This window comes from Colletes gigas, unplaced genomic scaffold (assembly GCF_013123115.1).
Source record: "Colletes gigas isolate AHSC1104 unplaced genomic scaffold, ASM1312311v1 Colletes_gigas_Sc00037, whole genome shotgun sequence".
NCBI classification, from domain to species: Eukaryota; Metazoa; Arthropoda; class Insecta; order Hymenoptera; family Colletidae; genus Colletes; species Colletes gigas.
The window spans coordinates 1-128100 of NW_025106666.1; the positions used below are offsets into that span (position 1 = coordinate 1).

The 128100-nt window shown below is 32.5% G+C and overlaps 16 protein-coding genes and 1 non-coding gene across 35 annotated transcripts; 9 read left to right on the forward strand and 8 right to left on the reverse strand.

The window, feature by feature from the left end:
• Window positions 1–8880: 8880 nt before the first annotated feature.
• On the forward strand, window positions 8881–11852 carry LOC122402572 (translation initiation factor eIF-2B subunit epsilon). 2 transcript variants are annotated; one of them, XM_043405490.1, is made up of 3 exons: window positions 8881–9788; window positions 10087–11304; window positions 11804–11852. In XM_043405490.1, exons 1-3 carry the CDS (start codon window positions 9099–9101, stop codon window positions 11810–11812), a joined length of 1917 nt encoding a protein of 638 aa, XP_043261425.1. In that variant the 5' UTR covers window positions 8881–9098; the 3' UTR covers window positions 11813–11852. The 2 variants fall into 2 exon arrangements, with proteins under 2 accessions (XP_043261425.1, XP_043261424.1); XM_043405489.1 differs by lacking the exon at window positions 11804–11852 and having other exon boundaries at window positions 10087–11399.
• Window positions 11476–19018, reverse strand: LOC122402571 (synaptotagmin-like protein 5). Its single transcript, XM_043405488.1, has 10 exons — window positions 18811–19018; window positions 16505–16654; window positions 16232–16370; window positions 15641–16138; window positions 14415–14977; window positions 14156–14352; window positions 13783–14042; window positions 13551–13697; window positions 12511–12934; window positions 11476–11920 (listed from the first exon to the last, which is right to left on the reverse strand). The coding sequence occupies exons 2-10, from the start codon at window positions 16582–16584 to the stop codon at window positions 11793–11795; spliced, it is 2436 nt and encodes an 811-aa protein (XP_043261423.1). The 5' UTR covers window positions 16585–16654; window positions 18811–19018; the 3' UTR covers window positions 11476–11792.
• Window positions 19019–20389: 1371 nt separating this feature from the next.
• Window positions 20390–25585, reverse strand: LOC122402485 (glutathione synthetase-like). Its single transcript, XM_043405307.1, has 6 exons — window positions 23461–25585; window positions 22901–23307; window positions 22424–22822; window positions 21147–21366; window positions 20663–21020; window positions 20390–20577 (listed from the first exon to the last, which is right to left on the reverse strand). Exons 1-6 carry the CDS (start codon window positions 24090–24092, stop codon window positions 20404–20406), a joined length of 2190 nt encoding a protein of 729 aa, XP_043261242.1. The 5' UTR covers window positions 24093–25585; the 3' UTR covers window positions 20390–20403.
• Window positions 25586–27908: 2323 nt separating this feature from the next.
• Window positions 27909–31253, forward strand: LOC122402503 (microspherule protein 1). Of its 4 annotated transcripts, none has more exons than XM_043405341.1 (7): window positions 27909–27940; window positions 28135–28265; window positions 29247–29619; window positions 29806–30006; window positions 30129–30548; window positions 30761–30976; window positions 31083–31253. In XM_043405341.1, the coding sequence occupies exons 2-7, from the start codon at window positions 28150–28152 to the stop codon at window positions 31170–31172; spliced, it is 1416 nt and encodes a 471-aa protein (XP_043261276.1). In that variant the 5' UTR covers window positions 27909–27940; window positions 28135–28149; the 3' UTR covers window positions 31173–31253. The 4 variants fall into 4 exon arrangements, with proteins under 4 accessions (XP_043261276.1, XP_043261274.1, XP_043261277.1 ...); XM_043405339.1 differs by having other exon boundaries at window positions 27915–27960; XM_043405342.1 differs by having other exon boundaries at window positions 27915–27960; window positions 31090–31205.
• Window positions 31254–31451: 198 nt separating this feature from the next.
• On the reverse strand, window positions 31452–32393 carry LOC122402549. Its single transcript, XM_043405423.1, has 3 exons — window positions 32372–32393; window positions 31973–32097; window positions 31452–31692 (listed from the first exon to the last, which is right to left on the reverse strand). Exons 1-3 carry the CDS (start codon window positions 32390–32392, stop codon window positions 31587–31589), a joined length of 252 nt encoding a protein of 83 aa, XP_043261358.1. The 5' UTR covers window position 32393; the 3' UTR covers window positions 31452–31586.
• Window positions 32394–34035: 1642 nt separating this feature from the next.
• Window positions 34036–44351, forward strand: LOC122402563 (girdin). 3 transcript variants are annotated; one of them, XM_043405456.1, is made up of 23 exons: window positions 34036–34844; window positions 35086–35174; window positions 35255–35564; window positions 35658–35771; window positions 35851–36038; window positions 36354–36435; window positions 36546–36724; window positions 36824–36950; window positions 37019–37145; window positions 37229–37563; window positions 37657–37938; window positions 38567–38673; window positions 38750–38938; window positions 39025–39175; window positions 39252–39434; window positions 39694–39981; window positions 40110–40310; window positions 40380–40525; window positions 40634–40726; window positions 40883–40946; window positions 42170–42275; window positions 42358–42467; window positions 42599–44351. In XM_043405456.1, the coding sequence occupies exons 1-23, from the start codon at window positions 34794–34796 to the stop codon at window positions 42833–42835; spliced, it is 3759 nt and encodes a 1252-aa protein (XP_043261391.1). In that variant the 5' UTR covers window positions 34036–34793; the 3' UTR covers window positions 42836–44351. The 3 variants fall into 3 exon arrangements, 2 of the variants coding, with proteins under 2 accessions (XP_043261391.1, XP_043261392.1); XM_043405457.1 differs by having other exon boundaries at window positions 34036–34360; XR_006259522.1 differs by lacking the exons at window positions 42170–42275; window positions 42358–42467; window positions 42599–44351 and having other exon boundaries at window positions 40621–40726; window positions 40883–40897.
• A 2019-nt stretch (window positions 44352–46370) lies between these two features.
• Window positions 46371–61950, forward strand: LOC122402524 (NGFI-A-binding protein homolog). 4 transcript variants are annotated; one of them, XM_043405385.1, is made up of 11 exons: window positions 46371–46985; window positions 56778–56879; window positions 57230–57367; window positions 57798–58108; window positions 58331–58543; window positions 58691–58941; window positions 59176–59278; window positions 60703–60773; window positions 60926–61037; window positions 61193–61249; window positions 61379–61950. In XM_043405385.1, exons 1-11 carry the CDS (start codon window positions 46661–46663, stop codon window positions 61484–61486), a joined length of 1791 nt encoding a protein of 596 aa, XP_043261320.1. In that variant the 5' UTR covers window positions 46371–46660; the 3' UTR covers window positions 61487–61950. The 4 variants fall into 4 exon arrangements, 3 of the variants coding, with proteins under 3 accessions (XP_043261320.1, XP_043261321.1, XP_043261322.1); XM_043405386.1 differs by having other exon boundaries at window positions 58691–58845; XR_006259518.1 differs by lacking the exon at window positions 61379–61950 and having other exon boundaries at window positions 60931–61037; window positions 61193–61248.
• Window positions 61951–63396: 1446 nt separating this feature from the next.
• Window positions 63397–67829, forward strand: LOC122402523 (protein AATF). 3 transcript variants are annotated; one of them, XM_043405384.1, is made up of 3 exons: window positions 63397–65733; window positions 65885–66169; window positions 66267–67829. In XM_043405384.1, the coding sequence occupies exons 2-3, from the start codon at window positions 65961–65963 to the stop codon at window positions 67657–67659; spliced, it is 1602 nt and encodes a 533-aa protein (XP_043261319.1). In that variant the 5' UTR covers window positions 63397–65733; window positions 65885–65960; the 3' UTR covers window positions 67660–67829. The 3 variants fall into 3 exon arrangements, with proteins under 3 accessions (XP_043261319.1, XP_043261317.1, XP_043261318.1); XM_043405382.1 differs by having other exon boundaries at window positions 65911–66169; XM_043405383.1 differs by lacking the exon at window positions 63397–65733 and having other exon boundaries at window positions 65803–66169.
• Window positions 67830–68875: 1046 nt separating this feature from the next.
• LOC122402595 (serine/threonine-protein phosphatase 4 catalytic subunit) lies at window positions 68876–72383 on the reverse strand. Of its 3 annotated transcripts, none has more exons than XM_043405521.1 (6): window positions 72193–72383; window positions 71263–71430; window positions 71038–71190; window positions 70640–70891; window positions 70280–70518; window positions 68876–70160 (listed from the first exon to the last, which is right to left on the reverse strand). In XM_043405521.1, the coding sequence occupies exons 2-6, from the start codon at window positions 71410–71412 to the stop codon at window positions 70031–70033; spliced, it is 924 nt and encodes a 307-aa protein (XP_043261456.1). In that variant the 5' UTR covers window positions 71413–71430; window positions 72193–72383; the 3' UTR covers window positions 68876–70030. The 3 variants fall into 3 exon arrangements, with proteins under 3 accessions (XP_043261456.1, XP_043261457.1, XP_043261454.1); XM_043405522.1 differs by having other exon boundaries at window positions 71263–71433; XM_043405519.1 differs by having other exon boundaries at window positions 71263–71439.
• Window positions 72384–73052: 669 nt separating this feature from the next.
• On the reverse strand, window positions 73053–74701 carry LOC122402482 (peptidoglycan-recognition protein SA). 2 transcript variants are annotated; one of them, XM_043405302.1, is made up of 4 exons: window positions 74541–74701; window positions 74023–74236; window positions 73554–73672; window positions 73053–73388 (listed from the first exon to the last, which is right to left on the reverse strand). In XM_043405302.1, exons 1-4 carry the CDS (start codon window positions 74545–74547, stop codon window positions 73204–73206), a joined length of 525 nt encoding a protein of 174 aa, XP_043261237.1. In that variant the 5' UTR covers window positions 74548–74701; the 3' UTR covers window positions 73053–73203. The 2 variants fall into 2 exon arrangements, with proteins under 2 accessions (XP_043261237.1, XP_043261235.1); XM_043405300.1 differs by having other exon boundaries at window positions 74493–74699.
• A 783-nt stretch (window positions 74702–75484) lies between these two features.
• Window positions 75485–80506, forward strand: LOC122402486 (ubiquitin-conjugating enzyme E2-24 kDa). Of its 2 annotated transcripts, none has more exons than XM_043405308.1 (7): window positions 75485–75724; window positions 76534–76618; window positions 76770–76904; window positions 76985–77035; window positions 78199–78331; window positions 79336–79483; window positions 79685–80506. In XM_043405308.1, the coding sequence occupies exons 3-7, from the start codon at window positions 76774–76776 to the stop codon at window positions 79780–79782; spliced, it is 561 nt and encodes a 186-aa protein (XP_043261243.1). In that variant the 5' UTR covers window positions 75485–75724; window positions 76534–76618; window positions 76770–76773; the 3' UTR covers window positions 79783–80506. The 2 variants fall into 2 exon arrangements, with proteins under 2 accessions (XP_043261243.1, XP_043261244.1); XM_043405309.1 differs by lacking the exon at window positions 75485–75724 and adding an exon at window positions 75809–75924.
• A 3666-nt stretch (window positions 80507–84172) lies between these two features.
• Window positions 84173–93358, reverse strand: LOC122402577 (CD63 antigen-like). Its single transcript, XM_043405499.1, has 6 exons — window positions 93153–93358; window positions 89779–89967; window positions 89345–89515; window positions 88998–89219; window positions 88798–88859; window positions 84173–85821 (listed from the first exon to the last, which is right to left on the reverse strand). Exons 1-6 carry the CDS (start codon window positions 93213–93215, stop codon window positions 85803–85805), a joined length of 726 nt encoding a protein of 241 aa, XP_043261434.1. The 5' UTR covers window positions 93216–93358; the 3' UTR covers window positions 84173–85802.
• Window positions 93359–93465: 107 nt separating this feature from the next.
• Window positions 93466–100600, forward strand: LOC122402575 (CD63 antigen-like). 3 transcript variants are annotated; one of them, XM_043405495.1, is made up of 7 exons: window positions 96036–96399; window positions 96476–96597; window positions 96689–96863; window positions 98494–98682; window positions 99624–99794; window positions 99917–100129; window positions 100259–100600. In XM_043405495.1, the coding sequence occupies exons 3-7, from the start codon at window positions 96789–96791 to the stop codon at window positions 100442–100444; spliced, it is 834 nt and encodes a 277-aa protein (XP_043261430.1). In that variant the 5' UTR covers window positions 96036–96399; window positions 96476–96597; window positions 96689–96788; the 3' UTR covers window positions 100445–100600. The 3 variants fall into 3 exon arrangements, with proteins under 3 accessions (XP_043261432.1, XP_043261430.1, XP_043261431.1); XM_043405497.1 differs by lacking the exons at window positions 96036–96399; window positions 96476–96597 and adding an exon at window positions 93466–93595; XM_043405496.1 differs by lacking the exon at window positions 96036–96399 and having other exon boundaries at window positions 96492–96626.
• Trnas-uga lies at window positions 95202–95284 on the forward strand. The gene has a single exon. It is a non-coding gene; the product is annotated as a tRNA-Ser (tRNA).
• A 34-nt stretch (window positions 100601–100634) lies between the features above and the next one.
• Window positions 100635–103767, reverse strand: LOC122402574 (alpha-ketoglutarate-dependent dioxygenase alkB homolog 4). The gene is made up of 5 exons (XM_043405494.1): window positions 103555–103767; window positions 102722–102847; window positions 102092–102184; window positions 101261–101688; window positions 100635–100802 (listed from the first exon to the last, which is right to left on the reverse strand). The coding sequence occupies exons 1-5, from the start codon at window positions 103654–103656 to the stop codon at window positions 100652–100654; spliced, it is 900 nt and encodes a 299-aa protein (XP_043261429.1). The 5' UTR covers window positions 103657–103767; the 3' UTR covers window positions 100635–100651.
• Window positions 103768–105646: 1879 nt separating this feature from the next.
• On the forward strand, window positions 105647–107209 carry LOC122402576 (proteasome subunit beta type-4). The gene is made up of 5 exons (XM_043405498.1): window positions 105647–105818; window positions 106240–106446; window positions 106531–106677; window positions 106747–106945; window positions 107015–107209. Exons 1-5 carry the CDS (start codon window positions 105688–105690, stop codon window positions 107102–107104), a joined length of 774 nt encoding a protein of 257 aa, XP_043261433.1. The 5' UTR covers window positions 105647–105687; the 3' UTR covers window positions 107105–107209.
• Window positions 107127–109097, reverse strand: LOC122402573 (methionine aminopeptidase 1D, mitochondrial). 2 transcript variants are annotated; one of them, XM_043405493.1, is made up of 6 exons: window positions 108782–109097; window positions 108218–108457; window positions 107959–108150; window positions 107701–107851; window positions 107525–107635; window positions 107127–107451 (listed from the first exon to the last, which is right to left on the reverse strand). In XM_043405493.1, the coding sequence occupies exons 2-6, from the start codon at window positions 108383–108385 to the stop codon at window positions 107261–107263; spliced, it is 813 nt and encodes a 270-aa protein (XP_043261428.1). In that variant the 5' UTR covers window positions 108386–108457; window positions 108782–109097; the 3' UTR covers window positions 107127–107260. The 2 variants fall into 2 exon arrangements, with proteins under 2 accessions (XP_043261428.1, XP_043261426.1); XM_043405491.1 differs by lacking the exon at window positions 108782–109097 and adding an exon at window positions 108526–108700.
• Between the last annotated feature and the right edge of the window lie 19003 nt (window positions 109098–128100).

Genomic DNA, 128100 nt, shown 5'->3' on the forward strand with positions numbered 1-128100 from the left:
AAAGAGTTTCCCTCCATGTGGAAGACACAACATTTCCACAGTCCTTTATTTTCAGTAGGACGGTGGCAACTTCCACATTCATTTTCATATGATTGATTTAATCTGAGTCAGCGTTTTTTTAAATGCTAAACAAAGAGGACAAATAGGACAGATCTCAACATCATATTTCGATTGTAAAATTAAATAAAAATACAGTGAAATTTATGCGGGTGTTTGGACCAAGTAGTATAATAGTGATAATATGTGAACGCACGTCATAGCCATAGTATGTCTTTTTTTAAGAGTTGAAAATATGATCAGGGGGTCTAAAACGGGATTTCGTTAAGAAAAAGTTTTTTTGAGAAATCATATGTTAAACTGTATAGTACCATCTATTCTGTTGGTTAGCGTCAATCCCTTTTTAAGGGGTGGCACGTGTCAGGGTCAATGCATTTGGGGCTTTGACTAGATTCTCAAGAGTATTGTAGGTATCGATACCGGAACCATAAGTCTGTCATCAGACTTGGGCCGAGTGTAGGGGTGAGTGAGAGAGAGTGTGTGTGAGAGAGTGAGAATGAGCGAGCGATGTGCGCGAGCGAGTATAGGCGTTTTGGAATAATGGCGAAGCGGTCAAAACAGATGTCTCGGGGGGCGTGACGAAGAAGGAGACCGGAAAATGGCGTTCGCAGTTGGCTGTTCGTTGTTTCACTCATTCCCTACATATATTCCAATATGTTTTAGATTCATTTCAAAACACTTGAAAAATCATCTTTAGTTTTCTACATTCATCATCAAGCCTTTCTCTTTGAATGTAGATTAACTTGTTTTATTTCCAATTAATTTATATTTACAGGTATGTCTCTATAAAATTTAAATCCATTAATCAATTTGAATTTTGATATTATGTCAGCCATTTTCGAAAATATGGTTTCGAGAAAAACTCATTAAAATTTCTGGTATGATATTAACCGCTGGGTACTCTTCCCCTTAAATGGCTATAACCTTGTTATTTTACGAATATTAATGAGTCTACGTTTATTATAATTGCTAAATAAAGAGGACGAGTGCGAGTCAAAGATCAGTTGCGGTGTGTTTTAAAAAAGGACATTTTCCTTCAATAATTCTCCATTGCAAAAATTCTACAGTATTTCTTTACATTTTTTTATATTTTAAAAATTTTCCCATGTTATTAGAAGTAGATATACGACAAAAGTTATACAACTTATAGTTCCTAGCATGTATAACATGTATAGGTATATAGCGCATGATCGCTTGGTGTGAAAGTCAACGAATCTTCAAAAAGTGCCCAGATCTGGTTTTGAAAAATGTAAGGGCTGTCAGTCACGATGGCTTTGTCGTTTACTGACGATTCGAAACGGGTGGTGATGCCAGGCCTGCTTCGAGAAATGTAAGCGACGTCAGCGATGCAAGAGCGAGAAGGAAAGCGAGTATCAGCCTGTTCTTCTCGGCTCTTCCGAAACTCAACGAGCTCACGTACACGCAATGTGGGCATAGTGTGCGAAAATGAGGAATGTGGAATTCCTGGGGGCCCCCGATGTGCGGTCTAATAACACTGATTTCGAGTCGCAAATACGTTTCTACGAGTATTTTTTAAATAAATGATGTATTACAATTTAAAATAAAAAATAGAGAATTTGCGGTTGTACGTATCAATGAAATACATCCTTAGGAATTTTAATAATCTTGAATTTTTGAAAATACTCTTAATCGATTGATTACTCCATGAAATTAATCGATTGATGCCAATTCTGTACCGTACAGCTGTTCATTTCGTTAAAAACCATCAAATTTATGTAATTCATTTTCTGTCTCACTTCTTCTTGTGTTCATTTGTGTAACCTGTTGGTATGTTGCGAGTGACACAAAAATGGTATGGGGCTCTAGAGCCCCAGAAAAATGGGCCGAAAAAATACATTGGGATGAAAGGTCTACTCGTATACCTCTGTGATGGAACTTTACTCTTATGTACCTACATAAGTCGGAAAGTAAAAATATCTGGGCAGCCGAGATTAAAATCTTATGCCGTTGACGCGAGGTCGGTTTCAGTTGTTTCGAGAGTGAGAAGGAAAGTTTACATTTATCTTCTGAAGTGCATTAGCACTCACTTCGGACATTTTCAGGGAATCGAAAAAGAGGACGAGTGTCAGTTTGTTTTCTTGACTCTCCGAAGCTCTAAGAGCTCACGTAAGTACACGTGATCTGGCATACTGTACGAAAGTGGAATGAGGAGTACCCGATGCATCGAGTACCTAGTCTGCAACATTGCTGACCACCATTCCTATATGTATATGCCCGACGTGTGTAAATTAAGTAATGAGACTGATTTAAAAATTTTTGTATTCGAATAGAATTATAATCAAATTGTCTCCCTCAAAATAACTTCCTTGGGAAGCCACACAGCGCTGGAGACGATTCTTCCAATTCTCATAGCAGTGCTGAAACTCGGATACTGGTATAGCCTTCAGCTAGTCGGTACAGCCGCTCCAATGTTTTCGAGTGTTCCAAAATGACGTTCTTTGAGGTGATTTTTCAATCTCGGGAAGAGGAAATCTCCTGAGGAGTCACAAGAATATTTTTACTGGCCAAAAAACTCATTTACTGAATTGATGTGTGACAAGATGCATTGTCGTAATGCAACACCCAGTTCTTCTTGATGTTTGGCCTCACACGCATGACCCTTTTTCGAAGTTTTTCTAGAACCTCTCGGTGAAAGTATTGATGACCGTTTGGCCTTGAGGCACAAACTGTTTGTGGACGATTCCCTGGCTATCGAAAAAGCAAATCAGCATGACTTGTGACTCATTTTTAGAACGCACTATAAAGAACTGTTTTACGAAAACAGTTGCTTACGGACAACCAAACGGCTCTAGGGGGTACAAACTTGTATCAAAGGTGTATCTCACGTCACCTACCATCTCTCCAAGTCTCGCGTCCCAAATGTTGACAGAACGATGCTATGTTGCCAGTCTCATACTTAAATTACACACCTCGTATACCTACACTCCTCGACCAACCATTAACTGTTCCGACCAGTGTGGCCAGATCGGGCATAATTGAGTGCATCGAAATCGACAACAGTGACGACGAACTTCCTTAGCGTCTAACGGAATGGTGGGGATAGCAGGCATACCCTACCGCACGAGCCACGTGTACGTGAGCTCGGCGCTTGCGCACAACTTCGGGAAATCGATAAAGAACGCTAGTGTCAGCCTTTCCTTCTTGCTCTTGTAAAAGACAAAACAACTGAAATACGATCTCGCGATAAGTGGCATACGATTCCAAGTCTCGACTGCCCCAGCATGTTTACTTTCCGACCTATATGTAAGGTATAAGGAAATTTATAAAGTATCATAATGAAAAAAATTTTGAAGTTTTTTTTTAGCGGAAATACACGTTTTAGGACCCCCTGATCATATTGTGACTATTGAAAAAAAGACATTTTTTTTGTTCCTCAACGACTAACAATAAGTGAATTTCAATAACGAAAAAAATATTTCGAAATTTTTTTTTAGCGGAAATACACGTTTTAGGACCCCCTCATCATATTGTGACTACTACAAAAAAACATATTTTTTTTTGTTCCTATGCTATTGACATGATTGCGTCTAAACGGCTGAATGAATTTCAATGAAACTTAACATTTAAGTTTTATGTTCTCGTTTTAAGGTCTCATGATATTTTAAGCGTGATCAGCTCCCATATAATGATGATTATACGTTTTTAGTTTTATAATTATTTCGATACATACACATCATTTGTAACAAATTTTTAAAGCGATTTATATAAATCTTAAGAAGGATTAAGATCAAATATATTTTTCTCCTATCTTTCCTAGACAGGAAAAATTAAACGAAATCTTATGCCTTGCATACCTACCTAAACCACATAAAAAACGTATTCCACAAATATTTTAGAATAATGTTGTTCAAAGCAGTCTTACTCGTAAAGGGTTAATTAAGGGTTAATTAAAATGAAAAACCACTCTTAGCCAGTACCGTGCACGCTACAAAAATAGATTACTACTGACTTTTCCCACTATGTTTTTTAATAACCGTATCAAATTGTTACACACAATCAAATGTTATATATTTGACTTAACTTTACATAACAAAATAATTGTAACGATAGGTAAAAGAATAACGTGCACGCTACCGTTCAATGGGAAACCACGGGAAGGTGGTGGTCACTTCCATCAGGAGGGAAATGTAAAAAATTGTTATTTCTTTGTAACATTATCACATGCCGTATATTAAAATGTTTTTATTAATGTAATGAAATTACACTATAATGAAAAACTAACTCGTGAATGCATTAATTTTTATTAATATACACACGAGCCATAAAAATGGAAAAATGATATAATTGTTTACATTTCCAAAGGATGGGATGTCGGGATAGGACGTTTGCGATTAAGCTGGCACGTTATGTCGTGCATTGTTGCTCTTACGGTACCGTGACGTAAGTGTAACAAGGCGCGACATTCTACGTCATAGCCACACTATCTACAGCAAGCAATTTCACTAACTAAAAATATACGGCAAAATATAAGCAAATAAATGAAGAAAAAAAATGATAGTTAGAGCAAGCAGAATAGTATTTACAGCAAGCGAAATACGTAAAAAGAGTAACAACACGAGACAAATTGAACGACTATTTACATATTAGCGATGTCCAAAAAAAAATATTTTGGACATCACTAACAAGACTGCGGTTGCAGTGTAAGCGCTTTCGCGTGACGTTATGGCACATACATGCATCACACCTTGTTGCGCCTACGTCACGGTACCGTTGACGTAACAAGACCAGTCTACCGCGACGTCGCATGAAAATGTTTATACTGTCATTGCAGCCTAATAGTACGAATTTACTAAAGAGCTTTTCTCTGGAGAGAAAAATCTCTCTAGAGAAAAGCTCTGTAGTAAATCGGTACCTTAATTTTCGTCATATGACGTAGCGGGAAAATTCTCAAAGTTATTGTCATATGTTGCGTTTAATCTTAAATTACACTTTTGCTTCTTAGCAAATCTATGATATAAATTTTTGGAATACAATAGAGCTAGATGATCGTCATCTACCTCCATGGGTTGAGAGTTTTCCCTCTGCGCCTTTAACGAAGATTTCACAACGCAAATAGAGTTGACGCTGGCCGAAGAAAGTTTATTCCGTTTCTTTGTTTTTATGTCAGGTAACATGGAAAACAATCTTTCTGCATCGGCATTGGAATTTGGAAGTGATCTAATTGTATTTACTAATTCAGGAAATTTAATTTTATAGTCCAAATTTCGCGTTAATAAAATTGTTTTCCAGAAACCATCGAATTTCATCTCGATAAGCGTCTGTCTACCTTTCGTTGTAAATTCCAAAGGCAATACTGACCATTCTGTTTGCAGTCCTTCTTCGTCGAAACCGCCGAATTTCTTAGCGATTAAGAGAACATTTCTGAAGGAAATGTCTCTATTTGTATCATTTAATATAAAAGTTGGTTCAAAAACATACAACATGCTAAGAATTGCTCGACGAAGACATGCTCGTTTGCAGCTGTAATATAAAACATTAAACAATTTTTCCTTACGGTTTCTACGATGTCGGACTTGCCTTCTGCATTCAGTTGATGCAGAAAATTAAGACACTCTGTTCCTAAATTTATACTATTAAATGGAAGTTGATTTTCGACTACAGAAAAATTCATCATTCTTACTAAATCTATGTGTTTCAAAAGCTGCGGTTTCAGAAAATTGCGTAATATATCGCATAAAAGTTCTGCCGCAGTCTTTTGAAGCAAATGAATTCTTGTCTCTTGAGTTTGAAAGAAAATGCTAAATTTATAAAAAAACTCAAGAGCGTAATTTAGAAAATAAAGATATGCTTTGGCCTCTGGATTTTGCATCGAGATTAACAGACGTTCCCCGGACTCTGATTTCTCGCTTATTGTCAATTCTTGCAAAAAAAGCAATACAGAGTCCCAATTCTCTAAAAGTGTAACTACGGATGTATAATGCGATAACCATCGCGTAGAACACAATTTTAAAATTTTTCTGTCGGTTGTTTGAAAACATTGCTGAAATTCGCGGAATATAGCCGAACGTTTGGGACTACTGTATATGAAAGTTGCTACTTTTCGTAACAACTCCTCGCATATGTCTGGAATGGTATTGCACGCTTCGCGCACTACCATTGCAGACAGATGACATGGACAGCGGACAGTCAAAAATTTGTCCCTGCATTTTGTTGCAAGCTTTGTCATAAAGGACGAGTGTCGCCCTGTCATGACAGCAGCGTTGTCACATGACAACGCGACAATATTTTCGAACGGAATTTCTCTTTCTATCATGGCAATTTCAAATGTTTTATATAAATTATCTGCGTCACAATTTCTGGCATCAAGATGTAATAATTCTACCAATTCCGTTCGAACATCCAAAGTCTCGGGTGCAACATAACGAACAAGAAACGTCATCCATTTCTCGTTGGTCGAGTCGGATGTTTCGTCAATATAAATAGAAAATTTAGTGTTTTGTAAAACACTAGAAATACGTTTTGTTTCTAAAGGATACAAAACGTTTGATATAATATTTGAACACTTTGTTCGACCGAACGACATATGTTTCAAGACATCAGGATCTTGCCCAATGTCTTTGAAAACTTCAAGAATCGTCTCTGCGGTTCGATACGGAATATTTTTTTCGGCTATTAATTTGGCAAATTTGATTTCCGCGGATTTTATCCTTTCATCCAACGACAGAGGCGATTCTTCGGATTGCGTCGTAAAATTATTATTCAAATTGTCTGCGTTATCGTTACTCTTTTTATAATTCTCAATGTGACACTGAGAATCTGCATGATTATAAATCGTCGATAATCGACATGAAAATTGATTGTTGCAAACCGAACAGAACCACGAATAAGGGTCGCCATCGACTTTATGCAACCATGGCTTGAAATAATCATTCTCAAGCCATTGAGGCATAAAAGCCCTTTTAGAAGTACTATTTTTTTTATGACACCCAGATTCTCCGTGTCTATACACGTTTGAGGAACCGCAAGAATAAGACTTATTGCATAAAGTACAATAAAAACGACTTCTATCATGGGGTACTGCACGTATCCATGATTTAAATCTATGATCATTTATCCATGAAGATAAAAAACCGCGCTTACACTTATTCTTCGATTTCCCAACCGTTTCCATGATATAAAAGCAGAAAAGCGAAAGAACAGAAAATTACAGAATACCTACGCGAAAGCTTTTTTTCAATTTAAATGTCTCAGAATGACCTACGGCACGTACGAAATAAAGTTCTATTGAATGAATAGCAGTATATAGACGACAATTTAATATATTTCATTTTGCAGAAATGAATTTAGAGGGAGAATCAAAAAAAAAGGAAAGAAGAATATAGACGTTCTAATATATGGCATGTGATAATGTTACAAAGAAATAACAATTTTTTACATTTCCCTCCTGATGGAAGTGACCACCACCTTCCCGTGGTTTCCATTGAACGGTAGCGTGCACGTTATTCTTTTACCTATCGTTACAATTATTTTGTTATGTAAAGTTAAGTCAAATATATAACATTTGATTGTGTGTAACAATTTGATACGGTTATTAAAAAACATAGTGGGAAAAGTCAGTAGTAATCTATTTTTGTAGCGTGCACGGTACTGGCTAAGAGTGGTTTTTCATTTTAATTAACCCTTAATTAACCCTTTACGAGTAAGACTGCTTTGAACAACATTATTCTAAAATATTTGTGGAATACGTTTTTTATGTGGTTTAGGTAGGTATGCAAGGCATAAGATTTCGTTTAATTTTTCCTGTCTAGGAAAGATAGGAGAAAAATATATTTGATCTTAATCCTTCTTAAGATTTATATAAATCGCTTTAAAAATTTGTTACAAATGATGTGTATGTATCGAAATAATTATAAAACTAAAAACGTATAATCATCATTATATGGGAGCTGATCACGCTTAAAATATCATGAGACCTTAAAACGAGAACATAAAACTTAAATGTTAAGTTTCATTGAAATTCATTCAGCCGTTTAGACGCAATCATGTCAATAGCATAGGAACAAAAAAAAAATATGTTTTTTTGTAGTAGTCACAATATGATGAGGGGGTCCTAAAACGTGTATTTCCGCTAAAAAAAAATTTCGAAATATTTTTTTCGTTATTGAAATTCACTTATTGTTAGTCGTTGAGGAACAAAAAAAATGTCTTTTTTTCAATAGTCACAATATGATCAGGGGGTCCTAAAACGTGTATTTCCGCTAAAAAAAAACTTCAAAATTTTTTTCATTATGATACTTTATAAATTTCCTTATACCTTACATATAGGTCGGAAAGTAAAAATGCTGGGGCAGTCGAGACTTGGAATCGTATGCCGATTATCGCGAGGTCGTATTTCAGCTGTTTCTCTTTTGCAAGAGCAAGAAGGAAAGGCTCACACTAGCGTTCTTTATCGATTTGCCGAAGTTGTGCGAAGTGCCGAGCTCACGTACACGTGGCTCGTGCGGTAGTGTATGCCTGCTATCCCCACCATTCCGTTAGACGCTAAGGAAGTTCGTCGTTACTGTTGTCGATTTCGATGCACTCAATTATGCCAGATCTGGCCACACTGGTGTGAGCCTTTCTTTCTTGATATGAAATACACGTTTTAACTATTGAAAAAAAATAAATTTTTGTTATTATTTCTACGAACGAATATATATGTATATTATTAATACGATTGAGTATAAATACCTGATTTATACTCAATACGTGAAAAATAGATTTTGCTCATGTTCATATTCAAAGGAACCAGAGGGCCACACTGCCTGAACTCCTGAAGACACTGTTATTATCTGTTAACTGTTATAGATTATAGGTTAGAATTCGTAGCGAGCTACTAGAGCTGCTTGCGAGATACGCGGCTTTAGTACATCATTTTTTGGTAAAATGTATTCATTTATAAATGTGTGAAATGCAAAGGCGAAGAATTACAGTGAAATCAATATTTAAATGTAAAGGAATAAATACTGTCTGGAATTTTATAATCTATAATAAATAATATATTTTGAACAGTTTAACGATCAAAGAATTAAAGCTACATAATGAATATGAAGATGGGAAAAAAGGACATTGTACAAGCTGTTGTTCTTGTGGATGATTTCGTGACAAAGTTAACACCAATGCAAAATATAACTCCGAGTATTTTAATGCCAGTTATGAACGTACCACTCTTAGATTATTTAATAGAAACCCTGATTAAGTCTAAAATACAAGAATTAGTTCTATATTGTAGCAGCCATAAAGACTTAATAAAAAAATTTGTAAATGACAGAAAGTGGTCAAGGATATCTGTATCTTTAATTATATCCGAGGGTTGTACATCCCTTGGTGATGCTCTTAGAGATATCGATACAAAAGGTTCTATTCGTGGTAATTTTATACTAATACGAGGAGATGCATTTATTAATGCAAATCTTACAAATGCTTTGAACTATCACAGTGCTAAGCTTGCAAATGATAAAGGAGCAGCAATGACCATGTTGCTAAGAAACATTGGTTCTACTAATGATTCTCTGTTAAAAAGAGAAGCATCTTTATTAGTTTCTGATAAAACTAGTAAGAAGGTTCTACATTATAAGAAATTAAGGAACAATGAAAAGAAAGTGAAATTGGAACTGGATTGGTTTTTAGATCACAATGAAATTGAGATTAATACCTGTTGCATGGATACTCACGTTTACTTATGTTCCCCTTCTGTGCTTCCATTATTCTCTGACAATTTTGATTTTCAAGTAAGTTATTAAATCTCCATCTGTTATCAATTGTATTATCATAGTCTTTTTAAAGATAGATTATTGTTTCGCAATTTTTAAACTTGAAACATTGAAAATATATACTTTTAATAATTTTTCTTCTGGTATTTATTAAAATTTTTTAGTTGCTTAAATAGTCAAAGTTAATACTTTTTTGCAATAAATAATTTAAAAAAAATTTGTTTCATACAAAATTGAGAGAAAAATAATGTAAAGCATGATTTATTGTATAAAATAAGTATATACGTTAATTTATATTTTTTTATGTTACTAATAGACAATGGAAGATTTTATTCGAGGAGTACTGATGAATGAAGAAATTTTAAATTCCCGAATTTATTGGCAGCAATTAAATCCTGAAGATTATAGTCTACCAATCGTATCATGGAATGCGTATCATACGCTTAGTCGTGATATTTTGAAGAGACATAGTTTTCCACATACATTGAATGCCAATCCATTTTTGAAAGATTTTGTTTATATGCCAAGAAACACTTATAAACATAGAAGTGCCACGCTTGCTAAGGGCTGTATACTAGGGAAAGATAGCGTGTTTTGTCAACACAGTATACTCGGAAACGATACCTCTGTTACAAGATCCGTGATCGGTATTAGTTGTTTAATTGGTTGTAATGTAACGATCGAAAACTCGTATATTTTATCGTTTACCGAAATCAAAGATAACTGTACTATCAAGAATAGTATCGTATTTCCAAATTGTATTATTAAACAAGGTGCACATATAAATGGGTGCATATTATGTCTTGGAGCAAATATCGATGCTCTAGCGGACTATACTGATTCTATTTTAGAATCGAAAGATGATAAAATTTGTGTAAAAAAAATGTTAGAAATCGATACGGACGATGAATTTGAGTTCTTTAAAGATTACGATGAAACCGAATACGATAATTATTCTACGGACGTAACGAGTAGCGACGAAGATTCTGAATGCAACTCACCGGTTCCTGATGATACTAACATGTTCTTATCCGAAGTGATTGATAGTTTACTAAGAGGATTTCAAGATAAAATTAATTGCGAGAATTTAATTTTGGAGATAAACGCGTCAAGATACGCATACAATATTACCATGAGGGAAGTGACGTATAATGTTATTAAAGCTATATTAAGTTTACCTTTTCATTATCTTTCGGAAAAGAAAGAAACTGTAAATAATCAAAATTATCAAAAAAACTTGAAAATCATGATAACTTATTTTTATCCAATTATTCTGAATTATGTTAAAACAGAAGATGCTCAAGATGATTGTTTACACGCGATAGAAGATGTTACTAGTACGACGCAAGAATTACTACCGTGTATATTACACTTGTTACATCTTTTTTACGATAAAGACTTATTATCGGAAGACAAAATTTTAGAGTGGTACAGATCTAGCGGTAAAAATATATTTGAATTCCAAGACAACAAAATAAAAATTGCGATGGAACAATTTATTAAGTGGTTGGAAGAAGCCGAAGAAGACTCTAGCGTGAGTGATAATTAAATACAACTTGAAATCTTAAATAGCTTTTAATAAGAATATTTGTAAAAAGTATATCTCTTAAAATATTTCAAGTATCTTGTGTATTATAGAAAATAAACTTTTGTACTATGGTTTTTGTGATCCGTGATAATTTTTTGTAAAAATGAATACGAAATAATCAAATTTGAAAACATTAATTAGAAACCAGACTGTCTTTAAAAGAGCACATTCTATAAGCACATGAACTAAACTTATCAGTGGAAAAATGAGGAAAAACTTAAAATTTATCAGCGAAAGATAAAAATAGTTTACCGATAATGTAATATCTTTATTATCGTGTTAACTTTTGTTTTTTAATGATAAATACACTTTGAGCAATAGTACAGATCACGTGTAAACAAATTATATTTTGTAGATTATTATGCATATCGATTACAGACCTTGTTAAAATGTTTTTAATAATACGTTTACAAACAAAATGGTACCATAAATTATTATTCAGTAGGCAAAATAGCATCAGTTAAATTGTGCCAAGCTTGATGGCGATGATCCGGAAATTTAATTGCATCTATCCAATGCCGTAATCGTGCACCTTTGCTATTGCAACTTAATTCAAGTCCACCTAAATAAAATCAGGAATTATATTAATGTGATATAATAAGAAATAACGATGAGACATAAAGATGTTTATTACAATTTCGATCCTTAATATTTAGATTCTTTTCAAATATCACAAAAGTTATCTAGAATAAATAATCAGTTTTTCGATAAAATAAAACTAAGAAAAATGTTAATAACATACAGTGTTCGGCCACCTCTGGGAAAAATTTTAATGGGAGATTCTAGAGGCCAAAATAAGACGAAAATCAAGAATACCAATTTGTTGATGAAGGCTTTGTTAAAAAGTTATTAACGTTTAAAGTTCCGACCTTACTGAAATTTTTTCTTGAAAGTGCGTAGGATTTCGGAGGTATGTATATTCACCAAAAATGATTGTAATTGACACCCGCAAGCGAAAATAATTTTTCCAGAACGATTTGAAATTTTTGAATGTAATTGTTAATAATTTTTTAATAGAGCCTCCATCAACAAATTGGCATTCTTGATTTTCGTGTTATTTTGGCCTCTAGAATCCCTCATCAAAATTTTTCCCAGGGGTGGCCGAACACCCTGTATATTCTAACGCTATAATTTAAAAAATGAACTCATTACCAAGGTAATCGTTACTCTTGCCAAAATCCTTGTCCCATACTGTCAGATATAATGTAAGTTTCATAAGGTCTGTTAATCGAGTAGTAAAAATGAACTCCTCGTTCCATTCTGGGTTTAGGGTTTTCCACTTGACAGTTGTATTTTGTGAATTACGACCTACGATCTTTTTCGAAACTAGCTTTCTGGCGGTGATACGTGCGATCGAATAATCAAAGACACGTTGTTTATGATTGTTCGTCACATTCTCTATAAGGCACAACTTGACAAATGGGTCAGAAAATCCATTATTATCCATAGGAAGTAGATTTGTAGCTCGGTGAACCGTGACCATCAATGCTCTGCGTCTTGTACAGTAACTTAGACTCACTTGAATCTCTCCTCGACCACTGGAAAATACGCCCCAAGATGCCTCTTCATTGTCCACCTATGCCAACGTCGAGCTCTTATATCTTAGTGTCTGCAATAATGCAAGTAAAGTCGGCCGTCGCGAAAAATTTAAGGCGCGATTAAATAATTAGAAAAATCATTATGTTTATGTCGTTATGATGCATAAACATAATTTACGAAATGATAATACAATTAAGGATATTAGAACATTACGTGTACAAGAATAAATGATTTTCAAGATACAAACGATACCATTCCGCGCCAAATCGATCATTTTTGTACTCGATGCGAGGGATTTTGTTTGAACTGAAATATATTTGCGTGAAAGTAGCCATTGGGGATTCAAGTGTCTCTGTATTTACATGGATCGCAACATATTTCAATTAGTTTTCAATCTGTTTAATATACCGAAACGGAAGCATCCCTTAAAAATAAATAGTTCAATTTGAACAAATTCCTTGACATTGAGTACAAGAAATGATCGATTTAGCGTGGGATAATCCAAATTGGACCGTGTAATAACAATTAGTGAGTATAAATGCTAAAGTAATAAAATAGCAGTGAATAGTATTTTAAATAATTCACATTTAAATTATTCATATTCAATTATTATGGATTAGAAAATTGAGAAGTAATGTTTAATTGGTACGTACTGGATAATGATCTTGCAATGGAACATTATAATATTTCGTTTGACGTGGTTGTAACTCGTGCAGGGGAAACTTCGCTTCTCCTAGAAAATCGTGACCTGCAGGATCGTCCTGGAGGATCAGGATGTGCAGTGCTTTGCCACTCCATATCTATTTTTTAACAACCAATAATGTCTTATATATTTGAATCGTTAAGGTATTTTTGTATTATATTCAAAATTAGTATCGTTCGTACATCCGTTTCTGCCGTTCCGTAAAAATTTAGGATCTCGTTGAACTCCGGATCCCGTGTTTTGTGAACCGTCTTTGTCCGTAGACGCTTCGTAGTCGCAATTGTGTTTATTGGTAATATGTTGAGTTTGCAAAATGGATCGGCGAGACCGTGAATATCCATTGGCCGTAAATCTCGTGCCCGTTCCACTTTGCATTGGAGGCACTGAACTGCTGGGTCGTATCGCAAGGAGACTTCGAGAGTTCCATAATTTCGCCCCGTTTCTAGTTTTCATATCATTTTCATTGTTTTTAGGTAACAATTTTTAAATATTTACGCTCGGAATATACGAAACTAGATGAAAGCAAAGCACAAAAGCAAACAATACTGTACACACCGTACTCCGACGTTTGTAGTCGCGGTAAATCGATTTGATTGCTGCTGTGAGCACTGTTGAAAAGACTCTCCCTTCCTGAGCACGATCGTTTTTCTTCCAGATCCGTGTGTTTCTCGTGTATTTGAAATTGTTCCGGAATTTGATCGGTTAGAATGATTGACGACGTTGGTGTCGTTGGTATCATCGAAGAATTCGGTCTACAATGTATTACACCGACATCAGCTAAACTTCTACTCTTTTGTTTATCGTTCTTACGTACCTGAGTGATTGTACCTGAGAACATTTTAATCGGTCGCACGAATGAAACTCTATTTTACGATAATCGTCCTTCGATTCGCAAGGATCGTCAAATTTCGCATTCTTTTCGTCGATAATTTCATCTTCGAACGACACGCGCTGTTCAATTTGTGAATCGTTGCTGGTCCTTCCATTTGTCCGTAAACGGGAACTCGTAACCGAAGCAGTCGGCGAAACTCGGCTGCACTGAGACGTAATCGAAAGAGTGGACCTATCTAATTGATCGACATATTCATCGCGATTATTTAACGGCGATATATCGTTTAATTTTTGTTCTGGTGATTTGGATGCACTATTACTAGTCGATTGAGCAGAATTAAGAAACGGCGAAAGCGTTGTGTTAGCAGTACTGTCCTGATTCTTCTGTAAATTTGAAAACGAGCTAGAGTGACCTCGAGTTAACGCCAGACGTCGTGTTACTTCTTCGTCGGAGGAGGAATCTTGAAGTTCGGTAGATTCAAGAGATTTATTTCCCCCGATTGTCCAGGTAGATTGTTTGTGACCTATCCTCGACCATCCTCGTTCCTACATTTTTAAACAAATATATCAATATATTTGTTAATTAAATTTTTAATAAATTTGCAAATACAGGTAACCCTCCTACAACACGGCATCCTATAACACGGTTTCGCTATAACACGATTCATAAATTGCAAGAACCCTCCTACAACACGGTTTCGCTTTAACACGATAAGAAAATTGTGAAAACCTTTGTAAAACACTGTACTTCCACAGCACTGGATAACATGATTTTTGCTTAACATATTTAAAAACTAAATTACCTTAAAATAATGACGCGAAGGAATAATGAACTATAGTGGCTTTACATGAAAATATATATATCAAATTATAATTTACTAAATTAAGGTTGCGTTAAATTAAAACAATATTTTTTGTTTTGTGTTATACATACATTCATATTTTTCATAAAAATTAAATTGCTTATGTAGAATTAAAAAAAAAATATTTGTTTTTAATAAGTTATCGGAACGTAACTCCCCTTTTTATACTGGCTCTGGGTCTCATATAACACGGTTTCACACAACACGGCATTTTCTAGGAACCTATCTACCGTGTTATAGGAGGGTTACCTGTATTTGTTAATTAAATTTTTAATAAATTTGCAAATATATTCGTTCTAATTTTAGATGCTCCAGCGACATGCGTAGATTAATCTTTTATTTTTACCTTTTTCTCGGGTAAAATATATTTTGGCATCCCCCTGATAAACCAGGCACCGCTCTTTTTCCACATTTCTCTAGTCTCGGCGCATATTCTGCAAAGGAATTGTTTTTGACTACTACTCGAACGTCTAATAATTCGTTGCATGGTTGTTCTTTCTTGCACATGTTTCGCCATAGCTAATACGCCTTTTGTCGACGAACCGTTCGAAAACGTTGAATTAAGCTCGTTGGTTTCGATGCCGCATTTCTGGCATATGTATTTACGACAATCTTTGCAAAGATTTGGCGTCGCGCCCAAAACTGCACCGAATTTCTCACCGCAAAGAGCGCAAGAACATACACAGTGCGTAGTACTGGAACACCGGGTACTACAATTTTTTTTCTCGTTCAATCTTGTACCAGTGACGATACAGACATTACGTTTCATGTTCTCTAATCTTTCCACTAATCTACCAATTCGTTCCTGTTCTGATAAATCCAAAGCTTCCGCTCTTTGAATGACCTAGCATATTAACGAAAACAAAAGATTTCATCGTTACTTCAAAGTTTCTGTACTCGTAGAGAAGGAGGAATTGTTATTAATTTAAACATTTACCTGTATGATCGTTTGTTGTTCTTCTTCGCTTAATACAAACGATTGTGCATAACGATTTGTACCACCGGAGTAAGAATTCGAATAATTATCCCATTTTGAATCTAGAGAACCAGTTTTTACAGACCATCCTGTACGCAACCTAATTATCAATTGTTCGTTAATTATGTAGAAAAGATCGTATATGTATATCGCAATGAACCATACACGTTGCTTTTACAACAAAATTTTTATATATGTATATATATAGGTATCAGATATAAATTTTAAACTCACTTTGCCCTCAGCGCTAAATGTCGATCATTCGGGCAAACCCATCTGGTACCTCTACCTGAATCTTTTACCGTGATATCCATTGTTTTTTGTTTCAATGAAACTTTTAAATCATCTCAAACTTATTACGAATATTATGTAACGTGGATCATCCTATATAAAAATAAAACGAAGTGAAAACGAAGTCTTGCGCTCGAAAGCAAATCAATTATAAAAATTGGTAAAAATTCACTGTTACTGAATCTTCCTAAAATATGATCAATAAATTTTGAATGACTAATTATCAACATAAACAACAGAAAAGATAATAATAATAAGGATAATAAAATAAAGATAATTGATCATAATTTAAATTATAATTTTTTATATTTAAAATTGTAACAATAAAATTTATTGATCTTATAATTGATGAAATATCTGTAATATGTAAAGAAAAAATTGTTAAAGAAAATTGTCAACAGTTATAGAAGGATGAACTCTTCCTAAAATATGTTTGATAAATTTTGAATTACTAGTTATTATCAACATGAATCACAGACTTTTTAAGAGAAATAAAGAGACAACATGTTGGAATTTGCCAAAAAAAATCTTTAGACAAATTTTTCTTTTAAATTCTTGTAACGCATAGTAAAAAGTATGCGAGTGGCATAGATATCAGGCGTTGACATCACTATGAATCGTACAAGAAGAACAACCCACATTGTCTTTCCAAGATGAATACAATTTTCTAAACGATACTTTGTTACACGTATATTTGAATTAATCGCGAATTAATTATATATTTTCGTTAATGCAAATATTAAAGAACGTTAATATAATACGAAGAAGTAACAAAGTTCAGAAGAACAGCTTTCGCTCAAAATAGATGTGCAACAAGTATTCGCTGTGCCTCTGTTCCTATATCATTGAAATTGCTAAAGGGAGACTATCTATATTTGCACCTAAATCGATATTTCAATGGTTCTTGTCACAACTCTTATTTTCTTATTGTAAAGTTGTAATACACCCGAGATACGAAAGAAAGAAAATCATCTTGGATATAAAATACTGTATTTTGATTCGTTAAAACCGGGTGGAAACTTTTTTACATTTTCACATTTAGAAACATAAAACTTCGAACTTTCCCTTTAAAGTAATCGAGAGCGAAACATACAGGTTTTGCGAATTAAATTCGTCTTTTTGTTTCGAAGTACTACACTTTTTCTATCATCAATAACGAATCTCATCGAGGAAATTTTTTCAAAAATCAAATTATGCACGAAACATATGCTAGTTGACCTTTCGAAAGATAAACATTTGATAGGCGTGATTAATCATACTGATACAACTGTTATCTTACAAATTATCACAATTATTATATAAAATTGTCACCAACTGCACAGTTTTCATATTATACTCGTACATAATTACGAATTCCGTATGTAATGAATTAAATGCTATTAGATAAATAATTCATCTTTGTGTCAGACATTGTGTTACAGTAAAATTTAAAATGTTTTAATGATAAATTTATATTCAATTTTATTTTTATTACAAAAACTTAAGGAAACAATTTTTTGGAAATACGTGATTTGCAAAACGGTAAATTTGGAGTGTAAAACTGGTGTGTACGAAAACAAGAAACGAACGTATTAAATTAGGTTGAAAATGAATGCTACGTAGTGAAATCATTACGTGGGATGATATAGTTATTGGAAAAAAGGGAAAGTAGTTGGAAGAGAGGGGAGCGAACACCTCGCAACAGACGCGTAGCAATTGTATCGTGACTGAAAAAAAAATGAGCGCGAAAGTCCTATACGAAGAGCGATCAATCGAAGCTTGTGACGCGTGCCAACATACTTTGCAATCGTGTTACTCATTCTTTGCATCAACATCGGCGTTTGAACTAAGAATATTTACTCTTTTATACCAAAAACGACATGCTAATACGTGTGTAATAAATTTGCCTGCACTTACATTAATGTTTTATCTAATTTATTACTATTTTAATGGTTCTTTTTTAAGAACATTATGCAAAAAATCTGGTTTAGTTAAATTATAAAGAACAGACGAACGAATACTTGAATTAATAAAATAAAAGACTCAAGGACCATAAATTTTATCGTAAAATCACATAGGAGTTATTCCAATTTTCTAAACTTTTCCAGAAACAAAAGCAGTGTACCGTTCTGTGATTTATGCGGATGATATTTCATATTCTTGTTTAACATAATTTATTTATTAACCTAGGTGTTAAACGATCGTGATAAATAATAAGAGTTTTATTTCGATTAAGAAACGTTTGAAATTATCTGGAAAAGTCTACTTACGAGTTACGTGGATTTCTTCGACCATGTAGTTTTTAATTAGAAAAGAAAAACAGCAGCTTTGGACCGTAAATTATTTAGTCTTGGACCGCGTGATACTTTTGTCGATAATTATGATACTAGAACTTATGACCGCGTTTAACTGAAAAGGACCTTCGAGGACATTAATCGCATGAACGAACGGACAAGCACAGAACTGTACTTGCCACGCTATCAGTTGGTCGACAAGTGGGTGCTATTATCGCAGAAACTGGACTACGACTCCGCTTCTCTTTCGATACAGGCGCAGAGGGATGCGTACTTACCATGCGTGCGATTTACAGGGATGTATCTAGGAAATTCATTGGCAGGAACATTTACAAGGGTGTTTACATTTTCATACTTACTTCATTTTTCCTGCAAATAAATGGAAAACGAGAAAGTTTTTCTGTTCCTTACAAGAAACACGATAACTACGATTAATGTTTGATTAATGAAAATTAAACTTATTTTTCATTCCACGATCAACTAAATTTAATATTCAAGTCACAGTGTCGCACAATTACAGTAGAATAATACGTGTATTACAGTCGAATCAAATATAAAAAATTACAGTCAATAAACTATGTATATTGTTCATTTTAAACGATATAAGATAGATATTTATGCTAATGCTTTTGGCAGATATATGAAAATAAAATAAATTAATAACTACATATAACATATATTCATTATTTTAAGTTGTGTATGCGCACGTGTTATAGACATATATGTGTATATATATATATATATATGTACAATACATGCAGTATACATATATTACAGCTTTAGTTGTATACACAATTATACATATAAGTATCGCTATACGAAACACGTTACAATTTTAACCACTTTATTAATAAAAAAATCCACATTTAATGAAATATCTAATAAAAATATCAAATTATAAATAAAAGGAACGGAAGATTCTACTTTAAAATTAACAGTAAAAAATTATAATTCATTGGGACAAAAAACACACGGATAATTTCTCAAGACTTGTTTTAATTAGATATCAACAATCAGGAATAACATGTGTAAGTTAAACGAGCGTCCTTGTGCCATATTGCAATTATTGACGTGCTACGCTTCGTAGTTGTCGACGTTATCTGTATCTTGCGTAAATGTCGAATATTAGAATTGATCTAATGTGGTTCTCAAGGTTCTAGGTCACAATGAAAATTTCAACAAAAGAAAAAAAAAACGAATGAACGTTCGGCCACATTCGTTGTTGTTCCCTTTCACAAACTTGAATTTGTTTTTAAACAAATAATATTGAAAGTTATAGTTTAAAAAGTCATAAATTATATAAAAAAAAAATAATAAAGTAGATGTCAAAAAAATTTGTAATTTATTAAATAGGTATAGAACAAAAGAGCCTATCTATAACTTCCAACAAGCAGGTAATAATTGATTAAGAAAGAAATTGTGTCATTTGATACAAAAAATATGTTATATTATATATTGAAAATTTGAATAATTTTTACTTATAATAGTATTAATTTTACTGTAATACATATTTGATACATAAGTACACTGTACATAGTAATAACTGTTGGTGTCTTACAATAAATTAATTTATGTAGAATGGTCTGAGAAATATCTATCGATATAATGTAATATTTCAAAAGCAACTTCAGCCATGATAAGGATAATAACCATCCATTCTAGGCGAATATGATGACGGTCGCTTAAATGCGTGGATAAAATTCCCACAAGCTCCACACAATGGTTCAATTTTTCATTTATAACCTATCGAATAAAATACAAATATATGTTTTCATTTTATGTACGGTAAACGGTATTTAATAAATTTAATTATTTTTCTATAACTTACTCTTGTACGCTTTGTAACATTAAAATATGCGCAAGTTTGTTGATATAGAATTTCTAAATCGTCTCGGTCCCAATAGAAATCGGGAGTATCTAATAAATCTGAGCTTAAATTAATTGCATGTCGCAATGCAAATAATTCTCCCTGCTTTTTTAATACTTCCTGTTGAGTTATTCTAAGCTTTACGCCAGACTTTAAATCGTCGGTAACAAATTCTATAGAATCTATGTAATTATCTAAAGATACTTCCCATATACCTAACTTCACTGATTGGGCCATTGCATTTGAAAATGTATATTTATCTAAATTCGATGCATTTACTCCTAACATAATATGACTATTCTTTATATGACTTTGTTTTCTGTAAATTAATAAGAAAATAAAAAATGAAAAATCTATATACAGTATATACAGACAATGGTCATACGCAAATAATAATATAACTATGAGAATATTAAAGCACAATATAAATTTTGTATACTATTACCCATTATCTGCATAGCTGTAACTCATTATTTCACTTTCAGATTGTATAATAGATTCAGAGTAACGATTATCTTCGTATTTCTTTAAAAATTCCAATATATTTCCACTTTCAAGATCTGAAATATTCCACATCACTATGGTACCCTCTCGAAAAAAGAAGATTTCTCTTGGTTCATAATCTACTTCATACTTTGCTACAGCATGTATAACATCCGGTAAAGCTGTAAACATAATCTAAATACAGCACAACATAATAAATCAATACTTAGTAAATACTTAGCATTATCATTTCCTAATATATACAATGCTGATTCATATCATGAATAATTAATGATATTAAATTGTGGAGATAAATAAAACTGCAGTTCTTTAATATATAAAATGTATATAATTATATTTAAAAGGAATTTCTAAATATTTTACCACTCAAGTGATATTACAATTCAGTTATACTATACATATATTTTATAACTTATAAATGCTTGTAATATATTAAACTAAAATAAAGATTAATATATCACATTATTAGTTATAAATTATATATCTTAAAGCACGTCAAAGAATATCTATTGTATTAGAAACTTATTCCATACTTAACTAAAAATAAAGAAAATGGAAGCAGTGGTGGATACATGAAAAGGAGGGAGAGAAATTATAAAACCAGTGAATGTAGCTTCGTATTCTTTAGAAATGTTACATTTTTCGTTTTACATGCTATTACCATAAAATCTATCACTCGTTCAATAATTCGTTAGCCCAATCCGCATAATTTCCCCTTGGAATCAGAATTGGATAAATTTTATTCACGATTAATGAATAAAAATGTTAGATTCAATCTAAAATTAGCTTTAGCCTGTGGCTTTTCTTGCCTGAATGTCAGTTTAAAACATTGATTTATGGATTCTAATTTATGGATGTCTTTACAAACGAAACATAAACGGAAGTTAGTTTGCAAATGAATTTAACATTTTTAAATTTAAATCATTTCAAACGATTTCTTTATTTGTTGACAAACGTTAAACAGTCATCATAACTTTAATATTTCGTTTTCTATTTATAATTTTCAGGAGCGGAATTCCCGAATTCTCAAAATTTTTGTTAGTTCCTTTCCCCTTTGAGTTCTTCTAGACGCACTACTGAATAGAAGTATTTAAATTTATTTACATTTCGTACATACTCATTGAATTTTGATAATGAACAATAAAAGATTTTTATATATTATAGATTTTTTGTAAAAACATGTACATGTCTTTTAATCTATTAGAAACGGGCTATCACATGCCCCTAATCCTGTCGAAACACCACCTTCGTTAGCAGTAGCTAATTTTGTCCTTAACATATGACCACCTTGTTTGTTAACATACACATTATTTTCATCAGCAATAATAACACCAAATATTCCTAGCTCAGAAACTAATTCCTGTACTTTCACATTCGTATTGTCTTCAGGTCTAATCATATAACTTTTATGAATTGGAGGATGAATTTTATCCATAAGAATCCAGGCCACTCGATCTTGTTTATGTTTTACAGATTCTAAGAAGTGTTTTATATCTAATCCATATTTGTTATTACAACCTCCTTCACGTTGAGGCTTTAATACGAAACGATGTGGATCTGCAATCCCCATTTCTATAGCAGCATTTCCATGATCATTAAAATCTAATGCATAGAGTTCTACATAAAACAGCATAACATAATATTTTGTATCAACATGGTTCAATATTATAAATACTGAAAAAATAATTCACTTACCAGTGAATATTTCTTTAATTTCAATACATGTTTTTTCATTTTTTAGAAATTTACTTATGATACCATGCTTTGCAAGGGCCTGCTGTACTTTTTTTGTTCCTGCTAAATGATACTGAATAGTTGGACATTTAATAGCTAATGATTTTTCTATCAATAATCGTACATTCCATTCATTTCTTGTATGATACTGTCCAGGTTCATAACCAGATCTGTAATATACTACAGCTACAACATAATCATCAACTATCAATTCCTTTTCTGAACCCATTGTTGCAGTAGCAGCTAAATACGTTAAATTTCGTCGAATGACTTTGATATTTGGATTTTGTTTTTTAATTTCAAATTCCTGGAAACGTTGGTCACATATATTATATGTAATATCTTCGATAACAAACAAAATAACTGCTCTGTAAACAATTATAAATTATATTAAACTATATATAAATTCCTTGATTACTTGTATTACAAATGTGTATTTGATTCTGCTTTGACATTAAATTTGATACAGTACTGTACTTTAACATTTTTAAGTTTGAAAATGTAATTAATTATAGACATACTGTTGATCTCCATACATGTTCCATGCTTCTATTAAATTTGAACATATTATTTGTAATGCATTATTTTCTGGAAGATTTTTTATTTCTTCATGATAACCAAGTTCTCCTAATACAAATTTATGTAATTCTGTTGAAGCAGGTCCTAACCAGCCAAAACCAGATGCAATTGTATTTATTTCAACTTGTTTCCAACAACAATATGGTATACATTTTTTATCCATCTTTTCTTTTGGACAGTTTGTCTCTAACATTAAATCTGAACGCAGTATACCAAGAGATATTTTTTGTGCTGATCCTCCTTCATCGTTTACAGTTTTACATATATTGAATAATTCTTTGGTAAAACTGTCTACTCTTATTGTCTCTTCTAAAGTCTCCTTCAAAAAATTGTAATCCTGTGCTACTCTATGTATAAGTATGTTTAATATTGTTTGAATGCGACAAGCATTGTCAAACTCTTTTTTAGGAAATGGAGATGGCATCAGAATGAATGGTGCAAATTGTAGAACATTTTTGTTCAAATTCATTCTTGATCTCATGCACAATCCATGCATAAGTGCCCAATCTTTTGCCTTCTCTATTAATTCTTTTAATTTTTTTTCAGAAGAAGGCAGACATAGTTTACAGTCCATAATTACTCCTTTGTTCTAGTAAATTGTTATAAGTAACCTTTTGAATCACAGATTTTAGATATGTTTTAGTAATTTAACGTATTATTGAATACTTTTTACGAGCATTCTCGTTTCGAGTGTAGCACAATGAATGTAAATGGAATTGATTTGAAAGCATTCATTAATTCAAGGTTATGTGACAACGCAGATTATCACTAACTCAGCAAAGATTATTTGACAGATGCAAATCTACCATGAATCTTCAGTATTTCTGAATCCGTATTCCGTGCCACGTTTGATGTTATTATTGCGTCGTTATTAATAATTATCTGTACTTTATGGCGGAAATTGCAGATATGCATTTGCTAATGGGGTTACTAGTCAATTGTACACAGAAAAATATCCAAATCAACATATTATGTCTTGTTTAAAATTAAGAAAATTTACCAACGTTTATGCGAATTTGGTTTTTCCAACTTTGATTCACTACATCTTAAGTTTATGTCTACCAATCTTGGTTGGTATTTATGACTTGAATTTATCAAAGAAGATTTAAAGAAAAGAGAAAGGTTTAATAAGATAAAGGTACAATAAATAAGGTAATTACAATATTATTTATTAAATAACACAAAAGAAAATGCTCAAAAATAATAATGCTAGCAATATACATATGTTTTATTTACATTACCTAATATTAATACCAAACGGTTAATTTGAGTATCTTTAAAGCAAGGAACATGCAACAAAGTAATAAATATTTCAATTTCTCTTTTCACTTACAATAGGTATTTTAACAAATAAAGACAATTGAAAGAAGAATATCTTAAATAGAAAAGCACATATTATCACCATTTTGCAATACAAGGCTTCATTTCTGACCTGCACTTTTTGAACCTCAATCAACTGAAAGCACACACACACAAAAAACACTCATCTATACACTGTCACATGTATTATATCACTGATGGCACTGTTCAAAATACATCTTCATAGACTTCAATACATTTTTGCACCAGTTTTAATAATTCTTTATTCACTGATATTATGTACATCTTGTATCTTATAATTGTAAACATATTCATTATTGAGTCACATTCTAATTCTTGGATCATAGTAAAGAAAATTGTTGATATCAAAATTTCACATAAAAACAACACTTTATACAGTATGTTGGTGAATTAGTAATACTTTAACACAATACATATGGTAGAAATATTTAGTAATATGGTTCTTCTTGAAGAATTAAATGTACAGTCGGACATGGCACAGTAATAATTTGCTGAATTTATTTAGTAAGTACTTTCAGATCAAAGCAACTTTTAGTATTTTGTCATATACAAATAAATAGATGTGTCTCTCTCTATATTCTTATGTAAATATGTTATCTTAAACATATGAAAAGATTATCTAAAACTTACAGCTAGTTGTTGTGGATATAGTATCAGGTATATACAATTTTTGTACCAAGAGACCTTGCACTAAATTTTCAAGATCATATTCCTTTGCAGTTGCCAATGCTTTTATGTTCCATTCCTATAAACAAATAAAACATTTAATTTTACTTATAAAATTCATTTATAAGTTTTGTATGAATATACATCAAAAAATTATATTTTATATTTTTACGTAATCTTTAAAAATATAATAGATATTTTGAAGCACATATTACAGACCCTGGCACTTATACTTTTGATACAAAAGAAAAATACTATTCCATTGAACTATTGAATATTTCGATTTGTTATACTATACTTTGGAAGTATAATATATTGTATAGTGTATTTTTATATTTAATACTTACACCAATATTATCTTCATTACTGGAAAATGGTTTTTGTCTTTTTTTAGGCCTCTTTTTTAGTTGAAGAGCAGAATAAGTATTATTATCATTTACTGCGTGTACTTTCAAGTTAGACTTAATATTTTCACATTGAAATTTTGTAGCAGATAACAAATTCTTTTGATTATATTGCAAATTTAATTTTTTAACAAGATTAGGTTTTATTAATACTTTATGGCACAGTATCAGTGCAGTATGGAATTGCCTACACATATTAAAATTAATTTTACACTTTGGTAAAATGCATTTCTGGATTGTTGTGAAATTCATTTCATTCAATTTTGTATCACTGCTTGTTATTTATGTATGTAGTATGTAAAGAACAGTTGTTCGTATATATACACGTATATACACACTCTACTATAAAATTTCTTTAATATTTTCTATGAAAATTTTTGATCGCATAAAAATGTGCATGAAAATTTGATATACTCGAAAATGTATTTTGCGTGACCATTTCAGTATGCGTTTGAATTGTATATATATATATATCTGGATAAAAAATGAAATTAATTTAAAGTACAGTGTCTTTATTTACAACTATTAAATTAGTGTCAAGAACATTGCACTAATATTTGTTCTGCAATAAAGAAGCTTAAATTGCCTTAACCCTTGTTCAGTCGACGTCAACCACGTGATCACAAGCAAGCCGGTCGGGTAGTTCCTTTGCGCATGTGCTAGCAGCTGGCCCGGATTGGCTGGAACCCGGCTGAGGGCGAAACGTACGCGTCAAAGTAATAAATAAGAGCGAATTGAACGATGAGCCAGAGATGCCTGATTGAGCACCGGGTGCAATACAGTGAAAACTCGATAAATGTCGCTACTCCGGGTCCGGTCAGCAACACTTACGTAATAGCAGAATCGTCTTTCGAATTTGATTGTAGTTTGCCGACGCTTCGAACGTAGAAAGAGTCAGTAGCTAAAGAAGAAAGAGGGACTGAAACTCGGATTTATCGCCCCAGTTTAAATATTCGCGTCAGTGTGACCACACTACTGCACAGAAGAAAGTTTTTTATTTTTTACTTTTTGTTAATAAAAATTTCACTATCATATGGGCGAAATTTTTCTGATTAAAATGAGACTAAACACGATATAAATCGGTCAATATTTGGTAGCATAATATTGAATTAAATATTGTACTTGCGAGTCTTTCTCTCTTTATTTATCCTTCGTGTGCTGTCCTTTTCTATATTCGGAAACATCAAAGAACGACGGATCAAGGTGCTGGCTACATTTATCGAATGGGAGGTAGCTATTTTCAAACGGAACGCTTCCACCGTTCCGTAAGTGATCAAAAACTGCAACACTTATGAGATAGGAGGTTTCGTTAGCTACCTCTGTTCGATAAATGTACTATCCACTGACCTTGCGAAGATACGAGTACACAATATTTAATTCAATATTATGGTAACAAATATTGGCCGATTTATATCGTGTTTAGTCTCATTTTAATTAGAAAAATCTTCCCCACATGATAGTAAAATTTTTATTAAAAAAAAGTAAAAAATAAAAAACTTTCTTCTTGTACAGTAGTGTGGTCACACTGACAGGGACATTTAAACTAAGTGACGAAGGCAATAAAGATTTTTAAAGAAAGCCGCTACGTCTCCGGTTACACTTCGCCTCACTGGTTCAAGGGGGATCCCCCTAGTGGTGGGGATAAAAATGTATCATTTATGGAACAGCTCTTGAGGACATTTATCGAGTTTTCACTGTACTCAACTATGCCAGATCACGCGTATGTGAGCTCGTAAAGTTTCGGAAAGTCGACAAAAACAAACTGACACTTGCCCTCTTTCTCGATTCTCCGAAGCTACCCGAAGTAATTTCGGACCGCCTCGTGGGAGTCGAGAGAAATAGGTTCATATTTGCCTTCTTTCTCGATTTCCCGAAGTTGAGAGAAGTGTCGAGGATATGTCGGCTTTCTCTACCACTAGTATGTACCACTCCGTTAGACGCTAAGGAAGTTCGTCGTTACTAGTGTCGCCGTCGATGCACTCAATTATGCCAAATCTGGTCACACTGATTCGTATAATAATTATTTTGAATGTATGACTTAGAATGCATTAAGTGTTGAAACATTTGTTTATTTAAGCGGAAATCAAGTATTAATAAAATTTGGTTCATAATTTATATTCGTTGAATTATCGTAATTATTATATTTTTGACTGTACAATGACGTAATTCATTTATATACAGTCGTAATTTTTTATTTACATTCAGCTAACCTATAAAGTTATGGATATTCCAACTCCTTCGAGTCTAAATCATGGATTTTCTCACGGTAATGACGGATTTTTAAATATACCCATTGAATCCACAAATTTGGATCCATTGTCTACAAAACGTAGGAGGTGCTTATCAATCTTTATTAATTTTTAATAAATTAATTCTATTCTTGCCTTGTACACTGCTGTGTACAAAAAAAATTGCAACTTACAAATTGTATAAAATGGTGCAAATTAATTTGTTAGAAGACAATTTAATCTTAATTTATTGTTTGTGCACACCTATTTGACAAATATTGGCTAAGCTACTTGAGAAGGGTCATGCATAAAAGTAGTCTATTATTGTGTTTTTTCATTGGCAGCAAATGTGTGTCTATAGTAGTAGAGCCAGGTTTGTCTTCTAATGAGTATATTATAAGTTCTTAACTTAGTAGATTGTTCCTGAACTTTTTTAAAAAAAATATGTAATAAATTTCTATTAAATAATATTTATTCTTATATTTTGTATTAAACCACAAGCAACAGGTGTGAATTAAGTACATAAAAGCAATGAAAAAGTTTGTGTAAATGCTTGTCCTATTTGACTTTGTTTTGGGTTACAATTTTTTTTGTATTTGAAAGTGGTTGTACTTAACTGTTTAGTATTAAAGCTTTATATTTTATACATAGTATTGCTTGAGTCTATTTTATGCATAAGAATACACATTTAACATTTATAATAAAACTTTGTGATAGTTTTAATTCGAAGTAATAATAATAGTCTCAGAAATGGCTGATATACATATAATGTACATATATTCGGTAATATAGTATATTTATTAATTGCACTGTTATTATTTATTGAAAAATAATATCTATATGTTAAAAGAGGTTAACAATCGAATTTTAAGATAGTTCTTATTTGTTTGCAATTATTAAAATTATTGTATAAATAAATATTATAGTTATTTAGTAATTAGAAACAAAGAATGATAATTAGTGAAGAACATTTCATTTAAACTTTTATCTTTATTGACAAAAAAGTATCTTAGTTTTGTTTTGTAATAAATAATAGAATGTACAGTAAAAGAAATTGACAATTATATTTTATAATTATTATAATTGTAGCTCTTCACGCACAATAAAACGCAGGAAATTTGATGATGAACTTGTCGAAACAACATTTAACTTACAACCACCAGCTACAAGTGCAAAGTCAGCCTCCAGATCTAGAACCGTTTCAATTTCTACTGCTCCAATGGAATGTATTCCACAGCAAAATGTACCAAGTCCTATTCCAATTTCTGCAAATGTTTCTCAATCAGATAGATGCAATCGACGAGCAAACAGACCAGGAGGATCTAGTGCACCTGGGAGAAAAAACAAGAAAAATAAAAATCATTCACATTCTGTGAATGCTACAAAAGATCTAGGAAGGTGGAAACCTATTGACGATTTAGCATTAATCACTGGTGTACAACAAACAAATGATTTAAGAATGGTATTTATTTCAATTTTTGTCCAAATGTTCAGAATAATGATTTAGTTGTTAAAAATGATTCAATAGAATTTAAATTAAAGAAATACGATAAATGCTGTTTTATTAAAATAAGAGTTTAAATAATTTTTTATAATATTTCAGTATACAATATTAGAATAGCATATAAAATGTATTAATATGGCATAGGTTCACAGAGGTACAAAATTCTCTTGCCGTTTTACATTACAAGAAATACAACAAAGATGGTATGCCCTACTATATGATAGCGCAGTTTCAAGAGTGGCGGTGCAAGCTATGCGTAATTTACATCCAGAATTAATTGCTAGTATACAAGCCAGAACTTTATATAGCAAAGCAGAAGAAGATATCCTCGGCACTATAAAATCGGTAATTAAATTTGGTTTTTGATTAAGAAAACTATCTTTATTAACAATTATATTGTATACTCTACTGTACGATTATTATTGTCATCATAACTTTACCTGGTATTTTTAATTTTTTTTTTATAGACTTCACAACCAACATTGGAAGTATTTCAGGAACTTTTTGAAGCAAACGCACATACATTTTATTCTGCAAGAACTGCAAAAGCCTTGTTAGGTCATTGGCAATTAATGAAACAGTATCATCTCCTTCCCGATCAAACTGCACAAAGTTTGCCACGAGGTGAACATGTGCTTAATTTTTCTGATGCAGAAGAAATGATCAACGATACAGAGTTACTTGAACAGAAAGATGAGTTTGTAGATGCAGAATTTGTCACAGCAGATAGGAGAAATAAAAGAGAGATAAAAGTGTTAGAAAATGAATTGTGTAGATGGCAGGTTCTAGTAGACAGCGTGACAGGAGTTAATCCACCAGATTTTGATAATCAAACCTTGGCAATACTTAGAGGAAGACTCGTTAGATATTTAATGAGATCACGAGAGGTAATTTTGTTAAAAATTAATGAACATTAGTTTTGGTAATATTTGTTAAAAATTTGTTACCATTATTTAGTAATTCTCTTTTTATTGATATTTTAAATAGTTTTATTACCAATGATTTATAAAGCCTTAGAATACGTTCGATAAAATAATTTCTACAGAATGTATATCCTTTTCGATATTTCTGTGTTCAAGTACCTTATTTTTTTACTTAGATTACCGTAGGTCGTTCAACGAAAGACCATAATGTGGATGTGGATTTGATGTTGGAAGGACCAGCCTGGAAAGTTTCACGAAGACAAGGGACTATTCGTTTAAGAAACAACGGAGACTTTTTTCTTTCTTCCGAAGGAAAACGACCAATTTTCGTAGACAGTAGACCAATTCTTGCTGGAAATAAAATGAAGCTTAATAATAATAGTGTAATCGAGGTATTAAAATTCCATTTTTTATTAGACAAGATGGAACAAAAAATTAATATGTTAATTCGTATAATGCTTTTTCGATAAAACATATTTTTATAATATCTTTTTTTAGATTGCAGGTCTCAGGTTTATATTTTTAATAAATCAGGAACTTATTTCCGTCATACGTCAAGAAGCTGTTAAACTGAATTTGAAGCCATGAGCATTCTATTTCATTCCTTAATTAGTACTCAAGCATTATTATAAGCAGAATATTGTTTAGTATATATTTATTACATTATAAAGACGCTTTGTATAAAATACACTACAATTGTTCGGTTAAGAAAATAATACATTTTGCTCAATTTTGTATCTTGTAGTTTTTATTTTGTTTCTTATTGAAACCGCAGAATTTATGTAGGTTGCAACAGTCTTTTTTTCTTTCAGTCAAAGAAAAACGTTCGAACCTGATCAGTTTAATTGTGAACGGATGGACTTTGAAATAAGATTTATTCATGACGAAGAATCGCTCAATAGAATACATAATTTTTAAAAAAAGCACGATGTTATAAAAGTTACAAAAATAACTTAATAATTTTCATATTTTCGTTATCGAATTTGTAGATTTAGTACATTTTCACCACCAAGGACCTCTTCCAGCCCACGCTCTTCCTCCCCAGCCCACACCACCCCATCCACTCCAGGCTCCATTTCTCCATCCGTAACGCCATGGTCTAGAATATCTTAAAACGTAATTCCTATAAGTAGGTAATTTCGCATAAGTATGTTCAACCGTTCGAGTAGGAATTTTCTGTTTCGTATCGAAAAATACCAAACTAGTGGGACTGAAACGATTCATTAAATTTTAATTTAAAAATTTTCCGATATATAGCAAAAACAAAATTTAATCAATTTAATTTATTATTTATATTTCCCATTACATTAAATTCAATCGTCATTTTCTCGTTTATGTTACAAGAATGTTTGTAACTCAGTGTTGTTAAATATTTTAATCGGATTTACCCCCAAGCACTAGCATCAGCATCTAGATCATTAACATTGTTTAGGGAGAGTCCAGTTTCTGCTCGGGCGGGCTCAGCTGTGTCTTCTAAACTTGCTACCAAAACCACCATCAAGAGAAGAAGAATCTAAATACAAAATAATATAGCGTCTTTTATATAAAGGAACGAGTAGAAAAACGGTTATTATTTAAGAAACAACAAACTCTTCCTTTTATATTGTTACTTTATATTAATACTTTTATTTTCGATACACATTAATCCGATTCAAGTAGGTATTAATGGTACGAAAACTTTACCATGACGAACACAAATTTTCGTTCAATTAACAAAAAATTTACGAAAAAGGCTTAAAAAACATTCGAAAAATTTAAAGTTCGTAGTTCAACAAATGTAAACTTACCAAATGCACGGAACGCAGCATGCTGACTGTAAAGACTGAGAGCCGATCGGTCCGGATGAGGTTTATATACGAGTTTTCAAGCACAAAAAGTTACAAAGAAACGTCGTGATCGTGTAATTTAAAAATAAATTAGAATAAGAGAATCGATAAGAGGAAAAGAGGTGAAATTTAATTTGACTCGCATGATAGTTATTACGTTTGGGAAACGTTTAAATAGTATTCAGAATTATTATGTTTAGAAAATTTGTTTCACTTAATCGCAAGTTATTACTTGGATTTAAAAAATGTCGACGCCTTAAATAATTCATTAAGATACCGTTTATTATATAATTTTATGCGTAAAGTATTCCTAATCTAATAAACTGTTCTATTATTATTACACTATTATTTTTGTTAAAAACGTAACAAAGGAAAATATTAAAAAGGTCCGATTTTAGCGTTTATTACATTTTAGTTATTTAATTATTTTACTTAAGCGTACTTTAAATGCCTCGTCATGTTGTTGCCAATTTATATGAAATTGCGTACATAATGCAAAAACCGGAAAATACAAATTATTTCATTTAATATATTATTCCTTCACTTGATTTCAAACAAAGGTAGGGTTAATATATTATGCGAATGCGCGGCAATTTTCAAGGTAAGCCGGTTACATTCCAGTTCTTTTAAAGCACAGCTCGTTTGTGTTTTTTTAAGGGTAGACATAAATATCACCATCCTCTTTGGTAGTATAGATATAATCTACAATATAATATCTATCCCAAATTCCCAGTAATTTGTTTTCGAGTTTGAACTACGTGTAGTGTAATTGAGGAAGAGTAAATATAATACCTTAGACATAGGATTAAAAATAATAATTATCTATTCCAATCAAATATGAATTTTTGTATTAACGTTTTTTAATCGGTTCAAATATGTATTGTATTTTTGTAACGATCCTTAATGAAATTAATTTGTAATAAACAAACTTTTGTAAAGATAGTTCCTATATTAATTTATGCACTGTTTCAATTCTATTATTAAATCCCTGTTAATATTCCTCAACCAGTTTTTTGTACAAATTGGGATTCGAATTGCTAAAATGTTAACAGGAACACAAAATGGAAAAGGAGGTCGACCAATGGGACTAGAAAGAGAGGGGAATATTGTGCAACAAAGACACAGAGTACATTTTCCTGCCATTTCGATAAATCGAATCGTAGCTTGATTATTCACTAATTACTCTTTCCTTGTGATAAAATTATGAACTTTTAGAATTTAATACTAAAGTATAAATTTTTGGCAATATTCAAGGATTGAAAAGTGTACTTTGTACACATTTTACCAAATGTTTTAACTTAAAGATTTAAAGAACTACCGTTTATAACTAATTAATTTCAATGAAAATCTTTGCAAACGCAGGAGCAATGCATAAAGATACACATTTGTCCAAAGACACCATAGTCCCCTATTTGGTATCTACATTTGCATTTAAAATGCAATACCTCTTTATCACACTTGGAATAATTTTAGCTACTTCAATTTGCTAATGTACTGTCTCTCGAAATTTGTTTCAATAGAAAAAAAAAGCGTACCTTGTGTTAGATACATTAAAGATACTGCCTCAAAATGAAATCTCTATATGTATTATGTATTATGTCCACTATTCCATGGTTTTGTTTATATGCATCTACTCGATAGTACTCGATGGTCGACATTTGGTCATTTCAATTTCTTTGTTTCTCGTTGTAAAGTGTTTATAGAAATTGTAAGATGTTTCTTGCATTTTGGCACACATCAATAACATATAGAATATTTATTATAAAATTTAAATAGTAGATTGCACATTGAATGTGGATTCAAAATTTTGTGGTTAGGTTCTCTTTTGTTATTACGTATACGGTACGATGTATTTGAAATATATCCATTAAATGAACATTAAAAGATAACTAAACGAAGCGTGGCAATATAATTCAAGCATTAAATTAATAGGAATTAATTACAGAACTGGTAATTAGATTTATGTAAAACGACAAAATAATCTTTTGATTTTATTCGTGTAGGTACTTAGTGGACAATTAATTGTGTACCTGTGATTAATTTTTGATTGGAAATCTAGTTAAAGTTATGTGTAGTTTTATCAAAAAGTTAGTTTTTAAAAATAGACTTTAAGTATTTTAACACATCATAGAAATGCAAACTCAAAATTCAATTTGCTGTTCTATTCGAATAACTTTTATCACCCAGCTTTGTATCAGATAGAACAGATAGAAGCTAACAAATAAATAACACAATGGATTTTCTACCATTGTATCAAATATAAAGTTTAGAAGAAGATGAATGAAAAAAGTATTTATTCAATTGTATATAATTTCTTTGAAAAAAGAAATGGTAAAGTTATTTTTTGAATAGTATTTGAGTAATTAATGTAAAAACATCAAAAATGGCATCTGCTGAGATTGATGATTTATTGTCTGGTCCATTGGTAACTTGGGTAAGTTTTCTATTTCTTAAAACTATTTAAATAATATTAATTCCATAACATGCTTGAATTTTCATTTCTGTGTGTATGATGATAAAAGGAACATTATTAGTATTTATTAAATGGAGCAGTTATATTTACTTATAATGTATATATAAATAATTGATATGATTAGTTAATTAATATAAAAATGTAATTTTGTTCTATTCTCTGTATAAATTAAATATATATTTGAAATTTGTTTGTATAACAGTTTGCCAGTTGCCTAGAGGATTCTAATTTATTAACTAGTTATGACGATTTGGTGGATGGTATATTGTTACATAATGTATTTTTGCAAATGTGAGTATCCTTATGCATTTAAATTGTTTAAAAAATTTTCTTCCTCGACATAATTATTGTATAAATTTTTATATTTACAGAGATCCAGAACCATTACACAATGAAGTAATATCTCCAGATGGAAGTTCATTAATTCGTGCAAAGAATTTAAAAATCATAGTAGATAATATGAAACAGCTTTACGAAGAAGAATTAGGTCATTTAGTTTTAAAGTTACCAGATACAATGCATTTAGGCAAAGAACCAGAACTCTATGTCGCGGAAATGAAGTTATTATTGCTATTACTTCTTGGTTGTGCTGTACAGTGTCCTAATAAAGAAAAATTTATTACAAAAATAAAAACGTTAAACGTCGATACGCAACTCGCAATAGTGGAATGTATTAAACAAGTACGTGCTTTGAATATACAACATATGCAAATAACACTATATTATGTTTCCTTCTAGTATTTTTGTTTAATGAGCTTAATATTATATTATTAGGTCACAGATCATCAAGATATAGTTATTACCCAAGATGCAATGGAAAATGTAAATATGGGAAGTTTATTTATGCAAATAAAGAATTTGACCCAAGAATTGGATCTATATCGTCAGGTACGTTTCATATAAATCGATATTATCGTGAAATGAAAACATTACAGTAATAAAGCATAAAATATTTATGGGATAATAGAGGTGGCGAGACACGGCTATAAATGAAAGCGTTGAGAGGAATGATTCGTCTATTAGTGTGGAAACAGAAGAAATGAATAAAGTTCAGTTGTCTAATCCTGTTAACAAGTCAGAACGCGAAGATAATCATCATTATGCGGTCGAATTGGCAGATTGGAAATCTAGAGTTAGAAAACAACGTCAAGAATTGTATGTAGAATTTTATGCGGATAATATAGCAGCTAATTCACTCGCCAGTTAGTTTTCTTAAATGGATACATATTATTTTTTTGCATATTTAGGATAAAAGTTGCCTTCGTAACTCGGAAAGGTGATAAATAAAGAAAGATAATTTACGTCCACTTTGTGGTTGACTTTTTTTATTGAACTTTTTTGTAATTTCAACCATTTACAGGATATTATAAGATATTTATGGCTGGCAAGCGAATTACCTTATACAACGATTCTTATCGTGTTTTCTTCGTTTCATTATAATTTTATTTTTATTTTATGAATCGTTTGTAGGGAAGAGAAAGCCGAAGCATTGTTAGAGTGTAAAGAAGAACTGGAATATCATAAAATGTTAGTGACTAAACTGAAGCAAGAGGTAAGATATTATATTTTACGTAATTTAAACAAATAGAAATTAGACGAATATTGCCAGTAACAAATATTAGAGTACGTAAAACTTTTGTATAATGATTTCAATTATTTTAGAATCAGGATTTGATGCACGAAGCACGCACAGCAAAATCTTATAGAGACGAATTAGATGCTGTCATTGAAAGAGCGGATCGTGCTGATCGTTTAGAACTGGAAGTAGTGAGATATAAAGAGAAACTGACAGATATAGAATTTTATAAAACTCGCATAGAGGAACTACGCGAGGATAACAGGTACCTTGTATAACTAATGCATTCATTTTTTTAATTAATCAACCCTTTATATTTTAGTTTAAAGCATTAAATTTTATTTACATAATTTGTGCGTTTCAGAGTCTTGATGGAAACTAGAGAAATGCTTGAAGATCAATTGAATTCATCGCGAAGAAGGGCGGATAAAGTGTTAGAGCTCGAGTCTGAAATTATTAAATACAAGCAGTTATTGAATGACATGGCATTGGTATGTACATATTTGGAAATCGAAAGTTATTTATTTAAATTTAATTTTTTGACTGGAAATTTTTTTAGGAACGTGCAGCAGACAAAGAAAAATACCAAGAACTCGTCGAAGAAAATATTCAATTACACAAGTTAACAAAAGCAACCGCGAACGAAGCTGCATTAGCAGATTCTGTAAGTGATTCCGATGAGCCAGGTAATAATATATTATTTTTAATATGAAAGGATCCTTTCCATTTTATACTACATGAATGTAATGAAAATTTAAATTTTATTTAGTGCATGCCGATAATAGATTGTTTGAGCAATTGACGAATAATGCCCAAACGCGAGCATTAAAATTAGAGTTAGAAAACCGTAAATTACTGACTGAAATAGATTCCTTGAGAGAAAACTCGTTTCATGAGAATTCGTCTCGGGTGTTGGAATTAGAAAAAGAAAAAAAGAAACTGTCGTTAAAAATCGAATCGTTGAATGACAATACTGAAAGGCTTACACAACAAAATTCAGATCTAGAATTAATATGGAAACTAGCGGTCGAAGAGAATAAGAAATTACAGAACTCGTTAAAAAATCAAAGAGCATCGTCTGAAAAACAACAACAAGAGTTTCAAGTATATTATAATGATTTTTTTTATGTTATTTTTAAAGTTTTACCTCATTTAGACGTGCAATTCATTCCTTTCTTTTTATTCATCGATGTTTAGGCTCAACATACAAAGATGGTAGAATTGGAAAAAAGTTACGATACGGCAGTGAAAGAAAAACAACGAGTTCAGTCTTTGCTAGAAAGCGTGCAAAGACGAGCAGATGATTTAGAACGTTCTTTGGAACTTGCGAATCAAAAAGTTGAAGAATTAAAAATTGTAGAAGACAATATAAAAGAAATGAACATCAAATGTCTTGATCTTGGTACAAAACTTGTGGCAGTGGAAAAAGAAAAAGATACAGCACAACGCGATATTCATCGATATCGGGAGACGATAGAAGTATGAATTATACATATATACAGGGTATTCGGCAACCCCTGGGAAAAATTTTAATGAGAGATTTTAGGGGTAAAATTAAGACGAAAATCAAGAATACCAATTTGTTCATGGAGGTTTAGTTAAAAAGTTATTGACATTTGAAGTTCCGCCCGTACTGAATTTTTTTCTTAAAAATGTGTAGGATTTCGGGGGTATGTGTAATTGCCAAAAATGATTATAATCGAGCCCTGCAACCGAAAATAATTTTTTTGGAATGATTTGAAAAATTTTTTTTCGCCAAAAAATTTCAGCACTTACCTGAATTTTTTTCTCGAAAGTGGGTAGAATTTCGGGGGTATGTGTATTCGCCAAAAATGATTGTAATTGACCCCCGCAACCGAAAATAATTTTTTCAGAATGATTTGATATTGTTTAATTTAATTTTTTAATAACTTACTAACGAAGCCTCAGTCAAGAAATTGATATTCTTGATTTTCGTCTTATTTTGGTCTTCAGAATCTCCTATTACAATCTTTCCCAGGGGTGGCCGAACACTCTGTACATACACTCTGTATATATATATATATATATTCTAATAGAATTATTAACCATTCTATAGTTATAAATACTGTGATATATTAAATTTTAGGAAAAAGATGTTGCATTGGATAAGGCAATGAATAGCATCGAAGTTTTAGAGAGAAAAGTAACCCAACTTGAACAAGAACTTCATGACTCTGTTACACAAATTTCGAGGTATGAAGTATTTCCTTTGGTCATATATACCCATCTGTTATAAGAATTTTTATTGCACAATTATTTATTCTGACAGATTGCAGGAAATCGAAAGATCTAGCAAAGAATTGGATTCACGGGCGGCTATTGATAGAGAGACATTGGAAATTTTGCAGTCTAATTTAGTAGCTGAAAAATTGAATACTCAACAATTATATACGGTTCTGCAGAAACTTGGTCTCGGTGATAATATGTTATCGCTTCCGTTAGATAATCTCTTGAAAAAGTAATGCAAATTGTAAACTTTAAAACGAAACTTGAATAACAATTAATAAAATTAATTGATTCGTCAACATTATTCGATAATTATAGGATTGCAGAAATTCCAGAAGTCATCAATTATATCAGGGAATCGAATAATTCGTGTCGCTGTGAAAAGTTAGTGTCTGAATCGAAAAATTCTGAAAACAATGAAACTACTAATATTCATAGTACATTAGAGGCAACGGTAGAATCGCTCAAGGTACTATTATTTCTATGCTTCGTTATTCCTTTGCAACGATTGAATTATACAATAATTGTATCGTATTTGGTTTTAGAAGGAACAGGAGCATTTGCAGTTGAAATTAGTTACCGCACAAACAGCATCAGAAAATCTTCTGTCTGAAAATGCAAAACATCAAGTACAGATTACAACGTTACAGTCACAAAACAATTCCTTGGCAGCTCAACATACTGCTTTGCAACTTGCAAATTCACAACTTGTTGCTGAGAAAGAAGAGGTTAGTTAGTTTTATATTATACTAAAATGTGTATGTGCGTGTTTATTCTGTTAATATTTCTAAATGTATATAATACCAAAAGAAAAATTAGTAATTTAAAAAATTTTAAGCGTACAGAATAGTTGCACACCTATTTCATACGCGATGCATTGGTTTAAAAAATATAGAGATTTTGTCGTATCGATATTTGCTGGTTGGAAAATGTAAAGATGAATAATTATTATATGTTTATTATCAATTATTAAACTTTTTAATTTAGTTACTAAAAGAACGCAATGTTCAACAACAAACGCACGCGCAACTTCTTCACGATCAAGACACTCTACAATCTTTACACGAGCAATTGAATAACGAGTATGAATGTTTATTTCACGAACACGATGCTCTTAAATCAAATCTACGAGATGTAAAAAATGAAATTAGAATGTTACGCGAGTCTTACGAAGGATTAAAAGGAAAAAATAAGGCAATGCAAATAGAAAAGGAATCGTTAGTGAACAATGCGAAAAGTTTAAATAATTTAAGAGGAGAGCATTCAAAATTAAAGGTACCGAAGAAAAATCTAAAAATATGTTACATGTATTATTCATGTCTATAATCTGTATATATAATAAATTATGAATACAAGTAAATTTCACGTATATATCATAGATTTATTAGCATGTACAATTTTAGGATGACTTTAGAAATTTGTATACTGCCACAGAAAAATTAAAAATAGAGTACAGAAATTTGCAGGAAGATTACAGAAAAAATAAAGTTGAAACAAACCGACTGAGTCTTAAGCTTACAGAAATGCAAGGTGAACTTAGTACTAAGGACGAAAGATCCTCCAATTTGGAGCTTCAAGTTAATAAACTGAATCAAAGATGCGAAGTATGAATAGAATTTTGTCTAATCATGCGTTACTGGTTCATATTTTCTTATTCTATATTTTTATTTTAGATGTTACTTCATGTAAATTCCGGGTTAGATAACGACAGACGTTCGTTAATGGACCACATTAGTTTATTGTTTACTCAATATCATGAACTTTTGACTCGATCTCTTGAAGATAAAGAACAGTATCACATGGAAGAGAAAATGTACACGTTAGTATTCGAAAAATTAAAATTTAGGAAGATTATGTTTTATTTAATCTGGATAATATTTTCTTCGTGCTATTTAAAATATTGCTTACTTTTAGTATTTTATTACAGGGATAGAATGAATCATTTGTGTAGACAAAAAGAGAAATTAGAAGATAAGATTATGGAACATTACAGAAAATTAGAAAGTTGTACTCCCAAAAAGTAAGTCTGATATGTAATTCCTTTTGAAAGGAATTCCTCATCCCTGTGAAACATTTGGCCTTTAATTTTTATATCCACAATCTGTATAGTACAATATCGTTTATTTAATCTGTCTTTTTATTAATATCTAATATATTTTCTACGTCTATATTAAAGGAAAGGATTTGGAGCCAATTTAGTCAGACGAGTTAGGAAAGCTGGATCTGAACTTCTGAATAAGGTGAATTAACGTACACATATATGTTATGTTTGCATTAAAAATTTTAATGAGGGATTCTAGAGGCCAAAATAAGACGAAAATCAAGAATACCAATTTGTTGATGGAGGCTTCGTTAAGAAGTTATTAACGTTTAAAGTTCCGTCCGTACCGAATTTTTTTTTCGAAAATGCGCAGAATTTCGGAGGTATGCCTATTCACCAAAAATGATTATAATTGACCCTTCAACCGAAAATAATTTTTTTAGAATGATTTGAAATTTTTTAATTTTTTCGAAAAATTTCACACTTTCTCGAATTTTTTTCTAGGAAGTAGGTAGGATTTTGGAGGTATGTCTATTGACCAAAAATGATTATAATTGATCCTTGCAACCGAAAATAATTTTTTTAGAACGATTTGAAATTTTCTGTTTTCGGCGAAAAATTTAGGCACCACCTACCTTGTCGATTTTTCTTAAAAATTCGTTTTTCAGTTTTAATAAACTTAGTTGGCGCTGTACAGAAAAGTTGTTTAATACTTTTTTGTAGGTATCTATGAACTTTAGTTTCCCTCAAAATTTCAATGAAATATATTCGGCGAATATTATTCGCTATTGTAGGAGTTATGGTTGTTTGAAAATTGGACCATTTTTATAGGGTTTTTTTTCATTTTGCGGAGTTAAGGAATAACTTTTTGAAAATTTTTGAAATTTCCATATATTCTTCACCAAAATACGCCTTGTTTGGCTTTTTAAACATTAAAATCCTCCAATCCGTTCAAAAGTTATGACGTTTTAAAGATACGCATGAAATTTCAGTGTAGCATTTCTGGCCTCATTAGATTTTCGGTAAGAAATTTTTTTCTTAAAAATGCATAGAATTTCGGGGGTATATATAATGACCAAAAATGATTGTAATCAATTCTTGCAATCGAAAATAATTTTTTTTTTTGCCAAAAAATTTAGGCACCTATCTGAATTTTTTTCTCGTAAGTGCGTAAGAATTCGAGGGTATGTCTATTCACCAAAAATGCTTATAATTGACCACCGTAACCAAAAATAATTTTTTCAGAATGAATGAAATTTTTTAATAACTTTTTAACGAAGCCTCAGTCAAGAAATTGATATTCTTGATTTTCGCCTTATTTTGGCCTCTAGAATTTCCCATTAAAATTTTTCCCAGGGATGGCCAAACACCCTGTATACATTACAAGTCAATTTTGTAAACTTGTTTCATTCGTATGGATAGAATCGGCGTTCTTGGGCAGAAGATTCGAAACATTCGGAAGGAAAGACGTATGAATCGGAATCTGGAGGAAACGATTCGGACGCTAGTACAGAAGATCGTTTACCAGGTAAGGACTTTAAGCTTTCACTATTTTGCGAATTATAAATAAAAGAACATAAGTAAAGTAGCTTTGTTGCGTTCTTTTTAAGGATCTACTAGTAGAGACCTAGGTTCTGATGCATTGTCTCTTGGTCATCCAGGAACTAGAAGGACAGTGTATTATACTGACGATTCTCCGCCACCGTCAACTACTTTACCAGTATATAATATTTTCATTCCATAATTCTGTTTTAGTCTTTCTGATTTGCTGTTCTGGTTATACTATTCATTGTGTTAGGAAGATATTTTCATTTGATTATGGCAAGTATTTGGAAAATTGAATTGTTACAGGAAGAGGGGGACGATAGACGTTCAGTGTTATTGGAACAAAATCCAAGACCCGAAGTACAAGCAGAACCACGTCCGGTTCTCATATATAATAAAGTATCGGCGGTTATAAATGAATCAAAGAATATTAACAATAGTGGAATAAAAGATGTAGAACAAACAGAAACAATTATGGAACCTCCAATGGAGAAAGATCCAAAAGCAGGCAGTCCTGTATGGTATGAATATGGTTGTGTATAAAAAAAAACAATTAAGAAAATTTTTTTTAGATTTTAAAGCAGGCAGTTCAGCATAGTATCAATATGGTTGTGTATAATTCTAGATTACATTTGTTCATTCGCATACTTACCACAAAGAAGCGCTTTTTTACTGTTATTGTAATATTATAATTCAATTTTTGTATCATAATATTTTATAAAAAATTCGCGTAGAAATTGAACGTTTCGAAAGGCTATAATAGTAATTTTAATCGAATAAGTACCAGTTCCTAGATGGCTTTTACGTCAACAATATACATTGCCGATGTTATTTTCAAATTTAATATTTATTTCAAATTCAGTATTTTAAACGAATTGACCGAGGTGCATTTATAAGCAGTTTGTGAACGAGCATGAAACGAAACGAATCATTTTTTTTCCCCCCCTTTTTTTTTTATAACTATTATATATTGTACTAAGAATAAGTTATAAGTGTTCGTGGATATTGCCGGTATTTAATTAATTTTTCATAAACTGTTCAAACAATGTAGTATCGAATTTTTTCTTCGATTTTAGCAAATACGCGCGCGAAAAGAGAGAGAGAGAGAGAGATTTTTTTAGTTTTCTCACCATGTCAAATTTGTATGATTTCCCATTATTATAGCTGTTGAATGTGCAATACTAATCCTTTGCGGACGGAGATTTTGAAGCACAAACATAAACTGGATTGTGAGATAAATACTAGTAAATTATCGCACACTAATTTAATGAATTATTGCATACGGATTAATGAAATTCGTAATCCGTATGAAAGTATGTTATTCGCTATAGCTTGTCTTATATATAATCCGTCCAAAAAGTTACACTATTTTTTTTGCAATAAAGAAACACTTTCGGTTAGGTTTGTTAACGAAAAGTTGTCTTTTTAAAATGACCGGCAATTCAGCTATTTAAAAATAATATTATTCTTTTTAACTACAGACTAAAATTGTTATACATTAAAATAGAATTATAAATTCACGGGAATTTATTGATAGTCATAAAATTCTTAAACATAGTAATTTGTGTGAGCGCCCGACGTTTACTATATCTTCTATACATTAAGACTGCGTGTTGTTTCGAATTCGTGTGGCATTTAAGAGTGACTGATTCAGCGATGTACCTTGAAAAGGTCTCACGCGTTTCATCGTTGGGGGAATGCATACCTCACGATTTTTTATTTTCCTACGGTCGGGAGAAGAAGGTTCTGACCAAAAAAACTGTCCACCGTCTGCCCGAACCCCTTCCGAATTATTTCTCAGGCTTCAGAAATTTGCATACAAGTATCTGAGGAATTATGTCGCTACTCCACGGGTAAAATGTTAGCATTTCTTCAATCGTTCGTATTGTTATTTATAAGTTGCTTATAAATAGAGTAAGATATTAAATACAAATAGAACATATCCTTATATTTATTTAGACGAATTTTACCAATAAAAAAGAAACAAAACGCGATTCAACTTTACCGTAGAAGTATCGTAATTATGAAAATGATAATTTAACACTTTATTATATGTATGACAGGGTTTTTCACTATAAAATTAAATAAATTAATTCTCAAGTTGAAATATCGAAGGAAATAAATTTGAATAAAATTCATGAATTTTAGATTACGTAGTTTTGGTATGGCAGCGAATATGTTAATGTAATAAATAATCCCTCGTATTATAAGATTAAATTTGTTTTATAAGAATTTAAAAGACCGTTCTTGTTTTTCTTAACTCGCTTTTTGACTCAGTTGTCAACGATACGGACAAGGTAAAAAAAAAATTTCGCTCACAGCAGCGGTTAGTTAGCAAAACCTTCCTCTCCAATTTACTTTTTCTATTAACAAGAATAAAAATCTTTTCCTTTGTTTGTACTAGCGCAAAAAAGGTGGTGGATAAGAATAGTAAATTTACAAATAATTCATCGTTTAGATATTAATTTTTCTATTAAAAGACTTAAAAATTTGATTCCATGCACTAGATACGAATTTTTCAAATAATCCGAGAGTCGAGCAGTAAACTTGAAAAAATCTGTTCGCGGACCAATGGTGGTATAAAGAGGTCGGTCGTTCTACGTTCCTTCTAGGGGGTACATAAGCTGAGGGGAGAAAAGATAGGTTTTTATATGGCGACTTCTTTCCGTCTCCCTTACCACCACCCCGAGATAGTGAAGATGGTAGGGATGGTAGAAGCGTGGTTTTTCCATAGGTATCAAGGGCTAAGGAAGGGCGTGTATGTTCTACATACACACCCAGTATGTAGGTACAAACGTATGTAGTGAACATGATAAAGCTGACAGAAAGTATCGCCAGGGGATATCGCGATTTTCTTATCATTAAATACCATAGTAAATTATTGTGAAAAGCCCAACAAAAGCTCACGCTCTTCAACAATATTAATTACTCTTTCGGGGGTTATTTTAGTCTAGAACCTTCAAAAAATTGATTTCTTTTTCAAATTTCATTTTCTATAAGTATATGCCCTTAAAAATATTTCTAACGATGGATATTTCTGGATTCGCAAAATTAATAAAGTTATAAATACGTCTCATGATATACTTATTCGTCTCTAAAATAATAACGCGATTTTCTCGAAACCATATTTTTCCAAATAGTTGCCACGATATCTCAAGTTCTAATTAACCGATTCGTGTCAACATTTGAAGGAAATCTTTAGTACACGTTTAGCACAATAATTTATTTTTGTTTGAATTCCAAAGACTGCATAAAAAATTATCGTCTAGACCATAATACATCTGTAATTAAATTGAATATTAATCGAAACCGTTACTAGATTTCAATGGTTTTCAAGTAATTATATCACAATGTTATAATAGTTATAATACAAGTTTTTCACTATAAATTAACCTTTTCATTGGGTTACTGGAATATGCGAATCTTGTGTTCGTTTGGTATACAAAGACCTCAATTGTAAAAAGTAACAACTTACTGTTTATCATGAGCTGAGAATTACTAAATTCGAAAATCGAAGATTTACGTACTGCGGTTAACGTGGTAATGCCCATCATTACTTATCGTCCTAAAGGTTGGGTGGCATTGTTCGTGGAGAGGGGGTAACTGCACGTGAGTGTGGAAGAAGTGGGAGAAGCATTGCACGTTGTGTGGTCTGGTAGAAGGGGATCCGCTCAGACATGCCGTGGAATCACTCGATGGCCGGCAATGTACACTGCGTCATCGTTCCAAGTGTCTCGATGTCGTTCTTTGAAGTGTTAGCACGATTTTTGTAAAATCCTATTTCTGTACTCGATAATTAGAAAAAGACGTTTAGTGGTCCATTCAGAAAATACAAAAGCACGTTTAATAATATCTAGTTGAAAGTTCTAATACACAATAACAACGTCAAAGCAATTTTTTCCACGATAATTAAAATACCAATTCGCGCGGTCGTATGAATACAATTAATATTCAAGTATCATTGTTCTGTTTAACGGGTTTACGTTGAAGAGATCGTTTGTTCTTATCGTTGTATTTTTCCCTCTATATTTGGATCTCTCAATTTTACGAAAATATTATTTTTATTCGGTAGACAATCCTTCTTTCCTTTTGCATATCGGTCTATTATGATTACCGACTGATATAATGTTAAAGTAATGCTGCCTAATTTCTACAGACTGTTCGTAGTGGCGAAAATTGAGTCGTTTGTATTTGTACTCGTAAAGCAGTGTCGAATGTGCGGTCGGATCGTTAAATGCATAGACTTTTCGATGCATCGGAACGTGATAAGCGTTGTTCTTCGAGTGTTGTGAGTGTGCATATTGAGGGAGGTAGGGCTTCGTTGTCATCCTCCCGGCGAGAAAAGAAAAGCGGTTCTGCCTCTGGAAGATGGAAAGTCGCGTGCTTGGAGGACCGGCGACGGAAGAGACGACAGTGGCGGTGACCACAACGTGCGGCATCGGAACACCTTCTCCAGTACCAACAGCGTCGATCAACGCAGTTCCTGGTGTCGGTGGTACCGGCACTCTTACTTCGGCCACTTGTACCATCCAGAATCCTGCGGTCGTTGTGGCGAGCCCGCCGACCAAGCATCAACAATCCGCTGCCGTGCTCTCCACTGTCCCCGCTATCCCTACTGTCCCCACTGTCTCCGCTGTCAGCACTGTCAACGCCTCTGTACCGAAGATACTCAGCAGAAACGTCAACGGCACGCGTAAGTCCGATCTTCTTCCTTGTAGTTTCTCTCTTCAAAAAATGCGGATACGATCTTTATCCTGGCTTGTCACAAATTCCCGTCCGACGAATGGAAGATCGTTTTACAGTGGATTCAAATCAGAGTTGTGCAGAATTACGATCGAAGTATAATTACAAAAAAAAAATAATGTAATTAAATTACATTAATTGGTGAACCTGTCGAAAAAGTGTACTTTATCAAATCCAAGTATCATGTTAAGGACATCATTTTGAACAACTTGAACGACTGTTTTTGATTTGGACTTAAACGCAAGTATAGTTTTATCTACCACGTAAAAATTACCAGCCTTAAACCGTTGAAATCATCTTTGTATATTTCCTGAATTAATCGTTTCGATTCTGCTGGCGATTTACTCGAATTAAAGAAGATACAGTGCCGTAATACAGTGACATATGTGTTCCTTCCTTGGAATCATTTTAAGGGCGATCCGCATAATTTAGTTGATACCTTAAAAACAAAAATAATAAATTTCATTTGTTTAACGTCATGATTATTATTAAAAAAACAATAATTACGAAAGAAGGTGAAACTGCTTGTTTGTTTATATCGACGAAAAACGTAATTGTAAAATAATAGAACGCAAAGCTTGAGAATATAAGAGACTACTGGCGGTGGACACGGTCGGAGAGGAAAAAAAAACTCTTGGCTCGATAAGTTCTAAGTAAGCGCGGGAATCCAGCGAACTTGCCATAAAAACATCAACATTTTTTGTCGAGTTGCATAGCAGCGAAGCGAGCAAGTGGTCGTTTTTACTCACATTCGAGGCCAAATTTATGGCGCTCCGAATTATTCCGCTGTTACGAATAGACCGCTGCCTCTGGCATACCAATTCCAGGAAAATGTATCGGCCCGGCGATCAAAAAGTATAAGAACAGAGCGACGATTCTCACGAAAATGTAGCATTTTTATCGGTCATTTTACTGGCCGGCAAAGAAAAGTAAAGAAATAGAACCGAACCGAACGTTTATCGTTTCGATTCCTCGAACGTTACGAAACGCTAACTCGCCTCGGGAGAAGAAGCAAAATGTGCGTCTATAAAACAGTTAGCACGCTTTGCAGTTTAATTTTGTTACGGACATTACGGAGCAATCTCTAATGCGTAAGAGCCTTTGATCCGCGAAGTTGCTCTCGCAACGTTTCAACACCAAGCAACAAAATTTTAATCGAGAAAAAGGAGGCAGAAAGAGAACCGAGGGAAAGAGAGGGTAAAAAAGGAGAAGCAGCCATTTGCAGTATGAACCACCGCACTGGCGTCAGTGGGAGATATCCTCTCTTGCAATTTCAACTTTCGGAGAAACGCTGCGCAAAACCGCGAGCCCAGTACCCTTTTTATCGTTAGTCTGCACTGGTCAACTCTATGCTTATACGGTTACCGCCGATGGCTGTTCGCGTTGTAAGAAACTGACAAAAACGTTTCTCGCGATAGTTGCTCACCGATGGCAGAAGAAAAACCGCCTTTTTGCACGACGCAGCGTGACGGTTTTTGCCTGTTGCTTGTGACTCATGTCTCCTCTTATGTATCACGAGTAGACAAAGCCCCATCCACTATATGTACCTATGTGTGTCCCTATATTCGGTACACATGTATCTAATCTAAGCTTTTTTTCTTAGAAAGCAAATTCTATACCAAATGTGAAAAATCGGATCGCTATTTTAATAGTATACTGCCTGCTGATACTCCAACGATCATTTTCTATTTAATCGTGAATTACAAAACTGTATAATTCTCTGCGAAATCTGTAACAAGTGCAAATTCACTGACAGGTTTCTATAAACGACGTAATCGCGCGGTTTACAGAGTGACAATTTTTTCGTTTAAAGCGATTTAAGGACTCGTTAGAAAAAATTGAAATCGTAAGCGAAGAACACCGATACCGCGTGGATCCAATTTTTAAAACCCGGGACACGTTAACGGGAGGTTCATTGAAATATAATGTCGGAGCGATACGGTCCACTGATCATAGTAAATGGACGGAACACGTGAGTCGATTACCTGAACCGGGCCCCACCGTGGCTTTCAACCGCTAATTATGATGTCAATTATAAAACACCTATCCTAGAAATAACTTTATTATGTCGAGCAGTGGTCGGCAATACGGACCATTTATAGTTTTAAGATGGTACACTGGTCACTTTAATTATATAAATCTTTGAGAAATTAGTTGCTCTTTGTAATTCAAAAGAAGAACCTACAAATGAAGATATATAGAATTATCCAAATTAAGTGTCTTTAAATTGATATATGTATAACACGAATTATTGCATTTCGGATTTCTTTACTTTAATACACGATTCGTTTCATTACCTGTTTTCTTTTTCTTTTTTACAACGTTCGTATTTACAATGTTACGTACGTTTAGTTATCTGAGAAAATCCCTGTTTCGACGCTTAAATGGCAAGAAATTAAAGCGACCGGAATATACGGACGAACTTTAAAGGGATCTCTTCCTTTCAACGTTGCATCATGAATTACTTCGGCTCCGATTTTAGTTTGTCAGTGAAATTAGCCGGTATTCAAGTGCATCCACCCACGGATCACGCAGCATCTCGATCGTATTCAGATTACATTCAGGCATCCTTTTAATGTTGGCAGAGATATAAGCACACAAGCAGGCAAAATCTCAAAGAGCTCGTTACAATCGACAGCTGCTCTTGCACCGTTAATATTTCTGCTATACAGAAGCATAGACCAGAATCGTGATGAAAAACTCTAAAAACAAAAAAATGACAAGTAAGTCATCTTCGCGTAATGGATGGATCGTAATTACGAAATATCTCGTTTGCCGGATAACTACCGCGCGTAATCGATCCGATAAAGGAATCGGCAATATTCCCACAAGAGGGGTCCCTGGCTCTTTATATTTAGTTCGTGAATAAATTAGAAGACAAGAACTGGCGTTGCCGTGTCCGATCGGTTCGCCGCTGCAGAAGAAGGGGGATCAGAGACACTGTCCCCCATTTGCTCGTGTACCTTTCTCTGTTTTTTGTTCTAAACGATAATCCCGAAGAGCGATGCGCGGTTGCGCCCGCGCCGTTCTACCTGTCGAACCGACACTTCACGGGAAACGCCAGAGAGAATATAAAACGTACGCGCACGCGAGTGTGTGTGTGTGTGTGTGTGTGTGTGTGTGTGTGTGTGTGTGTGTGTATACGTACGCTCTGTTTCTACCGTTCTGCACCCGGACAGACCGGACCCGTTCGTCCGGCCCACGGCCCTGCACCGCTCGACTCTGCTTCGACGGGCCGTCTGCCGGGAACATATGCATATCATCACCCTTTACATCAGTCACGAGAAAAAAACTCGGAAGAGGCCCGACCCAGAATGAAAAAAAAGAAGACAAATACCTCGAAAGAATTCTTTGTCTCTTTCTCCTCTCTTTCTGTTCCATCGTTCTTTTCCCGTGGGTTCCCGTCATTCTTTTCTATCTGATTTCTTCCTTTCTCAGGCCGTTTTTGTCCCGCCGATAGACCCCTTTTTTCCATGTTTTTATCAGTCTTCAACCTTACGATCCGAGGGAGAGAGAGCAAACAGAGGACAGGATTCGTGTGTACACACATGTGCGTGTGCTTCTTCGTTTAACATTTTTCGCGCGCGTACCTTTCAATAATTCGCATCAGGAACAACTATTATACGAACGCCTGGAAGTTTCGGAAGCTCTGTCGAGCGATCCATCTGTATATCTGCAAAATTTATAATAAACAGAATCAGTCTCGTTTACCGCAAATAATTCGTGAAGTATTTGCTGTGTGAACAAATGATTATTTTGTTTTTTTTCTTATCAAGATCGCCTTTCGTTTTTTAAAAGGAACGTCGTACACGTTTTCTTATATTTCGTGTAAAAATATTATGTCGTGTATGGCAGTGAACTCTGGGTCCATTTTAATCAAAGTTGCGCAAAATTATAATTGAATTATTATAAGAATTATAATTACGAAATGATTGAATTACATTGTATAATAATTCGTAATTCAATCTTTCATTCAGTCAAATTATAATGTAATTCGTAATTGCGACTTGAGTATAATTGCAAAAGGAATGTAATTAAATTACATTAATTATAAATGATTACTTCTGCATAAACTTATAAAAGTAAACGATAATAATAAATAACAAATTTATAATAATTCGACAGACACTCGCAATAAAAAAAATTAACCCCCAATGCTTAGCTTATAACCCTTTGCTTCGTCTTCGCCGGGGTCCGAAAAAAAACTTACCGAAAAAATCATTTATTCACTAGATGCCCGTGGGAAAGGTTTTCATACAAACTTCACGTAGTATATACTTTTCCTTTTTAATGTCAATACTGTTATATGTTCTAGAATCTACACTTGATACTAGTCTAACACTTGGTACTAGTTCTGACTAAGTTTTACATGATTTCAAGTCGGTATACGGTTTTACTCTACTCTACCATATATCTATTTGAATTGTTCTTTGTTTATAACATAATAACGCTGAATTTTGACCTTCGGTTTACACCCATATAAAGACGTATTTATGAACCTTTTTTTATTGTTTGCGTGTCCTGGACTGACCGCTAAAGTGGATTCCACGTGTTATAGTGCACTCTGTATAGATAATTATGCCAACATATCGCTAAACTTATCGTCATTTACTAAGGAATCCAGGTTTATCTTGTTTATTTGACCAAAGCCCGCCACTCGACTTTTTCCCGGAGTTGTTTTCGTATAGCATAGCTATTTTTCAATCGACCTCCCGAACTCTTTCATTTGTTCGCCGCGCGAGATTATGCATTTTATTTCTCTGTTGTGATTTTTGCGTGCCCCGTCGTCGCTTCGGCGAAAAAACACTTAAAATGTCTATTTTCCAACGGAACCGTATCGTGTCAAATAAAAATGTATGAGACGCGAACTTTTCAAATTCGGAAATACGCAGCGTTTTAGTTTTTTTTCTCTCTCTCTCTTATTTATTTTCTTAGACGAGTATTCCGTTCTTTCGATTCGCGACGAAAACAATGTTATCCTTGGATAACGTTTTGTTCGTAATGGAAAATACTGGTTTTCCGTTGCACTGATTTCAACCGAATGGAATTTATTTTGATGAATAAGGAAACATTAGAAAATTAAGCAAGGTCGGATGTATTTATGCAGAATAAGAGGCGCGTCAGAACCGATTTTTCAATAACAGTTATAACATTATATCGGTTGTTTTTCAATCCCTATTGCAAACTATTGTTTTCGCCCTGTACCGTTGTCGTTCGTCTTTTAATAAACGTATCCTAATCTCTTTTGCAATTTTAACGGCCTGCTAGTTTTTTTTAGATGGCGTATGCAAACGCGTACAGAATCAGTCGACCATATTTTAAAACGCCTTTAAGGGTGGGACATCGGTTTAAACAGCAGGGGATGGAAAACGATGGAGGCTGGCAGCCGATCGGAGGTTGGAATTTGGGCCCCACCCTGATGTGCCCAGAAACGTTACCCAGCCAATGTCGACCGAGGCAATACTACCCCCTCGTAGAAGATACGTTTTCTCAGTTTAGACGCGGTCCAATACATCCCGATTCGTTGCGTCGATATCTCGGCGTACCTTGTACGACTATAGGAAAATTAACTTTCTGAATTAAAACAAATCATTCAAAACTTTAATTTCTATATTATAAACTATTTGTACGATGAAAGGTTACGCATTCAACAACGATAATCACTTTTGTCACGATAGCTTCGAACTGCTGTTCGGTTGATGATAAATTAATAAATTTACGTATATAGAAAACAATAAACATATCTCTTGAACGGAAGAAGTAAGAAAAAGAACGCGTAACGTAAAAAACAAACGATACAATTAATCTAGCAGTTTTCTATTTGCAAAAGATTTTGTAAGATTTTTCCAGCGTTGCTCGTTGATCATTGACTATCAAATTAGTTTTTTCTCTCTTCTTCGTTGACGGTCGAGAAAGTGGAAACGAATAAAATGGTATCCTAGAGACGGTTTAATGGTAATGGTGTTGGTGTATTGGAAAGAGGAGTGATGAGGGCACCGAGAACGAAAACGGTAAGGTAAAACGAGGAGGTATAGCGAAAGGGTGGTACATCGAGAGTAGCGTGAAGGATAAAAAGAGGGCTGCTGAGAGAGCAGCGGATGGGGGGCGACCAAGAAACAGGGGAGACTATGAGAAGGGAGGAGAAGCGGGGAAAGCTGGATAGAGAAAGAGATAGAAAGGTAAAGGTAGGGGGATCGAAACGGCGACTCAGTCCATCTGTCCGGTGTTTTGTCCAAGCGGCGGCAGAGGCACTAGACAAAAACTCACCTAACCCTTCCTTGATTACAATGCCAGCAAAAAGCGAAATACTAACCGCTGCCGCCGCCGCCGCCGCTGCTGCGCGAGAACGGGCACTTCTAAGAAACTAGACCCGTTTTTGCGTAGCATCGGAAGAGCGTCCGCACCGTGAGCTATCGGACAAAGAAGCTATACCACTCGTTCGCTCTCGCCCCGGTCTTCTCTTTACCGTCCAACCCGAAAGTCTTTTACCCTGAACCCACCCCCTTAACCGCCCCGATGGCTCATCGCCCACCGCCTTCTAGCCTGCCACCTCGGCTTTCTTTTGCCTATCCAGTCGTGGCTTCTGCCTCGTATTCGTCTTCGCTTGCACCGTCCTATCGAGCCCTATCCTAGCCCTCCTCCTCCCCATCCATTACGTACGAGAACTTATCGATCCTCCTTAAAGCGTTTGGCGGTGTTCCCGAAAGAAATATCCTTGTTTCCTGCGAACATAACCATTTTATCAAGAACCGATCGATGTATTCTTTCCGCAATTATACTTTCTCACAGTCCTTTCGGCTGCTCGAATCTCAGTGGAAATGGTTCGAAGCTTACTTGACAGTAAAAGAAACGAGACTTATCGGCGCTAATTACAAGAAAGCATGCAATCTGCTTCCACGGCCTTACGTTGCATCGCATCATTCGCGTAACGTCATGTAAATACATCAATGTCGCCTCGTGTTGCTTGTATACGTTACCCTAACCGTGTTACATCATGACATCGAAACAATTTTCTCCGTTACTTTCTGTTTCTATTATTTGGACAGTATCGACATCCGGATCGTGGTCCAAACCTCTACCGTGTTTTGTCATCGCTGCTCGTTTTGTAACCGGTTTAAGACATCGGTTTTGCGTTTACACATTCTTCTTTGTAATTTTCTTTTTGTTTTTCTAAAAAAAACTTGGCGACGTGCTGATCAACGTTGTTCTTTATTCCGATTTTTCGATGCCCCGTGCCCCTTGACTCTGCAATCCTAATTGCTCCGTAATCGTTGACTCTGTAACTTTAACGACGACTCGTAGAATTGCTGGAAAAGATACGGCGTCGGTATTAATTTTCTCCCGTGTACCGAATCCTGGTTCGTCCGGAATATTTCGAACACGCTAAATCGTTAATTACGGACAACTTTAGAAGAATCGGTCCGCGAAACGAGACGATACCCCTGAAACGAACTAATCTGTCGCCGCTGTTGGTTCGTTTTTTAATAGAATGCCACCAGAGACTTTTATCGACGGACCTCTTTCTCCGGTCACGTAGAGAGTAGGTATACCTGTGACCGACAGTCTAGGCCAGGCAGTACATTTACATAACAACTTTTTTGACACAGGATAATCGTTTTTGTTTGCCGGGAACACGTACGCAAGTCGGAGGTAGAGTCGCCACGGCATAGCATCCAATACCGCGCGCATCAGGGACGTGCTAAGAAAAACCTGATCCTACCGTGGCCTCCTCAGCCTTCCTGGGAACGACGTGTGCGCGCGCGCGATCTCTTCGACACCACCGAGTTTTCTCTATGCTACCGTTCGCCTCCGTTCTTTTCTTTTTCACCGAACAACCGGATGACAGTCTGTCGCCGCGCCGTTGTGTCTTAACAAAATTGTTACACACGCTCGGCACTCGTCTCGATCCTTCCAAATTATTCGCTCTTGGACGCGAAACCAATAGAACACCGAGATCGCTACGACACCCAAACCAAAATAATTAGTATAATTATAATTTACTTAACGAGTACGAGTTGCCTCTGAAACTTTCAACCTAATGATTTTACAGGATCGAACATAATTCTCTGTAACGCTTATACATTTTGATTTAATCGACTACGATTTAAACATTTGTGCTGCTTTTTACAATCACGGGCTAGGTAATCCACGCCACGTGTATTCTTGACTACGTGTGTAATCATGGGTGTCCCATGCAACTGGGAAAATCTGTGTCTCTAAAACGGTTAGAGGTACAAAGAAACGGATAAGTTTTTTTGCATAGAACTTTTGGGGCGATGAGCAAACTGTTGGTCGTATATGCGCTTGGTCTCGTAAGTCAACGCACACACGGTATCGCTGTCTCATTAGAAAGAGCCGTGTCTCTTTAGTTCTCCTTGCTGCAGGGCCAACGTCAGAAAAATCTCGCGGAGCAACTCACCCCGATGCTGTCAGGGACTTACTCGTATCTCGGTCGGTGTATAAGCGTGAGACCGGGCCTCAGGTTCGTAATAAGACTTGACGGCCAGGTTTTTCAGCCCCGCTCTACCGTATTGCTTCGTATCTCCTTCTGCATTTCTTCTCTCTTTCGTTCTCTCTTGGCTTCCTGTCGCTCTCTTTTTTCTCTCTCCATCGTCTTCGTCCCTCTTTCCTTTTCTCCTTTCTTTTCTCATCCCTTAGATATACAGTGTGTCCCACGTATCTTGTTCACCTGAATGTCCTCGTTGTTTCGAACAATACCTAAAAATATTATTTGTAACAGTTATAGGGTTTAAAAAGGTACATAAACTGAGGTACGAATAGTTTCTTTTTTATAAATAGAGGCGCAGAAGAAATATAGAGGTCAATTTGTTTTTTTTTTTTATACATATAAAAGCATTAAGATACATTTGTTTTTAAATTTGCCGTTTCTGAGATATTTGTCTTTGTTCATTCTATTACTTTCGTTACGAAACATGCTCGAAAATATACTCGGCAACTTTTTAACAAAACTTCAAACAACCTATGTTTGTATAACACTTTTTTCTCATTTAGTCCTGCAGAATGTACTGGCAAAGTTTGATCATTAAAACCTGGAACACCCTGTATATATACATACAATATATGTATATATATACATATATGTTTTGTCCATTTTATCTCCCTACCCTTTGTTTTAATTTCTGTCTTTTCCTCTTTGTTGCTCTTGATCGGTTCTTTCTTCGGGACACTCTTGCTGCCCCCGTCGCGACGTCTGATGCCATGCCAGCGGTACCGGTATTAATTTATACGCTGTACGTGTGTGCACGCCGCTTTTTCTCGCAGTTCCTCGAAATTTGCAAGAAACTAGTCGGACACCCTGGCGGCTCGACTGCCTGCCGCATACTGTTCGCCGTTTGCTTGCTCGCAACATCCTCTTTGCAGAACATCGTGAACCAAAGATCAACGAAGCGAATGATACAACCTTCGACGGACTCATTGAACAAGAAATTGTTTCACATTTGTTTGCTTATGTTTAACGATTTCAAATCGTCTTTAATCTTTGCGTAACTCTAACTTGTATTCTTAGATATGTATAATTACAAACGACGAATAATCACATTTTCAACGTCTCCATTATGTTATACAAAGTTTTTGCAATTTAATTCGCATCATTTCTTATATATTTGATGTATATACTATTACTCCCTCCTGTATCGCTTATATAACTTTGTTTTCATAGGCAGTAAATAACATTTTGTCTTAAATCTGCGTCATTAATTAACGTTTATTACAAATTATTTAGTGGTGCAGACGTCCGTACCTCAGAATGAAGCAGAACTGCAGCTGTACAGAGTCATGCAGCGTGCGTCTCTTTTGGGCTACTACGATACCCTTTTAGAAATGGGTAAACAAATTTTCTTTTTTACGACGTTATAGTTTCTTCGCTGGAATATAACAATTATAACAATTATATTTGGTACTCAAAATATGTTGCTATAATGTATTCTATATTAACATATTAAATTTGAGTCGTTCCGTAATGTAATCCTCGATAAAAGATCAGACTATGTTGTACCATATTATACAAAAAATTAAAAATCATTTTCATAATACCACCAGGAAGATAAATACATATAGCGAAAAACCACCGATCAGTTACAGAAAACTATAAAACGAATGAAGTAGAAAAACAATTAGGCAAGAATGTTAAAGTTAACGCATGAAAGGTAAACAATTTTATATAAACTATTCCAGGTGGTGATGACGTGCAACAATTATGCGATGCTGGAGAAGAAGAATTTCTAGAAATTATGGCATTAGTTGGTATGGCGAGTAAACCCCTTCACGTTAGAAGACTTCAGAAAGCTCTCCAGGAATGGCTTACGAATCCTTGTAAAGTATCCTAATATCGAATTAATACTCACTACGCTTAATTCAACTAATTTCAACGAAATAACAATATTTCATATACAGAGTGTTCACGTTATTATTAATTAACGTTTTTTCCGTACACAGCAAGATGTTAAAAAAATCTTCCGATGCGTTAAGTTAATAATAAGTATTCGCATCTTTATTGACGCCCAATCTTAGTAAATGAAAATGTTTGTTATTCGTATTCGAGTTTATTCCTAAATCATATCCGATATTTTAAAATAGTATCGGACTCGTAGGGCAGGTTTTGAAGAGTTTTGAAACTTTTCGAGGATCGACTGCTCTGAGATAAATTTTAAAACTTTTTCACAAATATTTAATGCTAGGACTATCGACGACTTGTGCATCTACTTCTACTAGAGTAAACAATTAAAATCGTTGTGTATTGCAGCACTTTTTCAGACACCAGTCGTATCAACAAGTGCTACATGTAAAAATCCTGCAAGCATAGGTTTCCCTTGTGCTAGTCCCAGACCACAAGTACAAAATCTTCAAGGTTTTACAACAACCTCGCAAACAGCAACACCAACACCATATGTCTCGTCACACGTATCTTTAACACCATTGCCATGTAGAAGTACCAGTCCTGTTGTATCGGTTACAAGTGTGACAGCATCAGTTGCCTCAACGACTTTTCGTCAAAGCCCGAGTCCTAATACGCCTCTACCATATACAACTTCTCATAGCCCTGGTGTATTACAGGTATATTACAAGTTTTAATCGATATTTTTAACTCTTGCAAACTAATGTACTATAATATTGTATACAGAATATTCTATTTAACTAGAGCACCCTAAATATCTTTGTTGTCATACATAACTGCCTGCAGTCATTTTTGTTATATTTATGTATGTTTCTATGATCTTAAGGGTATTCTTATGTATAAAATACAATAACTTATTGAGAAGATCCTGTTTTTGCTAGGTAGGAACATGCGAATCATCTTGTGGCAGTGGTACAACGCCAAGTCCTAGCGGTGGTGGTGGTGCACCTGCAAGTCCAACGCAGCCAACTCCGACTCTTCTACAATCTCAAATACAAAGACTTGCAGAAGCAGCTGAGAGACTTGCTGCTACCATTCGACCTGTTGACCCAAAACCTCATAATGTGAAAAAGAAAATTTGTAAAAATTTAGAGGTAAATCTATGTAGTATGTATCTTGATAAGTATTAGCATCTAAATGAATTTAAAATTGCTAGCAAATGGTTAAAAAACACATGTATTAAATAGCTACAACTATGGTACACAACTTCACAAGTAACTATGAAATAACATTGTTTGTAGATGGTAATGGCTATGCCTGATAGTGATCCACGCAGAATGGAAGAAATTCGAAAATATGCAGCAATTTATGGAAGATTTGACTGTAAAAGGAAACCAGAGAAACCACTGACATTACATGAAGTGTCAGTAAACGAAGCTGCTGCACAAATTTGCAGGTTCGTACCTGCCCTTCTTACTAGAAGAGACGAACTTTTTCCTTTGGCCCGCCGTATTGTGAGAGATTCTGGGTATCATTATTCAAAAAGTCATTAGTAAGTACCTTTAGTTCTTATCAAATGTTGTTAATTCGAAATTAATACATGCCATAAAACGAGCAAAAATGGATTGCAATAGGAACACTACAACTACAAAAAATTACCAACGTTTATTAAAACATGAATTCAATCACGTTCTTAATCGGAATTCTTTAGATACATCGAGTTTAATCAAAGTTGTCTGCAAATACGTTGATCGACGTACATAAATTTATGTTTATGATGCTTTAGCTTATCCGTATCAAGGCTACGTGAAAACGGCGAAGAAAACGAAACCGAGCGTACAAAACGGCAGAAGCTCGAGCTCGAGGGTGAGAATGAAGATGCGACGCAGGTTAGCTCACCGCGACCATAAAAATAAGCCATATACAGATCGTTTCAGTTCAAAGTAGTCACAGACTTAAGGGAAAGTCAGGGATTTTGATGCAAGTTAATTAAGGTGGCAAAATCAAATCCGGGACTTGTTTTACATTTAATGTCGTTAAGTTCGAGAGGAAATCTTGTACAACTTAATAATATATTTTCAGAATTACAATAATTTACCATTGAGTTTATGCAGATATAATAATATACCAATTTATTCGATAGACGGTAACTTGAAACATAGTTAAGTAAAGATCACGTTGAAAGATCTACAAATAAGTTCGTTTTTCAGATAACTAATGTTATAAAATATACTATGCATCCTAAATAGATACAGAGAAGCATACTTAAAAATCCTTGATTGGATCCCACATTTGTGATAGCTTCGATCTGGGATTGTTGGGCTATTAACAAGCAGTATTCGCATGAGCGCTAACCACTAACTATGCATCCAGCACGTAAACAATTGCAACACGTAACTACCACTTCGTTGATATACATGTGAACCACAGGCGGAAAAGGTCAAGTATAGCTTTTGCATAATATGCATGGCTTTCGCACTGATTGTTTATATCTAAACTTTTGTTTCGTATCCCAAGATCACATTGAAAGAAGGAAACATAAAATATAATAGACAAATAGTAACGAACTAACGAACGAAATAATTGAACAAACGATATTTTGTTATACTATATTGTTGCTCTATAAGTTTTGGAAATTAGTCGAAAGTTTCCAGAAATCGAAAATTTGTATTAATTTTATGTTTTTCAGATACTTAACTTGAAGTTCCGTAATTTCTTACGTCGGATATATTAAAACTGTTTATTTCAATACATTTAAGTTTCTTTTAATTATACTCACTAAACGGATTGATTTTCTATAAAAAAAATTTGTTACTGTTTTAACCGTACTTCTGACAAAGTCGATTAGTCGTTAGACTTCGAGTTTTGAGAGTTTCGAGATCTCACAAAATTTCGAATTTGAATTTCGCGGAATTAAAAATAGGTTCCGATTCATTTCTAGTTTTCAGTAAAAATATTTTTCTTTTTGTATGTATATCTATTTGTTATTGTAATTGTAAAATATTATATTATATTTATAATCATAAATATTTTCTTTAAATGTAAATATTTTATATCAATTACATTTCGTTGGAAAAAAAGCAATAACAATTTAGTATACATAGAATGAAATTTTTAATTATCGTATAGTGGTCTCCTTCCACACTTGTTAGGACTCAATGCTTTGTTCCTAGTGTCCTGACGAGTAGTGTATGATCGTTTAAATTGCGATTTAATAATTATGTAAACTATATTAATAACAAGTTTCTATCTTTTTTTTGTACCTCATGCTATGTTTGCTATTCCTACTGTCTTTAGCAGTTCACTGTTTTAGGAGGAGTTGGACCTTCGCTGTTCTGAAATGGATATTAATAACTCGACGCGCAGAAGGCATAGATCGTCGAGGTGATTATGTGAATCGCAATTGTTAAATTCAGATTATTTCGTGTAGATATTTTGATATATTAAAAATGAAAATATTGTTTAATTTGGTAATAACTTAGTAGTAAATCATTCTATAAGAACATATTGATATTCAGGTATTTGCATTGTTTTAGTCCAGTTTGGAGGAAGAAGAATAACAATGGTATGTTCAGTGCAAGTATGGAAGACATTAGTGACTCTGACAGTCAACTTTCATTTTCTAATGAAGAATCTTCATCCATACATGTAAGTAAACAAATTATGTGTCTTATAATAGAACTGCAAGTAAAATAATTGATCTATTTACCTAAGGGCAGCATTAAATTGTATAAATTATTTTTATTTAGGACATTTAAAATATTCTTTAGTTTGTTAGGATTATACAAAGTTTGTTTTTGCAGGACACTAATGAAGCAGAAGCAGATAATACAGATAAAGAAAGTGATTTCAATCTTAAGGTATAGTATTGTTTTGTTATCACATGTCATGAATACAGACGTAATTTTTATAGAGGAAAACCTTTAAACTGTGTGAAAAATTGAACATGTACCGCTCATGGATTTTGTTAACAATTTGATTGGATGCAGGTAATAGCCTCACGCGGAGATAATATTATTGCAGTGGCGAATCCTGCACTGATGGAATGCAATCATCCTATAAAAGAAGAACCAACGGATGAAAAACCTACACTGTGATATTGTTACAGAATGTATTATTATGTTGAAATCATTCCAACGAACACATTTCAACTTGCGCATTACAATTAGTATTATTATTACCCATATTTGATCGTTGTCACGTTATTTAGTATTATCATACATACGTCAATTCACGAGAAAAATTGTAAAACAATTTGTTCATTAAGAATTACTTTTACCATCGGAATTGTTTTTGTAAAATTTACAGGATTACGTTAATACAGAACGATTCATTGCATAATTTTAATAAAATCTAACACATTTAAAACTATAAAGGTAACTTTGAATATTGTGAATACTAAACTTGTTTAAATTAAAATGAAGCACACACTGACTGAAATATAGTCACATATTGTACAACAGTAAAATTTGTAAATATACAAAGAACATTTTTTATCGTACGTATTGGATTTTTAAAGCAATTTACACATTGTTGTCTAACTAGTATAAAATCAATAAATACTTACAAGCAGAGAGTTTTTGTTTCTTTGAATTTACAAAAGAACTATAATTGTGCTTCAAATTATTTTTAATTGTATTATAACGAGAATTAGAACATTACGAATTAACAAAATACTTTTAATACACTGAAAAATATATAACTAATAGCATAAATAAAAAATTATAAACATAATAGTCCTTTCTAAAGCAACAATAAAACTTTCTTATGCATATGCGAATATATATTATTAAATTTCTTTATAATTGGAAATTTTAAATATCGAAAATTCTCAATAATTCATATCACCAACAACGAACGTTTGAAGGCTTCGAATCGAAGCTACCTACCGCTGACCTAAAACAATGTATCGAACTATCGATACCTATTGATGCTCAAGTATATCGAATATCGGAAGTATACAGGGTGTCCCAAAGATGTTGCGGGTCCTTAAAGGGGGTGATTCGGGGGATGATTGCAAACAACTTTTTCCTTTGTGAAAATGCTCTCCGGGGTTTCGTTAACGAGATATTAACAAAAAGCACCGACCAATCAGATCGCGCGCTTTCCGCCCGAGCTCCCATGCTAGCATGGCTACGCGCCGTGCTAGCGTGGCTACGCGCCGCGCTGCGACTTGTGAACAAGCAACTCGGCATGCAACGAGGAAAATTGCGTAGAATGGCAAATGAAAAAGGCGTAGCAAATAAAATCGAACACGTTGTCATGGTTTGTTTGTTATTTAAAGTGAATGATGAATAAAGGATAAATAGATGAAAATCACGTGTAACGTAAAAAGACGAATACACATTTTTTTTAGAGGATTCGAAAATAATAGTTATTTGAAGTGGGAGGATATGGAATACGTAAAATTCCTTGTGTCAATAACGTATCCACGAAAAGGAAATTAACGAAAAGTGATCGTAGTTCGTTATTGTGTTATAAATCCGTAATTTAATAACGACCAGCACTGTTGCTGATAACGAATAAGTCTGTTTAAAAAGCCCGGATAAATATTTTCGTACGAGAATTTTAAGAATTATTGCCGGAAACAAGCCATAGCTTGCGTTAAATTTAAAAATGAATGATTACCAATAAACTGACTAAAACTCACCCTTGTCGAAAATGCACCTGTAACTTGAAAACTTGTGTCACTGGGTCACTGAACCGATCCTGGTCATCGATGGACGAGCCCAGTGCACAGCTGATCCCAGGTATACGACACTACCCAAAGTTAAGGGTCGCAATGTCAGGTGCGTCCAGGTCAACGTATCGAATATTCACTTCACTGCACGGCTACTAACACTGATCACTTTATTTTTTTGTCGTGAAACGTATTGTTCTTACGTTTTAAAAATTGGTGGCCCCGAAAGGGGCCGATTGTTATTAATGAAAGTATTGCTCCACATGACGGCCTCGCGGCATCATGGACCCCGTTGAATACAATCTCGACTCTAAGCGACGAAATGTATCCTCGCTTGGCGTTTGAATATTAGGGAATTCTAACGCAAATGCTCGCACAGCAGCACTTGCGTTCCCGTTGTTCCGGGCGTACACCCAGAACATCCTATAGTACTCTTGAGCCGTGTACATTTCTACGACGGGTTTGCTAGCTGACTGACAGGATTTTTTTCAAGCAACTTCCACTACCCCGAAATAGCTTCTCTCGTTCCATTAGGAGTTAACTCCCACCAGGACAAAATTTAGAGAAAAAGAAACCAGCATTTGCTGAAAAAACACGTGGCCTGCAGAAGTGCAACGAAAACTTTCACAAAAGCCCGCGTTCTGTCCTTCTACTGCCAATGTACCCATTGCCTCGAGATAGAAAACATACACCACGTGTATCGGTTCGAAAGGGCCCGAAGAGAAGAGAAACAGAAAGTCTTCGAGTTGCTATAAAGAAGAAAATGCATACCATTCCTGTTTCACCTTTCCGATACCCTGAGTTTACGTCTGCTACGAGGCGAAACCAATTAAGTCATAAATTATCCGAAACTGTAGGAAACTGTTCTCTACCGCCGACTAGCGGGACAATACGGTCATAAACCGCAACCCTGGCGAAATGCTCTGGCTGATCAGCCTGATTAATTTTGGAGAACTAGAAATTACAGATTATTATCCAACATCAATACGCCTCGCGGAGAGACACAGGAAGAGGTGGGACCGCTGTCCACCATCTCTCGTCCGGAATACGTCGACGCGTATTAAGTCGCAGACCAATTAAGCGCGTAATTTATGACTTAATTGGTTTCGCCTCGTAGCAGACGTAAACTCAGGGTATCGGAAAGGTGAAACAGGAATGGTATGCATTTTCTTCTTTATAGCAACTCGAAGACTTTCTGTTTCTCTTCTCTTCGGGCCCTTTCGAACCGATACACGTGGTGTATGTTTTCTATCTCGAGGCAATGGGTACATTGGCAGTAGAAGGACAGAACGCGGGCTTTTGTGAAAGTTTTCGTTGCACTTCTGCAGGCCACGTGTTTTTTCAGCAAATGCTGGTTTCTTTTTCTCTAAATTTTGTCCTGGTGGGAGTTAACTCATAATGGAACGAGAGAAGCTATTTCGGGGTAGTGGAAGTTGCTTGAAAAAAATCCTGTCAGTCAGCTAGCAAACCCGTCGTAGAAATGTACACGGCTCAAGAGTACTATAGGATGTTCTGGGTGTACGCCCGGAACAACGGGAACGCAAGTGCTGCTGTGCGAGCATTTGCGTTAGAATTCCCTAATATTCAAACGCCAAGCGAGGATACATTTCGTCGCTTAGCGTCGAGATTGTATTCAACGGGGTCCATGATGCCGCGAGGCCGTCATGTGGAGCAATACTTTCATTAATAACAATCGGCCCCTTTCGGGGCCACCAATTTTTAAAACGTAAGAACAATACGTTTCACGACAAAAAAATAAAGTGATCAGTGTTAGTAGCCGTGCAGTGAAGTGAATATTCGATACGTTGACCTGGACGCACCTGACATTGCGACCCTTAACTTTGGGTAGTGTCGTATACCTGGGATCAGCTGTGCACTGGGCTCGTCCATCGATGACCAGGATCGGTTCAGTGACCCAGTGACACAAGTTTTCAAGTTACAGGTGCATTTTCGACAAGGGTGAGTTTTAGTCAGTTTATTGGTAATCATTCATTTTTAAATTTAACGCAAGCTATGGCTTGTTTCCGGCAATAATTCTTAAAATTCTCGTACGAAAATATTTATCCGGGCTTTTTAAACAGACTTATTCGTTATCAGCAACAGTGCTGGTCGTTATTAAATTACGGATTTATATCACAATAACGAACTACGATCACTTTTCGTTAATTTCCTTTTCGTGGATACGTTATTGACACAAGGAATTTTACGTATTCCATATCCTCCCACTTCAAATAACTATTATTTTCGAATCCTCTAAAAAAAATGTGTATTCGTCTTTTTACGTTACACGTGATTTTCATCTATTTATCCTTTATTCATCATTCACTTTAAATAACAAACAAACCATGACAACGTGTTCGATTTTATTTGCTACGCCTTTTTCATTTGCCATTCTACGCAATTTTCCTCGTTGCATGCCGAGTTGCTTGTTCACAAGTCGCAGCGCGGCGCGTAGCCACGCTAGCACGGCGCGTAGCCATGCTAGCATGGGAGCTCGGGCGGAAAGCGCGCGATCTGATTGGTCGGTGCTTTTTGTTAATATCTCGTTAACGAAACCCCGGAGAGCATTTTCACAAAGGAAAAAGTTGTTTGCAATCATCCCCCGAATCACCCCCTTTAAGGACCCGCAACATCTTTGGGACACCCTGTATATTCGTTTTTCAGGTATAATTACGATCTAATAAATAATACGTATTACCAGTTTATTCATTTACTATGAATTGTAAAATTATTTTAAACATAAATTTAATCAAATTCTACAAATAAATTCTAAATATAAATTTGATCAAAGTCTTAATAACGTTCCTGTGTGTAGGTTATGTTTATTTATTTGTTGGACAGCACATGTGAAACTATCGCGTAAAATTGAATCGGCATATTTTGTCGGAAAAATGGCTTTGAAAGCAAAAGAAAGCTTAGCCGATAAAATAAATTCTTTACTTACTACAACACCAACAAATTTTGATTCTGACAACGATGCTGAAGACACAAAGGCTAAAGTAGTTGATCGTTATGATGAAAGTGACAATTCGGAAAGCAATGTTCAACTTTCGAAGACACGTAGCCAAAACATTGATACCTTAGATCAATTAGACAAAAGGTACACATTGAATGTTTTTTGTTCATATTTTATTTTATTTCAATTAATTTTACTTACATTACGAATTATTAAATGATAAGTTTTGCCCATATTCTAGATACATAGGTAAAAAAGTTTCAAGAAAGAACATATATACCAGTGATAATGATTCGCTCGATGTATCGGGAAGCGAAGGAAATGAAGATATAAGTAGTACAGAAGAAGAAGATGACAATTACATAAGTAATGATTATGATAATAATAATGATGATTCAGATAACAGTGAAGACACTGAGGATGATAATGAAAGTGACAACTTGGACGAAGAATTAAGTTACAGCGATGAAGAAAGTTTTAAACAATATTCCAAAGATACAAAAAATGTATCTGATATCGAAGATCAAAATTACGACAATGACAATTCTGATACTAAGCAAAAAATAGATTTTCAAACAATATCGCATACAAACCTTAAAGCAGATATTGATAAAGGTAATTGTGTTAGAAGTCAACTGAAACTTTGGGAAAGTCTGCTAGAAATAAGAATAAAGTTACAAAAATGTTTAATTCCTAGTAATCAAATGCCTCAGTATGATATACACACAAGTTTAAGAGAAAATATGGACTATATGAAGAAAGTTGATGAAAGTAAAAGCAAACTAAAATTGTTATTAAACAATATGTTACAATTACAAAATTTGTTCTTGAAACAATATCCAGAAACAAAGAATTTATTTGCACAGAATAGAAAAAGAAAGATTGAAGAAAACATAAATAAGGAAATGATAAATGTAGACAATTCAATGGATGAAGAAATTCCTTCAGATACGGAAGATGGAAACGAGAAAGAAGATACGTCGATTTTAGGCGAAGACTTGGACGATATTACTAAAAATGTATACTGTAAAAAACTGAAACTTGACAATTATGAAAAAATATTAAATGATAATCATACATTGTACACAGAATATAGAAATTCTGTTATACAAAAGTGGAACGAAAAGACAAGAATAGCGAGCGGTAAATTGGATAAGGGTATGAATCAAACGACGTTAAAACAAATCGAATTTGCTTTAAGCGATAAAGAAAAATTACGCAAGAGAACCCAACTAAAACGTTCAGAATACAATATTATTGGCAAGACGGAATTGGTCGAAGATAACAACGAGAGTAGAAGAGTTCAAGAATACGATCCTGAAATTTACGATGATGACGATTTTTATCACCAACTTTTAAGGGATTTAATTGAATATAAATCGGCTGATATTACAGATCCTATACAACTTAGTAAACAATGGATTCAATTACAAAATATGAGAAGTAAAATGAAGAGGAAAATAGACACAAGAGCTACCAAAGGTAGAAGAATACGATACAATGTACATAATAAATTAGTAAACTTTATGGCTCCTATTACGATAAACGATACATGGTTAAATCATGCAAAAGATGAACTATATAATTCTTTGTTTGGTAAAATTAAATCAACAAATATAGAGTCTAGTCATTAACATTGAAATAATTGATAACATTTTATATAGCTTTACACAATGTAATAAAAAGTATTTTACAAGGTGTTTAAAAAATAATTATAGAAACTGTTAAATAAACCTTATAACAACTGAAAATTATTTCATTTTCCATAAATAAATAAAAGATGGTCCATGAAATGGAGCTTTATATACAGTTCGCGCAACTTCGGGAAATTGAGAAAGAAGGCGAGTGTGAGCCCTTCTTTCTTGATATGATGAAATACACGTTTTGAAACCCTCTGACCATGTTTTAACTATCGAAAAAAAAAGAAACTCTTGTTATTATTTCTATGAACGAGCATATATATATACATATATATAATCATCCAGAACCGCACCAGTTCTGGTATTTATACTCAATCGTATTAATAATATATATATATAGGACAGACTTCAGCTGTTCAAGAGCAAAAAGGAAAGGCTCTAATTCACATTCTTTATCGATTTCCCGAAGTTGCATAAAGTGCTGACCTGGCATAACATGTGGCTCGTGTGGTAGGATATGTCTGCTTTGTTCATCACTTAAAGCATTTTGCAGCGCCACGACCGACATGTCGTGGAATTAAACGAGAAGTGGGAAATACAAATTTTTCTTCAGTTTTCTTTTCGTATTTTTTAAGTCACAAATAATCGTTACGACGATTACAATGCTAACCGTTGCCCATACATAACATGCCAAACGTATATTCCCATATGTGAAGATAACTCCTATAAACTCGCTCTCACGTTAACGAGGACGCCGTGTAAATGTAATCAATTTACGATTCTCTTTTGTAACAAAAGCGAAAGACAAATTTTTAGGTGACAGGAGAAATATAAATGGGAAATCAACAAGATTTATGATCTCCTTGAGTTCAATTATTCATTGTTACCTTGAATATAATTATTTTAATTGTCCGAATTATTTGCTCCAGACTTAGATTTCAAATTTCAGAATTATAATTTGCGAAATTGTGTAATATAAACTGTTAATGTTTAACTCTTAATAACGTATAAAATATTGATAAAATTAGTACTATATTTTGATATTTATCTATACATATGTAATTTTACGTTATTTTCACATTATTGATTACCGTCTTGCATAAAAAAAAGTTTGACGTTATAGAGTAACCTTAATTATGTATAATTTTAGTTAATTTTCTCGTAAACCACATCTTATGTACAAATACATCGTGGTATAATATGTAATATTTATTGATACTTTTATTGTAAACTATTTAAATTATTCTCTACATAGATCAATAATAAATTTAACATTTACAATAATATTAACTTAAAATGTATCAGTATATTAAATACAAGGTATTTCAAAACGATGAAATAAGATGAAACAGTGGTGAGACAGCCAAAAGTCCTGCATCCTTTTAAAATCTGAGATTTTGTTTTCGTGATAGATCAAACAAATTTTATTCTCAAATAATGAATAAGAATGTTACAATTCATTCGTAAACTAGTTTTTGCCTACAACTTTGCTCGTCTAAATATTGGTTTTAAGAAATTCTAATTTATAAATAAATTTATGAATGAAACATAAAAATTAGTTTACAAATCAATGTAAAACTTGTATTCGTTATTCACGAATAAAATTTGCCCAACTGTGGTACATGTGCTGTTGTGCGGTCAACTGACTGGACTATAAATAGCATTTTCACACAGAGAAATACGTATACATGGAATTCACGTACATAAAAGCTTTACTTAATTGTTTATATCGCAAAAATGAAGCCTCGGATTACAAAATGATAAATAACTTTTACATTTCCTTTTTGCATAAAGAATTTACACGTTTCTGTATGTTCCATCGTTTTCAAATACCCTCTGTATTAAATTTAACGTTTAAACTATAACTGGTAAATTAATTGAATAAAAATGAAATGAGCAAAAATTTAAAAGTCGAAGTCTAAAACAATTTTACATTTAAATTACATTTAAGCAAAATTTAAAGTTTGTACTTGCGCTGTTAAATATAAAACTTGCAATGTAAAAACAAACACAAATCCTAATTAATTGCAAAAAATAAAATCATTTACCGTTCAATAGAGTCGAATATCAATTAATTCTATTACTAACCAAAATATAATAGTAGAAATACATGTATTCAATATATGTATTTTATCAAATTGGTTATTCATTTACCGTTAACACTCTAATATAGCATTCAGTTACAAACCCACCAATTTGTCATTTATCTATTATACTTTTGCGATCAAGCTGCTTTCCATCTTTATTGGACATGTGTACATGTATCAAAATACATATCATGCAATCGTTTAAGAGGATCTTTTTTTCTTTTTAAATATTTGGAGATATTTTGGTTTATACAGTCAGTTTCAATGAAAAAATTGTTTTATAAAAAGTAATCAGCTTGGGGCTTTTTACTGGGTATTCCTCGACTTTCTTGTGGTGCCGCCTCGAATATTGTGAACTCTCGTTGAAGGTGCTCGTTTAATTCTAATATCGCAGCTACGTTTCCGCATCTATTAAAAAGGTATTTTTTTAAATTGATAAAAAATAACATTAAAAGTTACTTTCAAATAATTTCGCGTGATATAATAACATATTATATACGCTATGCATAATTAAAGTAAACTCATACCTGTAGCAATAATTAGGTGCTGACCAAACAGTTAAAACAGTCTCGTTAAAATGCCATTTATAACCTTCCATAACTAATTGATGGGCTCTACATATCATATCAATGTCATTTGCGGAATTAAACTGTGCTACTACGTCGCTTCCGAAAAGATAACCAGCTCCACGAGGCGAAACTCCCCAACCTTGAGTGTCCTCGGGGTCTGACCAAAGTAAATCACACATTGGTCCATCATGTGGAACCTATAACAAATTATGTTCAGCTTTAGTTCACATTGTATTAAACATTTTAAGTTTTGTGTTTTACATGCAAAACGATTTATTATATTATTTTATTAAAGACTTAAACGTATTTTTCATTTACTTCTTGCTTCCTATCTATAGTTCTAATTTGATCGAGCGTTTGAATACTCGGAGATAAACCCCCGTGAACACAGAATATTTTTCCATCAATAATAGCAGACAGGGATAAATAATCAAATATTTCAGTACAATATCGCCAAACTGTAATACTGCCATATTTACGGAGACATTCGTCGTAAAAACCATAAACTTGAGTAATTTGTCGAGACTCGTGATTTCCTCTTATTAACGTAATCCTGTCAGGATAGCGAACCTGTAATTGCAGTTGTATTAGTAACTATAACTATAATGCTACCTTCAACGATTTTTTTTTATTCGTATTTCTCTTATATGAAAATTTCAGTTTACAATTATATTAAAACTTTTACTTAAAAAAATGACATCATTCTTTTTAATTACTTTTAATGCCAAAAGAAGGAGAAATGTTTCGACACTGTAAAATCCTCTGTCTACAAAATCGCCCATAAACAAATAATTTGTTTCTGGGACATCTCCGCCAACTTTAAATAATTCTTTTAGATCATAAAATTGTCCATGAATATCTCCACACACCTGAAAAAATTATATCTTCTATAAATTCAAATTATAATAATTCCTTCTTCATTCTTTTTTATGAAAACATACAGTAACCGGAGAATCGACTCTTTGCACATTACTTTCTTCTATAAGAATTTCACGTGCTTTTGCACAAAGAGCTTTGACTTCTGCTTCCTTGATAATTTCACATTTTTTTAGTTGTTCTATCTGCCAATCCAAGTCACTAGAATCAGCCATCTTATGGACTAATAAAGTCTGCTGAAACTTATATCCATTACCTTCTTTTTCGTTTTACAATAAAAATTATTTAATAATAATATACACATCATATTAGCAAATTAATTAAAACATGATTATTCGATAAAATATTTAAGATTAAAATAATAAATAACACCATTTTTTTTTAAATTAGACAAATGCTGTATATGAAACTAGTCATTTAATGAATTAAATATCTATTTATTAATAAAACATTATTGTTAAACAAATCATTTTTGAGAAAAAGTTAGATTATAGACACAAAAATCTGACCTACGAGTTAAAATGAATAACTCAAAATATTAATACGATTCCAAACTGGAAATAAACAAAACTATACTTTATTATCATTATATTCTAATTACCTTTTAAAATAATTACAACGTTAAATTAACAAAAGTTGAAATACATAAACTAAAATTTTATCCAAAGGAAATTAGTTTAGTTTAGAGTTACAAAATGTTTACTCTGTTAAGATTTAAACTAGAGACAATTAATATCTGAATTATTTATGCAATAAAATGTCTTTTGTATCTGCTTCACAAACATTTTACAAATTTTGTTTTCAAGTAATTACATATCAAAAAGCTATACACATTAATCAATTAAAAACATAAATAAATAAATAAATTTATCCGTGGAAGCGTACATATATTCTCTTCATTGTATTGTAACGAACAACAATTTAACGAAAATTTATTCTACATAACTGCATTATACAGAAATAAACAATGTGTGTAAAGGAGAAGATGAACGTACCTGATAGAGTATAGAAATCGAGGACTACACTAGACAACAAATAAAACGTATTTAAATAATACTAGTAAAATTGTTTATTTCATATCTAATACAACACTAATGATTAGTCACAATGATCAAAAAAATTTGATTTAACAAACACTCAACATTTCTGTACAAATGTCATTACAATCAACAACAATTAAGAAAGCCGAAACTAAATTTCGATTAAACTGGCATGGATTAAGGTAAGTTGAGAAAAGAAATTTCATACGAATTTGTTATTTCTGTTCTAGATCGTATATTATGTTGCGTTACACCGCGCAACCTATGTTGGTAACAATGAGCTTTTTACTATAGGCAAAGAGTAGGTAAACAAGTGCTTAGGCCTCGAGTCAGTTACAACCACCTTTGTAGCCATGTTGAAAATAAGTCTGACAACAGCGCTAGAGTCCAATTTTGACGTAAATACAGTTTAAGTTAAAGTTTAACTGTTAAACCACAGCTAACTCAAGTACAAGAGTACGAGGCTCGTATTACGAGTCATATCGAACAAGAGGTTTTAGAGCTATGGGATTTTGTTTTAAATTCGTGTTTGCATCTGTATACTTCGACATCCTGTGTAGAATTAGTGTCTCGTACGGTTAGAAAACTAAACAACATGGCGGCGCACTGGGACAATTCCTCAGCTCGGCTATGCGATCTATATTACTAGAGGTAACCTCTGATCGAAGGGATTATTTTAAAAACATAATTTTGTAAATATGTATTTCTGACTAATTGTTAATATTGAATTAAATCATATAAAAATTACTTTCACAGTGAAATGTTTTTGAAATAAAATGAAACATTGTTTCCAAGATAAAATGTATTTTGTTGTATAATATATAATTGTGCTACAGTAACTCCTTAATATAACATATAAGTTTGGGACTGTTCATAACATTTCAACAAGGTGTTCTCTACTAAAATTGCAACTTCACTATTGATAAAATTTGTATATTAAAATTATATAAGTAATTTAATTTTAATTTATGGATTAGAAAACCACTCTGGCCAATTTTGAATCTGTCCATATAGTTCGAGTCCCGGACTAGCGGTACTCCCGACTTGTCTAGCTGCAATAACATGAACATCTTCTCTAAATATTTCTTTAGATTTGCCACAGAGAATTAATTTGTGTGCTGCCTCCATCATGTTGTCGCTTGCAAGTTTCTCTAAAGTTTAAAAGAAATTATTAAACAGAATGGAATAAACAAGTAGAAATTAGAACGATGGTACTGGTACTAAGAAAAAAAAAGTGTTTATTTGATTTTTCAACTCTTTAGAAATTAATTTTCACAGACTACCTTGATCGAACCTTCAAATATATTTTAAAATACCTTGAAAATTTCCTATGAATGCAATTCCAAGCGATCTTTTATTATATCCATAAGTATGAGCTCCTTCCCTGTTCCATCCACTACCTTCGTATACATTTCCATCACCACCAATTAAAAATCTGTTAATTGAATAAAGAAATTAATGATTTTATATAATTATTGTTTACAAATTCATTGAAAAGTTATTTGAAATAAATTGTTGTAATTGAAGCAAAAAAGAAGGAAACAATACGTTTCTCTTATCATCTACAATAATTTTTTAAAAGTAATAAAAGATTAATAAAATAAATAGAAAATATCTTTGTCAGTTTCCATTTATACATTAAAATTACTTGTTTTATCATGTTTAATATATTACTAATGATTATCAATTTTTTTCATATAGGAAAAATTAATTGTAATGGAAATAATATTACATTCTTCTGCAAAATATTTGATATATATTAAACATAATATAAAAGATACTTAAGAATATCCCATGTCGTGCCATCCAAGATCATTCATATGATAAGAACGAATATTTTCAACTCTAGCAGAACAGGAAACTTTGGTGGTACATTCTGGTGTAACTGTATGATGGATTACAATGTAAGGAATGGGAAGAATCAAGTAATTCATGTTTGTTGCTTCTTGACCACCCCATTGGCTTCGACTTATAATTGTAGGGCAATTTTCATCTTCGGCTGTAAGTTATGAAAGTAACTTTAATATTTTTATATATACATTATAATACATTAAATAGTTCATAATAGGTGCACTGTAAGTTTTAAAGATATCTTTATATTTTTAATTATATAAACTTAATACACTAAAATGTAGCTTGTATAATCTTTACATTAAACGTTTTATATATCAAATAATAATAAAAAAATAAAGATCAAAATGTTGTAAAAAGTCTTTAATCACATTATATTTACAAATATTAAAATAATATCTTACCAGCAATGTAATTGAGAAGAATAAGGAAAGAAATGGTAAATATTTTACCTTGCATTTCATCAAAATTGGAATATGATTTATGCAAGTGCTTATAAAATTAGAAATTTGTGTAATTTTCTGATCCGAATATGACCAGTGTACAAAATATTATATTCAACAAGTACAGATACTTGCAACTGATAGATAACTGAATGTATAAAGTTCATAGTCTTGATCAACCTTTTTCTCATTTTTTTTATGAAAACAAAAACAAAATATTTTTCACAAAAATGGTATATGTGTATATCTACTTATACGTGTACATATATATATATATATATATACTTACGTATCATATCACATATCATATATAGATATGTATATATTCTTTTTTTCTTTTTAACTTGAACTTTTCTATAACCAATATTACGATGAAATAACAATACAAATTTTAAAACAAACGAAAATAATTTAGAGATACATAGACATTTAAATTTGATGATTATTTATAATTCGATATATCGATCTTCCTTAATTTTGAGTTTAAATATGTAAGTACTATTATTTTACACGTTAAATTAAAATATCAATGAAAATTTAGGTATTTAATTCGAGTAACCACCAATCAAATGAATCATATATAGTTTATTTAATTCGTTAATTGATTACATATGTAGTAATTATGTCGAAGAAATTTTGTATTTAACAATTTTTAAACTACTACATCTTAGAATAAAAATACTTTTTTTACAAAGTTTAATAAATGTTTAAATTTGTATGAATTTCGCAAATAATCCGTGTAAAATATATGTATATAAATATAAAAATTTGAATGAAAAATAACCGAACATAGTAACAGTTAACGTAATGGAAAAAAATGTAAAATAATGTAGGGGATTTGTTGAAAAGAATTGGTATTGTATATTCCTAAATAATGAAGCCGACAGTAGCTCCACCTAGGAGCGTCGGCTACCGACGTCCGCCGCAGCGGCGACAAAGTCAACATCCGGCGACGCAGAGATGCGCACGTTTCGGCGTTCGCCGAGGGAAAAGGGACGCCGCGACCGTGAATTCGGGACATGAGAGCGACAATGAAGCCCGCCAGCCTGCAAAGCAGCACTTGAGGATCACTCGTTTCGTGCAGTACGAACAACAAAGGATTTAGGCGGTTTACTTGTGATTCACATAGGATCAATCTCCGCTTCTAAACTTTATCCTGAAACGATCAAGAAGCTATACATTCTATCAGCGAGGTAACGCACCTCTTCCTCTCGATCACGGACGGTTCTATAATCCCCTTTTTAAAATAGAAATGGTTGATATATAGTATTTGATCTTTCGTTAGTCAATCACTAAATCCTTCTATTCATTGGATTTAATATATTTCCAATCATGTTACATAGAAGTTGATTAATGAGTTAATAAATACTTTTCTACTTGTTCTCTTATAAAGGTCGATATATTTTTGTATATTTTTCTATTGCACACTTCGTTTTTAGATTTTTGTTTAAAATATGTCTATTATGTTTTAATAGCATTACTTAAATTACAAACTTTTATCAGTTTATTCTGTTTAAAATTGTCTTGTGTCTATAATTTGAATTGGTTGGACTGTTTCACTAAATTTTCTTTTTACTGAATTTATTCAGTTATTTCAACAATTTTCATAGAATTTATATATGTATTTAATGTACATATTTTTATATTAGATCTATTTGGTTTTGGGATTGAATTGTTATTTTTGTGAATCAATATTACCAATCACATTTTCAATGTACATGTACAAATTTTACAAAGGGATATATAACCTTATATTGTATTTAAACTATGTACTTTTCTAAATAGAATTATTGAAAGATTTTAATAATCTTTTATAATTGTACGTACCATAGTTGACTTTGTTATTTTTAATGTTTTCAAAAAGAAACATTATGTTTTTATTTCTTAGTTTAGTTATCAATATGATGTTCTGTCAAACATATAAAATCAAAAAATATCATTCTATTATTTTTTGGTTAAATTTTGGATTAAAGGATTGTTTATTTGTTGATTCTTATTGCAGATTTGTCACCACTACTTTTAAGAGTGTTCCTTGTCCCTTTGCCTCGCCCTAAAAGGTTCTCGACGTCCATAGTTCAGGACACGAGGTATGCTTGGTTTTTTTGATTAATTTTTATTGTTCCTTTGCTTATTTACAATTGAATTAAAAGTAATAAAGTACCTGATTTGTGAATTCATTTCTTAGATATACCGTTTGATTTTAATTTATAACTTCTTTAATCATACAAATTGTTTCAGAGCCATGTCATCGGGCGCAGGTTCAAGTGGAACTAGCCGGGGGCGTAGTTCGGCGCTAGCAGACAATAAACCAGATAGTAAGGAAGCAAAGCCAAATCCAAAGATGTCAAAAGCTTTAGGAACATCTGCCAAAAGGTAGCACATTTATTGTCCAAAATAAAAAAAGACTATGCTACAGCAGGCTTATAATCGCTTAATTAATTTTCCTGTCACAGGATACAGAAAGAATTGGCAGAAATCACGTTAGACCCCCCACCAAATTGTAGGTTTGTATTTTTTTTATTAACTTTTACATTAATATCATACAATATGTGCAGGATGCAAGAGTAAAGTCAGTACAAATTTTGCAGTTTAATATGATTCAATGTACACTCACGCACGCATTTTTCTCTTCAATGACCCCATTTTCTCTTTTAACACTCTGTTGCCAATTAAACAATCTGTATCTCGTTCTTCCGTACCTTTAAACGCATGCTATTTTAATCATCGCTTTTCGATGCCTTTTTCCCTACATATTTATGGTATTTCAGATTTAAGTAGCCAGACTTGAGGTATGAAGGTTACTAGTATATTTAGTTTTCCTTTAGCACTAAATTAAACGTAAGTTTGATCATGGAAACAGAGGTACATTGATGTTGTTTTGTGGTCATACATTCATATTCGAGTCTGGTCATTTAAATCTGAAACATCCTGTAAAATAATGCATGAATAATTAAAATTGAACTATCCTAGCATCACTGTTTGTCTCTTCATCTTCAGTGACTGTAAAAACAAAAATCAGTTAGATGAATTTGCAATCGGTACTGCACACATATCCGTACAATAACAAATCAAAAATTTCTATATTTCTCATTGCATGTTTATTAGTATATTATTAATGAATGAGTGAAGTTATCACGATGAAAATGGGATCAAATACGACGGTATTTGACTTAATTTCAATTATATGTACGTTCTTTGAATTGTTTTTTTTTAAATTTATAACTTCATATAATTAAGAATAGTACGTATAAGCCCATGTTTGAACTTACTTTCATAGAGAAAACATTGACAATTCATTGGTAATACTCACAAGAAGATACAACGACAAATATAAAAGTTTTTATTTCGTATTAACGACCATGGCTGAAATTAAAATGCGAACAAATTTGAGTAACTGAAATACTGCGAATCCAACTTCATTTCTGTTATGCAGAAAATACTGTATCCTTACTGGATGTACCTATTCATCTATATAATAATTAAACTATCGTCTTTGCGTTGATATAATTGGGTCATCCATTCGTTTCTAAAATATTTACTTCAATATTCTTAGAAGCAGCAGCTTGTATTTTGATATTTTCATCTAGAGTTTTACATAAATTTCGTTTTAATTTTGCCTTTGGATGTTAATCTATTAAATAATGCCATTTTATTATTTGTTTTGTAGTGCAGGACCTAAGGGAGATAATTTATACGAATGGGTGTCGACTATACTTGGACCTCCTGGGTCAGTTTATGAAGGAGGTGTATTCTTTTTAGACATACACTTTTCCCCGGAATATCCCTTTAAACCACCAAAGGTATGCTAGTAATATGATTAATTATTTACCAAACCTTATTTTGTATGAAACGACGGCATTTATAATTTTGAGTAATCATGAATTCCATAACAATGAAATTTTCAATAAATAATTTTAATTTTATTGCGTTCAGTGCTAATTTTAATAAAGTATTAATAACTGTAATCTTTACATATTTACTTTTTTACATATTTATAAGACTAAATATTAGCGTCGTTAAAAAAAAAGATTTTATTCGTATTTTAAAATAATATAATATATAGCTAAAAAAAAAGGATATTGAAAAATATTCGTTACACGAATTAAAATATATAAAAAGGAGGGAAGAATTTTATACATCTTATTTAAACTTCTTCTTTTATTTTATAGTATATTTTATTCATTATAGTTGATCCTTTCTATTACTGTAGTTCCTTACATCAAGTAAAACGTGTAGTTATTAATTATAACTACGCGGTTGTGAATCATTTTTATTTCATCTTAATACTTCTATGTAAATTTAGACAATAAGACAGAGTATCGCAGATGTTAAAAAGGAATATAAATTATTATTAACAATTTATTTATTTTAGTAATCGTCTATTATTGTACAATTTTCTATTAAAATTGAGTCTGAAAATGATCCAACGAGTCCAAAAGTCCAAAATTAGGTACAGAAACAATAGGTAAAAGAAAATCATGTTATTATTCCTTTAAACATTCATATATTTTATACTATCCAATACTTAAAAAGATAGCCGGTGACCTATAGTAAATTTTTATATGGAGAGGTAGTGCAAGAATACAATGTAAAATTGTTTCTTTTTGAGTTATTCGTTCATAATCGTGACACATTTTAAATGGAAATTCTACGAGTGATTTTTCAGTCGCTTGCCGCGCTTTTTTCAGGGCTCATCCCTCAAATGGAAAGTCCATCGTGGGTCCCTGATGATCCACGTGGCACGGAAAATACAAGGAACGTGACATTACCAATACATAATTAATTGTTAACATAACGTTTTTAGGTCACATTCCGAACACGCATCTATCATTGTAATATAAACAGTCAAGGCGTAATTTGCCTGGACATATTAAAGGACAATTGGTCACCTGCACTTACCATTTCCAAGGTCTTACTGTCTATTTGTTCACTTCTAACAGACTGCAATCCAGGTAAAATAAAATTAGTAGTCATTTTAGTTGAACTAATTTAAAGACTCAAACTTCTAACTAAAATTGGAAAAAATTAATAAGTATTTAGGTAAATAAAGTGTTTCTTTTTTACCCTATTATACAATTTATCATAACATTAATATCTTTCCAAACGAATAGTGGTTAGAAGAAAGCTTAAAAAAATATTATTACGCGTTCCAGCGGACCCTCTAGTGGGAAGCATAGCATCACAGTATCTCCAGAATAGGGAAGAGCATGATCGTATAGCACGGCTTTGGACTAAGCGTTATGCTACATGAACAATTTTTCGAAAAGATCTGCCCTTTTCATTTCTTCAAAATGAAGAACGGCCACTTAAAGGAGCCCATTTAACTACACTGAAATTTTGATTATTCGAATTGACAAATTATTTTTAATGAATTAATGAAACAATGATTAAGTTCTTCCGATTAATCGAGTGTTATTTCTTATCATTTTAATCATCTTCCAATTTGATTGCGTTCTTTTAAATTATACTTCATCCGAAGTTCTTTTACATTTTCATAATTTACCAATGAAAAATTGAGCGAATCCAGATATGCTCATTGACGTGATTTTAATGTTTAATTTCGGAAAAAATATATGAAAATTTTTACAAACATTTGCCTAATTCATAAATCATTATGGGCATTGTTCGGCGAATCGTGATTTTAAGGTAAAATACATAAAAGAAAACATTTTTAAATCAAATTAGTGACTAAAATTGAAAGTTCGTAAGAATGTTCTGTTATGAAAGGTTTCAATTTGTTTATGTTTGAGTCGTTACGAATTATCATTCGAATAATCATGTTTCTAGTTCTCCGCATCTTCGAAAAACTTATTGTATCTATATGTATATCGATCGAAGGACCGCTTTAAATGAAAGACTCTTCAAGATCGTCGATTCGATCATAGTGATGTGCTTTTATATCGAGTATGTAAATGTGCCTAAGATGAATGAATGTGCGTACATGTGCAACCAACTCTCTTTTTCACTCTGTAACTCTCGAGACAGACTGCACATTTTCCAGAATGTATTCTTATGGTTGATTTAAATGACTAAATATTTACTTTAATTTCATTTTACCATAAATTTTTCATGACTTTTTATGAAATTTAATTTTGGTTAATTGTAGACGTATGTTCGAGTTGATAAAAAAAAGTTCCTAAATTAAAGGTCCTAAAATTTGATTTTTGTGATTGATCATACTTTATATATATATACATTTAATACATTTTCGTAGAAATATGTTTATTATTGACGTCAATAACGTTCATCAGTAATTTATACTATTAAAAAAGAAAATAATATTTCTTATTGTAAAGTACAATTCTACGAAACATTTTTATGTGAACATATTCAAGAAAGAATCAATGCCTAAAATTTTATTAAACACAATTTATTGTAGAACGTGTTTGAGAAATAGAAGTATTGGAATTTTAGGTTTCTTAAGTGATGGGAATAGTTAGTTCGTGTAATGTCAATTAATTGTAATAAGAGACTGTTATTATTTAAAATTTTTAAGAAATATGACTTGAGAGTAAAAGAGTGAAAGCGAGGGACCTCAGTTATTTTCTTTTGTCCTCTGTTTGTTTCGTTCATTTGCTCGTTTTAAGAACTCGCGATGAGATAGTATTTAACAAAGATGGGCAAAATTTTAATCGAATATTGTATAATTCAAATGTTAACTTTTATTCAACGAATAAAAAGTTCGTCTTTTTTTAGTTGTTTGACACTTTTGTTTAAATAAGAATTTTGCCCATCTCTGGTATTTAAAAGGATACGTCCATCGATAGTATCGAACAATAGGTTAGGCAATATTATGAATAATACGAATAATTCGATTTGTTAGTAATTACGCTGATAGTTATCTTAAGAGGCCCATTAAATTTTCAATTTTGTTATAATTCTATAAAAATTTCGCATCAAGAAAATAGAACAATTTAATTAAGTAATATTATTTATTTCGTCAAAAAAGGCACACGGCAATTTATGGAAAAATTGTTTCTGTGAACCTTGATCATTTCAATACAAAGATTAACTTAGTTATATTTATTCAGTAATAGTGTTAATAAATTACTTTCAACCGGTCTCTTATGAATTTAGCGTTAAATAATACACGAGTGCTCGTAATTAACTAAATGTTGCGCTTATTAAATTTGACAAAATTGGAATTTCAATCGTTTGAAATTCCTTTTTAAAATTATGTGCTAATTAGGCATGTGAAATTTAAATTGCTACAACTGTAAATAAACAAAATTTCTTGTATATTAGCGATAAATCGTAGATGATGATTTTTATCAAAATTTAATCGGTTACATTTTTAAAAAACTGCGATAACAGAAATAATAATCTCTTTTAATAAGTCTTACAAGGTTATTCTTTATGTTAGGAATAAATTAATTGAAAGAACAAATGAAGTATGTAAATTGTGAAATTTACTAAATTTTATTGTTAGGTAATGATTCAGATCATTTTAGCAGATTGCAGAATATTCGATGATAGATCTTTTTAGTAAAAAATAAATTTGCAGAAAATAATATTAATTATAATAATATTATTTTAAGCATTGCGACTTTAATATTTTAATTAACAATATAATTTCAAAATTAAGGTCGCGCGAGTAAGTTTAATTTTCTATTTGATTTTGATTACTGTTGCTAAAATATCTATTTGTATTCTGCAACATTTTCAAAGCATAATTTATTGATCTTTCGACCTCGAAAATTATATACAGATTATATATTGAATCTACTATTTTATAATTAAAGGCATAAGCAAAAAGGGAATGATTTTTATCCAGAAGTATTACATACAAATAAATATGCAAACAATACTGTTTAAACGATTCTTTGAGGGGGTCGAGAAATAATTTCAGAAATTGGTTTGTAACGTTAGTAAAAATTAAAAGAAAGTCGTCAAAATGACTAAAGATTATTTAAAAATATATAAAAGTAAGCGATACGATGTAAGAAATACTGTTTAAATTGAATTCATTCTACTTTATTCTTTCCTGCGAATTTATTTCTTTTATCAACATACAGTTGTAAGACAGTACAAGAGAACATCCCATATAATTACTGAATGTTAGCTGCTAATTCTATAAGTAAATATAACTAAATAATGATTGTATAGAATTATCGCTGCCCTTTCTTTTACATCGAAGCAATCGTTTTTATTTCAATATTCCCAAACATTGAAAGTTTTTGTTTAAATAATTTATATAACTAATGGTAATTTTCTTGCAATTATTTTATGTGATATATGTCAAATTGCAAATTCGCCTATCGTTATCGACTTCTAGAATGAATAACATGAATTAATTCCGATTTAATCTTGTAAAATTGATCGATTTGAAAATATATACAACTGAAATCATATACATTGCAGAATTAGTGGAAATAATGGTTATACCAAAATAAAACAAATACAATGTTTACTTAATATAGTTTATTAATATAAATAAAAGCTATACGAACAAGGCGTGCTAAAGTGATCGGCTCCTTAAAGACGTTAATAATGTATTGATTAATTCGTTAAATCACAACTAGAAAAATATCGTAAGAAATTAAACGCTACAAACAACAATTGTTTCTTTTTTCATTTAATATTAATTTCATTTTTCTTACGTTGTCATCAGTCTTTCCTTATCAGCCAATTATTAAATGTATATACGAACAAAGATTTTTGTTTCCAAATACATTAAATTGTAATTACAAGTTTCTTATTGAATTACATAAATCAATATCGATTGGATCTTACATTAAACGAGAACATTTATTTTGTTAATACGAAAGTTTTATAATTTAACATTTCGCAAAATTTAAGATAGTTTAAAATTAAATACACGTTAAGTTAGAGTTAATTTAACACAGACATGTAATACGTGTATAAATTTATGACATAAGACTATAAGTTAAAATACTGCTACATACGTTCGATGAAATAAAAAACAATACTACGGTTCCTAAATAATCCAATTGAAAGTTAGTAAGAACGGGATATTAAATTATGAGACTCGAATGAAATTTACAAAATACAAACAAAATGATAAAGGTTACTTATTTAGTAAAATCTCATGCTTGGGAAACGAACAAACTAAAAGGAAGGTATAATTAAATGAATTGTTAGTTTACAGGTACAAACAGAATGGTTAATAATTATTTCGATTAATGCTAATCGATTAATTAACTGTTTAAACACATTTCTAAAAATTAGGCACACATTAATGTTTCAGTATTATCTACCAAGAAACTCACACTAATTGGTTTCTCTAGCAATTTCTTATTATTTTAATATTATTGAAACCTCGCTTATTCTTGCGTGAAACATATAATTGTCACTCTAAATTGGTTACAATTAACGTAAATATCGAACACAGATAACCTGGAAAGCTTCATTAAATTATTTCATTTTATATATATTAAATTGTTTAATCAATTAGACGTATTTGAAAGTTTAGAAATAAAAACAAGAATCGTATCAACTATTTACAATAATAATACTAAGTTATTATATGTAAATATGAAAGTATAATTTATCATTATTTAGTCATAAAAAATTATAAAGTTTCGTTTGTTTGATTTAATTTTCCATCCTTTATTTTCGAAGTAGCAAGACTAAACAAAAATTTGTTATTTCATTAAATATCTTTTTAAGTTAAAATCCGGTAAGAAAATGTTCTGTACAAAAGTTTGTTCCTTTCTTGCATAGAATAAAAATCTGTAAATAAAAATATTGATTTTCGTTTAAAGAAAAAAAATTATCCTTCCAAATAACCTCGAAAGTGTTCAATGAATAAAAAAAAATAAGTCAAATATGTTTCCCCTTTGAAATCAAGAAACTTTTGTATTTAACATTTTTGCCAAAAATGTGTTGTTTTCGAGATACTTGGATTTAAAGTTTTCAAATGAACACCCTGTACGCGGGGAAACATCAAAGAACTTAATAATTTCACGCATAGTTCGTGCAATCACAGGAATCGCCGTGTATAAAAATCACATGAAAAAAGTGCTTATTCTACACGTAAAAAGTTAATTAGGATTCAGAGAGGTACCGAAAAGTACTCACAGTTCGTTAAAGTTAAATGATTTGAAGAATGTTGAGAAAGGAATAATATAGTGCGATGTGATCCCTGGGACCGCATGATTGTAATTATGGGTAAATTTACATTTACTAGAACTAGCAGAAACAATAATTATTGTGCCCATAAACGATTCGAGTTATTAATTTGTTTTGTAAGAGCTGTAAAAATATACGTATACACGCCCAGACTTAGTAATATTTAAATATATAATTAATTATAATTATCGCTGTGCCATCGTCGATCCTCTACTATCCAGGTCTTCCATACTCCTTTTCTTGGGCTGGAGAATCTGATCCCACTCGTTATATTTCTTAATTATTCTCTTGTTGCATTAAAATATGCGAGATTTCAAAATAAGGGAAAAGGGATTGCAATTACAATTGTTATAATTACAATAAAATTCGTTAAATCGACGCAATGCCATGAGTTAGCGATATTATTTTGTGATTTTGGAAGCTATTTTGCGTAAACTATAATGTTGCAAAGTTTCAAATCATTCGTGTCAACTACTATTTGTTAATTAAATTGTCTACTTTGCAAAAATTAAAATAATTTTCTTAAAAATTCTTTCTATATAATGCAACGATTCCAGATAAAATTAGTTAATGTTGAATTTTATTTATCATCGCACGATTTTGCTCGAGTTTTAAATTCAAAAACAATTTCTCTTTTATCAATACTCAATTAAGAAATGGTATAAATCGTAACTATACATACATGGTCTAAACGAAATCGGTAGTCAAACTTTAGATATTTAGTCTACTCATTTTAAGAATGAAAATGTAATTATGTTAGAAACAATATGCTAAATGAATTAAAATCTTGCACAGTGTGAAAATTTAAGAGATGATTTCCATTCCAATAAATCAAGGCACTACTGATAGTCTTTTAGTTTGCGACATGCCATGAGCCAAATATACAATGATCATTTTATCTTTTTTTCCAAACATTCTTATGCCATAAACTTTAATTTCATACATAAACACAGTCTAAGAAAGAAAAGTTTGGTTTTAACCATTTGGCAAATACTGGCAGTAATTGAATTAGTTTTTCCAATAGTCTGTTTTCTTCCATAGATAAACTGCAGATGAACATTGGTTTAGTCTGCAATCAGGTTCTAAGTAAATGGTCTTGCGACGACTTTAGAATTATTCTCTTAATGAATGCACGACGAACAATACTTAGTGTTACAATGCCTCCTAATTGATGTCAGATCAGTGTGCTGCAGTTTCGCTGGAAGTAGAAATTAATTAAATCGCCCATGACTATACATTGTTTCTGATAAAATTACATTTAGTGTCATGTGTGGCAAAGCAAGAATGTGCAGTTTACGCTTTCCAAAATAAAGAACCGAATTAGAAACCTGTAGTGCTAAATAAATTACATTTGTATTACACAGTCAATATTCAATGTACCAATTATAAAAAATTGTACTTGATTTGGAATTTGTTATAAGAAATTAATAATTGGTAGTATTATTTTTTGCTATTTAGGAAGAATATGGTATGGATAATTTTGCTCAAATCTCCATACCATGTATTTCGTATCTCGGAGGATCTAAATGTGATATTGCCGAATGGAGTCAAGAAAGCTGTATAGACAAAGGTATTTTTTATCATGTTGAAATTAATAGACTCTATTTCAGAAATTTTCGAGATATACTGCAACAATCAATATATTTTGCTAAGAGCATGGTTGCTTTCTGTACTTCATTTATGTCAATTCAATCTAATTAGAATTTTACTATAACTTTTTAATAAAGCTTTGAGCATTGTAACATATTTTCTTATTTCTACTCAAAGAACATATTGGCGAAGATTTGATTAAAAAATTTTGTGGCACATTATATAATATATATGTTCACCAGTATAAAATACATACAAAGAATATATATATATATATTTAGAAATGTAAAGAATTATTAGAATCGCTAGGAAAATACATTGAAATTGTTGGGAAAACGCTTTCATGTGTGAGTGCATTTGTGTGTAGCTATGCGCACAGCTGTCTGGTATCAAAGAACATACAAATGTAAGCCAGATTTGAAAGTTTTAACAGTTTATATATATCTTAAAAACGAAGCTTCAGATTTCAAAATGATATAGATATAGACGATATCTTATTCATTTTTTTTTTTGGCACGAAATAATTTGTATGCCCGGTTTCTCTCATTATTTTGAAACACTCATATAATTTATATAATATTTTGTTATCATTTATATAATACAGTTAAAGCATAATGTAATCTGTACAACAGAACAGTCTTAAAATTCTTAAAACAGTATTTCGTTGTAAATAGAATAAAATTATAGTAATATATGTAATATATATATATATTAATAAAATTTTAATAGAGCACGGAAGCAATGACTTTGAAAAATATATTATAATTAGAAATCTTAGTACAAAATACTTCAATGGAATTGAAATTTTCATTCCGTTCTTTAACACCTAGCGTCAATTTATTGTCTAAATCATGGAAAGCGTAAATATAAAAATTAAGTTTTTTTAAAAATCGAACAGCATTAATTCTAATCGAACGCGTTTGTTTACTAAATGTATCGATCTTGCATCAACGCAAAACATACATTGTTCCATATAACATCCAGAACTGATTTTGAAGTTTTCCAACGTACAATCGTGCAATCATATAATCTTATTGTTACATTTATTAATAATGTTTTATCGTGTTAACACTATGTAAACTTCGTACGAACAATAAAACGTTTTCTTATTTTTTAGATACAGAGACATTTTCTCAGATTGTGTCTATGCTACGAATGTACCCTTTTTTAAATAAAGCGTATTCACTGAATAAACGACATATTACGTTCTGGTATAAATATGAAAATTTCAGAAAATTAATTATGTTGGCCAAGATATTGTGGATTATTATCAATCCCACTGGTAATTAATTGAAGAATAATACAAGTAATGGTAAAAATGTATTACAAATTTCACTCATTATAAATTTAAATACTAATCTATCTGACTGATAAAACCATAAATGTCTTTTTAATATATTATTCTTCTTTTAATTAAAAGTTTTGTCAGTTTTGCTATTGTTATTTTACTTAGTATTTTCTAAAAATTGTATTTATAATTTGTGAAACGATAGGTAGAAAAAATCACCGTACAGAGTTCGACAAGTCATAGCGCTAGAATATTTTTAACAATTACAATAATGTCTCCATTAAAATTTAATAAAAAAAAAATTAAATTACATACTGATATTTTGCAAACTGAAATTATGAAGTAACTTCTTCGTTGTAACAAAGCAAAAGTTAATATTTATGTATAATAAAATTAAAAGCTTAACATAAATATATATTACTTTCGATTTATAATTCTTAAATATCCATGTGTAATTTCTAACCAAGTACAAAAATCTTGTTCCATTATCGTAGAATAGAAGTGTTCAGTCTTAAAGAAACGGTCAGAAAGACAAGATATACTGCACAAAAACACTTGCTTCATTTTATATCAAAATCTTTTGAACATCAAAGTAACATTGCTAATGTCAGTTTATATTTAATACCACCAATACCATTGCTACTACTATTATTTCTGATAGTATTAGCATCAGCAGTAATAATAATAAAAGTGAAAGTGAGTATTTATACATGCATAATAAAATATAAAACAATATTATTATCATCTGTAGCATTGATAATTTTAGGTAGAAGTAGATCTTTTTATATAGGATGTTTACAGAAATGTGGTATATGTCTTCAGGATCAATTAATCTTATGTGTCAAAATAATGAAAACAATTCTGTACCGTTTAATGTTTTTTTTTCAAAATGCTTGTAAAAATAATTTTATCATTGGTTTATACTTTTACAGTTTTAAAATAGATTCTTGCCTAAACATCGGTAAATTTTAATTATTTGTATTTCGAAAATCAATCCTAGAATAAAAAAAAATGGTAAAAGATCGTTTTCGTTATTTTGACGAGTGTAGTTATTGTTTAAAACAAATCCACATTTTGTCGGACATCGTATATAAAAGTAAAGTATTCCGTCTTACCGTCTTTGTGCAACATAGTAAAAATGATGTACAATGTGCAACTTGTGCCATATTCTGTTACTTAAAGAGAAGAATCAGAATGATTATTACATAAATGTGTAATAGTGAAAGCAACAGAGCTCATTTTAGAAGAGTATGAGTGCAATTTTTAGGCATTACAACTGTAGGTAACTCTGCTTACACAGTCTCGTACTCGCGACGGAGCGAGCGTGCCAAACAGCATGCGAAGATTATCCCAATTATCTGAAATTAACAAATTTTGTTACATTCTTTAATCCAAAATAAATAAACTTTACTATTATTTTCATTAATTACAATCATTATAGAAAATGTTACAACCGGTAGTAAAATATAAATATATATTAAGCAAGTAATAATTACCTGAATAACAGCAACTCCAATGCCCACACCACCCAAGGTCAATGCATTATGTTCAATAGCTTCTTGAAGATTAAGCATACATCCCTTTTCGTATATATAAATTGAATTTAAATCACATATACTGTCTATGGGCACTTCCCTGCAGCAGGAATTTGGTACAATGTTTTCTACAAAACCAACGTGAGCCCAATCATTTGAACTTCTCATTCCACAACATTGCAGCTGAAATTTGACAATTATTTGGTTTTATACCACGAACAATATACAAAATTCATATAAAAGAAAAGCAACACTGTGTATGACATTTTATTTTTTCCACTGTTAAAAATGGTATTATGTATATTTACATCATGTTGCATGATGTCCCAGGATTTACGAATATCGTCGTCGCTTAAATAGTTTTCCATGGTGGTATTCAATCGATTTTCTACCATTTGCCGAACTTCTCCGCGCATCATGTATCCGGAAATACCAGCACCAAGTTCCAGGGCGAAAATTAGAAGTAGTAATACGGAGAACTATGTAAAAAATAAAAGGATAAGCTGGATTTTTTTTCATTTAAATTTGTAAATATTCAGAAAGAATTTTGACCAGGTTGATCATAACGTTCTTAAAAAGAAATTATTTAATGAAAAAAAATTCCTGTTTTAATATTAACATTAAATATTATTTTGTATATAATAAATTTATTAACATCGGTTTTAATGTCATAATTGTGCGAAGACTGACTTATATTTAATGTAAAAAATATTTTATGATATATGTAATAACTGTTTGTTACCGTAATTATCATGCAGTGGTTCTCTTTAATAGCTCCGCAACAGCCAAAGAACGATACGATGAACACAATAGTACCTACTACGATCATTAATACAGGTGCTACAAAAAACCAACTGTCCATAAAATTGTTGTAACCACCATAAACAACAAGAATTACAGTGCCAACTGCAATGAATACGATTCCCGTTATCTGTAACCACAAAAATATGATAGCTTTTGAAAACAATAATACACTTCGTACGAATTTGTCTGTTTACAAATTCCTTACGCGAATCGAAATAACGGTAATTAGCATCTAATGGTATTCATTCATTCAATGAGTGAATAAATGAATTTTGTTAGATGAAAATTGCATGATCGAATTTATATCTCGTGTATACGTATTTTGTGTGTGTTTACTACAATTTAAAAACAAATATTGACTGAAAAATCACACTTTTGCTTCTACCGTAACAATTATTATTTTAAATAATATCAACAAAACACTTTTCAATCGAGGTATAATAAATCGGTAATACAAAATTGTACATCAACTTTTTTGGGGGCTATTGTAAAGGAAAGGTTTCTAAATTTAAACTTATTGTAAAACAAATCGCGTACAAAATTTATTAAATTCTGTGGAGTTGTTTGAATTCAGAAAATTTTTCGAGAGAGGAATCATCTTCATTTTCTTGCTCTGTATCAAAGTACAGAAGCGTTTTTAAAAAATTCAGTCCAGGGTCGAAAAAGCAGAGATTTTGCCTTTTAAAATGAGCAAAGGTACTACATATGTATATACACCTTTGTACAATTTTTTTTCACGAAGTTACAGCAGTTCAAACATTGACAATATTACAACTTAAAATTAACGATCCCTTAATTTTGAGTATGTAGTGTTTTTTAGAACTTACACGTTGTATAAAAATTGTAAAAACAAACTTGTATATTATATTTACTCAATTGTTAAATATCTATTTTTATTTCATATTTTCCATTGCTCTTGTTTGCCCATAAAAACACATGACTCGTATCTGTCGATATACTTTTAATTACGACGTTGTTGCATCACGTTACACGGATTTTCTTCAGTCGCAATTAATTTACCAATTTATTTATCGTCGTTTCATACTTGTTATTTAAGCTTTAAGCATAGCTCTGAAGTGATGGGATGAACAGCTAATATCTTAATTGGCTTTTTGAGAAATATAGAAATTACTACAATATACATTGATTGAGTGACGAAATAAGAAAGGTTTTACGCGGGAAAACGCAGTGGGTCTTTATTTTCTTTTTCTTACTTGGATTTGGAAAAACCCAAATCTAACCTAGACCTAACCCTGCCCTTCAGCTGAATGATCACTATGTTGTTCACGCGTCCAGTTACAATGAAAACAACGAAAAATAAGTCTTGTCCCGATCCTTCGCTAATACCTACAGTATATGTACATCTGTTAAGTGCGTCATAAGCTTCGTTCCATGACAGATTTAATTGACAAATATGTACATACATGGATTTTTTCGGTCGAAATTAAAAATTTTTATACCTATAGCTCTACTGTTGTTTTACCGAATGTCGATTATTGCGAATAACTAATTATTGGAACGCGAAATAGAATACATGAATATATCATAAGATTTACATTAACACTTAGCTAATATCTTTATGATTATCTTTCTTGATCATTTTACGGTACACCTTACTTTGTTACTTTCTCATTCACAAACGACAAATTTCTATAAGTATTGACTTTTTGTTATTATTCTACTCTTGTCTAGCCAATATTAATTACATGATTCAAACAGAAATTATATACTATCTTATGTTTGATCCTGAAATAATTCGTATGTTCACAATATTTCTTTGGGTGTTTAAACCTTTTAACTTGCAATATACTTTGCAATTCATTTTTAACATATACTGCATCACGTTTGAAACTTTTAGCTCAGCATGCGAATATTGTACATTTTAAGTTGGGTTCAAACTGTAAACACTTTGCACATATTCTTTGACAGCAGATAGCAATAACATATCAAACGTATTTCTTGTAGCGCACAAACTTCTTCAAAGTGAGAAGATTGATTAAACCAAGAAAATGGTACACATGCTATCATAATCTTGCACAAAATGCCACACAGTACTTCTTTCTTCAAAAGCCTGAATCTATAATATATAACAAGGGTTCAGGAGAGTCATTATTTTTGTCTCATAGATAATACCTAATATTGTTTACAATAGGAAAATACATATGTCCAAAGAAAAGACAGAAATAATCATATGCTTGTTTAAACAAATTTCATTGCTCAACATCTTACAAAGTCACAATTTAAAACTTCAAAACCATTTACCTATGCTTTAGTAGGTTACATAAAGACTTATTTATCTATATTGAAAATTATAATATATACAAGCAATGAAAGGTTTAATCTTTTGATTTATAAAAGTTTTACTTTGTAATATATGTTGTTATTATTTTACCTATAATATTCCTGTCAATAAAATGAATACAACTTTTCTAAATGTTTTGTATTTAAGATACAAAATACAATAATGTAAATACATATAAGCAGGAAAAATAATTTTCAATCTAGCATGGCAAGTACAAAAAGAACATGGCTATAAACTATACATATATATAATTTGTAAAACAAACATTCACACACATATATATATATATATATATATACATAAGCAACACTTATTTATTAGTTAGAGGAAAAGCTATACTTTATTTATATTATGATTGGATTAGAATCAATTAAAAAATTTGTAGTTGTTTGTAGTTATTTTGGCTTTTTTAGCTTTATTGTTTCGCACTGATACACTTAAATTTACTAAAAGTAAGAATTTTGTAATTAAAATTTTTGTATACTTATTTACGTACGCGTAACGTAGTTAGCAAAATCGAAAAACTTACATTTAATATGTGGGGTTAAATAAAAATAACTATTTGAACGAGACACTAGAAAGTAAAAAACATCCGTTTTTATGATATTTTTAAAAGGGAAAGTTTCTACAATAGATATTGCCGGATTCGTATAATATTTTAAATATTATATTTACATTCAGTATTGTAATAAACTACCGAATATTATTGTATATGTTACACTGTAAAAGTATGCGAATCGAGAACATTTCTGATATCGACAAACGAAATATGTATTTATACTATACAAGAACTTTTGCTTTTACTTTTTGTGTATCATATTTGAACTAGAATTTTTCTTCCGAGGAATGTTTATTTGCAAGGATTTAAAAAAAATACCACAACGTTCTTGTCTCCTGATACAACAGCATTTGAATAACATTAATTGAATGAATTTCTTCGATAAATGCGAAGGAGGTGATATTAAACAGAATTAAAGTTACGGCGACAGCAATACAACATGGAGACTCACTGCAAATATTATGTTGAAGAGAAACGTCAAGTATTTGATGCAAGCCATTCCGCCGGACACCATTTTTTTGCAGTCACTGTTCACTACTTTCAAGATAAACAAGCTATAAATATTCACACAAGAAACTGGACCGAACACCGTGTGCCTAGTTTCTATAATTGCATTGATATTGTGCACCTCAACAAGTTGTACGTGCTTCGAAAGCCCGGTAATGAATACTCGTATATTTGTCTATCCAACCAGACTGTGGGTGCCAGATTGTAGATGGGAGTCAATGAAAATTTTCCCCACCCGTACGTAATACTAATGCACATGAACGTGTGTACGTAAACTACATATACGGGTTATCCGTTTGTAAATGTCCAAGCAAATATCTCGTAAACAGTTGATGTTACGAAAAAGTTCAAGGAAAACAATTTACACGGTTTTAAGTCGACTACAAGGTGCGTGTAAATTATTATTTTTTATTTGTAAACTTTTTGAATTACGAAGGTCAACTTAGTTTTTTTAAATGGATATACGTCATTTGTTTTGCATATTTTGTTAGTAGAAGTCATTTGCAATCAAAATGATATCCTTTTAAAATTTGTTATTACGTATCGTTTACAAGATAATCGGCATCTTAAGTATTAAAGCAGTAATTTGTATTGCATCTTTAAACTAATTATAAGATTAAAATGATAAAGAGCTTAAGAAAGTAAAGAAACAATATTCTAACAATCTGGCTGATAGATATTGTACAGTAATTCGTACTCTACAAATTATACTTTATTTACAAGCACACAGACGTATATTTCGACTAGTTAAAGGTCAATGATCTTGTTCCTGTAGTCGGATAAATGTTGTCTTTCGCATTATAGTATGGAAAATAAAGTACTCTACTATTTAAACGATGACATATTAATAATTATAATAGACACAAATTATACAGTATTATACAGTATAGTAAATATATTTTGAAATTGTCGAAAACGTATATTGTGTATAGGGAACATGTACGATCGCTTATAATCGATCGCTTCATATTTGTCATGCAATCCATAGACCATCGGGATAAATTATTATAATCTACGTTATATATTTGCAAATATCTATTTTTTTTTAGTACGAAGATAAACGATTAAATTCGCAAAATGACAAAATAATGTTTAATGAAATCGTTACCGCAGAAAGAATTGAACTTAAAAGATTATAATTTTGAAGTAATTTTGCTTTAATTATATGTTACTATACTAGTATTATAGAGCTTTTTCTTACATCTAGTTAAAATTTAACGTAACATTACATTAGAATGCAATAACAAGTAATTAATTACACAAGACCGTCTTATCATTAACAAAGTATGATAATATTTTTCCAAATCATTTTACTTTAATTTTGAAATAGGACAGAAAAAAGTCGGAAAAAAGTTTTCGTAATTACAGTATAATATTCTGCGCTCATACTTACCTTTGTCCTTACATTCTCTTAATATTGATTCTTCGCATTATAATAGATACACTGCACGTCATTCGGCCCAGTTCGATGTGACTCTATTCGTACTAATAGTAACTGTTATTAATTTAAAATTATTTTGGATATTACGTATACAAACTATACTTAATGATCAATGAAAAAAAATTATTTGTTACCCGGACGGATAGTATTTGGGTCATTCTACGCCAAATCAGTCACATTTTACCTGAAAATAAATATTCAGTTCGTGTATCGTTCGGTGACGTTTACTTTTGCCTATTGATATTTTTTTTGTATCTTTAACCGTTTTAGAAATATAGTTTTTCCCAATTACGTGGAACACCTTGTGTAGAGATGACGTGAAAATCACACATGAATAATAAAGTTTAGTCTGTATTGTCAAACATTTGCCAAAATACTGGTAAATAGCATCGAGTCTTTTGATTCGTAATAATATTACATTAATTAATCGAAGAGTTTATAATACCAAACAAAGACGTTTAAATAGTGACAAGATATTTTATGTAAATGTGTATGTAGAATTAAAAATTGATTTGCAATATATGTTATATAAAATGAAGAACGCTTTCAACAGCTGCGGTGTCCGAGCGGTTAAGGAGATGGACTTGAAATCCATTGGGTTTCTACCCGCACAGGTTCGAATCCTGTCCGCAGCGATTCATTTTTTTTATTTAAAAAAAAAAATTACTTGCTATTTCCAACACGTAATATCCATACATTTATTATATTATTGTATTATTTAATGTATCGCAATATTTTAGATTCATTTTATTAATAATTTCTATTAATCTCTTTCACGCCCTTGGCCACATATGTGGACATTTAGTTTTTTTTTATAATTATAGTTACTGTCAATAATAAATACACTAAAAAAAAATCGTCCCTGAAGAGGTTAAAGGGAAAATTATTAGGTAATAGTTTTGAAAAATGTCGTACCATGAAAGTTTATTATACGTAATTCCTTCGCGAGTACGTTAATTAATTGTAGAAATTTTATTAACACAATATGATTTTAGAGCATCTTGATTTTTCGAACCATACACTTAACGTTCAGTTTAACAGATCAAGTTTGTACGTTGTCTTACTCACAAACGATTAAATGTTCAATGGTTTAAATTGTTATAGAGTTTCAAATACGATAACGGAGAAAACGATCGAACCGAGAAACAATATCGAAATAATATTTTGGCAAAAAAAAACGATTCTTCGTTTAAAATAAAGTACATATACCGTGGCTAGTAATCCTTTCCTGTGTATGAATAATGGACGCGTGCTCAATTACCGACACGATAATACGTGTGAGTCATATTCTGTGTTTTCACGCATAGGCGTAGCAACTGGTCGATGTTCCAGTGCCGACAATAGTCACTCATAGTATGTATATCACAAATCGGTATAGTTAACGTCGCGACTTTTAAAATTGATTTCGAGACAAAATGATTAAGAGAATTTCTTTCCTACAAACAATTTTTAGGAATTAAGTCTATTTGTTTGCCTTTGTTTTTATTATAAACTCTAGCTAGTGCTATTACAAATAGCAATAACTATTTTACCACAAAGAAAAATCTACGCTGTTTTAATTGTGATGCTCTTATTGTGAATGAATTTATCACTATAGTTTCATAAAGTTTAATTACCTATTACATTGGTCAACAGCAAATCAAATTGAGTGCACGAGTAATCCGTACAAACAGTGTCATTTATAATACTGGACATTTTGGCAAAGAAACAGCCTTGAGCAGGCAAGAATGGATCGACATAAATTTCATTTGTATTATTCAATTATTTAAAATTTCAATTTCTAACTTAAACTTAAAAATAAATTAATCTTCTATCCCTTTATTCAGGAAATTTGTTTTATTTTTGAATAACGAGTATTATTACGTATTATAATTTACGATTGCATAAAATTGCCGTAGACCAGTGAATAGACAAAGAAAGAAAGAAACAAACTTCTTTATAAAAATATGTAATCGTGTAATGTTTCGTGTACGGTTGGTACGTATACGTCTTTATCAATAGATAATGCGATATATCGAGTCGAGTTTATATGTTTTCAGCGTTCAGTCGGTTCTTCCTCGCAGTTCGGAAGCGATAAGGAGAAGTGTTGTTCTGTAGTGCAGCTGCGTGCAAGAAGATCCTTGAAGAACGTGCATCAAAATGGCTGCCACACACCTTGACGTTGGTCTACGATGCATCAAATACCTGCTGTGCGCCGTTAACTCTCTGTTTGTGGTCTGTAACCACATTTTTCTATGTTCTTTTCATTTTTCTAAAGATTACCTCGTTATGTTTCCTAGATACCTGTTCTATTCTAGTAAATTAATATCTAATCTATCATATCTGTCACATCCATTCGTTCATTCCGCATTCTAAATTCATGCATTCCAGTTCTATTCGAACCGATTCTCTTTTTGCATTTCGATTCGCGAAATTACCCATTTTCTAAGTTACTTTAAATTATTGAATAATTCCATCGACAATTGCAAGTATCCACACCTGCCGCTTTTGACTCAATATCCAAAGTTCAATTATTTTCATGTAACTATTGGTCGAATTGCCATTTATTTCTTTACTTTCATTATTTGTTTTGCGCGAACAATTCAGATTCGTTAAAACGAAAATTTCCGGCGAACATCAATAACCGAATGGACAATTATACGAGTAATTCTGTAAATGGAAAATAAAATACATGGTTCCATCGTGTACTTATGCCGCGTAGCTCATTGTACTCTATTCTACTTCGTTATACCCTACTTAAATTCCATGTTATTCAATATTCATCTTCGTTTTCCCTCTCTAAATGGAAGCTAGAAAAGCAACTGTCCGGAATATTTCGCACACCACTGTACATTAACCTTGTTATAAGGGACAAAAGGAGAACAATGAATAGGGTCAAGGCTGTCAATAACGATAACTGCAGCCGACGTTCATTTCTTTCCCTGTTCAAAGAAAAAGCATAAAGGAAAATAACCATATTTGTCGTTGAGATTCAATAAGGTAGGTGGTCTCTCGATATGGACGTGGATCATAGCTCTACGCTATCGTTCGGACGAGCAGTAAGATCGATACCAGCTGGACGAGGTCAAACCTCGATGAATTATTACTGTCCAGAAGACTTGCAACGCCATAGGTTGTCGATGTCTTGCAATTTGTCACTTTTTTTAGCATCGGTTTCGTTATTTCCTTACTTTAAGAAATTTCAGAAAATCGCCTTAATTCATCGATAAAAATTACTGTTACTTGACTACCGACGAATTTCTATGTGACTTGAGATTGTCGAAATAATTGAACATTGTATCACGTAACAGCAACACTTCTATCTTCTATTAGATTAGAAACAACAGTATAGACTTATTATTTTTTCGTAGCCCGCGAAAATTTTCACTTTCTGCGATTGGTATCAAAGTAGAGAACTGTTGTTTTGCAGCCGTAAATAATAGCCCCTCTTATCAGTTTAGATAAAATTCAGTAATCTCTTTGATGTTGATAACAGAATTCTTTTTTTCACTGATACTCATGCTAAGTAAGAAAATTTGTTGGGTTCGAAAACTCCTATTTAATGAAATTACAGAATTATTCGTATTGTTTGATAAAATGAATATCTATTCAGTATTTTAACGAAAATAGTCGTAACAGCATTCGTTTTCCTTGAATATTTTTATAAGTCGAAATTGTAAAAGCATCATATATTTATCTATAAAATGCTGATATATGATATATTTCTTGGAAATTTGAGAGAAAAGAAGTAATAAAAAGTGTATCAATGTATTAAATATGTATAATTTCATACATACGTTAATCGTATTATTTGCTTCGATCTTTTTTTAATGTTGGAAGTCTCACAAATGTATTCATATTGCAGTTAACGGGGATAATGATTATATCAGTTGGAACAACAATTTACGCAGTTTATGAAGACTTCTCTCATTTCCTCGATCCAAGTTACTTTTCTCCAGCAACTCTGTTAATTGTAGTTGGGATCCTTGTGTTCATAATAGCCTTTCTAGGATGTTGCGGAGCTCTTCGGGAAAGTACCTGTATGGTTCTCATTGTAAGCATCTCATGATTCCTTTTAACATCTGATATACAGGTTGTTTGGCTTATCAACAAAGATCGATTTTGTTAAAAATTTGGTGAGATCACAAAACAAAAATATCAAACTTGCATATACAGGGTGTTTGGTCGCCCCTGGGAAAAATTTGAATGGGAGATTCTAGAGGACAAAATAAGACGAAAATCAAGAATACCAATTTATTGATGGAGGCTTCGTTAAAAAGTTATTGACGTTTAAAATTCCGCCCGTACTGAATTTTTTTCTCGAAAATGCGCAAGATTTCAGGGGTATGTCTATTCACCAAAAATGATTGTAATTGACCCCCGCAATCGAAAATAATTTTTCCAGAACGATTTGAAATTTTTTTTTCGTCGAAAAAAGGCACCTAATTAGATTTTCGGTAAGGAATTTTTTTCTCGAAGGTGCACAGAATTTCGGTAGTATGTGTAATGAACAAAAATGATTGTAATTGACCTCCACAACCGAAAATAATTTTTCCAGAACGATTTGAAATTTTTGAATTTAATTGTTAATAACTTTTTAACAAAGCCTCCATCAACAAATTGGTATTCTGAATTCTCGTCTTATTTTGGCCTGTAGAATCCCCTATTAAAAATTTTTCCCAAAGGTGGCCGAACACCCTGTATACGAAGTTTCATTTAAACAGATTTCCTTGTGTAGGCGCGATCGTATTAACAACAAATACTTTTTTTAACGATCAAGAAGTCTTAAAACATGTTTCGTTTGAAATAAATTATCTCGAAAGTTTTAGCCTATAGAATCAATCCAACCAAACTACCATCAGTAGTCAAATAGCCTATAATAATTATTATGCACGGATTAAATTACGTGTCATATTTTTTAACAAACGGTTTCGATACAAACTACTTTTGTGTATTTTATAATAGTGAACAATAATACATTGTATATTAATTCAGTTTGCAGCGTCTCTTATAATAATTCTTATACTGGAATTAGCCGCTGCAGTTGCGGCTTATGCACTTCAGGATAATATAAAAGATCTCCTAAGAGACAAAATTAACGTTACCATGCATGAGTACAACGAAAATCCCGAAGCAAAGGATGCCATCGATTTTCTACAGTCGAGAGTAATATTTTAAATTTTTGAACATGTAAAAATAATTAACTTTGATATAGAAATGTACAAGTTAAAATAATTCAATGATCATAGAATGTATTGTGTATACTAAAATATTTCATATAATTACAGCTTTATTGCTGTGGGTACGACGGATATACAGATTGGGAAGATATTATGCAAAAGGATAATATTGAGCTACCAAAATCTTGTCAAATATATACTTCTGATGAAGAAAATAGTATTATTCCATATGCCCCTGGATGCATTAGGCGTCTTTCAGTTATTGTTAACAGAAGTGCGCTTTATGTCGGAACTGGAGCTGTAGCCATTGCTCTTATTCAGGTTTACATTTATTACATTTAATTTATTCATTCTTCTGACCAGAAATTTTATAATTTGGCAAGAAGAATATAATTGGAGGTATACTATTTGAATTTAAAAATAATTTGCTCGAATCGTTTTTATTTTCAGTTAACTGGAATAATGTTTGCCTGTATGTTAGGCCGAGCAATTAGAAGACAGAAAACAGAAAGAGAGCGGCGTAAATGGGAATTGAGAGAAAGTTTGGTCAATGGATATCAGCCATTAGGAAAATCTGATCCTCTTACTACTTTTCCTGTTGTGTACATGTCTTCTGATCCTTTAAAGAACACCTAAAAATGTTTGTTTTTGTAAATTCATAATGAATTACTTTTTCATTTAATAATTTGTCTTATTAAATATTCTATTTCAACGTTTTTAAACATTTCCTATCTCAACATCATTCTGCCTTTCGAAGTTCTAGAATGAATAAATAAATTGTCTTTAAATATTTTATTATACGCTTTATTGCAGAAAATTGAATCCAACTTTTAGTTTACAATTTCATCGAAAGATCGAAGCTCTCTGTAACAGTTCTTTAACTTCTTCGTCCTTTGATAAATTATTTCGATAAGAAGTCGTTAATTCACGGTAAGCTAAACAAATTCGTCGCGATTTTACGTCTTCTCTCAGAACGCAGTGTTCCCATTCATACCTAAAAGGAATGTTTAAGATTAATACTTGTTCAAATAATGTAATAGATAACGACAGGAAACAACATAAAAAAATGGTTTTCTTTCACGTATTTTGTGTTGTGTTTTTTTTTTTACATTCCGTTTAAGACTTTAACGAAATATGAGCGTAGATATACATATTATTATAATAAAAAATGATTTATTTAGGTATACTTAATTAATGCTTTAAATAATTCTATTTTAAATTGTTAACTGTCTTCCTATTTATTTATGTATACTAAAATAGGAAATGATACGGAACAAAATAATTTAGCTCTGATTTGCAAAATACAGGGCACGATTTATTTTATTCAAGTATAGTAGATCTAAGCATGGTAAAATAAAAGATTTTTTTTTTTTAATTTGTTACGTGAAATTTTCATAACGTTAAAGCTTATATATTTATACTTCTATTCATAGCGCATAAAAACTCTCCTACCTTGCAGCACCATAAAGAACCATAAGAGACCCTTCAGGCATCGGTAGTCTTACAATTATATTTTGAACATCTCCATTTTCATTTTTTTCGTCGAACGTCGTGTCTTCGAACGTAGAATATTCAGCAACATTATTTAAATTATATTTGGTATTTGGACCAGAATAAGGAATCATCGTTAAAACTGAATTGCCCGTAACGTTGACGGTTACTATTCGTTCACCCCAAACCCAACAATCATCGATATGTGGATCTATCGAAGCTCCTCGAAGGGGGTCATATTCTAAAGTACATTGTTCCACTGTTTGGAAATTTTTAAGTATAGGTATTTCCAAAAATTTCTGTTGCACGAAGTGGGTAGATTTTGGGAAACCGTTGAAAGAACCCAACCGAAGTTTTTTCTTTTTGAAATTGCATTTTGGACCAAAGTTCTGAATTTGTAAAATTGTTCTTTCGATTACTTCATCGAATAATTATACGTTTTCAAAGAAATTTATAATAACTATAAAATACTTTTATTTCTTTGAATTAATAATATGTATTAGTAACTAATATCTTAGGATTCTAACCTTTATCCGTTTTCTGTCTCGACGTATACAATTCTCGCGTTTTATTAGGTCGTTTGATACAATTACTTAAATGTTCATTTTTTATTTTCGATTAAAAGAATTTGCAAAGTTAATTTGTTCATCTTCCCAATACGTTGATGTTTTACCATTGTGTCAATTTGATGCTAAGGAACAAATTACGTTTTGAAAACGAGGAACGGATGAAGGTTAGGACAATATTAATTTCTGTAATAAGAGATTATACGTTTTATTCTGCTGAAAATACCTGTTTTCTTCTTCCGCTCTGTGAAACTTCCCAAGGTATATCATCCAGTGCTTTCGTCAATAAAGCAATGTCATTATTATTCAGGAAATCGAGCTATTCGTACACAAAATGTGTGTTTTAATTATGTCGAAGCACGACTGTTTACGTGTACATAAAATTCAAAATATTATGATAAAGTTTTTGTCAATAAAACCATTGAACAAAACAGTTTAGCTTTTTGAAATTTTGTATTATATATTTTTATAAGAAACGCAATTTTGTTATTTTTGGCGTACGCCTTATTTTGGCACGTAGAATTATCTCCTAAAAGAATATTATTAACACTGGCAATCGGTAACGAGAATTCTCGTTTTCATAAGACTATACATTAGTACAATTAAAATAATTGTATGTGACTAAAATCACCGATCGTCAATGTGTTCATGTACGCATAGAAATTTTTCACTGTTCGAAGCGCAATTAGAAAAGACGTAATTTTCTTCGAAATGAAGTTCTATTTACCGTGTACGACAATCGTCCCTTTTTCATTCAAATCGATGGTTAACAAACACCTTACGTAAGGGAGTCCATTATAAATAATAATCGAAAGAAATATCAAAATAAACGATTTCTTAAATACAAAATAAATACCTTTATATAAACACCAGGAAATTCAATAGATTTGCCTCGATGATCCGGATGGTTTGCGTAAATATCGCTATTCCAACCGGGCCAAGAGAGGTTGCAAAGGGGACAGTAGACATAACTGGAATATTTCTGAAATATCAAATGGTTATAACTCGGAATAGTTAAAAGTGTAATAAAAATGCTCGCGAAATTATCAAAATTCTATATAACTATTATACCTTAGTGTCCCATATAAAATATACTATTATAAATATCAAAACAAATTATCAAAATTTGTGCGCATTTTGCACACAGATTAGATATATTAAATAATTTGAGGTAATTGGGTCTTTGGAAACAAATGCTAATTACATTATGAATTCCTAGCTGCTTTTAATATATTTTATTTTTACATGAAATTTAAAGATATTGGTTTATAGGAAATACAGTGCAAACAAAAAAGAAAAATTGATATATCGGCATAACAGCCTTGCCAAACCAGTTTTCAGAATGCTTATTATAAATTGCGTAGTAAACATAATTCTCTTTACTATCACTATATTTTCTGTATATAACTTTCTTGTTTATCAATTACACCACATTCCTGTTTTTGTTACATACTTAAATCACTACATTAGTTGGAAGGTAGATTAATTATTATAGATAATAAATACAGTGACCAAATATGTGTCTTGTTTATAATTAAAAATCTTTAATAACAAAGTTTAGAATCAAGAATAGTAAATACTACAAAGAATAATCAAAATGAAATTATATATCGAAAACGAGAATCAGTACAACGGTTATAATTTAATAAAAAAGGAATTGTAGTTTTTAAACATTTAATGAAATCTGACCTCTAATTGAATTTTGAGGTTGGGTTTCGTTATTTTATATTCCTTCTCGCATAAGAGACACGATCTTATTCCTTTACAACCACAAGGTCGAACTGTTTCCATTTGATAAAGAAATTAATCAACGATTTAAATTAAATAAATGTTACTTAATCGATTTCACAAGGCGCTTCTCTATCTTTTCTCTACATATTATAAAAGACGTCTATGCCAGTAATGGACTTTCGTGGGAATTTCTGATCATGCGCACTGGAGCGCATGATCACTGCCGTATACACTTAACTACGATTTAGGGTACCGTTGGATCCCAGTAAGGAACAAAATTTAAGGAAGTTACAGGGAAAGAGACAAGTTTTCATGAAGGAAAACAGCATAAAAGTACAATAAAAAGTGGAAAACAATTAATTATTTATTTAGTTTTTACGTGTGTAACCGATTTATTACATGAACACCAACATTTGTTGTTAGGGTAAGGAAAACTGCAGAAAACCTTACCAGTATTCGAACAAAAATATTGCACGTAAAAATGAACGTGAAACACACAAATACATAAAATATATAAACTTATATACTGTAAACATATACTTTATCAATATTAACTGAATACATTTAAATCAAATTAATTTCATATGTTTTAATCGACTTAAAACTAAAAATGTTGGAATTACCAACAGATCCCTTACATGCACTTTCTCTTGCGCTTAAGATACATGTATGGTAGCGGGCGAAATGTAGCTGTGACGTCATCTTACGCATGCGCAGAAAGGAATCCCGCGAGGGAAAATTCCCACGAAAGTCCATCACTGGTCTATCCCGTCTATCCAGTGTTATCAGACCGACTACTGGGTGCATCGGGAGCTGTACAGTGTGTACGCTGTCACCAGTTTGTTTACATCAGGTCACACAAATCATAATATCCGTGTTACTAACACACAGATGTCATAGATTCCAACATTCACTTTCCGAAGTACATACAATAATGAAGCGTCGCAATGTAGCGGTAATCGAGACATGTCCGGGAATCCCGATACTTTCGAGAATCCTGAACATTTTCGGGAACCCGACCCGACTCGATCTCTTCTCGACTCGTCCTGACCATCGGGTTCTCGCACACCTTTATCACCAACAAATTCGCCGACTCGCGCTTTTTTTTAAATCCGCCGTCAACCCGCAACGCCGCCCACTAGGCAGCTCATCCTGATGGAGATGTCACCCCAACTGGCATGCAAACATGTTACTGTTGCGCGTCCGGCGGCGTATTTCCGAAACTTCGTAGGGAATTCGGCCGGGAACGCTGCCCGTGGAGTGCTAAAGCACTCTGCTCCTTGGACGCGGGGGTTTCAAACGGAGATCGCTAGATAAGGAAAATAATAAATGGATACAACGATTTGAACACACGTAAATAGAACTTTAATTATAACTTAATAAAGGAATATAAAACAAAACAACCAGATTTCGCAGGAATGATCATAACCCGGTCGTACACTTCCGTTCTCTTAATACAAAATGCTTCTCTCTTTGCCGATTCAAATATACATGTACGATCTCGCTCAAGTTTCAATGTTACGTCCGTTCACTTTCGATCTCCGGATTCAAGTGTCGCTCTGCCGTTCGGTCGAGGCCCAGCCCACACGTAGGCCCCTCCAGATCGTCCCTTCCTTTATTCGGGCCGGGCGCAAAACTCTCGCACGCGCGTTCCTCGGCACACCCCCCGATCCCTCGAGAACGGTCCTTTGCGGCACGTGGCCGTTATCGGCTTTTGCATGCAGCTCGTTTCCGGCAATCGATAGCGCACGGCCCAAGTTCCTGGAATTACACACCTAGGAGAGGGGATCAAAGGGGAGCTCACGAATATCCAAACATCCGTCTCCAATAAATTATTGGCTAATCTATGACCCGAAGTGAAGTCATTAAAAGAATCTCTAACCACTTTTAAACCTTAGAATTGACGCGGACTCCACTTTGTCTCCCTTTCCTATTACATTCGTGTAATCTGATTTAAACCTCGCGCCCCCCAGAGCTTCTGCTACACGGCGCCAGGCGGCGACCGCAACATTACATATCTGAGCAGTGTGGCCAGAGCCGAGCTTCTTCTAGATGACATTTCAAAGTGTTTAAAACATACATACAAGAAACATGGCGCTTCATAGTACAGGCGATTGGTATTCTCCTGCACCGTTTTGGCAAAATGGACCAGCACCCGGTGAATTTTACAATTTTCCTGGAAATTCTACACGATCCGACGTTGGAGGATTTCAAAGATCTCAGTAAAACTTTTAGTTGTAATTTTCTTACAAAATTGCATGTCATGTCGCTTTTCATGGATGTAAATTAGGAACTCCTTTAAAACGATTAAAATTTATCTCATCATTTGCTTCCATAAAAGAATTTGTGAAAAGTATAATCTATATATATCTAATATATCTTTCAAGTTATGTTTATATTTTGAGTCATTCAATGTATTTCTAACCTTAATATCATTCAACGTTAATATGTTCATTGATGTGGCTTTTTTTTGTGAACATTTATATTTGACAAATCTATCGATATAAGCAAAAATAGTAACATAATCTTTTCACTTACATTCTCCAAATTTTGATAAAAATAGGGAACAAATTACAACAATATCTTCTTAGTGTATTGCTTCAAATGAATTTTTTTAATTGAAATGGTTTTACCTTTTCATAGGGCTCCAATAACAACTGGTACATCTGTAATTGGAATTCAATTCAAAGATGGTATTCTTATAGCAGCAGATGTTCTTGGATCGTATGGATCATTAGCTAGGTTCAGAAACCTTGAACGAGTAATGAAAGTCAATAAAAACATCATTCTTGGTGCAGGAGGAGATTACGCTGATTACCAATTCCTCAAAAGTAAAATTGAAAAAAAGATGTATGTTTTCATTATCGTACATTTTCATTATCATTTTATTTGTATTTTACAGTTCTCAAATTATAATATGTTTATGTATTATAGCCTCGAGGAAACTTGTCTGGATGATGGTTTATCTTTAAAACCAAAGGCTCTTTATTGCTGGTTAACACGATTGATGTATAACAAAAGAACAGAGTATGATCCACTTTGGAATAATTTCATTATTGGTGGCATAGAAGGTGATAAACTGTAAGTATTGTGTTTTTTCTTTTTGTGTTTCAATTGTACATGTAACATTTATTTAAATATTTTATATAGGTTTTTGGGTACTGTGGATAAACTTGGCACAGCTTATAGCGATCCAGTAATTGCAACTGGATATGGTGCATATATGGCAACACCTATTCTCAGAAAAGCTTACGAAGAAAATAAAGAAATGACTAAAGAGCAAGCAATAGAGCTCATATACAAAGTAATGCAGGTTCTATTTTACAGAGATGCGCGCTCTTTTCCAAAAGTAAGTTACATGTTATATTGAAACCATATAGTATTAAAATGCATGACAATTTAACTTTTTTGTCTCTAGTATCAACTTGGTATAATTACAAAAGAGGGAGGCACTGAAATACAAGGACCACTAACGCTAGACAGCTATTGGGGACCTGCTATCATGTAAAGATAAATATGAATAAACTTTTTGTTAATAAAAATATTTACGATATAAGTCTAAAAGAAGTACCATTGTTTAACCTCTCATAAATATAATTTATTATGGACAACAAAATTTTATACAAGGGCAAAATGCATTTATAAAAATAAATATTCTAAGAAGTTAACGCGTCAATATATCACAGCCAGTATCTGTAATTAAAATAGTATGTTCTACCTGAGCAGTACGTGAATTATCTACTGTGACGGCGGTCCAACCGTCTTCTAAAATTTCGATCTCTTGGCTACCTTGACTTAAAATTGGTTCGATAGTAAAAGTCATTCCTGGTAGCATTTTCCCAGGAGAATCATTTGCTAATAATAATAAAATACATTACATTATGTATGTTTAATATACTATGTATGAAAGATGAAAATAGTAGCATACAAAAATGTAAGATGTCCGGTGGTCCATGGAAGTAAGTACCAATGCCATGCCCTGCAAATGCTGGAACTACAGAATATCCGTGCTTGTTTGCAGTCTCTTCAACAATATTTCCTGAAAATTAAATGGAAATATATAAAGAATCTCCTTTACTGTATTTTAATTATTGCCATGATTACCTATGTTGCAAAACCTTTCGTTTGGTTTACAAATATCAATAGCATGTCTTAAGCACAGTTCAGTTACATTTATTAATTTTTTTCCTTCATCGTCGCATTCTCCTACCTCAAACATTTGAGAACAATCTCCATGATATCCATTTAAATATACCTAAATGATCAGAAACTTTACAATTTAAAATAAACACTAACACAAATACAGTATACAGTTATTTGAATAATCAATATTCTACCATAAGTCAAAAATATACTACACACTGTTACATCGACATTAAATATGTCTCCTTTTTGTAAGGGTCGGCTGTCTGGAATACCATGGCATGCAACATTATTAATACTAGTGCATATTGATTTTGGAAATCCTCGATAATTAAGGGGACTGGGATAAGCTCCATTACTTATAATCATTTCATGCACAATTACATCTAATTCGTCTGTAGTTGTGCCAGGCTGAAATAAAATTTACTAGCTCAATGAAACAGTCGATTAAATTTTATGTTAAATGCGTATTAAATACCTTTATATACTGTTTGATATAATTTAATACTTTTCTGGCAAAATGACAGCTGTCTCTCATACATTTTATTTGATTTTTGTCTTTAATTTCGGCTTTTTTTGGACCTTCCCTGGGTATAGACGATTCACTGTAAGATGGTTTAAATATACCCGACGGCACTTTTCTCATCTCAGAAACTGTCCATGGTTCGACAATTTCATAATTCCCAAAGACATTGTTTAGAAGTTTACGCGTTGGTAACTAAACAATTAACACACTGATTAGATGAATGACTATGTACAGCAAACATTTTTCTAGCAATAACGTACATTTGATTTTCCTTTAAAAAAATTTTTGAGAAACATTTTGTTACGATACTACGTGTATGATATATTTTCTCGTCGTTTAATTTTGCTTTCCATAAAATTTAACGAACTAAGGCTTTATATGTAATAATTTTGTAATAGAAATTTATGTCTTTTTCACACAGAAAGATTTATCATGATACTTTTCATTTATAAAACGATGTAACCTTTAAAATGTTTTAAATTGACTGACGTCATAATAATAAAGGATTAAACATACCGAACATTCATACGCATAATTATGTCTTGTTTAATAATACTTTTGACAGAGAATTTATATTGGATAAAAATTAATTTATAAATTATGAACAAAATGTAACGGCTAAAAATTATAAATAAAACTTTTTGGAATTAGAAATCATTACAATGAAAATATATGAAATATTATTTAAAAACTTAATTGGTTCATTTTATTTTAAATTTAAAATGTGGTTTAATTGAATAGATAACTATTCACGATACGATTAACAATTTAAAGCGATTCGTCAATAAAAATTAATAGTTTCCTCGTTGGTTCTTACGATTGGTTAGTAACCAACCCACACCACGAGGTATAGATTCTATAGAATAGACATTACATGCAATGCTTCTTTTTGTTACGCGAATTGGGGACTTGCGAGCCATCATTTCCGTGTCACTTCTAACGTTATCGGTTTAAACTGGAATTTTAATTTTGTACTCCTAATGACCAAATATTGAGAGAATTTAATTATTTCGCAAGCAATCAAAATTATACCTCAGGAGCGATACATTCAATTCAATGCCTTGTAAAAGCACAGACGAGGTATTCGAGTAGACCCTTCACCTTATAGACTTTCGTGGTCTACTCTGACTGCCATACCGACCTGCAAATTCGGAGGTGATTTTAGCGGCCTCTTCTCATGGATGGTGGTCAGTTGAAAAACTCACTGAATTAGTGTGATAGGCAAACAGGTGTGTAAATACATATGAGTTGAGAAGTACGAATTAATCGCGATTCTTTGATTAGTTAAAGTTGTAAATAATTTGCATGTAATCATCGAAGTGAATAATGTTAACAAATTCAAGAATCTTGTCATCTGCTACTATAAATCGACAAAAGTGTGAGTTATATTTAATTTGTACATTATATCGCCATCCATCAATATAATTCTAAAGTTAATTTGTTTTTTATTTAATTTAATTTATTTGTTCTAGGAAGTCGCGTATCCGCGGTTTCTATCTGAGGCATCTTTATTCCTTTTCGAATAACAAGCTTCGCGAGACATCGGCCCTTCCCCCACCCTGCCACCTAGTTCGTACTTGGAAAATTAACGTAGTAAGACTCGTCAAGACGTATCGGCGTTTCGCGGCCGAGGTGCGTAATTCGAACCTGTTGATTTTTCCATTATTATTACTCGCGTTTTCATTACGATCTCTTGCAATATAGTTTCGTTTCAATCATTATTTAATTATAATAATCGTTTATGTTTTTTAGTGGATCTTTATTTCGTTTCTGTTCCAGTCTCTGATTGAAATTCGATGCCATGGAAACTTTTATTGCCGCGTAAACGACACCATAACAGATGGCAGGCAACTCGACAAATGGAGGGAATATTGCTAACGTTTAAACAATTATAACAAAAATTAACGGGCATATTAATATTTATATATTTTTATTTCTCTATTAAATCTTTCGTTGCAAGCATGATCATAATTTTCTAATCGGCCATTGTTAAGATAAAATACGGAAATCCTTAACAAATTTTTTATCCACTTCGATATACTATATCGAAGTATAATACACAAATGGCGTTGGTAGATATTAACGATAAATTGAAATAGTTTATATTTAACTGTATTCTGATCGCGATTGAATATTTCTAAGTGTTATTTATTTAATTGTTTATTTATATTTCTTTCTTTATGAATTGTTGTAATTGCAATTTGCATACATTTTCGATGCAAGTTTAAGAAAACGTAGAAACTACATAGTTGGAATATGCTATACAAGCATAAATAACCAACGAACTTTAATTCTTGCAAATTTCGGAATATTTATAAAAATTACGGGATATTCTATCGTTCGATAAAGTAAACATAATCATGCTTACAACTCTAACTATGAAACTTAGTAATATAATATTTATCAATTGAATAATTGCTTATACTTAATTATTTTCGTAGATAATATTTTATCGTTGAAATTCTCATTGATTGAGAATATTTCGCCTTCGTGGCATTGAACTTTTACGTGGCAAACTATGTATACAGTATGACTAACTAAAGCAGTATTTCTGTTGACGAACTCTTGTAAGAAGAAGAAAAAAGAAAACCAGTAGACAAAGCACAGGTGTGCTTGTTGTATTTCTTCCATCCTGTCCCTTTCTTTTCAGCTCTATTTTTCCAGGAAAGTTGGCCGCGCGCAATTCGGCCGGTAGATTCAGTGAATGTGCGTAGCAACAAGTTTGTCTCTCGGGGTAAAGTGACCCCAAGCACGTCGTCGTTTACGGTGTTAGGCAAACGCGAGGATAGAAGGAGTATTTCCTACGCAGTTTTAAATTATTTCCAGAGCATCGTTCAAGTATAGGATAACTACTTGAATATATTCTAGTCGATGCTCAAGTACAATGGTCAATTCAAACAGAACTGGTGCTATTGCTAGGTTGCCTTGAGGGCAAAAGTTCTATGTCTGCTTTTACGCAGCGCGTTCGCGGGAGCTACTTCTCGATTAGTCTAATGGACACTCGCTAATAAAACCGCTAAGATAGGTACGTTGCTTGATGGGGATTATATCTTGCCGCGAGTGTCAAAGTAACGTTGTGTCGAGAGTTTTAGAAAAACTGAGCTCTTCGAGTAAGAAAACGCAGCCCTTATATACTGGAAATTGAGCCCTTACAGTGACGGGGCATTACCATGTAAAGTAATGAAAATTGGGCCGGGTGCTCACATACGGCATGAGTCAACCCCGTCCGAGGAGGTTGTGCGCTAGATCATCGGGCCAACGCCCAAGCTACCAAACGTTTCGGTCCCATACATGAATGATATGTAACATCTAAATCGCGATAACAGAGTCATTTGTTCGCCAATTTCAATCTTCGGCCACGATAATCTAATTTAATACTTCTTAATCAAATTAATTATTTTTTCAATTTGAAATTTAAACTCCTCGTTACCGGAATTAGAGTCAGTGCATCACTGAAGAGGATTATTGGGCGGTGCTCCACGAGCGAACAATGTAAATATAAATTTATACTTTGAAATTCTTAATTAAAAATCTCTATAATTTTAGCAATAGATTCTAATTGTTTTCGTGCATTTTTCTTACAGTTTCTGGACCTGATCCTGAACGGAGGGATGACTGATGATTTCTAGTAATCACTGGTGAGTTGCATGATGTTTGTGTTCCTTTGGTCCCCAACCATGTTGTAGGTGAAAGATCCGAATCAACACGGGTGACCAGTTGTATACTTGCTATTTTTGACGAGTTAAGTGACTGCGTGTATTTTCAATACCCGTGAGTAGTAACATCAACTGTTATGTTTTTTAGAACAGGTTTTAGGGTCTTGTTGCACTCGCGTTTCTTAATGTTAAAAATAAATATTGCACAATTTTTATCAAATATATGAAATAGTTTTATTAACTTTATATGAATTATATGATTGAGAAGAAAATGAATTAATATAATGTGAAAACATTATATTTATCACATGATCGAGTAGAACATTAATATAAATTATTAAATATTGATCGTTTACTTAATTAATACATCGTATGATGTATTTAATGTGCAAGAAGGCATTTCGCGACAGGTTGATTTTTGAGTCAAAGTAACATGCATTTTATACCAGTTATATATTTTAAAAATTTACTTTGACAACAGAATCGACTTTGAATTTTTTAAATAATACTTTATTAAATTTGTTTCAATAATGAATTTCAATTCTCAAATTAAATTATAATAAAATCTTAATAAAGTTTTTCATTTTAAATAATTAAATTTCAATTATAATAGTTTTATTGAATAATAGTATTTCAATATTAACATATTTTATTATTGATATATTACATATAACAAGTCGAGTCATTTTAACTCAAAATTAAATACGAAATACCGTTTAGCTATTAACCAGTTTTTCTAGTCGGGATTTTCAGACTAATTTTTCCGTGTTCGTTGCCTAAGTTTATGCACATGCCCAGGTGCTATTTGCATGAGCGAAGGCAACGGGGCACGATGACTTTTTTTTTTTTGAGCGTTTTAGATCACATGCACCTTGTTGGTTATCAGTGACCACAATTGGGTTACCTAGTGGAACTGATCATATTTAGAGCAATTGGTATACTTTAATGTCTTTTAATAAGTTTAAAACTTTTTTGCATGAGTCTATTTCTCGTAGGATCGTTAGTGAATTTTGTAGCTTATGTTGAATCCTCTTCATATTGTATTTAGGGCAAATTGTCAAGATGCGTTCAATAGTATTTTGTACGTTACAGGCGTGCAGGAATTTGGTTCGGTTTTTGTGATAAGGTATGAGTGTATCCAGCTTGAGTGTCCTATTCTTAATCGGGTTGTTTCCACTTGATCTTTTCTATTTAGTGGTAGTGCCGGATTGAAGTCATATACGAATTAGTAATAAACGCGATTGCTTGTAGAGTTGCGAAATACTATTTTTCGCGTTTACTTTTCAGGGTAGTGTTGCGAACAGTCACGATTCGCGTTGCTTTTTTACTCTTTTATATATATAATAATGGATGTCAACCGCGTTTGTAATTTTCATGTTATAAATTAGCGTCGCGATCTTGATTAATCGTGCGATTTTTTATTTAACGTTGCGATATTTTCAATGCACAAATTCTGCCCCAATTGTAGTACTAGTAGTAGTTAGTTTATTTTGTGGTCTGTACATGTGTATGTACATGTACTAATAGCCTCTGATTAAAGTTAGAGTTGATAATAATATACAATGTTCGCGTTTGCTCGTAAAGTTGCGAACAAATATTTATCGCGTTGATGTGTTAGTGGTGCGACTAAACACGATTCGCGATTGTTTTTATGCAAACCTAGGAACCGGACGTTTGCTTTAAGAACAGCGTTGCGAATTTTTAGTAAACGCGATTGCGAATTAGAGTTGCGAATCACTATTTTTCGCGTTTGTTTTTCAGGGAAGTGTTGCGAATAATTACCATTCGAGGTTGCTTTTATTCTTACAGGTCGCGTTTGGAATTTTTTCTATTATAAATTAGCGTTATGATTGTTGATTTCTCGCGTTGTTGCCCCGTAGTGTTGCGATATTTAAAACGTCTAACTTCATTCCCATATGTGCCACTCTATTGTAGTTTTAAGTAGCTTGAACTAGTTAGTTTATTTATTGCATGTGTATTTGCATCAACGATGGGCGCCGCCAGCACCACGATCCAGCATTTGTGGGCAAAACGTGATTTGCATTAGCGTTGCGAAACATAAATATATTTCCATTAAAGATAGAGTTGCGAATATACAATAATCGCGTTTGCTTGTAGAGTTGCGAATTCCTATTTTTCGCGTTTCCTTTTCAGGGTAGCGTTGCGAATTCCATACGCGATTGCTTTTATCGTTGTTTAAGAATAGCATTGCGAATTAACTGATCGGTTTGCTCTTAGCGTTGCAAATTACTATTTTTCGCGTTTCCTTTTCAGGGTAGCGTTGCGAATTCCATACGCGATTGCTTTTATCGTTGTTTAAGAATAGCATTGCGAATTAACTGATCGGTTTGCTCTTAGCGTTGCAAATTACTATTTTTCGCGTTTACTTTTCAGGGTAGTGTTGCGAATAATCACCATTCGCGGTTGCTTTGATTGTTATAAATCGCGTTTGGAATTTTTCTATTATAAACTAGCGTTGCGATCTTGTCGCGTTTTTTTATTAATTAGAGTTCCGATCCAATGCTCAAAAGCTGGCCAAAACGCTGGCCACTGCACCAGGATCATCAAGAAGTAAGCTGGGATTCTGCAAAGCCTCGAATGGCTCAAAATCATTATTAAAATTAGTGTTGCGCATGATTGAATATGGATTCACGCGATTTAATTAATAAAGGAACCCTGTGTGGTTCATTTTACGAATAACAAACACCATTCGTGTATAGTTTTTTATTTTATAAATTAGCGTTGCGAAAGAAAGAATGGTCCACTCACGGGTTGTTTGAATTTAAGACGAGTGGACGCTTATTCCAACTATCTGAAATATATCTTTTCTTTATATATTTTCCAAAAGAAATCCTGCTTGAAAATACTGTTGTAAATAGACCAATTGTTTTATTCTTTATAACGTGTTAAAATTTGTAATCTATGTGAATGTATTTTTATCACAGATTTGTGATGCATTTAAAAATGCTATATTATGATTAATTTTATTGTAGATTGAATTTATGATTCCAATATATATGTATATCTATATTACTAATTATTCATTATTAGAGTTGGTAATTTTTACGGGATATATAACCTTTGCAACCCAATTGTTATTTATAAATAGTGAATATTTTTATAAATATTCTGTATTCTTTGCAGAAATCAAAGTTTGTTCATGATTATTGTTTTAATTGATGGAAAATAAAATGCTTGCATCAAAAAGGTATGCAAATTGTAATTCGATCTTTCATATTGAGAGTTAATTTCCGTGTAGAATCGTTATTTTCGTGCGTTATTGCTTTTTCTGTACGAACCTAATTTAGTTTTCAATACAGTAAAATATAATTATAGCAATGTATACGTCTTGAAAAATTTGTTATTTGATAAACGAAACGAAAAATAAAATCTAGGGTAACAAATGAATAAAATTTTCAATCTATTTCGTATTTATCTTAACACTGAGACGAATTAACTTTTAATTTAACTTTTCATTCAATTTCACGTAATATTTATGTCTTTAAACTTTTTAGTATCAATTTTTACTCGTGGAAGCTTTAGTTCAAATATTAATTTCATAATATCACTTTTACTATGATCGATTACCATTAGTCTATCTTGTCGGTATATAATTATTTTTTTCTGTGCCCATTAATACACTTTCATTTCAGCTATTAATCCTTTAAACAAGTTCTTGTTACAGAATATATGTATAATCATTGAAGAATGGAATTGGAAATGGTACACGGATTCCATCTTGATCGTTCTTAGAGAAATATTTCATACAATTCTATTTATTGTCTGAGTTTATGTTTCAGGGAAACATTGTGGGATTAATCAAGACACTAAGAAGAAAATATCTTTTCATATTTCTTTGTTTTATATGAGTTATATTTATTGGATATGAGTTATTGTTTCAGGACAACATCGTGGGATTGTCGAAGACACCAAGAAGAAAATATCTTGTCATACCTCCGTTTTATATCGGTTATATTTATTGTATATAAGTACAAATGTATATGTATAGGTAGAAGCGTTCTCCAGCGTTTTATTAAATACTACTGAAACGTGTGCGTAAATTTAAGTGGGAATGATTAATATTAAGGTACATATTAGTATTCTAATTTGCAAGGTCCATACGTGTAGTTGCACATTTCTGGTTGGATCTTCAGTGTCTTATTAGGCACTATCATAATAAAAACATCCATTTAAGAAGAAGCAATTAATAATAAAGTACATATTGGTACTTAAAAATCAGGATTCGTACGTGCAGTTGCACATTTCAATTTTATTTCTAAAAAACATGTGATGGATTATCTAACATGTATCAACATTTTGTTAGGTTTTTGATCTCTTCATCAGAGTTTGTACGTGCAGTTGCACATTTCAATTTCGTTTCTAGAATACATGTGTATTATCTCACATGTATTGACATTTTGTTAGGATCTTCATCTCTTCATTGGGCAGTTCTTTTAAGAACTCTCCCTTTGTAAATCACTTCTAACTTTTCGATAGCTTCTCCCTTAGATAGGTATTCGAATTCCTCGCCAAAGGAAGGGTGAGGCTAGGGTGGGTCTCCATTCGCAGCAACCTCCACGCGGTGAGACCTGGGGATTATTATTTACTATGTAATTAATATAATTATTAATTACATAACAAATAATATGAGCTAATGGCTGTGTTCTTTTTATAGTTTCACATACCTTCTTCCCCCCGGTGTGCGGTCTGATAACATCCATTTCGAGTCGCAAATACGTTTTTACCGAGTTATTTTTTTAATAAATGATACGTTATAATTTAAAATAAAAAATAGAGGATTTTCGGTGTACTTATCAATGAGGTACATCCTTACGTATTTTAATAATCTTGATATCTTTAAATAATCTTAATCGATTGGTTACTCCAATGAAATCAATCGATTGATGCTCAATTCTGGACCGTACAGCTTTCATTCCGTTAAAAAATACTAAAATTTCTGTAATTTAATTTTCTGTCTCACTTCTACTTGTGTTTATTTCTAAATCTGTTGGTAACGTTGCGAGTAATACGAAAATGATAATGGGGCTCTAGAGCCCCAGAAAAATGGACCGAAAAACTACATTGGGTGAAAGCACAGACGAGGTATACGAGTAGACCTTTCACCTAATGTATTTTTTCGGCTCGTTTCTCTGGGGTCCCGGGACCCATTAGCATTTTCGTGTCACTCGCAACGTTACCAGCAGATTCAGTAATGAATTTTAACACTAGAAAGACTGAAACTTAGTATATACCTATATTGCCCAAAAGCAGTCAAAATGACTGCATTGTGAACAAATAACTAATGTGCAAAGAAATTTGTTTAAAATTAATTTTTAATATTTTTTATATTATTTACAGTTATATAACAAGTTATTAGTAAATATTAACAATAAAAAAAATTTACTTCACTTGAAAAAAAAAATAATTTATGCATTATTATTTGTACATTTTTTGCAAATGAAAGTGGAAATCTTTTTATGTGTACATCTTCCGCAAACATACTTTTGACATTTTTCACATATATTATTTGTTTTGTTGTTGTTGCAAAGTCGTATTTGACAAATTTTACGTTTGTTAGAATGGATTGCATTTGATGATGTTGCAGTTGATCTTTGTGGGTCTTCATGTTCTGATGAATTTTTCTGTCTTGCAGCTCTGTATTCGGTGGAAAGCTGTTCTGCTAATTGAAACAAGAACTCTTTTCGTTGTATTTGTATTCATTAGAGTCTGAACTACTTAGCACCCTACACCTTTTCCTGGGCATATTGCTGACACTTTCATTTTCATCATTGGTGATCGACTCTTCATCGCTATCTTCAGTGTCAGATGTTTCACTTTGAATATAATCCGCTTCATCTTCAGATGATAGTTCAGAATTTGTTGCATCTAATTCTATATCGGAGCACTCTTCGCTTATGTTCGTTAAAATTTCTAATAACTCACTTCTATTCGACATTTCTTTCATGAATTTAGGGCGCAAAAGAAATAAAATAAACAACTTGTTAGAACAAGTATCACTGCATAAATATTCGAATAACAAGTACTACTTTAGCTTATTGAGAAACTGCATCTTATCAAGTATACGCCCAAATCGACAATTTATCATGCACTTGTATGTTATCATGTGTTAGTAATCGAAAAAAAATGAAAACTGTTATTTCAATACAGAGCCGAACTGGTCATATAAGAAATTTACTCAATTCAATAATAAGAGTCATTTGATTATTTAAAATTTCCCAAGCAGTCAAAATGACTGCTTTTGGGCAATATAGGTATAACATATATATATATACCGGAAATGAAGGAGGGGAGAGGTAACTACAATTATTAATAAACGCATTTATATGTTGTACAAAAAGTCACAAAATTCTAAGAAATTGTGTCATTATATACATAATTGTTTTTCTAATTGAAATTAAAAAGCAGTCAAAATAACTTCCTTGGGCAATCTAGTGTTAATCCCTTCCATAGTCAATTCACATGGATTTACGCAAAACTACAGCTGTTTGCCTATCAATACTAATTCAGTGAATAGTTTCTCAACTGACCGCCATTCATGAGAAGAGGACGCTAAAATCACCTTCGAATTTTTCGCTCACGTATGGCAATTGTTCGAACTGACGTACAAAAAGACAACAATTAACGACATACACTCTTCCAAAGTGGAACAAAATGTTAAAAAGATCATGTATCAAATTGTAAGGGGATCGTCGTAAGAAGGCTTTAATCTTCGTAATGGTTTCAAGGGGTCGATGATCAACAATGACTAGCTTATGGTTACTGGTGGTCAACAGTGAGGTTGACATCAAGGTCAGCGGTCCAGTGAAGATCCAGAAATGGTCAAGAGGTGGGACCAATCGAAATAGTTTCTTTGTAGACAAGATAGTCTTAACTGTTAACTTTAACTTTGGCTCTGACTGGTCTCCCTACCCTTTCATCATCTTAGACATATAAGTAGGGTCACTGCGAAGAATTCTTCAGTCTCGTCGCGAATTTGGAAGTGTACAAATATCCAGAAGGGAATCAGGGACCTCTGCTGGCCGCTGCTGACCACTACTGACCAGCATTGACCAGTACTGGCCACTACTGACCACTACTGACTCAATTCTGACTAGTGCTCCTACCACTACTGACCACTACTGACCAGTGCCGGACGGTGATGGCCTGCGGTAAGAACTGTTTAAAAATTCTCTCCCCTCTTTTATTCTATCGTTTGATGCCAATTTTGCTTCAATGAACTGATTTTGCCTTGCTTGTCTAACTGATGTTGCTATAATATGAATATTTTCTTACTTTACAGCAGGCCCAGTGGTAACTACCCTATGTACTGACAACAAGTAGTAAGTCTACCCCACTTATTTATATTTTATTATTTTTATTTGTTTGTTTGATGTGAATTCAACTTTATTTATCTATCTGATTTCATTTGGTTATTATGAATGTTCCTTTTCTCTGTTTCTACTTTTACATTGTTTTCCGAATTTATATGATTGCCTTGATTTGTATAATATTGCAGGATATAATAATGAAATATTGTTTTCAATCATATACTATATTTTGTTTCTATACAATTTCATGAATTTTTATTTTTATGTTCTTGCTCGAATTCTCGTAATATTCTACGGAGGGACTTTGTTGATTTTTCCATTTCGTTTGATTGTTTGGTGTTGATTCAACTTGGTGTCTCGATCCAAGTTTCTTTCATTACAATTATGAATGTTCGTTTTGATATGTATAACATTGTGTCGATGCATATATCATATTTGTTTCGATGACACTGATAAATATAAGAATGTTCCTTTTGATATGTATAACATGGTGTCGATGCATATACCATATTTGTTTCGATGACACTGATTAATATAAGATTGTTATTTTTACGTCTCAGAGACGTGATAAGTCTACCGGGCCAAACATGACTAAGATGTCTCAAAGAAGTGATAAGGCTACCGGGCCAAACCTTGGTCTCGCTTTTGGCACGCACAGTTGGAAATTAAATCGTAAGGCAAAGGGTTTAGATTTAAGCTTCGACTGGTTGTATACGTGCTTACTTTGGCAAGTGTAGTTAGTATCTTTTGGTTAAAATTATAATCTTCTTGCACACTGCGATTTTTAAGATGACAAATGTCATAGTAGATTCAATTATTTTTAATTTGACACTCATTTTAAAATGAATATATAATGAGTACATATACTGAGTATAACTTTCTCTCGTTCGCTCGTTCTCTGGTTCTGGTTCTTTCCGAGATTATGTCTCAACTGAAAGGACCGGAGAGTTTTGCTCGATCACCTCTGTTTGATAGAATGAAACATGTGATCACCTGTGTAGTAGGTGTGATAGCTCTAACCGTTTCAACCTTGGTGCAGCTTGGTTCAGCTTAAGTGGGGCCTCGCCGGAACGTATATTCTCCTCTTTATACGGAAAAGAGCGTAACTTCCGGCGAGAGTTCTTGATTCATATCCTTTCTCGAGTACTAACAATAAGTCGGGTTCTGTTGTGATCGTGTGTCCTCTAGGACCCGGCGGTGTACGTAGAGAAGCAGGTAGACGTGGGTCAGGGGCTTGACTTGCTTTTCTGATAATCAAGGCCGGGGGGGATCAATTTGATACCCACACTCACTGCACGCTATGAGCACGTGTCGCGTCGCGTTTTATTTAAGCGTGCGATGCTTTTGCACGCCGCAATTTTTAATATGACAAATATCGTAATATCAATCAAAAATAGAGTCATGATTTTAATATCTTTTATAATACTTATAATTATATTCATTTTAAAATGAGTGTCAAATTAGTAGCTTCCGATTGTTCTTTACATTCTTCAATAATTAAATTCACTTTCATAATTGAGTTGACGGCTTTCGATATCAAAGATACCCAAAGTCTTTTTTTACTTATTAAAATTTATCATTAGATTGACGTGCAAGAAGATATTTCGCTACGAATACATTTTAGAGTCAAAGTAACCTCGTATATTATGTACTATTTTTACTTTCTCACTGCACTTGCCTGTAATTGTAGTATTTGTAGTTTTACAGATTCAGTGTTGGGCATATGCTTCTTGCAGGTGTCAAATTTTTGTTTGTTCTCTTACTAATCTATTAAACAAGTTTCTGTTACAGAGAATATTCCTATGGAAGTTTTAGGTTTATAGAAGTAACAATTAAGAATTGTTACAATTTTGTTTGATATTGTTTTGTTTGTGTTTCAGGAAATTATCGTGGGATGAATAGAATATAGAAGTGTCGGATGACACGCATGAATCATGGTATTTTGACAAGCTTTTATCCCCCTTGAGGCACATCGCTGAGTAATGCCGTGCAAAGTCAGTGTACCCTAGATTGTAAACACTAGGACACGGTCTTACTCATCAGCACTAGGACTCATCCGAGTGCTACTAGAGTAGTCATCCGGCTCCCCTTCCCCTCTTAACACAAACAGATAAATAGGGACAAAACCCCGAAAAACGTCTCCTTGCGCTCAGTTGAAACTGTAAGCTCGTCGATATTAAACTAATCTACGCCACCAACTCGTGTTCTTCCTTGGACTCCAACAGAAGAAAGAAGAATATATTTCATGTATTTTGTTTCAGATTGCTTAGTTTATGTTTTAATAATTTAGATTTATAGTTAGGTAAAATGTAACAGTATGTTTCAGGAAATCTTCGTCGAAGGATTAACAAGAAAGAATATATTTTCTATGAATTTTGTTAGATGATTAGAGAGGTAGGATGTAAATGAATTTTGATTTATAGTTAGGCAGGAGTTTGGTTCTCTATATTAATCATTATATCAGGCAGGCAATATTTTGGTCTATTTCTCTGTTTTGTTGATGAGAATTCAGAGGCAAATTCTTTCTCAAAAACTCTTTCGTTGGTTGTTTCCTTCGTTGGTTGCACTTTCGTTTATTGCTTTTTCGACCAACGATCGCTGGTCACAAAAGATCTTTACTAATGGAGGGTTGGGAATCGGTTAGGGCGGGTCTCCATTCGCAGCAACCTCCACGTGGTGAGACCTGGGTAATATTATTTAGCGTTTAATTAATAACCGTATCACTTTTAGCTGGGTAATGCAATTATTAATTAAAACCTAAATTATATTAGCAAATTGGCTGCGATCCGCCTTGCATAGGTTATCATAAATATAGAGCTTCTTCACTAGGTTAGTTTTGATTCTCATTGATTCATCAAAGATTCTAGAGTATTGTCACAGATGTGGTATAGAAGTAGATCCTTCATCCAATGTATTTTTGCGGCCTATTTTTATGGGGTCTCGAAACTCCATTAAAATTTTCGTGTCATTCGCAACGTTACCGACAGATTCAGAAATGAATTTGAATGCCTTCCATAGTCAACTCACATGTATTTACGCAACACTACACCTGTTTGCCTATCAACTAATTCAGTGCCTAGTTTCTTAACTGACCGCCATCCATGAGAAGAGGCCGCTAAAATCACCTCCGAATTTTCAGGTCGGTATGGCAGTCAGATTCGGCCGCGAAAGTCCATAAGGTGAAAGCACAGACGAGATATACCTCGTCTGTGGTGAAAGGTGTATACGTATACCTCGTCTGTGGTGTAAGGTCTACTCGTATATACATATACCTCGTCTCTGATATCAACTTCCATTAGATGCATTGACTATCCTATATCTCGTCTGGGCTACAAGTTAAGACATTGTATTCTTGTGTACAATAAAATTCAGAATACAACAAAGTTCGTCTAGAAAAAGTAATCGTTAACAGGTCATTTACTCCTATTATTTGCGATATTATAAATTATACAATATTATTACTCAAGATAATTCAGTATTTCAAATTACCAACAGTATACATCCAATGTATTTTTTTAGCCTACTTTTCTGGGGCTCTAGAGCTCCATTACCACTTTCGTGTCACTTCCAACATTACCAACAAGTTACAGAAATGAACACAAGAGGAAGTGAGAGTAAGAGTTATGGTCGTTTGAAAATTGGACCATTTTTATGGGTATTTTCTCACTTTACAGGATTAAGGAACAATTTCTTTAACATTCTTAGAATTTCTAAATATTCTTCATCAAAATACGCGTTGCTTGTATTTTGAAACATTAAAATCGTCCAATCCGTTCAGGAGTTATGATTTTTTATACGTATGAAATTTCAGGGCAACATTTCTGGTCTCACATTAGATTTTCGGTAAAGAATTTTTTTCTCGAACTTGTGTAGGATTTCGAGGGTATGTCTATTCACCAAAAATGATTGTAATTGACCCCCACAATCGAAAATAATTTTTCTAAAACGATTTGAAAATTTTTTTTTCGCCGAAAAATTAGTCCACCTTCCTGAATTTTTGTCTCGAAAGTGCGTAGAATTTCAAGGGTATGTGTATTCACCAAAAATGATTGTAATTTTTTATATTATATTTGTTGATTCGTCAGAATCCCGTAGGACCTTTTTTGTTTGTTATTAGCTGAAAAATACAATTTCGGCGTGCTATATGTTTTTGAAAAATTTCTTTCCGAGTTTCATTACAAGTTGTAATTATTATATTTTTAAAATTCTGATACGCCCTAAAATCGGTAAGTTTTTGTATAAACATTTTTAACAGTGAGACTCTAAATATTCTCTGTAGGATTTTGGTCGTGTGAGCGTGTTGGCCATTGCGTAACATTAACATTATTTGCTTCAAACCATGTCCTCGTTGAAATGTCGACTCAATTGTGTTGTGTTCTTCAAGGAACGGTAATAAATTGGCTTGTAAAATTGGCGTGTACTCTGTACCGTCCATTCTTTTTAATGGGAAAATCAGATTTAGCATGTCACGAATACAAAATCTCTCCATAACCGTTAAACTTCTTTTTCTTTTCGAAAAATATCGTGAATATTTTCGTAAATTTTGCTAGTATAAGTTAAATCTATCTGTACCATCAAGATTGAATTTCTTTTTCGTCTAAAAAAATTACCCGAAATCGGTGTAGTTAAAAAAGTAAATCGGTTTTAATAATTGGTATAGGGTCTTCAAATCTTTTTTTTTTTTTAATTGAAAGTTTATAGTCGCATCAACTGCAAAGGTTATTAACGACTGCACTAGGAATTGCGGGACGTTAGGGGTATGTGATTGTGTTGCAAAAATTTATCACTGCATCTTGGTGTGATGACGATGCAAGTAGTTCCGTGAGGTTAGTCGTGATGTTCAGTTTATTCCTTATTTGCGCATATTTTCTGCATTCGATGATGATGTGGTCGATGGTTAGCTGTGTGTGACATATTTCACAGGAACTGGGAGAACTATTGTTCAAGAGGTGTGCATGTGATAATTTGCTGTGACCGGTTCTGATTCGCGTTAGTGCTACTTGCTGTTTTCTGTTGCATTTGGGGTTTGTTGCAATGTCGTAAAAGTTTTAAATTGATCTATGAAGTAAGCTTGCCTTGTGTTTATGTTTTATCCAGCGTACTTCAATCTGGTAATTTTGTGTCGTTTCGAATTTAGGCGCGGCCACTATCTATTGTCTAACTACGACTTCTTTTAAGGATTCGATGTACAGTCCATCGTATAACATTAAAATTGTTTTCTTTTAAAATTTTATGGCTTCTATTCTCGCAGTAGTTATTAGAACTCTTGATTACATTATTGCAACGATATGTCATACAAAATGAAACTTTCGTTGGTTATATCAAAATAAAGAAGACAATAAAGTACCGTTTATTAAAAGAAAATTAATAAAAATGCAATGTACAGGAAATGGAAATATCCTTATGTTATTAATAATAAACGAGAATTTTTTAATTTTTGAAATGTTTCATCTACATCTAGTTTTACAAGTATAGTATGCACTCGATCGAAATAGAACTGCTTCAGTATCTCAATGATAATGATACATCATTTCAAAGTCTTAAAAAATACCCTATAATTAAGAATCTATTTCTGAAATATAATACCGGAATACCATTCTCTGCACGTGTGGAATGTTTATTTAGTTTTGCTCGGCTAATATTAACATCTCAACGAAATTCATTAAAAGATAGTATGGTCTGTTTAAAGCAAAGAAAGTGAATCAGTAACTTATACAGGGTGTTCGACCAACCCTGGGAAAAATTTGAATGGGGTTTTCAAGAGGCCAAAATAAGATGAAAATCAAGAATACCAATTTCTTGATGGAGGCTTTGTAAAATAGTTATTAACAATTAAATTCAAATATTTCAAATCATTCTGGAAAAATTATTTTCGGTTGTGGGGGTTAATTACAATCATTTTTGGTGAATACACATACCCTCGAAATCCTACGCACTTCCGAGAAAAAAATTCTTTACCGAAAATATAATTTCTGGCCAGAAATGCTTCCTCGAAATTTCATGAAAATGTTTAAAATATCTTAACTTCTGAACAGATTGGAGGATTTTAATGTTTCAAACTGCAAACAACGCGTATTTTGGTGAAGAATATGTAGAAATTCCAAGAATATTCGAAAAGTTGTTCCTTAACACCCTGAAGTGGGGAAAATCCTATAAAAATGGCATAATCTTCAAACATCCATAACTTCTACAATAGTGAATATATTTCAATGAAACTTTTTCCTGAAGTAGAACTCATAGGTACCTACAAAAAAGTATTAGACAACTTTTCTGTAGGGCGTTGAACAATGACTCAAAATGAAAAAAGAATTTTTAAGAAAAATCAACAAGGGGGTGGTGTCTAAAGGACCCCGCACAGATTTTATGGAAAATGGCTCCCAGTTAAATTAGCTGAACTGTTGATATGATGTAGTTCATTATGTCTTAATGAAAAGTTCCAATGGGTCTAAGCTCGTAAATTGAATAGTTTCTGAGATAGGGGGGATGAAAAGTCTATAATAGTGCGCCTTATTCTAGACTATCACGTTTGAGCATATTTGAGTGTAGAAAACACTATTGTACACTGCCCATTTATTTGACCCCTTAAAACTCAATAGTATTACTGTGGGCCCTTAAATATTGCCCCTTGATCCTCTGACCCTCTGCTGCAATAAGATATGAATTACAGATTGACACTTCGTTGGTAGATAACAGCTTTAGAAGACTAAAAGTTTATTCACAATTTCGGAATTGTACCAAACACCAAATTCTTATTTCTCACATTCCCAAAAATGAACTGGAACTAGAAGAGGAAGTAATAAATGGTTACTACTGTGCCTGTCAATTTGGTGCCAAAATATTGGTTACATGCGCACGTATTGCAAGTGTTTTAAGGTTTTTAGGATTTGCTCGTCATCAAAGGCATGCCAAATATTCGGATGGCAATCTTCTAAATACGACCAGAGATGCTAATAGAGGGCATCAAGACAATATGAATGTTGAAATTCTTATGGCCGAATACAGAGAACTATAAAAATGGCCACATGGTGTGCAAAATCCGATCGAATAACCTCTTCGTGGTGCACACTGGGTAATGCTAATGTCGACGGTGCTTCATGTTTGTACAAATAAAAAAGAGAACCATTTTTTACCTTTTTGGCGTTTTTTTATTTTGACTCCTGAATGAGAGTCAGTAGTGTCAAGGGGTAATATTTAAGGGCCCACAGTATAACTACTGAGTTTTAAGAGGTCAAATAAATGGACAGTGTACAATAGTACTTACTTCTTACACTCAAATATACTCAAACGTGGGAGTCTAGAATAAGGCGCTAAGTTCAGCTAATTTAACCGGGGGTCATTTTCCATAAGATCTGTGCGGGGTCCTTTAAACAAAAGTAAGTAATATACGTTTGAAAAATTATTCGAAATTAAATCGTACGTCAAGGGTTTAAAGGCTAAACTTTAGCTAAGGTATGAGCTTAGCCATGACAATTGATACTTTCTCACAGATAGAGCTGGGTAAATTTTACTTCCGAATAACGAATTAAAATGTTAGATTCGTTCATAAACTAGCTTTTGCCCACGACTTTGTTCATCTGAATATTGTTTTAATTCTAATTTATGAATAAATTAACTGATCACTCAATAAAACATGAATATGTCTATACGAAGTACAGTTAGGGACAAAAGTAAGTGGGCAAATGATGAAAAAGAATATCAGTGAAATTTAACGTTTTCATCCAGAACGTCTTAAATTCTCTACAGTATTATGTACTAAATATTTTTTTCATATTTTTTCCACCGCACTCTTTGATATTTTATACTTCTGGACCATAACACGGTAACTTAACTTATTATGACAGACCGAAAGAACTAAATTACGGTTTTGATATGACATTTCTGCTGTTTTTGAAGCCTGAATCAGTACTGAAAAATTTGCTCAATGCCGCTGTGTGTAAACACTACCTTCGCATAATGTTTGTACATATTATACACTGCGGAGCATAACTATAGCACCACTAACATTTTTAAAATTTCCGATCTGTAGGAAAATAATTTGAAACAACCAATTATATGGTATGAAAAAGCATTGTAAATAATGGATTTTAGGTGAAATTCATTGAAGTTGTCTACTTATATTTTAGATTTAATCGATAAACGTTTGACGATCGGTGCAAAACAATAGAACCAGTTCATTTTTAACGCACTTCAAGGGTTTCTGTTGGAATTTTTTTATTAAACTTGGGAATTGTTAGTTAATTAATACAATGCCACGTGGCAGCTACCTTAATGAACAAGAGCAAGGTGCAATTTCAGCGTACAGAGAGCAAAAAATGGGGATACGTGAAATCGCACGTAAACTCGGGCGATCTCATAAAGTTGTACTGAATTTTTTACGCGATCCTACTATGTATGGGAAAAATAAGAAAGGGGGACCTAAGAAGAAGTTATCCCCTCGTACTGAAAGGCAAATTGCTAAAGTTGCGAGCAATTCGTTAAAAAACTGTAAACAAATTGTGAAGGAATGTGATCTCGGCGTTTCTCGTTGGACTGTCCAACGTGTCCTTAAACATAATTCAAACATTATAAGACAAAAAATGATGTCTGCACCTACACTTCTGAAACGTCACGAAATAATCAGGCTTGAATACGCATGAGAAAACATAAGCAGCAATTGGAATAATGTAAGTTAAGTTTAGACATTCATAAATCGAGATTTTAGCTTCATGTTCAATATTCTTTACTCAACTTAGGTTATTTTCTCTGACGAAAAAACATTCAATTTGGACGGTCCAGATGGATTTAATTCATATTGGAGGGACCTTCGTAAAGAACAAAAATACTTTTCGAAACGTAATTTCGGTGGAGGGAC

What these genes read in the sequence shown, in the direction of transcription:
- LOC122402563 (XM_043405456.1), top strand. Translation starts at nt 34,794, where the DNA reads ATGGCATCTGCTGAGATTGATGATTTATTGTCTGGTCCATTGGTAACT. An exon ending in GAACTACGCGAGGATAACAG is followed by an intron (nt 36,725 to 36,823) that starts GTACCTTGTATA and finishes TGTGCGTTTCAG; the next exon opens with AGTCTTGATGGAAACTAGAG. An exon ending in AACTGAATCAAAGATGCGAA is followed by an intron (nt 40,311 to 40,379) that starts GTATGAATAGAA and finishes TTTTTATTTTAG; the next exon opens with ATGTTACTTCATGTAAATTC.
- LOC122402503 (XM_043405339.1), top strand. Translation starts at nt 27,916, where the DNA reads ATGCCAAATCTGGTCACACTGATTCGTATAATAATTATTTTGAAT. An exon ending in AAACAAATGATTTAAGAATG is followed by an intron (nt 29,620 to 29,805) that starts GTATTTATTTCA and finishes AATATGGCATAG; the next exon opens with GTTCACAGAGGTACAAAATT. An exon ending in TCCTCGGCACTATAAAATCG is followed by an intron (nt 30,007 to 30,128) that starts GTAATTAAATTT and finishes TTTTTTTTATAG; the next exon opens with ACTTCACAACCAACATTGGA.
- LOC122402572 (XM_043405489.1), top strand. Translation starts at nt 9,099, where the DNA reads ATGAATATGAAGATGGGAAAAAAGGACATTGTACAAGCTGTTGTTCTT. An exon ending in CTGACAATTTTGATTTTCAA is followed by an intron (nt 9,789 to 10,086) that starts GTAAGTTATTAA and finishes TGTTACTAATAG; the next exon opens with ACAATGGAAGATTTTATTCG.
- LOC122402486 (XM_043405308.1), top strand. Translation starts at nt 76,774, where the DNA reads ATGTCATCGGGCGCAGGTTCAAGTGGAACTAGCCGGGGGCGTAGTTCG. An exon ending in TTAGGAACATCTGCCAAAAG is followed by an intron (nt 76,905 to 76,984) that starts GTAGCACATTTA and finishes TTCCTGTCACAG; the next exon opens with GATACAGAAAGAATTGGCAG. An exon ending in TCTAACAGACTGCAATCCAG is followed by an intron (nt 79,484 to 79,684) that starts GTAAAATAAAAT and finishes TACGCGTTCCAG; the next exon opens with CGGACCCTCTAGTGGGAAGC.
- LOC122402524 (XM_043405385.1), top strand. Translation starts at nt 46,661, where the DNA reads ATGGAAAGTCGCGTGCTTGGAGGACCGGCGACGGAAGAGACGACAGTG. An exon ending in CAGAAACGTCAACGGCACGC is followed by an intron (nt 46,986 to 56,777) that starts GTAAGTCCGATC and finishes CAAATTATTTAG; the next exon opens with TGGTGCAGACGTCCGTACCT. An exon ending in GGAATGGCTTACGAATCCTT is followed by an intron (nt 57,368 to 57,797) that starts GTAAAGTATCCT and finishes TGTGTATTGCAG; the next exon opens with CACTTTTTCAGACACCAGTC.
- LOC122402485 (XM_043405307.1), bottom strand. Translation starts at nt 24,092, where the DNA reads ATGGACTGTAAACTATGTCTGCCTTCTTCTGAAAAAAAATTAAAAGAA. An exon ending in AATTAAAGAAATATTCACTG is followed by an intron (nt 22,823 to 22,900) that starts GTAAGTGAATTA and finishes TGTTTTATGTAG; the next exon opens with AACTCTATGCATTAGATTTT. An exon ending in TTCGACAGGATTAGGGGCAT is followed by an intron (nt 21,367 to 22,423) that starts GTGATAGCCCGT and finishes TTATGTTTACAG; the next exon opens with CTTTACCGGATGTTATACAT.
- LOC122402575 (XM_043405497.1), top strand. Translation starts at nt 96,789, where the DNA reads ATGGCTGCCACACACCTTGACGTTGGTCTACGATGCATCAAATACCTG. An exon ending in CCGTTAACTCTCTGTTTGTG is followed by an intron (nt 96,864 to 98,493) that starts GTCTGTAACCAC and finishes TTCATATTGCAG; the next exon opens with TTAACGGGGATAATGATTAT. An exon ending in TCGATTTTCTACAGTCGAGA is followed by an intron (nt 99,795 to 99,916) that starts GTAATATTTTAA and finishes ATATAATTACAG; the next exon opens with CTTTATTGCTGTGGGTACGA.
- LOC122402523 (XM_043405382.1), top strand. Translation starts at nt 65,415, where the DNA reads ATGACAACGTGTTCGATTTTATTTGCTACGCCTTTTTCATTTGCCATT. An exon ending in CCTGTATATTCGTTTTTCAG is followed by an intron (nt 65,734 to 65,910) that starts GTATAATTACGA and finishes TTTGTTGGACAG; the next exon opens with CACATGTGAAACTATCGCGT. An exon ending in TTAGATCAATTAGACAAAAG is followed by an intron (nt 66,170 to 66,266) that starts GTACACATTGAA and finishes CCCATATTCTAG; the next exon opens with ATACATAGGTAAAAAAGTTT.
- LOC122402482 (XM_043405300.1), bottom strand. Translation starts at nt 74,547, where the DNA reads ATGCAAGGTAAAATATTTACCATTTCTTTCCTTATTCTTCTCAATTAC. An exon ending in TCTTCTCAATTACATTGCTG is followed by an intron (nt 74,237 to 74,492) that starts GTAAGATATTAT and finishes CATAACTTACAG; the next exon opens with CCGAAGATGAAAATTGCCCT. An exon ending in TGGCACGACATGGGATATTC is followed by an intron (nt 73,673 to 74,022) that starts TTAAGTATCTTT and finishes TTCAATTAACAG; the next exon opens with ATTTTTAATTGGTGGTGATG.
- LOC122402576 (XM_043405498.1), top strand. Translation starts at nt 105,688, where the DNA reads ATGGCGCTTCATAGTACAGGCGATTGGTATTCTCCTGCACCGTTTTGG. An exon ending in GGAGGATTTCAAAGATCTCA is followed by an intron (nt 105,819 to 106,239) that starts GTAAAACTTTTA and finishes ACCTTTTCATAG; the next exon opens with GGCTCCAATAACAACTGGTA. An exon ending in GGCATAGAAGGTGATAAACT is followed by an intron (nt 106,678 to 106,746) that starts GTAAGTATTGTG and finishes TATTTTATATAG; the next exon opens with GTTTTTGGGTACTGTGGATA.
- LOC122402571 (XM_043405488.1), bottom strand. Translation starts at nt 16,584, where the DNA reads ATGGATATCACGGTAAAAGATTCAGGTAGAGGTACCAGATGGGTTTGC. An exon ending in CATTTAGCGCTGAGGGCAAA is followed by an intron (nt 16,371 to 16,504) that starts GTGAGTTTAAAA and finishes ATTGATAATTAG; the next exon opens with GTTGCGTACAGGATGGTCTG. An exon ending in CATTGCAAGATCATTATCCA is followed by an intron (nt 12,935 to 13,550) that starts GTACGTACCAAT and finishes ACGTTGGCATAG; the next exon opens with GTGGACAATGAAGAGGCATC.
- LOC122402574 (XM_043405494.1), bottom strand. Translation starts at nt 103,656, where the DNA reads ATGGAAACAGTTCGACCTTGTGGTTGTAAAGGAATAAGATCGTGTCTC. An exon ending in ACCTCAAAATTCAATTAGAG is followed by an intron (nt 102,848 to 103,554) that starts GTCAGATTTCAT and finishes TTGATATTTCAG; the next exon opens with AAATATTCCAGTTATGTCTA. An exon ending in AGAGCGGAAGAAGAAAACAG is followed by an intron (nt 101,689 to 102,091) that starts GTATTTTCAGCA and finishes TTACAAATTCAG; the next exon opens with AACTTTGGTCCAAAATGCAA.
- LOC122402577 (XM_043405499.1), bottom strand. Translation starts at nt 93,215, where the DNA reads ATGGTGTCCGGCGGAATGGCTTGCATCAAATACTTGACGTTTCTCTTC. An exon ending in ACCACTGCATGATAATTACG is followed by an intron (nt 89,516 to 89,778) that starts GTAACAAACAGT and finishes TTTTTTACATAG; the next exon opens with TTCTCCGTATTACTACTTCT. An exon ending in TTGGAGTTGCTGTTATTCAG is followed by an intron (nt 88,860 to 88,997) that starts GTAATTATTACT and finishes TGTTAATTTCAG; the next exon opens with ATAATTGGGATAATCTTCGC.
- LOC122402549 (XM_043405423.1), bottom strand. Translation starts at nt 32,392, where the DNA reads ATGCTGCGTTCCGTGCATTTG. An exon ending in TGCTGCGTTCCGTGCATTTG is followed by an intron (nt 32,098 to 32,371) that starts GTAAGTTTACAT and finishes TTTTGTATTTAG; the next exon opens with ATTCTTCTTCTCTTGATGGT. An exon ending in GCTGATGCTAGTGCTTGGGG is followed by an intron (nt 31,693 to 31,972) that starts GTAAATCCGATT and finishes TTACGTTTTAAG; the next exon opens with ATATTCTAGACCATGGCGTT.
- LOC122402573 (XM_043405491.1), bottom strand. Translation starts at nt 108,561, where the DNA reads ATGTTTCTCAAAAATTTTTTTAAAGGAAAATCAAAT. An exon ending in TATTTAATGTCGATGTAACA is followed by an intron (nt 107,852 to 107,958) that starts GTGTGTAGTATA and finishes CTGATCATTTAG; the next exon opens with GTATATTTAAATGGATATCA. An exon ending in ACCGGACATCTTACATTTTT is followed by an intron (nt 107,452 to 107,524) that starts GTATGCTACTAT and finishes TATTATTATTAG; the next exon opens with CAAATGATTCTCCTGGGAAA.
- LOC122402595 (XM_043405521.1), bottom strand. Translation starts at nt 71,412, where the DNA reads ATGGCTGATTCTAGTGACTTGGATTGGCAGATAGAACAACTAAAAAAA. An exon ending in TCCTTCTTTTGGCATTAAAA is followed by an intron (nt 70,892 to 71,037) that starts GTAATTAAAAAG and finishes CTGCAATTACAG; the next exon opens with GTTCGCTATCCTGACAGGAT. An exon ending in GCACCTAATTATTGCTACAG is followed by an intron (nt 70,161 to 70,279) that starts GTATGAGTTTAC and finishes CCTTTTTAATAG; the next exon opens with ATGCGGAAACGTAGCTGCGA.